The 123534-nt window shown below is 32.1% G+C and overlaps 6 protein-coding genes and 1 long non-coding RNA gene across 10 annotated transcripts; 2 read left to right on the forward strand and 5 right to left on the reverse strand.

Annotated features, from left to right (window-relative positions):
* Positions 1-9555: 9555 nt before the first annotated feature.
* LOC111707299 (uncharacterized) lies at positions 9556-10977 on the reverse strand. The gene is made up of 2 exons (XM_023480381.1): positions 10931-10977; positions 9556-10876 (listed from the first exon to the last, which is right to left on the reverse strand). Exons 1-2 carry the CDS (start codon positions 10940-10942, stop codon positions 9854-9856), a joined length of 1035 nt encoding a protein of 344 aa, XP_023336149.1. The 5' UTR covers positions 10943-10977; the 3' UTR covers positions 9556-9853.
* A 20323-nt stretch (positions 10978-31300) lies between these two features.
* LOC111707302 (2-amino-3-carboxymuconate-6-semialdehyde decarboxylase) lies at positions 31301-50644 on the reverse strand. 2 transcript variants are annotated; one of them, XM_023480384.1, is made up of 12 exons: positions 50545-50644; positions 49957-50045; positions 49204-49312; positions 47653-47732; positions 45563-45633; positions 42579-42664; positions 40282-40343; positions 35038-35146; positions 34418-34483; positions 34030-34130; positions 32952-33090; positions 31301-31765 (listed from the first exon to the last, which is right to left on the reverse strand). In XM_023480384.1, the coding sequence occupies exons 1-12, from the start codon at positions 50605-50607 to the stop codon at positions 31706-31708; spliced, it is 1035 nt and encodes a 344-aa protein (XP_023336152.1). In that variant the 5' UTR covers positions 50608-50644; the 3' UTR covers positions 31301-31705. The 2 variants fall into 2 exon arrangements, with proteins under 2 accessions (XP_023336152.1, XP_023336153.1); XM_023480385.1 differs by lacking the exon at positions 31301-31765 and having other exon boundaries at positions 33003-33090; positions 33990-34130.
* Positions 50645-53594: 2950 nt separating this feature from the next.
* Positions 53595-67287, reverse strand: LOC111707306 (uncharacterized). Of its 2 annotated transcripts, none has more exons than XM_023480390.1 (6): positions 66332-67287; positions 61194-61397; positions 58701-59020; positions 58142-58398; positions 57467-57690; positions 53595-55215 (listed from the first exon to the last, which is right to left on the reverse strand). In XM_023480390.1, exons 2-6 carry the CDS (start codon positions 61378-61380, stop codon positions 54956-54958), a joined length of 1248 nt encoding a protein of 415 aa, XP_023336158.1. In that variant the 5' UTR covers positions 61381-61397; positions 66332-67287; the 3' UTR covers positions 53595-54955. The 2 variants fall into 2 exon arrangements, 1 of the variants encoding a protein (XP_023336158.1); XR_002766404.1 differs by having other exon boundaries at positions 55139-55215; positions 57016-57690.
* On the forward strand, positions 61654-63280 carry LOC111707296 (putative protein TPRXL). The gene is made up of 2 exons (XM_023480376.1): positions 61654-61664; positions 62740-63280. Exons 1-2 carry the CDS (start codon positions 61654-61656, stop codon positions 63278-63280), a joined length of 552 nt encoding a protein of 183 aa, XP_023336144.1.
* Positions 67288-76055: 8768 nt separating the features above from the next.
* On the reverse strand, positions 76056-77778 carry LOC111707304 (uncharacterized). The gene is made up of 3 exons (XR_002766403.1): positions 77732-77778; positions 76692-76830; positions 76056-76213 (listed from the first exon to the last, which is right to left on the reverse strand). It is a non-coding gene; the product is annotated as an uncharacterized LOC111707304 (long non-coding RNA).
* Positions 77779-93174: 15396 nt separating this feature from the next.
* Positions 93175-101649, reverse strand: LOC111707297 (protein PFC0760c). Its single transcript, XM_023480377.1, has 10 exons — positions 101408-101649; positions 98304-100603; positions 98198-98247; positions 98059-98106; positions 97629-97696; positions 97133-97170; positions 96044-96112; positions 94543-94611; positions 94176-94280; positions 93175-93343 (listed from the first exon to the last, which is right to left on the reverse strand). Exons 1-10 carry the CDS (start codon positions 101484-101486, stop codon positions 93230-93232), a joined length of 2940 nt encoding a protein of 979 aa, XP_023336145.1. The 5' UTR covers positions 101487-101649; the 3' UTR covers positions 93175-93229.
* Positions 101650-103641: 1992 nt separating this feature from the next.
* Positions 103642-121207, forward strand: LOC111707298 (uncharacterized). Of its 2 annotated transcripts, none has more exons than XM_023480379.1 (22): positions 103642-103943; positions 104032-104092; positions 104794-104930; positions 106644-106817; positions 107351-107415; positions 109406-109564; positions 110074-110393; positions 110741-110822; positions 110956-111071; positions 111174-111606; positions 111659-111746; positions 112058-112101; positions 112265-112311; positions 112606-112735; positions 113767-113854; positions 114770-114866; positions 115611-115740; positions 116409-116493; positions 117935-117981; positions 118526-118575; positions 118785-118876; positions 120952-121207. In XM_023480379.1, the coding sequence occupies exons 3-22, from the start codon at positions 104797-104799 to the stop codon at positions 121136-121138; spliced, it is 2568 nt and encodes an 855-aa protein (XP_023336147.1). In that variant the 5' UTR covers positions 103642-103943; positions 104032-104092; positions 104794-104796; the 3' UTR covers positions 121139-121207. The 2 variants fall into 2 exon arrangements, with proteins under 2 accessions (XP_023336147.1, XP_023336148.1); XM_023480380.1 differs by having other exon boundaries at positions 103643-103943; positions 109409-109564.
* The last annotated feature ends 2327 nt before the right edge of the window (positions 121208-123534 follow it).

Below are 123534 nucleotides of genomic sequence, written 5' to 3' on the forward strand. Positions count from 1 at the left end.
GGGGAGGGCTCAGCACCCTTTGGGGCCTGAAACCCTAATTAAAACCCAAGTATTATTTAAATTCCAACCTCACTAATCTTTTTTGGGTCACACTGTAAAATTAAAACATATCCCCTCATATTCTAAAGCCGTGAAAAGAAACTATGTTAGATAGCAAATATATTAAAAAAGTCTGCCATATGCGACCACATTATTATCTAGATAAGTTGAGGGATTTTTCTAAATCTAGGTTGAAATACGATATTTATCATCGTAAATCTAATTGTATTGGCACCACAGAGGTGTTCAGAGATTTGGTTGCATTTCTGTTCTACCTAGATTAGATAACAATACAGGCCACAGGGTGATAAAGCAATAAAGGTTTCTATTGCTTTTTATAATAGTGCAGGGTGACCTTAGATAATATTACAGGGTGAACAATAAGTTTCTCTGCGCTTAACTATACTAATACAGGGGGATTTAGCACTTTAGTTCAGTAGCTTATATAAACTAATAATGTTAAAAACAGGATAGTTGAAATAGATAATACTTCATAATTCAAGTTATGTAAGTTTAACTTCATTTCTTCTTTCAATTTTTTCTAAAAGACTTCCTAAAAGGATTCATCATTGTCTAGTATAGGCTATTTCCCAAGGGTAAGTTTCCAATTGACAATTTCTCAAGTGGCAACTTCACAAAGGTTAGGTTAGGCCTTCTGAGGCTCCGCAGGCTGCAATGGGGGGGGGCGGGTGCTGCGGCATAGATGGGATAGGGGGCATAGTGCTGTGGCTAGAAAATGCTAGGGAACCGACCACTGCGGCTAGGACAAACTTGGTTAGTTGTCACTTAGAAAATTACTCAGTTGGGAAATACCCTTGGGAAATAGCCGCTTTAAAAAAATTCATTGGGAAATTACCTAACGTTGAAAAAAAAGATGTTTTGATCAGCTGTTGGCTCCAGACTACCAAATGAAAGAGCACAAAATCTGGTTGGTAACCAACCACCGTTTTAAATATTAATCTACTAAAAGTTTGGTGGGATATTTGCACACTGGGCACACAATATTTGAGGTTTTTAAGGGTCGATATGAACAGTAAGAAAAACAGAAAACAGAAAACAGAAAACAGAAAATAGAAAACAGAAAAAAGAAAACAGAATATAAAAAACAGAAAACAAAAAACAGAAAAAATATGTAAAATATAGCATATGTAAAATATAAATTATGGGAAATATAAAATATGTAAAATATAGAATATGTAAAATATAAAATATGGGAAATAGAAAATATGGGAAATATGAAATATGTAAAATATAAAATATGGGAATTATGAAATATGGAAAATATAAAATATGGGAAATATAAAATATGGGAAATAAAAATATGGGAAACATAAAATATGGGAAATATAAAATATGATAAATATAAAATATGGGAATTATGAAACATGGGAAATATGAAATATGTAAAATAAAAATATGTAAAATAAAAATATGTAAAATATAGAATATGTAAAATATGAAATATGGTATATATTCTATAGGTATTAAGTATATGTCAAACAATGTTGAATCATTAACTAATTGCTAACAACTAATTATAAGTTTCAAATAACTTCAGTCATACTCTGATGTCTCCTGAATAAACTGCGGTTGCATGGGTAGATTGCCACTGTTATAATTATCATTATTTTTAGTATAAATAGGCTTTAAGGGCGCTTTGCACCCATCTATTGTTTCTGTGAGCATCTTTTCTTTGTTAACAAAAAAAGTGTTTGGATTACATAATATTTTTGCGCGCATCAATATATATATATACTTTGCTTGTTCGTCTGCAGCGTGTCTGTTTGTTGTCAATAACGCCAAAACGGCGAACCGCTTCGGCCCAAATTTGTGTGGGACCCCAGGGAAGGTTTTATTGAAGATCGAAAATTTGCCTCTAACAAAATTCGATTTTTGAAAACCACGAAATTATTATATAAATTTTGTTTTTTGTTTTTATTTACAATGTATGCAAAGAGAACATGTTAACAATTAAAAAAGAAGATGGGTGTGAAGCGCCCTAAAAGCCTAGTTTTTTAAATTTTACAAAAATGAAAACTTTGCAACTCAAATTTATGAAAATTTGGTCATCCATAAACCTTCCTTGGGGTCACGAGAAGTCCCACATAAAATGTGTGTCCGATCGGTTCAGCCGTTTTGACGTTTATTGCATTCAAACGGGCAGACAGACAGACAAATAAGCAAAGTAATATATAGATTTCTTGTATTGGTATTATTATTATTATTCTTGTCATTAATATTGTAATCATCATTACACATTATGATAATCAAAACTTTTATCGGCTGGGCAAAATTGGCTGATTTTTTTCATCAAAATTCCTTTTTTCCCACAGTGTTTTCAAAATTCCACGGGCAACGCCGAGGAATTCAGTTAGTTGTATGTAAAAAGAAAAGAGAAAATAAAATGAATGAAATTATGAAAATTATGAAAATTATGCGCGTGTGAGGAAGTTAAGGTTAAAGGGTGATGATAATGAATATAACTAAACACTGTACAGGAAGAGGTTTAAGCTCACGCTGAACTAGAACTCTAACTACTTTTGAATCCAACAATTTTGAATTTTAAATCTGTGCATTATACGCTCCAATATCCCTGCTGGTTTAATTCAAACCGTCGACCCTTTCTGGAATCTTAATTATTTGTCGAAATATTGAATTAAAAAATTGCCCCGTGAATATCGGATACATGTCACAGGCTTAGCACCATCTCATGCAATCAAAAGTTTTAGTCTCTGCCCCTGAAAACTAAAAAGTCATTTATTAGTTCACGTGTTAACAGCATTGTTTTTTATCACCATTAGCATATAGACATTAATTCTGTAAGATCAAATAATCTAAATTTGAAATATCAACGGTTTACAACATCCGGTTGCACAGATATAAGGATTAGAAAATTTGACTTTGTGGCAAAGACTCGATTCCTTTAAGGGTTAAGGGTTAAGGGTAAAAAAATGAACATGTTCACCTAGGATTGGTAAAGCATACAGTTGAACAATGAACATGTTCACCTAGGATTGGTAAAGCGTACAGTTGAACAATAAACATGTTCACCTAGGATTGCTAAAGCGTACGGTTGAACAATGAACATGTTCACCTAGGATTGGTAAAGCGTACAGTTGAACAATGAACATGTTCACCTAGGATTGGTAAAGCGTACATTTGACCAGTTTAAGCAAATCTAGGCATGTGCCAGGAAGCCTGGCTTATCTAATACTTCATTATTCAAGATTTAATACTTTTACCAACTTCCTGAGGACGGGGGTGGGGGGTGGTTAGGGGTTTAGAAGGGAAATAGGCAAATTGGGGGAAGATAATTATAAACTGAAATCTTACATATTTTCAAATTTAGTTCCTCTTTCTAGAGAGCTTAGGAGATAAATAAAAAGATTTAAATTTCTAAGAACCAAAAAACTTTTCGTATCGGTTTTAAATCAAATCTAAAGTCGTTGGAAGAGGGATAGGTTAGGAGTTGAGGAGGTAAAGGGCAGGTGGGGATCTGGGGGTTAATGGGTCCGTGTTTTCAAAGGAGTTTTAGAGGAGGAGGAGAGAGGGTCAAGTTAGAATTAATACCATGCCAAATTTGCGAAAAAGAAAAATATATATTTCTTTCCGTTCCACCTTTTACATCCGCTTAGTTGAGATGATGGTATTAGTGTCAAGTTCAGAGGGTAGTTTCCTATATTGATATTATATATAGCAGTCATTCAACAACACTCCAGCTAAACAACTTTTATACTCCATAGCATTGGGAGGATAAGGGAAAGGGGGGGTTAAAATATAAAAATTCTAGCTTGAGAACCCAGCTTTGTCTGGGAACTAAACTAAAGTCAGTTTACCCAACCTAGAGGCCTGGTTCTTTCGAGTTTACATCAATATTTGTAGCAAATCAATCCAGGGGATACTGAGTTATGATCGGACATACAAACAAACAGACAAATAGAGATTACAACTTTGTATATATATATATGCTCGAAATTCCCTATATATGAAGATTTCATACAGAATATCGTGTGTTATGGATATATCAGGAATATCTTTGAGCTGTTTATGATCGCAGACTTAATTTTTTTTTTTTTACAGAAAACTGCCAACTTTTGGTGGGAGCCTCTGCAGGAAGGGGGAAATGTGAGGCAGAAGAACAGACGGGGGAAGGAAAAGGGGGAAGGGGAAGAGGGGGAAAGGGAATGAGTAAGGGTAAGGGAAGGGGAATGTTGATCAACGTTAAAGATTTATATTTTCATTTTCTGGCAAAGAGAGAGTAGTTGGAACCAGATTTTATCAAAGAAATTGAATTGAAAGAATTAAAGACATTAAAGACATTAAAAGCTTCAGATTTTTAGATTTAAAACATGTGCTTCGGAGCTTAAACGTTCCTACATTAAGGTAAAGTTAAACCACAGATTTTTATTGATAAATATATTCGAGACTTGATAGTTTTTAATATGTTTAGAAATTGTTTTCTAAATTAACCCTATCCCTGATGGGGTATTTGAAAACCAGAATACCCCCCTCCCCCTCTAAATCCCCTGTTTGATGTCCAAAAATGACAAATGATACATCATTGGAAAGTTCTTATGCTCGACTTTTAGATTCTGAAAAAAACTTGAAAATTTGAAGAAAATTTTTTTTTTTGGCAAAATCTAGTTGTATATTAAAAATGTTTTCAAACAAAAAATGTGCAAAACCCTTGACCATGCCATTTCAAATAGGCAAAAATTTTTGCAATCAATGTGTAATTAATGCAATTATTGCGCAAATTTATTTTGACATAGGCTTATGTTATAGGCTTTCCAAAAAGCTAAAAATTATTAAAATCTGACAACTTAAAGTGTGTAAAAACAAAAATTTAGTTTGTTACATGAAAAGTAGTCATTCAGGCATGGGCCCCTGAGGACTCAAGGAAGTTACTATAAAAGCCCGATTTTAGATCTAAAGAGAGTGCTATGGGTGTTTAGGAAAAGTCAGAAATTTTCAACAGCCTGAGACCAATACTTGTTGAGTTATGTTAAAAAAAACTACAGGGGGGGTCAAATTGCCCCCCCCCCCCCGGCCCCAGCAGGAATTGGGTTAAAAATATTTGCTTTTTAGATTATATTCCGGCTAAAAATTAAACGTCGTTGAAAGGTTCAAACCAGACTCTTGTTTATGATAAAAGATATAAAATGAATTGCTGAAAATAGATTATTTTCTTCAAAATATATATAAATCTATTGCAATTTAAAAATTCGAATCTTTGATTTTATCTAAAATTGGATTTGAAAATGTCGCTGAAATGGGGTTTATAGCATTCACAACAAAATATGTAAAATACCGTCTGGTAGTTGGATAATCAGGGGGTATGGGGGGAATGGGGGGAAGGCAAGGAGAATTGAATAGAAGGAGGGGGCGATAGGGTTTCCGTACACTTTGCTTTGACGTTTTTTGACTGATGAAGAACTAGTTTTTGCGTAACAATAAAAAAGGAGGCCGATCTAATGTAAACAAACATGAGTTAGTGTACGGTGAATCTTTATCTAACGCCAGAAATGCCAGATGTTTGTTTATCATTTGTGTTATTATTTACAATCTTTATTATTGTTGTTACTCAAAAACTAGTTCTTCAGCAGTCCAAAAACGTCACAGCAAAGTGTACGGAAACCCTATCGCCCCCTCCTTCTATTTCTAAATAATTTGCAAACAAATATGTCATCTTCAAACTATAAAATAAAAATTTAAAAAATGCTAATAAATACACTTTTCTGTGACGTACAGGGTTCCCTTCAAGGGAAGAGACTTTGATGATAACCTAATTTTTTAAAATAAAAAGCCCTAAAGATTTGATTTGATTTTCTGTCTTAAAGGGACTGTAAGTATAATTACAAGTGACCCTCCTTGCAAAGATGACAATGTCCGATTTAAAAAGGTATTCTTGAAACCTTTATCTGATCAATTGTGTAAAAGATATTGTCTTTTTTTTAGGTCTAACTTATCAGTATTGATAATTCATAAAATAATTAGTTTTTAAAAACACAAACAAACATTATTCATATCTTCTATGTAATAAAGCTCTTCGCTCATATATCTATATATGTTAGCCATGGTTTGCAAACGGCTGGACCGAATTGGCCAAATTTTGTTAAGCAAACCCACCCCGGTGCTTGGGAGTAGCATAGGTAAATTTCGAAAATTTAAAAAAAATGCTTTTGAAATTTCACGGGCAACACCGGGCACGTCAGCTAGTAATTTATATAAACTTAAGGGGTATCGTTGTGAATTGGGCATTGACATCTTTACGCGAAGGGTCGTATAAAATTACGCTTATACAGCCCCTTTAAATATTGTCTTAAAATTGCATTTAAAATAAAATTTGTTTATATCTGCTGGAAACCTTAAATGAAAGAGACAAAACTAAATAGATTTCCTACAGTCGTCTCTCAGATCTCATTCTTTATGGTTATTACTGTAAATTGTCTTACATTTTCGAGTTTGTTAATTGACGATTTAATTTTTAAATTTTTTAATAGAATTTGCCTTTTTTATTAACAGATTTAAATTCAAATACTGATCAAAAACTGGGACTAAAACTTTAATGAGGCAGAAAAAACTAAAGGTTATGTTTATTTTCCTTGACAGTGGATCCATATGACAGTGATCAATTTTAAAGTGTATTTATGTACTTACAGTGATCCAAAGGTTGCAAGCAAAAACCCGTTGCAAACTTTGCCAATTACTTCTAAACAACTGAAGCGAAATACAAGTGAAATTGAACGTACATGTCTAGGGCTACAATAAAGCATAAGTAAGTTGTTGAGGTAAAAACAAAGGTCAAAACATCGCTACACATTAAAGTCGGCCCAGTTTAAAAAATGAATGCAACTGTTTATTATAGCAGCCTGGATCTTTGTGTATTATGAAGGCACTGCGGCTAGGGGGCCGAGCGCTGAAATGTTAAAATTAATGTGCTCTCTCTTTAAAAATAATAGTGTTTGTCTGTTTGTCGCACTTATGTCGTTTCACCCTTTAGTTGCGTTTTCGACTCTAAATATGTCGTTTGACTCTAGGTCGTTTGACCCTATGTCGTTTGACCCTATGTCGTTTGACCCGTTGTCGTTTGACCCTATGTCGTTTGACTCTAGGTCGTTTGACTCTGGGTCGTTTGACCCTATGAAGTTTGACCCTATGTCGTTTGATCCTTTGTCGTTTGACCCTATTTCATTTGACCCTATGTCGTTTGACCTTATGTCGTTTGACCCAATATCGTTTGACCCTATGTCTTTTGACCCTATGGCATTTGACCCTAAGTCGTTTGACCCTATGTCGTTTGACTCCATGGTGTTTGACCCTATGTCGTCTGACCCTATGTCGTTTGACCCTATGTCGTTTGACCCTATGGCATTTGACCCTAAGCCGTTTGACCCTAAGTCGTTTGACCCTATATCGTTTGACCCTATGGCATTTGACCCTAAGTCGTTTGACCCTATGTCGTTTAACCCTATGCTGTTTGACCCTATTTTGTTTGACCCTATGGCATTTGACCCATGGTCGTTTGACCCTATGTCGTTTGATCCTATGTCTTTTAATCCTATGGCGTTTGACCCTATGGTGTTTGACCCTATGGTGTTTGACCCTATGGCATTTAACCCTATAAGATCGTTTGACTCTATGGTGTTTTATCCTATGTCGGTGAATCCAAATGTTGTGCATCTTCACTTCTAAATAAAAATTGAGAACCAAAAAATAATGGGGATTCATCAACTTAAATATTCGTATTTCTGCTCTTGTAAATGGACTGTTCACGAATTATAAGTAAACCTTGATTTAACGAGCTGCATTCTTATTTCTTTTCCATTTTGCAGTTTGTATAAAAAAATATCTTGCAGAAACGAAAAAGGGAATTGATAGAAAAAAACGACGATATCCTAAAGATAAGGGAAATTTGGATGCGTGCATGTATGAAATTAAGTTCCCACTAAACTTTAAATTTGTAGACGTTTGTTTATATCAGATAGAATTAGTTGTGTATAAAAGTTAAATAACTTTGTAAAAATATGGTTTCTTGGTTTAGCACTGTTTTTTTTGGTAAAATTAAGCTCAATAAAAACTAATTGATAAAATTGACATTTTTTATTATGTTATTTTAGTTTTTTAATGATTTTTATTGACAATTTGCTCTTTTCTTGTATAATTATTCTTTTATGAATGTTTTTGTCTTAACCCACATAGTTTTAACTGATTCAGCCAGATTAATATTGACGCAGAATTCTTTTGTTTGTTAAATATGCTTCATAATTACTTTTCCTGTAAGAATGAATAAAACGTATCTTTTTCCCCTTACTAAAGGGAGAGTTCGTGAAAAATGAAAGGGGGTATAGGCTTAGTGCGATAAAAAAGCGCTTTTGATCGCTACTAATCTTACTTCTATCTGTTGCGTCTATAAGGAGAAAATTGTTAAAGACGTCTCATACCGAATAACTTGGCGGCCATACAAATTGAGAAAATTGCAACATACGACTTAGACCGTAAAAAAAATCAATTTAATTTCAAACAAATCATTCAGATATTACAACATTTATATATAGTTTATATTTTATAATATTTTTTAATTAATTTGTTTGTTTCTCTTGTCGCTTGCGCAACTATCTAAGAATGCCGCACACCACTCACAATTTTCGAAATCAGTTGAAAAAAGTTTCTAAAAAATAAAATATTATAAAATATAAACTATATATAAATGTGGCGAAAGATAATCGTTGACTATAAGTTGTAATATCTGAATGATTTGTTTGAAATTAAATTGATTTTTTTACGGTCTAAGTCGTATGTTGCAATTTTCTCAATTTGTATGAACGCTAAGTTATTCGGTATGAGACGTCTTTAACAATTTTCTCCTTATAGACGCAACAGATAGAAGTAAGATTAGTAGCGATCAAAAGCGCTTTTTTATCGCACTAAGCCTATACCCCCTTTCATTTTTCACGAACACTCCCTTTAGTAATAATAAAATTAATAAAAATAATAAAAAAATAAAGGAACTAAGTCTTTGTCACAAAGTTAAATGATTTAATGCCTATATCTTTGCAACCTGATAATGTAAACCTTTGATATTTTCAACTTAGATTATTTTTTAAACAGAAATTTGTAGTTTGAAATAACTAAAGTCTACAACATTAGGTTGCTTAATATAAGGATTAGAAAATCAGAGTTTCTTATTCAATGAGAACAATATTTTTTTAAAGGAAATAGAATGAGAAATAGACTAATCTATATATATAAAGTTGTAATCTCTGTTTGTCTGTTTGTTTTTCCGATCATAACTCAGGAACCTCTGGACCGATTTGCCTCCAATTTTGACTGGGGAACTTGGGAAAGCCGCAGGAATGTTTTAGCATGGTTTAGAGATTCTATGTTGAGTGGGTTAAATAGCTGAAATCGCAATTTACGACAAGGGGCGGGTAAACGGTGAAATCTTACTATGACTCCCTTAGTCCACGCTGGGTTCCCAAGCATGTTTAATAATATAATCAAGCAACAAAATACTAGATTTAGATTTAATTTTATTTATAGTTTCTTTAACAACTTAACAATAAATAGGTTTTAGTATAATACATATTGGTAACTTTGTTTAAAGTATGACTAGTGAAAAAACTAGAACTCTAGATTGGTCGGAGTACGAGTAAAAAGTATTAGCTATAAAGCTGTAATAAGAAGCTTCTCTGAAATAAGCTCTACTTAGGCAGATGTTGGTTCGGAAAAGAAGATGATTTAGGAAAGAAAATTTCGATAAAAACTGAAAGAAGAAGAACATGAACAACATCTTCTTGTATATGAGATTAATCTAAAAGTTGAAATCTATTCCAGCATTAGGGAATGAATAATACCCTTGGAACACTGACGTACTAGAATCTGCTAGTAGGTGGCTTCTTCCTGGAGCTGGAGCAAGTGCTACAGGAGATACAGACACAGGTGACACTGCAAACCTAGAAGTTGATACAGGAGAAGCTACTGTCCGTCCACCGTACTGTGGAAGCCGAGCAACTTGCTCTTCAACTGGTGCTGGAAGGGCAGGTAGTGGAGCAGGGAGAGCAGGTGGCGGGGCTGCAGAGTTAGATCTGTCCAGAACAGCTGGAGCTTCCTCTTCTAACTCTTCCTCAGTCACATATTCATAATCTGATTCATCTTCATTTTCTGTAGCGTCTACTTCTCTGATTGCAGAAGCATCGGTATTGCTAGCACTGGACAGAGTAAATATTCTTCCGTCAGGAGTCTGAAATATTTGACCTGGTTGAAGGTTAGCATTTAAGGCAAAGAATCGGCCATCAGTGTGTTGAAGAAGGGAAGGTTGCTGCTGAAGCAGGGACGGTTGCTGCTGAAGAAGGGAGGCTCCTTGCTGAAGAAAAGCTGGAGCACTAGCACTCACTAAGGGTTGGTTAACAAGCGCTGGGGATTCTGTTCTGAGAACTTGCTGCTGGAAAAGAGCGGCAGGATTGGTACGGAGCACTTGATCCTGGAATAGAGATGGAGATTGAATCAGGAAAGGCTGTTGCTGCGCCCGAATCAAACCTTGATCATTTACAAAAAATGTCTGCTCCTGAAGCAAACCGGGAGAATTCTGAAAAATCCCCCTCTGGACAAGCCCAGGGTTGACAAACTGACCCTGAGTTGTCAAGAAAGTACGAAGGCCATCGTTTGATGTCTGTGTATGGTGGCGGTGGACTATTGATCGACCATCTTCAAGGGTATTTGAATGATGAGAAACACTTCCCCCGCCCAGTAAAGGAGCAACATGTTCAGATCTTGTCAGTATTCCTGGATCAGTCTCACCAATACACACAGCAGTGATAGCAGAGAAAAGAAAAACCTAAAATTAACAAAATATTATTTAATTTTTTTTACAATTATCATTTTAACAAACCTGGGCTAACATGTTGCTTGTATGAGAGTCGAAGAACAACTGTGTAACTTCAGCGGATTCCCACCTATTTATCCAAGTATAGTATAGTCTCTACGCAACTACATTCCTCTGGTAGAATTATCCAGATGATTCTCTTTAATGCATTTATAAATACTTAGCTTCCTGGGCGCTTCCCGCCCCTCTTATGTTGTTGATTTTTCTGCAAAATTGTCTTCTTCGGACATAACAAATTTCGCAAATTTTCTCGTTTTTTAAGAAAATTTTCAGAATTATAAAAACAAAAATGAAAATTTTAGGAGCATTTTAAAATCCCGACTAAACTGAAACCAATTCTGAAGTGGGGCACCATAATAAATTAAGCCACATTTGTTTAGCTGTTTTGTTGTAAACCAACCTTCAACTACAAGGCAATATATGCAATGTCCCTGTAATAGATTGCTAAATATTTAAGATAATTTTAATAAGACCTGAATATGATCATCTGGAATCCAGATTGCCATTTATATGAACGGTTTTATTTAAATTCAACCAATTGTCAAAGATGAAAAAATACAAAAAGTTTAAAAGTTAATTAGAAATGTACTCCCTTCAATCTACCGACTCTTGCTTGAATTTGTATTTAAATTTGTACTTAAATTTTGATTAATTTTCCCAGCTAACAAATAAATAATGTTGTACTTTTAGGGCTGGGCATTGGGAAGTAAAAACATTTCATTCTAGCTAACTAACAAAGTTTCGATTTTGTTCAAACAAATTCTAAAACTAACAGGATTATAGTTTTCAAATGTTATCAAAAACGAAAAAAAGAATATCAAAGTTTAAGACAAAAACTGTTCGATTTCATTATTTCGGCAAGTACATTAAAATTTCTATTGGATACTTCACTGCAATTTGTGTGCATTTAATAGATTATATCATTCTTATTATTTTCTCATATCAGAGTTCATATCAGGGTATAGTATTGTACCAAGAAGTTTTTTTTTAAACTTTAAGATTAAACACTTAAAAAAAATATACTGAAGGACGAGGTGTTCCACACGAAAAAGTAATTTGGTTTTTGCCACAAACTTAAATTTTCTGATTCCAATATCTTAGCGACCTGATGTTGTACACATTTGATATTTCAAACTTAAATAAGTTGAGCTAACATAATTCATAGTTTGAAATATCTAAGGTCTACGACGTTTGGTTGGAACAATACAAGGTCTGGAAAATCAGAGTTTGCTGCAAAGCCTCAATTCCTTTATGAAAATGTGGCTTGGACGAGAAATTATTGTTATAATGACCCTCCCTCCCTCATATACATTAAAAAAACTTTTAGATATAATTTAAACTTTTGCTTCTTCCGCGCGCAAAGATTATTTGGGTGAATACTTAAGAATTCAAACTATACAAGTGTCTGTTTGATCGTAATCTGATGTGTGTGTATGTTCAACTAGGTTCAACTAGGTACTTTACTAAACTAATTTAAAACTTCGCCCACAGAGCATGTAAAGATCAGATAACATGTCTAGTTTAACTTATCAAAATTGTCTAGCCTCCCCCCCCCTATTTTTCATCATCAAATATATAAATGGAAGGTCACTTGAAACAACACCCAGAGTCCCTGTAGCAAGTTGATTTCATGTATCGAAAATTGAAACCCTTCTGTCTGATAAATAATTATTTAAATATCCTAGAATATATTTACAATAACTGAAACCTTATGTTCTCAATATTTGTTCTGAATTATTCAGTTTAAATAATATTTGGAATTTGACATAAAAAGTTTGGAATTTCCGTCCTGACATAGATATAAAGATATACAGATATAGAGGTATATAGATACTAGAGATATAGAGAAAGATATAGAGAGGGGGGGATAACAATGGCCACCCTTAAATGCCAAAATAACCTGAAACCAGAGCCCATAGCCCCCCCCCCCTGAATACGCCTCTGGTCCTGTTTGCAATTAGATTAAAAATGTAGTTTAAGTCGTGCCTGTACGAGAAAACTATAGACTGGACAGGCGGGGCAGTACCTGTAGAATTGATGCAGTTGCATAAGCTAACCTTGGATTTAAAGGAACTGTCGACGATTTTTAGGTGAATTAGTTACTCAATTCACAAAAAATCCCTTTAAATCTCTATCTGAGGATCACTGAAGAAGATATCGTCGTGTAGCAAATATAAAGCCCATAGTAAATTACGTACAGCTAAATGTACCCATTAGTAAATACATAAATCATGTATTGCGATTAACCCATTCAATGTATGTAGATATATATAACTCCGTCATACCCATATTGTGATTGTTTAACTGCGTTATATATATATAACAGCGCATTACTTGTAATTATGCTGTTATGGACCCAATCATAATCTGTAGTCATAGTGTTGAGAGTAATTTGGTTTCATTGAACCAGAAAGAATTGTAATTGTTGCCTTGAGTTTTGATTTGATCGATTAATTGCTAGTGTCATGTTGAGACTGATAGTTAACGAGATCGCTCCCAGGGGTAGTTGCGTTGATGTTCACAGGAGTGTAGCCGTGTGTTGACATTGATAATCAAGAGAATCTAAGTTGTACCTGGATAGATACGTGTTTGAGAAACTATTATGGAGTAGGCGTTTACAACAATCGTTATCGGCATTCATTCAGTTTTTATCATGCATCATACATAAGCAATCAACAAAATTTTTTTTTAAAGTTTAACATTTTCCGTTAGAAAAAATGCTACAATAAGCTCAATGTATATAATGAGAAACATTACTTTGTGTATGCGATAACATGAAAAAGCTTGTATCACATTTAAAATTCTAATAGAATTAATTGTATGATTCATACCTTTTGCTTGTAATATGTATTATTAAAAAACTTTTTATCATAAACCAATAATAAAATTAACATTTTAATACCAAATTTCAAATAAATTTTTGCCGATTATTCTGTTATAATTTGCAGACTTCCAACATTTTTATAAAAGTTAAATAGTAGAGAAAAGAAGAAAAGAAAAGAAAAAAGAGAAGAAAAAATAGAAGAAAAAAAGAAGAAAAGAGAAGAGAAGAAAAAAGAAGAGAAGAAATGGAGAAGAGAAGAAAATAGAAGAGAAGAGTAGAAATAGAAGAGAAGAGTAGAAATAGAAGAGAAGAGTAGAAATAGAAGAGAAGAATAGAACGAAATAGAAGAGAAGAATAGAACATAGAAGAGAAGAGTAGAAATAGAAGAGAAGAGTAGAAATAGAAGAGAAGAATAGAACATAGAAGAGAAGAGAAAGAAGAAAAATATATTGCGTGAAAGAGAGAGCTTGCATTTTACAGAGGTATTTATCATAAAAATATGTTTAAGAATAACTTAAACTTTAAAATTAACATTATTGAAAAATTGTATGATATTTAAAAAAAATAGTTGTTCTAACTGTTCAGCGTACATTTTTTTGATTATTTAATGATTTTTGATCATTTGGCATTTGATATTCTAATATTTTTGCTTCCCCAGGATAATGTGACTTACCCCCTAGATTTTGATTTATCTGTTTTGAAGTATGTTGGATCAAACACAAAATCCTAATATATGTACTTCATGCTTATGTCCAATTAAAATAAAAACGGGTGAATTGATCGAGGCTAAATGTTTTGTGGGACCTTACATGATCCTAGGGTAGGTTTACAAACAATCAAAATTTCAAAAATTAGCCTCCAACAAAAATGGATTTTCATTAAATTTTGAAAATCCACGAATTTTTTTTTATAAATCTGCGAATTTTTTTAGTTTTTTTTTACAATGTATACAAGAGAAAATGTTCACAATTGAAATAGAAGATGGGTGCGAAGCGCCCTGTTTGTCTAGTTATACATTCTTAGCTTGTTTGTTTGATTGTCTGTTTGTGTCCAATAAACGTTAAAATGGCAGAACCGATCGAGTCCCAATTTTTGGTGGGCCTCACAGTATGCCAGGTAAGGTTTATGAAAGTGAAGAGCTTAAAATTTGCCTGAACATTTTTTGATAATCCACGAAAAATAGACAAATTAACATTTTTTGTTACTGTTTTATAATTTAAAAAGAAACATTGCCACAGATAAAGCAAAAATTAAAAGGTCAAATCGAAGATACGGGCGAAGCGCCCCGGAAGCCTAGTAGATTATATATTTCTGCAGCCTGTACTTGAAAAATGACTAGAGATGAGACTGGTTTGCGTCTAATCTAAATCTAGGTCTAAATATGAATATGTTAGATAAAATTACTAACAAGCCAGCCTGTCTCTTTAGGGGATTTGTGTCATTTTTTAATCGAGTAAGTCCTGGGGATAATGGCGGGGCTGTCGAATTTAATTTCAGGCGAGCATGTATAATTCACAATAATGCCTTCTTAAAACCTGGGCTTGAGCAAAAATGCTGAAGATCATTTATTTGCACTCCAGCTTGCATAGAAAAATCAACACAAAATTGAGTCGCCGAATAATTTTTAAGCAATTTGCTCTTTAATTGCGCGGGAAAGTCTCATGTAATTTACTGTTTTTATCTTATTTTATTTTTTTTAATGTCGAATTTATGCAAGTGATTGTTTATTGAATTTGTGAATCATGAACTTTTTTTTGCTGAGAGTTGTGGTTAAAAAAATTCATGCAATCTTTTGAGAATCAAATTCGTGCAATTTTTTGCGAAGCAAATTTTGCGGAATTTACAAGCAAATTTGCGCGGATTTGTGCAAAATTTGCGAAAATTTGATTCGAGCGGAAACCCTATAGTTATGAAGGTAAGATAATATCAAAGGTATATCATCAAAAGAAGTATAGCAAAACCATCATTTAATTAAGAGTGTGTATGTTAGCCACCGGTTTTATTTATCCATATAATAAAGCTCTTCGCTCATATATATTAAATTGTTTGCAATATAGTAGGCTGGCCAGACTTTGGCTAACATTTTTTTTAGGAAACCCGTGTTCTGTAATCTTTATGGTGTACATTATAATATACATGTACATTGTTCATGTGTAGTATGTAACTGTAAGGTGTACAACATAAATACATGTAAATTGTACAGAAGTCTGTAAGGCGTACATCATAAATACAGGCAAATTGTACAGAATTCTGTAAGGTGTACATTTTACAATACAAGTAATACATTATACAGAAGGTCTATTCATAGAATATTTGAATTTGAAGTGTTGAATTCAAGTATCTAGCAAAGGGAATGAAAGGACAGATAAAGCTTAATCTTGACAAACAGGAAAAGTTCCTTTTTAAAGAGACTGAGCGCAAAACTTAAATATGTAACTTTATCTTTAACTCTTCATGGTCTGAAGGTCGGTTATGCTTCCCCTGGTTTAAGGTAATAAACCCCTTAATTCAACTCTTCCTTAGTATATGAGACACATTCTTTCTAAGATTATGAACACCCTTTCTTAGTTTAAAAACAGTTCTTTCCTAGTTTACGAACAGTTCTTTCTTTGATTAAAAAAATGTCTTTCTTATTTCCAGAAAATATCTTTCTAGATTAAGAAAAGTTCTTTGTTTTGTTCAAGAACAGTTCGTTCTTAGTTTATGAACTTATCTTTTTAGTCTTCTATTTCTTAAACACAAAATTTGACATTTCAGATTTTAAAGAATTAAGAAAGTTATAAATATTTATATCTCTTAATCTACATTTTACTAATTCAAATTCTTTTTCCTCTTCTAGGTTACTCATAAGGTATGAGACCTGTAACACGGCCCGCTTATAGATATGATTCTATCTATCTATCTACACTGAACTCGGCCACAGTACAAATTTTATTTTGGTAATTTTTTCCATGGGCCTACCAGCGGATGTAGCAAACCGGACCCTAGATTTGTTGTGTTTATTTTAGGGGCATATTTATGTTTTTTTTTAATGTTTCTTTTATACAATCTTTTATTTTTTTTATTCAAAATAGATTTTTTTTTGTTTACAAAGAATTAATATCTGAAGGAAAGTTCAGGGTCCATAGAGTAGGAAAGTTGTACAGCTGTGTTGATAAACAGTGGGCCCTGAGATGTATGAACATGAGGTACTGCAGCGTAATATCTTGTGAAAATAATAATACTTGTTAAGATAAAATCCTTTTTTCGTTCCCGAAAAATGACCTAAGAGTAGCATGGGCGAAATTTACAGGCCAACCTTCCTCCTGGAATCCGAAAAAATGGAGTGTGATATGCTCAGACCATTTTTGTCCTGATGGACCTGAATAGGGCTTCTAAAAGACTACGACCTGGAGCCATGCCATCCTCTAACCCCCAGTCATTAGCAGTTCAAGGTAATATGTGATTCAATTTTTGTTTTAAAAAGTTCGATAAATGTGAACTTTTTTTGATTTTGACGAAAAATTCATTTTTAAACCTCTTTAAAAATTAAAAGATTTGTGAGACTGTACAGTGTATATATAGGTAAACGAAAATTTAGAGGTGAAAAACTTGGACAAACGGTAAAATAAAAGGGGTTTTCTTAGATATTTGAACAAATTTGAAAATTTGTGTGCTTGTGCAAAGGGAGAGGGGTTATAGTAAAAACGGGAATTTACAGGTCCAAAAGTGCGACAAACTGTAAAATATATGGGGTTTTTCAAGGGCATATACAGAATGAAATGTAGGGGGGGGGCCTAAAATTGCGTGAAGCGCATACATTTTTTTGCCCCCCCCCCCTAGAAGCTCCTATGGGGGGGGGGACAAAATTTGAACTGTAAATTCAAAATATTTGGCTTCTAGACGATCAGGCATACTTTTTTAAAGGGGTATGGTATTCATTTTACGAAATTGGATCTGTTATTGTAAATTTGTATCCATTCTTTTTATTGTAATTTTCCTTTAAGAAATTCTTTTACTTTGCCCCCCCCCCTTGGAGCTCCTATGGGGGGGGGGACAAAATTTGAACTGTAAATTCAAAATATTCGGCTTCTAGACGATCAGGCATACTTTTTTTATGGGTTATGGTATTCATTTTACGAAATTGTCTGTTATTGAAAATGTGTATCCATTCTTTTATATTGTAATTTTCCTTTAAGAAATTCTTTTACTTTGCCCCCCCCCCCTGGAGCTCCTAGGAGGGGTGGGGGCAAAGTTTGAACTGTAAATTCAGAACATTTAGCTTTATGGATGTCGCAAAAGTCGCACAAGTATACTTTAAAGGTACACATACAGTCCAATCACCTTGCAATTGCTTACTTTAGAACTACTTTTTCTCTTCTTCAAACTAAACTCTGTGAAATTAAAAGGGAAAATTAGGTTACAGAACTGCAATAATATGTATTTTTTTATAAACAGCAAACTATTTTTGTCCTGTTCTTCAGTCTTCACTCTTCAGTTTAAGATTTGAAAAGTGTGATAGCTCTGAGTTCCAGCCCCTTCACAGGTCTAGGGGGGAGATTTTTGAAGATTTCATTATCAAGATTAAATTTTAAAGCTTTTTCTAGATTTAAAAAGAATATGTTTTTCAGATCATTCCTATGCAACCCAGGAGACCACACTTAATAGACTGTCTGCTGCAAACAACAATTTACAACAGCTTAACAACAAACTTCGAGGTAGGAACACCAGGTTAAAGCAGAAAGTAAAATCATTGGAGGATGCCCTGGAGAATGTAAAATCTTAGAGAACCAAGGTCCCAGTTCAGCTGTCCAAGTTGATCTTGTTCAAAAATCAGTAGGAAGGAAGAATCCCTCATTATTGTTATCAATATTGTAAACAATATTTTTTTAAATAAAAAATTTGGCCTTTTTTGAATATATATTGTAAGGGAAAAAAATAATTAGAACATAGATGACATTCTAATCTTTTTTACACTTGTCAGATTGGAAAAAATTGATGAATGACTAAGTTAGAGTGTAACAAAAACTGGGCTTTCCAAAATGTGGTCTTCCTTTTTTTCTTCAAAATTGACGGAGATATTTAATCCTTTAAAATGTTATTGATTTTGCAGATTTGAACTTTAGAAATCCTGAGACTAGTGTTTTTGTGTCAGAAGTTAATACTGGAAATATACTAATTTGTGTTTACTAAATAATGCCTTGTGGAACAAAGACAATTAAGAAGTTAAGACTTGATTTCCATGTTTATTGGGACACCCGAATATGGCTATAATGTTCACCATAGACTGGAAGGGGGAGGGGTTAACGCCCCCCCATTACCTCTCATTGCAACCCTATACCTGAACTCTAAGGCTATACATAGGGCCCAGCCTTTATAGGATTAAGCTGAAGAAAAAAATATGAATCATTCCCACTGTATACTTTATAGTCCTGCGTAACTTTCAAGGATGGGTGGCATTTATAGTGTTATTCTTAGTAGAAGGGGCTTGGCCCCCCCCCCACCTTCTTACTCTTAGTCAAAAATATATTTATTATTTTAAATCCTCAGTATTGTTTATGTTAAAGCCTTTAAAAAGGTCGGGGGCAACGATAATTAAGCTATCTTTGAAATAAAGTTTAAACATTGAAAACTACACAAGGGAAATAAACAAACCATCCCCCGCACCTTCTAAAATTCAGTGGAATATAACTGTTTGGCTAAATAAGAAAGGAATTATGCAAGAGCTGGTCCAGGGTCCATTGTCTGCTAGAACTCCAATGTACTGCATAACACCCCACCCAGAAAATTACATCGAAACTCGTCTATGATCCATCCATTTTATTATATATCCGTGACCTGTAATGACCGAAAACTCTTTAAATACAACAAGCTGAGTAGAGTCTAGATAAAGTATAATTAATGATTTGTTGCACTCGCAGGAAACCACTGATGTAAGAAAATAGTTCGCTATTGTCGTCTCTGAAGTCTCATCTATTGTGGGTAACCCTGTATATGGAGACTTTAGGACGGATAAACTATATGAAGGTTTAAATCCTTTTATATCCTGGAGTTCATATCATATCAACGTATTCCCCTGGGGGAGAACCTTAACCCACATCCTAATCGTTTATAAATCCAACCAGACACAGGAAACAAATTCTGTAGTTTTTTAAAGAATTGTTCACGTATTACAAAATATCCTCTTTTGAGGGCGTAGGAACACAAATATATACATCTGACCACTTAAAAATGAAAGTAAAAACTTTTAGCGAAAATGAATTGAGTCTGCTTATTCCTTTATCTTTGCAACCTGATGGTATAAACCTTTGATATTTCAAACTTATTTGATCTAACAGAATTTATAGTTTAAAATATCTAGAGTGGATAGAAGTATAGATATTGTGTTAAAAAGATTAACAGATTTTATAATCAAAGTTTGAGACATAGAATCAAATTCTTGTCCATTGCGTTTTTGCTTCATTGTTCTGATATTTTTAATTTTTCGTTGAAAGACTTACGAACAGATGTTCATAAGCCAAATCCTTCAAAAGTAGATAATGATAAAAAAGTTCATTAAACCCGTTCATGAAGGAAAACTATTTTTTCCATAACAAATGTCACAGGTGGTCATAATAACCCGGCCAGAAAAAATGTTTCTTTTAAATTAGGATTAAAACACATTGATAGAGAAGTTTACTCTATTTGTTATGATTTTAATCTTTTTTTATAAATTACGTTTTTAAATAGATTAAACAGAATATGTTTTTTATTGACTAGTTCAATCTACAGAAAGTATAAAGCGAATCAGTAATAACAATAAAAAAGATTTTATAGAGATTATCGAACTTTCTGGATGTCAGTACAGGTCAGGTACGCATTTGAACTGTTTGACATAGTAGCATGATCCAAACAATATGATATTATGTATATTTTTAAAGAGGTAGACACTTCCTTTCAGGCAGGTTGGGTGCAAGATTACAGCTTAGCATGACAGAAATGGCATTTCTTAATTGATATCTTGGGAATTAAGCTTGAGTAGAACATATATTCGGTCTTAAAGAAAATGCATTTTTTCTTCAAATTTGAATGATATGTTTAGCTGATTTGACTCTTTGCATTCAATTTTATTTTATTGTTTAATCAAAATATAGTTTGCTTGTTTGGGTGTCTGTTTGTTTGTATCCAATAACCGTCAAAACGGCTGAACCGATCGAGCCCAAATTTTTGTGGGAAATCGCGTGACCCCAGGGAAGGTTTATGGATGATCGAATTTTTTAAAATTTGTCTATAACAAAATTCAATTATTGAAAATTTTGAAAATTCCCTTTTTTTATAAAATCCACGAAATTTTTTTGTTTTTGTTTTACAATGTATATGAAGAGAAAATGTCCACAATCGAAATAGAATGTGGGCGCGAAGCACCCTAAACGCCTAGTATACATAATTTGTTTAAAGACTGGGAAATATATTCATTTTAATATCCTAACCTCCCCCCCCCCTCTCCCCTTTTAATATCTTTCTTTAATTAGTACGGTTAACTGTGTCTAATTTTTTTATAGTGGTGAAAGACGACCTCCTGTATCAAAACTGTTCATCTGACCCAACCTATAATACCTAACAGTGATCTAAAGGTTGCAAGTTCTCACAAAAAAATAATTCAAAAAGCTTCTTAAAGTTTCAAATTTTCTTTCGTATTTTGCGAAATTTCGCATTTTTTTGCACAAATGAATTTTGCGAAAGGAAGCGAAAACAATGAGAAATTGCGAGAATTTCGCTTTTATTCTAGTTGTTTGATAAATGTGACCTGTACAATACTAGTTTTTAGATGTTAATTATGAACTTTTCGTTAACGGGCATTAAATCAAAACGGGGCAAATCCTTTAAGAAATTTGTGTAACAATGATGTTAATAAAAAGTTTTTGAAATCTCTAAAACGATGTTTTGTGTCTAACAATGCTTATCGAACTTTTTCTTTCTTTTTTGATCTCCAGAGATTAGAGTGTCCATTGTCCATGACTGAAATAAATAGATGTTGTAGATTGACAAAAAGTTGCAGTCTGATTAAAGTAAATACAAATGTTTTGGCTTTATTCTTTTTTTTTCGTCTAAAATCCGGCATTCTTCATTATTCATGTTGTAAAGGCCTACTCCATAACAAGTCCTCGAAACGTATCTATCCAGCTACAACCCGTCCGCAATCAAATTCAACCAGCACAGGATCTACGCGGCTACAATCATGTGAACTATCAACGCCACTACCACTGGGCGCAATCTCCTCAGCTATCGGTGTCAATACGGACACTAGCTATTAATTATTATTATTATTAATTCTAAATGCCGCACAGGGAAAAAGGCTATTAATGAACCTCTAAATGTCACACAGGGACACAAGTGTAGCTATCAAACAAGCTCTGAATAGATCTATACCAAAAACGGAGGTATGATATCAGCTCGTATGTTTCAACGAGAACACAGTTAGCTATCAAACAAGCTCATAATCGATATGTACCAAATGTCGAGGTACAATCTCAGCCCGTATGTTTCAACTTCTATAAATTCTCTTGAATGTTTGTTAATGGATAAGCATCCTTTACTGTTGCAGAATTTAAAAGCCTTAGATATTTTACCCATCTTTCTTCTTAACAGGATCTAATTGTGAAGTCCACTGCTCATTAGCAGGTTCAATGACCCCTTGCTATATCCACTCATCTATCTGATCCTTCAAGTTTCTTTTCTGGAATGGGTTCAACGGTCTCAGTTTTGATCTCTTGGGAACAGTTCCTGATTCTAGTTCTATCTTGAACTCTACTCTGTTTTCCCGTAATGATTGTTATGAAACGCCATAGCCAAAAAATTGTCTAGAAACATTTTTATCACTCCTTAAATTTGTCATCTTTGTTCAATATCTTGTTCTCATCTATCTTGAAGCTTTCACGAATAAATTTCTTCTTACTCTCTTCTGTAGGATAGACTGATTCCTGCATCGAATTAACATTTCTTGATAAATTTTCCTCGTCATCTTTTCCCACTTCTAGTTCACGGGGACACAAGGTTAGCTATCAAACAAGCTACTAATTGAGCTCTAAATGACACACAGGAACAGAAGCATAGCTATCAAACAAGCTATTAATGTCCACAGGGACACAAGCATAGCTATCAAACAAGCCATTAATCAAACTATACCAAATGCTGAGGTATGATCTCAGTCCGTATGTTTCTACGTGGACGCAATTACTCTACACTATAATCAAAGCTAAGGTTCATATCAACTATGGTATAATTCATATGTTTGGAACACTATATATTCCTTGTAACGTAAAAATAGACAGAGAGATTATATGATATTAAAGTTAAAAATTCTAAATATTTAGAATTCTTCAATCAATGTTAGATCTGTTCAGTATGGATTGAAATCTTTTTGTGTTTTCTATTTTCTTATTTGACAGATTTATTTGTTTGAAACTACGGCTTCTATTCTCCTTTTAAAAGAATATATTACTATTTTCATCTGAACCCATTATTTATTGAATATATTTTCAGAAAATGGTTGATAACCCCCAAGTTGATTTCTGCTTGGCTAAAAGGGTTTCTTTACATTCTGAATCTAAGGGAAACGCTTCCGGTCTTTCAAATTCTGGGAACGTCGAGAATTATCTGAAAGTGATATGAACAATGGCGGGGGTCGATAGGGATATAAGGATGTGGCGGGTATTTATTATTAAAAAAATAAAAATGGTGGCAACTTGTTAATAAGGTAAAATGACTTGGTATAATACTAGAACCCCTTCTCCCCCGACCCAGCTCTCTAAACTTGCTTTTTTAACAATGTCGTCTTTTATCAGTACTTAATATGAAATAACAAAACAAAAGTTTATTAATATTTTTTCTTCTAAATTATAAACTGGTAAAAATAATTGTGTCTTTGAGACAAACTCAAATTTATTAATCTCTATATCTTTGAAATCTGATGGTGTAAAAAATAGATATTTCAAATTTACATGATCAAACAGATTTAATAATTTGAAATATCTAAAAAAAAAATTATCGTTTTTCATGGTTATTATATCGTTAGAACTGACAAGACCGAAATATATATTTTCAATAAATGTGAAACTTATATCTACTTTTTTTACTCTACATACAGGGTATGGTCCATCAACATCATCGAATTTTAAAAGATATTTTCCAAAAAATTTAATTTCTTACCATTCTAAAATCATGTTATGTTGGAATAAATCTATACATTTTGCTGAATAAGACCCCCCCCCCCCTCCGTAAGGATGCGGATGGGAAAGGGGGAGGGATGAATATTGGGGGGTAGGATAAGTTTTGCCAAGGGACGCTATAGGCGACGAATATATTTTATTAATGATCAACGGACCATAAAACAATGGTTTCCCAGGCAATCCAAGAATATATATATAGATATATAGATATATAGATTTATACATATATAGATATACATACATCATTCATGATTCATATCCATCCCAGGGATGTACATAGATATTTATACATGTTTTCTTTTTAATGTACAACGTTTACATTTGTTCGTAATTAAAATATTTGATACTGGAATCCTTAATGTAAATCCGCGAAACAACTCTGATAAATTCATAAAGGAATTGCCACAAACGCAAATTTTCTAATTCCTTTATCTTTACAATTCGATGGAGTACATATTTGATATTTCAAACTTAGATTATTTAATATAACAGCTTTCATAGTTTGAAATATCAAAGGTCTACGAGATTGGGTTGCAAAGATACAAGGATTAGAATCTTAAATATTTGAATATAAATATATATATAAAGAAATGAATATACCATTTTTTCATTTCGTTTTCTAAATAAAAACTGCAATGGTCGATGAAAACCACACCTTTTTATTTCAAACCAGTAGCCGAATTTAAAGAATTTGAGCGGCGGTTTAAATTTAAGCCGCGGTTTAAACATGGTTGGTTCCACTAAAAATTGTATCAAATGTTTCAAGATTTAAGCCGGCGCTGAATTTAAACTGGGTTTTGGAGGATTTTGGTGGATTTAAACAGCGGCTCAAATTCTTTAAATTCCATCTCAGGATATATTTAGAATTCCTATTTTGGTAAACAATATTTGTAACAATCGTAGTTCAAGTCGCAATGTTTTTAACTATTCCTAAATTAACACAATTTTCGCTGATTTGTCTGTTCAAGTTGGAGGATTAAGGAGCTACGAGATCACCAAATCCAACAAGTATTATCTCATAAATTTTATCTTCTTCTGTCCTTCTGTCGTAGTGCATACTGCATACTGCATACACAAAATCACACCCATACATACAATGTCGATGTTCGAAAATAAAGACTATCATAGTTCATAAAAAAGAAATTGAGAAGATCTTTTCAAAAATGTTTAAACAAGTTTCTTGTTTTCAGTCAACAACCTAATCTTAAAAATAAATCTCAATGCTTAGATGAAAGCTAGATGAGAAATAAATAAATTATACTCCTAAGCCTCAAAGAAAATAAAATTTCTATATTTTTTTAACCTAAATTATAAATAAAGGAATTGAGTCTTTGCCACAAACTCTGAATTTATAAGCCTTATATCTTTGGAACCCAATGTCGTAAATCTTTGATATTTCAAACTTGTATTATTTGATCTAACAGAATTCATAGTTTGAAATATCTAAGGTCTATAACGACATTGGCATCCATAGATATAGGGTTTAGAAAAGCAGAGTTTGTGGCAAAGATTCAATTCCTTTCAAATATTTTCATTTGTATCTATTTTCTCCACAAACCTAGATCAGAAAGGAAAGAGGGAGCTTTTTTCTCATTTTGATCAACGTTTCAAAAAACATAAATATTTTTGTAACTTTTGTTGTTGCGATAGTTTTTTTCGCTCTAGCTGTAAACCCTCGCGTTACTATTTTAAAATGTCCATGTTAAGAGCGGTAGATTAACCGTATATAATCATCCCCATATACCTACAGACATGGCTCCATGCTTCCACACCTGGGGTGTTCGTATCATGCAACACAGCAAAGTGATCGGACCCGCCAACCTCATGGAAAATTTTGCTGAACACCGACTAGTATCCTGGAAAGGCACTAAACCCAAGCAAATGCTACATCTCTCAGATGCACTAAAGCTAAAGATGGGCAAATCTATAGTGACATATTTTAAAGTGATCTACAGAATGACCGCGGACAGCTACAGATCTAAGAATGAAGCTCTAGCACATAGATCAACTAAAGCCAAGATCTAATGTCCCAAGCCACCAAAGTTCAGTTCAGGTTCAAGGTTTATTTGATAAACTATATAAACATTATAAATTGGTGAACTATCCAATGTTTTGTGCATTTCTCGATATTTTATCGTACTCTTTCTTATTTTTTTTCTAACCTCTTCCTATGATATTAGACGAGAAGTCTTTTTTTACCCTAGACGAGAAGTCTCTTTCTATTTTCTACTATATTCAAAAAGAGAGGTCCTTTTTCATTTCATGTAGGATCTTATTCCAGATCTCAGAGTTGTCAAGTCTTTACTAGTTTAAATTCCATACCTTAAATTAGAGAGTAATTTGCGAGAAGCATTTTTGTATATATATATATATATGAATATTCGTGTGTTTTTTATCATTATTACACAATTTTCTCAGATCTGTACCTTTATTGTTTCAATAAAAAGTTTGAAAGAGAGATTAACCGTATATCACACTGGAACTAATTTAAAAGTTTCGAGTTCAGTCGCTAAAAGCGCTATATCACATCCACGGTGTTGACCACGTGTTGACCACGTGTTGACCACGTGTTGACCACGTGTTGACCACGTGTTTACCACGTGTTGACCACTGTCTCAAACGATGATAGTTGGAGTGCTTGATGATTTAATCATTGTATTTATATTCTTAAGAAATTAAATAGTCAATATATTGATCTTGAATTGGTTTATTGGTTTATTGGATTAGTTTACTTAAACAAATAAACCTAAATTAAAAGTAAATCAAGTTCTCACTAGGTTTGCAAAGATAAAAATTCCATGAGAGTAATAAATTTGTGATTTTCATTGGTTCAGAGATTTGTAGCTTTATAGATGAATAGGCATGATTTTTCGGAGAAGACCTTTGACATTTTTAAAATGTAAGAATACTAATCAAGAAGAATTTTTTTACATAAATTATAGTCCATGCGTTTTATCTTCACCAAAGTCAAAACTAAACTATAAACGTTTTTCCGGCATTTCAATATTTTTGGCAATAACACTTTAAAAACATCTTAACCTTTGAAGCAACATAGGGTGTATAGGTGATCTGATTAGGATTGGCATGCCTGATTCACATCGGTATCTTTATATGAACTACATCTTAAAATGTGTTAGTAGATTACGTTTTTTGCTTCTTGTGAAGTTGTGCACAAGTCACTTTTACACAAAAACCACAGTTAGAAATTAGGAAGTATATTTGAAAAAACATGTAGTTTTTTTTGTTGCTCAGATTCAGCTGTTTTAATTGTACTGTTATGAATCGGAGAAGCTCCTCTTTAAATGGAATGTCTCTTAAAATTACGGCTACAGTCCTTTTAATCATATCATGGCAAACAAGCTTTGAAACTTCAAACTTAAAGGGAGTGTTCGCGAAAAATGAAAAGGGGCTTTTTACATTCATTGTATAAAAAACAAATAAAAAATATTATGAAATATCGAATAATATATACGAATTCGTCAAATAATTATCTATGATTATAGGCTGTACTATCTGAATGATTTGTTTGGAATTAAATAGATTTTTTTACGATCCGAGTCGTATGTTGCATCTTTCTGAATTTATCTGGACACTACGTTCTTCGGTAAGAGTCGTTTTTAACAATTTTTTCCTTATAGACGCAACAGATAGAAGTAAGATTAGTAGCGATCACCATCGATAATTTTTCTACGTAAGCCTATACCTCCTTTCATTGTTTTGCGAACACTCCATTTAAAGTCCTTACTCGCGGCTATTCATTTAATTGAAACACAAGGTTCCAGCATTTTTAGAATGATCAATAAAAAAATTTAGATTCATGTTGCACTAGCTAATAGAAACACATTTTTAAAAACATTAAATAATTTAGTTTACATTTTATCCATTTTTGCACAACACGTTGTTTGGCTTTAATAATCAGTAGTGTATGCAGAAAATGCATTACCTCAACCTGATATATTATTTACTAGCTGGTTAAAACAACTTTTTAAACTTTACCTGATTTATTTAAAACAAACATTTTCATACAACAGTTTAAAATCCTTCTTCAAAATACACAATGTATGTGAAAAAGATTGTGGGCTCTTGTCATTCAAAAAGCATAGACCTACATTTTTATAATTGAAGAATCATTTTAGAGACCCACGTTCTTAAATAAGCGGATCCCGTTTAGAGGAATAAGGGGTAGACGGCAGACCCAGTTTAGAGGATTAAGGGGAGACTGTGTTTAGAGGATTAAGAGCAGACCATGTTTAGAGGATTAAGAGGAGACCATGTTTAGAGGATTACGAGGAGACCATGTTTAGAGGATTAAGAGCAGACCATGTTTAGAGGATTAAGAGGAGACCATGTTTAGAGGATTAAGAGCAGGCCATGTTTAGAGGATTAAGAGGAGACCATGTTTAGAGGATTAAGAGGAGACCATGTTTAGATGATTAAGAGGAGACCATGTTTAGAGGATTAAGAGGAGACCATGTTTAGAGGATTAAGAGCAGGCCATGTTTAAAGGATTAAAAGCAGATCCAGTTTAGAGGATTAAGAGCAGACCATGTTTAAAGGATTAAGAGGAGACCATGTTTAAAGGATTAAGAGCAGATCCAGTTTAGAGGATTAAGAGCAGACTCAGTTTAGAGGATTAAGAGTAGACCCAGTTTAGAGGATTAAGAGGAGATCCAGTTCAGAGGATTAATAGCAGACCCAGTTTAGTGGATTAAGAACCGACCCAGTTTAGAGGATTAAGAGTAGACCCAGTTTAGAAGATTAAGAGTAGACCCAGTTAAGAGGATTTAGAGCAGACCCAGTTTAGAGGATTAAGAGCAGACCCAGTTTAAAGGGTTAATAGCAGGCCTAGTTTAAAGGATTAATTTTAGATTATTAATAGCAGACCCAGTTTAGAGAGTTAAGTTTAAAGTATTTAGCAGACCCAGTTTAGATATTTTGATTTTCTCCTTCTTAGGAAATTATGTTTTCTGTTGCCAACAGTAACCATCAATCCATCTCTTCCTATATTCTTCTACATTAATTATATATTTACACAACATTATAATCTTTATAAGGGACATTAATTATATATTTACATAACAATATATAATTAGTCATCTTATACAACAGATATATTCATCATATTCATAATCATTCCACTAATTACACTGATGATTACAACTAGATATTCAAATAATCAAGTTATCAACAGAATAATAATAGTTTAAAAAAGAGGCTAATAAAATTAAGTAATGTTTTTTTTAACAGACGTTTTAAAAGGTATTATTTAGTATTTTTAACGAATTTGTCATTCAAAGGCGCTTTGCACCCCCAAGTCCGATCTTTAGCCGTTTTGACGTTTATTGGATACAAAAAAAAATAGTCATGAGAGACATGCAAATATAAAAATAGTTTGTTTTGTAATAACTAAATCACGATGTCGAAAATAGCGAAGATATTTCGACCAAAAACCTAATAATTCTTTGAAAAATGATGCTTTTTTATGAATGAATTTTTTAAAATCCAAATAATATTTTGATGAAGATTTAATTCTGAAAGTTTGAACAAAGTTTTCTTTATACTCTGCCTGAATAGGTGTTGTAGTGAATTGATTGATGAAAATTATTTTGTTTTCGGAATTTTTGAACTTAAAGCTGGGAATTTTTTTTAGCTCAGATCTGGAATTTTTTTGCTTAAAGCTGGGAATTTTTTAAGCTCAGAGCTGGGAACTTTTGACCTAAGAACAAGGAATTTTTAAGTTAGAGCTAAGAACTTGTAACCTCAGAGCTGAGAACTTTTGACCTCTGAGCTGAGAACTTTTTACCTCAGAGCTGAGAACTTTTGACCTCAGAGCTGAGAACTTTTGACCTCAGAGCTGAGAACCTTTGGCCTCTGAGCTGGGAAAATTTGAGCAGCATAAGTACATCTTATTATGTAACAATTACCTTTAATTAGTTATATAATTATATAATTAGTTATATATCCTAATTTATAATTTGTTTAGATTGAAACCCGTAAATGTACATTCAGTTATGTGTACAGTGGTTAAAATTTGCTGTTTAATTATCTCTAAAGGCTTACAAAATCGCCTAAATATCCAGATTTCACAGATAGTTTTTAAGCTCAGAGCTGGGAATTTTTGAGCTTAGAGCTGGGAGATTTTGATAAGTCCAAGATGACACAAAAAATAAGTTTTATACATGAAAGAAAACCATTCGAAAACAAAATCTAACCCATTGATTCTATCTGTGCATTATGTTATTTTACGCGTATCAACCTCACCAATTCCAAATAGATTCTTTAACAATAGATGGCAACGTAGAATTTGTGCACTCTCAGTACAGCTGTATTCTGACGTCACAAGTGTCAACTAAGTTTTTGTGTCCGACAAAAAATTATAAATAACAGTGATAATTTTGAAATAAAGTGCTTATCTTACGGTAGAATAAGTGTAAATTTTTGTTTTTTATTTCTGTACGTTTTTACACTTTTTATTTAAACTAGGGAAAACTTGTCATGATGTGAGAACATTTCGTTTTGCTTGTTATATTTGACACTTGTGACGTCGTGTAAAATGTGTTCTGTTGCCACCTAATGTTCTTGATAATCTATTTGGCCAATCCATATATTTAGAGAAATATCGCCTGCATGGAATTCAACATGTTCCCATCTAAAACAAAACATTACTCTAAACTTTATATATTTTAATTATTTTTCCAAGATAAAGTGTGAATCTACTTAATTATTATATTCAGCGGAAAAATTATCAGCTTTTTAGTCACGATTATTTTGCAAATCATTTGATCACCTAGCTGTACAATGCACATACATTGATTTAAATTTTTGTGAGCCAAGATAAATTGTCATCTTAATATGTTAAAACTGACAACACTTTAAAGGATAAAACATATTGTTAAAAGCTTTTACTGAAAACATATCATTTGTGATAAAAAGTATGTATTTCATTCATTTTCACGTAAAAAATACCTTTATCTGTAAAATTGAAAACTATAACTACAACAATCATGATTCATGAAAATGAAAACCTGCGTAAATTTAGATAAACTTCAAAAGCAAACTTTCGCAGTCAAATCAGGAATCCTTTAAGGTCAGAACTTAATTTCACTGAACCAAATAGATTCTAGACTTCTAGTACAATAGATGGCAACATAGAATTTTTACACTTTCAGCACAGCTGTATTCTGACGTCACAAGTGTCAACCTGATTTTTCTGATTATTAATAATAGTGATAACTTTAAAATAAAGTGCTTATCTTACAGTAAAATAAGTGCAAATGTATGTGTTCTTTATTTTCTGTTTTACACTTTTTTATTTAATCTTGGAAAACATGTGAACTACTGTGAGAAAATTTCGTTTTTCTTGTTATATTTGACACTTGTGACGTCGTGTATAATTGGTCCATTTCTCTGTTGCCACCTATTGTACTTGATAATCTATTTGAACTGAACTAGTCTTATACTTTTAAAGCTCACGTATTATCACAAAGATTCCTGATTAGCTGTAGGGTTATGTAACTGCAGCTTTGCAAGTCACGTTATCAGCTCTGAAAGTCATGTGATCAGCTGTGTTAGTTACGTTATCAGCTGAATAGTCACGTGGCTAGATGTAAACTAACTTGTCAGCTGTTTAATGACGATGTAAGTCAAGTCACGTAATCACGTGTGTAAGGCACGTTATCAGCTCTGATAGTCATTCTTATGTGAACCATTGTGATAATCACTTGATCAGCTTTGGCAGTCATGTACGTTATCAGATTTTAATTGATTTGATTAGTATTTGGTAGGATCTAGGTTGAGAAACTCCATTGCATTGCTGAACAACAATTTTTCCTAAACATAATTTCAAATTAGCATAAGATAATTTAGACTTTACCTAGAAAGCATTTACAAGAGAAAGATTTATATCACTGTTTAAATGCAGTTACTGACCCAGTCAGATGATAGCATGCAGGCATTCTCATCAGTGCCATGCAGAGTAGCTTTGGACCTAAGGCAGAGTGGGATTCATGTTGTGTGCAATGCACCGTAAAATTCAAAAACAGAGAGAGGGGGATTAAATTGTGTAGATCCAGAAAAATAATATCTGTAGGATGCCTGCGTAGAGACTGGCAGCTGGTGGGGTCTTAAATGTAAGACATGTGGCCGCATCGCTCGGCCCCCTAGCCTCTCCTAGCCGCAGCGCTCGGCCCAGAAAGTGTCTTAACCTAACCTAACCCTAAATAAATACTAATTTAATTATTTTTCTGGATCTACAAAATTCAATCCCACTCGCTCTGTTTTGGAATTTTACGGGACATTGCACACAACAGGAATATCACTCTACCTGGACCGAATCAATTCAGATCTGAGTGAGTCTGGTGCGACTCTCCATAGCACTGATGAGAAGATGAGAATGCGTATGCTCTCATCTGACTGTTGCTTTGATGAGAAAGTAAATTTAAAACAGCATACTGTTTTTTAAGAGTAAGTCATTGTCAAACATTTTTTTATTTTTGCAGAGCATAACTTTATTTACGAAATTGTTGTTTTCTGCTCTCACTTTCAAGATTGTGGTTTTGTTTTTGATTTCTTTACAAAATGTGTTTCAAACCTGACATGCCAACCGCACTCAAGCAAAAATAAAAGTGTGAAGTAAGTTTTAAAAACTTTTACTAAAAATAAACAAGCAAAACACTTCAATCTAAAAACAAAACTTTAAGCTAAAAATTGTTACATATTTTATGATACAGTTTTTAAAACTTTGCTATTTTTTCACAAATATTTTATTATTTCTAAATCTTTTCCAGAATTTAAAAAAAAAATCACATTTTGTTTATTAAGGTTCACACTTTTCTTTCAAAAATTGATAATGAAATTTTATAAAGAAAAATTATATAACTTTATATTTAAGACTTCTTGAATTATATCATATTTGGTCTCTTCCTATATATTTAAATCTTTTTGAAAAATCTAAAACAAACGTTTAATTTTTTTTTCAGTTAAAAGCCATGAAAAAAAGATCAAATTAATTCTTTACCTTTGTCGTTTCTGAGAGTGTATGATTGTCTGTTATTACTTTACCCGGATAGGTATCCAGGATTTTAACTTCACCAAGAGGAAATGGATAATCTGTTCCCAACATTACTCTATCTTCTCCTATAACCTCAAGGAGTAACCTGAACAGGGGGGATTTAAACGCATTTTATAAAGCAAAAGCTAAACTTCCAAAAAAATGCTGAATTTAAAATCATATGTACTAGCAAAGTTGTCCGTTTGTAACCCTATCCTTTCTTTATTTACTATAAAACGCCCCTGCCGTCCAAGATTGAAAAATCCATTGATATCAAACTTATCATTAATCTCTACACTATATATATGCATTCAATTGTACCCAAGAAAAATATAACTTTTCTTTATAAATTACTTATTGCTGACAGAGCCAATATAAACACAAGAATTATTATACTAAAACCAGAGAAAGAATCAATTATTGTTTTAATGCAAGGATATTTATACGGTAGAACCCATTAAACTGTGGAATAGGAAGACGACTTTAGACTCAAGTTATGACTTTAGACAATTTAATGAAGAAAAACCCATTGTGCAGTTTAGACAGTTTTATAATTCCCGCTGTATTCTAAAAAAAAGATTGCAAAATTGGACAATAATGAGCATCAACTTATTAAATGATTTAATCTACAAAACAATTAGAACAACCAATTTAAAACTGTAGTTTTATTTCTCATGCAGTTTTCATGTAGTATTTGTAAAGAAACAGATTACTTGCTACAAGCTTTAATTTTTTAATCCTTTATTTTTGAAACCTTTTGTCATGGAAACCCTTAATAGTTCATACCATGTCTTGATTGAAATAATTAGGGGTCTAACCCACCAGGTTGCAAAGATAAACCGATTGGAAAAAAAGTTCGAGACAAGTGCTTAATTCCATTACAAAATTTTGACTCGAATCGGTTCAACAGTTTTATTAAGTTTAGTCAAAATCCACAAAAGAGGAACTTTTCCCGCATGTTATCTACCTAAGTGCCCCAGGATCATGAACTAGAATTTTATCTACCTAAGTGCCCCGGGATCATGAACTAGAGAATGTTATCTACCTGAGTGCCCCGGGATCATGAACTAGAGAATCTGTCCAGAATTTACCCAAAAAGTCCAAAGGAGGGATGTTACAGTCTGTAGCGCACAAATCTGGTCTCACCTAAACAAAATTTACGTTTGGTCTTTTTAAGTAGTTTTTTTTTCAAGCAAAAGTATTATTTAAATGAGTTTTTGCATTTTTGAATTAATTAATTCTTTTTTAAACTTAGTTTTCTGGAAGTATTATTAATATACGCAAAACACTTGGAATGACTTTGCTGCGTCGTTGCGCCTCTAGTTTTCATTTTACACACAATGGAGTGCAAAATCAAACTTGTTTATTACCATATATAGAATATGTCGGGATAGCACATGAGTTTATAGTTTGATATGAAAAGATTATCTTACATTGTATCCATGTTGTATTCTAGCTGCAGTGTACGGAAACGAACCTCCACCATGAGCAAAACAAACCTAAAATTACAAAATAGATTCTCTAAAAATATTCTAATATCTATAGTCTAATTTAAAATCTATTAAACAATAGGCAAAAAATTGATTTTCAGCCTGGATATAAAGTTGAACCAAAGCCGTAATATTTCGAAAATACATTTTTTAACCCCAATATCTTTAAATCTTAAATATTTTTTCAAAAATCAGAGAACATAATATAAGAGGTCTACGGCATCAGGTTGCAATAAAGAATGGAACAATTATACAGTGAGACAGGTATTTACTTCCTTTCCGCCTTGAGATTTAAGATTTAGAGAAGCTTTTATATTTGTAGAATACAGTCGTTATCATATATATCAACACAATGAAGACGACTTTCGATTTTAATTTGGATTTCTAACAATTGCTTTCAATCATCATGGATACACATAAACATGGAATTTGTTTGTAAACTTGTAATTTTAAAAAACTTAAATATAAAAGTCGTCTTCATGGTATTTATATAAATATCGACTACTGAACCAGTAAACTCACATTTCCTTTGATTCCAAATTTGACGCGCTTCTCCTTTCTACCTTGAGCTTAGGGAACTGGTAAAGGATTCCACCCATTAAAAGAGAACAGATTGCTGTAGCAGTTTCAGCAGGCATACCAACTAACCAGGGTAACCAGTACTTAGAGTGTCTAAATAACATAAATACAAACTCTTTTAATTACGTTTAGAAATTTTACTAAAATGCACCTTTTCTTACGTTACGATTTATCGAAACGTTATTGTGAAAACTTTTTTGTTACACTTTTTTAAAACTGACAATCAAAACTGTTTATTCGTTTCGTTTCTAAGGTTTGAAAAAATATTCTATACGTTGCGTTGTTCAAGCTTTAATGTTTCTAACGTTAGACTTTATTAAAAAAACATTGTTTCTAAATGAAAGCATTGCAAGATAATTACATTTTTTAACTCACCCTGTATGTTGCTGTTGTATTGTTAACCTTTTTAGAGAATGTGTAGAAGAATATGCATTATGCAATATAAAGATGTTATAATATTTTTATTTTTAACGATTTTTAAAATTTGTAAATGAAAGTTTTTAGCATTAGACTTTCAACTCAAAGTGTGTCTTTAAGGGACTAGAGACGTAATTTTAAGTAACCTTCCATTTATGGAGTGGCATGTCCAGTAGGGGTGATCAATATTGGAATAGAGCCAACCGCCCACCGGAAGTCGATGCGTTTTCACCGTAAGGCCACAAAAAAAAATTATTTTTTATTTTCAAGTTATACATCATTTTCTTGGAAATTCAATGCTAAATTAAAATCTGAAAAGCTTTTTAAAAAATTGAAAATTGAGTGAGTCAGAGCTAAAAAACATTAAAAAGTTATAAAACCATCAGATTTAATATATTTAAAAATGGTTTTCGAGTCTGAATTCAACATGAAATTTCCAAGAAAATGATGTATCATATTTATTTTTAAAAAATATTTTTTAGGCCTTACGGCGATATCTCCAATATTAAATTGTCAATTCGCAACCCTATGGAAAACACTCCTAAATTTCAAATCATCAATCAGATAAAGGTTTAAACATTATCATTGGGAATCGAGCATGGCCCTCTTTAAATTGAGGATCACTTGAAATTATCATCGTGTATTTGGCGAGCTTAAAAAATAGACATGTTTTGGGACACTTCATTAAATGAGTTAAAATTCGGCAAGGCAAACCACTTTTGCATGTGGAGCAGTAGTTCTAAATTATTTTAGATTAGTTTAGGGTTAATTTTTTCTTTTTGTTTACGCAATGCAGACTGACCCTTTTCTTCTATCTAACAGAATTCATAGTTTAAAAGATCTAAAGCCTACAACATTGGGTAGCAAAGATATCGGGATTAGAAATATAAGTTTGTGAACAATTCCTTTAGACATTCTTATCTAACAGAAGTCATAGCTTGAAATATCAAAAGTCTACAACACCAGCTTGCAAAGATGTAGAGATTAGAAAATTATAATTTGTGGCGAGTTTTGTGTTCTTTTTGTGTTTTTTTTTTATGTTACTTACAAAGTGAGTAAAAAAACGGCATTAGCTTTAGTTTACAGACCACACTAAAAATGCTTTCAGAGTTCATGTTTGGGGTTAAACATATCAAATATAGTAAGACAAGTGCTAAATTTTTTTTAACACAAACAACGCGAAATAAAATTATTTAACATTTTTTTCTTTTAAAAAAAAATAAATTAAAAAATCAGTTTTTTCTATTCAAAAATTTTATAAAAATTTGAACATAATTGCATTTTCAAATTGATAAAATATTGTTGCATTTTAGTAAGTATCTACATTTCTAAATTTTTCAACCTAATACATGAACCATGCCAACAGAAGTTATGATTTCAAGTAATCAAATAAATATGAAACCCAGCAATTGTGTTTGTTCACAGACCCGTTCCACTTAAGTTGATTTTTTTACAATTAGTAAATCTTTGCTTTATAACAGAAAATGCATATGTAAAATTTCTTAATGTCGTCTTCCTTTTCCAGAGTTTTAGTGGGTTTCATCAAACAAGATGTCCAAGAAACATTTATAAGATTTGAATTTTCACTAATAGCATGTTACAAAAAAACTTGTTTACACTTTAGTTTTTTTTTCAAATTTGCTAATCCCTTTATCTTTCCAACCCAATGGTTTAAACCTTGAATATTTCAATATTAATGGTCTACGACATCGGGTTGTAAAGATATATTAAATGAAAATAAAAGTTTTTGGCATAAACTCATTTTCTTTGAACTTGAAATGAAAAAACATAAGTCTTTGCTATTATAATCATCAGTCGAATCTCTTACATTGATATATTAGAGACGTTTTCATTGACAGAATTATTGTTACACTTTTGAAATTAAAACTCAGCCCTCATAGTCTAACGTTATATGAACAACATTTTCATCAGACATATATATCTAACGTTAGACTAATCAATTTAGTATTCAGAGAAAAGTTATGAAACATTATGATTTACAGAATTACATTTTTTTAAATATTATACGTTTACATTATTAAAATTTTACTCTGTAAAAAAAACTTTCGTTTCCTGATTATCAAAATAATTATCCATTTTTGCAACGTTGAATTTCTCATTATTCTTTAAGGGAAAACGTTTCAAAACGTTTTCATAAACAGTAATTCATTTTTCAGTTATACAACGTTACACTTTTTATAAGTTGAACTTTGAAATACAAATCCTTTCGTTACGATATTCAATCAAATCACAATTCATTTTTCAAACGTTAGACTTTCAAGCTCCCCTTGGAAATAAAACATTTCTTTACGTTATGGTCAAAAAAGTTGTAGATATTAGACAAATAACGTTACATTTCCACAAAACGCTAATGTTGGGGTTAAATTCCTCTAACGTTAACGTTTAACGTTAACGTTAGGTATGAGCTCCTATAACGTTAACGTTTAACGTTCACGTAATATAGAATATATCCAAACGTTACACATTATTGTAACGTAACATACAAAAACGTACATTTTACGTTACGTTACACTATCGTTGACATCTCTAGTAACCAGTTACTAGAGTGTCTAAATAACATAAATTCATTCATACAGCAGGCATACCAACTAACCATGGTAACCAGTACTTAGAGTGTCTTAATAACATAATGTGGAAGACGATATGTCCACATCTAGAATTCTGTCGCCCAAAGCCAAACCAAATATATTTATTATGTGATATTTTAAAAGTTGTTGATCTCGATATTTTTCTATGCAAAATATATAGTTACTGAACTAGCCTAGTCTCGTTCTTAGAGTCCGAACTCATGACTTCTAAATTGGTGATTCCTAATACGAACATTCAGTGATCTACATCGACAAATCTAGTGAGATCTGCTCCCGTTGTCATCATGGCTGATCAGAATCCTGTCACAACAAACTTTGTCAGCAAAATCGCCGTCAAACTTCCGGATTTTTGGACTGAAGACCCTGACCTGTGGTTCCTGCACGCTGAGTCCGATTTTCATAACGCCAAGGTCACGCAATCACGGACGGAATTGGAATATGTTGTTCAGAAGCTACCGCAAGCCATCATGGTTTCTTTCTGTAGTCTCATCATGACCTCAACATCCTTGTTTGCTACTCCCTAAGAGGATCACAATGCCAAGTTAGTTTCATCATACACTTTTACTCTCTGGCAAAGAGTTGTGAAAGTTATCCATCATCCTGCACGGGAGACCGTCGTCCAATGGCCATGATGATCTCTGTGCTTGCACTTTTCCCTGAAGATGAGGTCCTTGGTAGTTTGTTTCTTGGTTTGTTTCTCGAAGACAAGGAAGCTTATCACCTGTTCGTCGAAGCCAGAATCCAGGTCCTGTTAACTCTGGTGATTTTTATTTTCACAAAAGATTTGGCGCTAGTGCTAATAATTGCCGTCATCCATGCAGTTTCCAGGGAAACTCCAGAGCCGACTGGAGGAGGAGGAATTAAACAGTCTTCCCGTCGGCGGGTTGCTAATCAATCTGCTTGATGTTTTAACAAATCGTCAGTTCCTGGTGGATACCGGAGTGTCTTGCTCTGTTTTTCCTCATCAGTCTTCTGCAGCCCCAACTGACCCTCGTCTCCTGATGGCTGATGGCAGACCGAAAAAATCTTGGGGATGCAGAACTCTCCCTCTTCAGTTTGGAGATCGCCATTTCCAGTTTCCGTTCTTGCTTGTCTCCGTGGATAATCCTATTCTTGGAGCGGATTTTTTAGCAGAATCCGATCTCCTGGTGGATCCAGCAAGACGTCATGTAATTGAACGCTCATCTTTGAAGCATCTCTCTCATGTGTTTACCCGCCGATTTTTCCATCGCCTCAATTTCCAAGCTGGCCCCTGATATCTCGTCTCTCCTGGACAAGTTCCCTGTAGTCTGGAATCCTCGCCCTCCTGATCAACTTCCAGAGTATCAGGTTAAGCACAAGATTGAGACAGAAGGTCTACCCCTGTATGCCTATCCCCGCCATTTAGACCTCCTGAGAGCATGTCTAATTGTATGTAGTAAATGCCCTACTCCAACAAAGACTTTTAGATCGGTACAAATTACAAGATACAACTCAGTCACGAACTATTCCGTTCAATAATACTTTTGTCAATATCAAACCAGATATGACTCTAGCACTATTCTCAGGTATCTGTCTTTCAAGATAGAAAGCTCAGGCCCCTCTCGTTTATACACTTTTGGCATATAATTACTCTAACACCAAAATCAAAGCGGCGCATTATTACAACTAACGTCCATTTACTAAAAATATACTAAACTAACTTGCCTCCTGAGAGCATGTCTAATTGTATACTAAGCTGACCTGCCTCTCCAGAGCATGTCTAAATGTATAATAAACTGACCTGCCTCTCCAGAGCATGTCTAAATGTATACTAAACTAACCTGCCTCCTGAGAACATTTCTAATTGTATACTAAGCTGACCTGCCTACTGTAAGCATGTCTAAATATATATTAAACTGACCTACCTCTCGAGAGCATGTCTAAATGTATACTAAACTGACCTACCTCTCGAGAGCATGTCTAAATGTATACTTAACTGACCTGCCTCTCCAGAGCATGTCTAAATGTATAATAAACTGACCTGCCTCTCCAGAGCATGTCTAAATGTATACTAAGCTGACCTGCCTCCTGAGAACATTTCTAATTGTATACTAAGCTGACCTGCCTACTGTAAGCATGTCTAAATATATATTAAACTGACCTGCCTATCGAGAGCATGTTTAAATGTATACTAAACTGACCTACCTCTCGAGAGCATGTCTAAATGTATACTAAACTGACCTGCCTCCTGAAAGCATGTCCCAAGGATGAACGAAAAGTGCTGCTCCGAGATCCTCAGCAGTCTGCAATTAAACAAAATTAATTTCAAAATAAAAGAGTCAATAATTAAAAGCATCTCAAATCTACTTTAAAAGGTTAAAAGTTATGCTTTACAAAAATATCTTTCAATTCTGAAATTGATCTATGACTTCCTATGACAGCCCCCCACCACCGGCCCCTCCTTCCCCTCATTCAGATAATTCATAACTGTTTATATGAAAAAAAGATTTAAATTCTGACATTTTTCTTTTTGGGATGTGTTGCAAAATTCCTCAAGTCAATCATTTTTCAAAGTAGTCATAATTGAAACCATTAGTTCAAAAATTAAAATACAAAAATATCTTCATTATTTAATTATAATTTAATATGTGTTGACAGTCCCTTTAAAAATATATATTGTTGGCCTATATAGATATTTTATTTTGGCGTAAAGTTATAAGACATCTTTGGACCCATGCTCGCAGTAAAACGCTTTAAATAAGAAGCATACGTACAATCAACGCAAAGTAAATTATCATAAAAAAATCTTTTTCAATTTTTATCCCCCGTAAATAGTGCTTGCAAATAATGATACATGCTTGAAATTTACTTCTGAAATAACATTTATGATTTAAAATATTTAAAATATAAATAATAAGAATAATTTGCTCAATCATTACATCAATTTAAAATCTAAACATGGAGTTCAATATTTTATCCAATTTAATTTACAATAAATCCAAATTAAATATGTCAACAACATTCGTTCAACGCGATTCTCATCAACAACAACATTTTAAATTGGTCTTCTAGAGAAAGTTTATCTACCATTTTTGCTAATTTGTCTAAGAATACGGAATAGAAATTAAAGATTTTAAAAAAATGTTTGTTTTTATTTTATCAACATTTGATTTCAGTATCAACAAATCTTTTTATTTGTTATTACGCTCTTATTAAAACTATAAAGAAGGTTATGAATCTGTGCAATGGAGTGACTGTTTTACAATCTGGATAGTCAGTCAATTTATCAATATTTATAATTTTGCTTAATTATCTAATTTTTATTTTCAAAATATATGTTACTGCTCAAGGTCGATGGCAAGGGGGGTGGTTAAGGGCGCAGTGACCCAACTATCCAAAACCCCTAATAAATACCAGTTCTTCACGCTATTTTGCCCAACCCCCTGAAAAAAAAAATCCATTGTACGCCCATATAAAATTGCTATTACTATTAACTATATACATTAATGTTGTTGGAGAAAATACAGGACTAAAGCATAAATGTATACTAATTCTAATTCTAGATTACAATAGGGTAACCCAAGCGTAAATACATACACACAAGTCTTCTCATTCTAGGGATTCCTAGATTCCTAGATTTAAGATTTTAGTTTCGGAATCAAAGATTCTACGAAGACCTCTGGTTTCTAAAACTTAGGGTTTTTTTTAAAGGGAGTGTCTTTCGAGACATGGTAATTTACCTGAAAGTGCAGTATTGTAGAGAAAAACTGTGGGATTCATTTAATACCAATGAAACATTTTTACAGTGAATACTTTTTTAATAAGGGCATGAAGTCATTTGTAATATTTCACTAGTTGTTTCAGTCTGCAGAAGAAACTTGTTTTTTTTTTCAATTATTTAATATCCCGGAGAAAGTCACTCCCTTTAATAGAATTTGCCTAATTTCTCAATTACTGCACTTTTCAAAAATGTTTTTTTCGAGAATCACCCAAAATATCTGGGATGTACAGATATTTTTTTTTGGTGACCTGGAAAGGGGAAATTTTCAGATCCATTGCATCATACTAGACAATTTCTCGTGCCATTTTCAGAGAATATCTTTAAAGGAACTGAGTTTTAGCCACAAATTCTGATTTTCAAATCGCTATATCTTTGCAACCTGATTATGTTCACCTTTGATATTTCAAACTATCATTATTTGATCTAAAATACTTCATAGTTTGAAATATCTAAGGTCTCTGACATTGAAATGCAAATATATAGGGTTCAGAAAATCAGAGTTTGTGAACAAAACTCAATTCCTTTGTTAGAACCAATTTGGATTAGTTTTGGAATTCCTCGATAACTTCTCTTATTTGTTTTTTGTTAATTTCAAGTTTTTTGTAAAAAAAATTTAAAACTAAGAGTCATTAACCATGATTGAGTAAAAAATTGTTATTAAACAAAGTTGTAAAGTTTTTGCTTTCAAAAATGTCAGATTTTGAAGAATTAAGATGGAGGATTATTTGAAGTTGATAGGATTAAAGTAGCAGCTTACTTTATAAATTGGATAAAGTTCTTTAGCATCAAGATTCCATTCTCCAACATGGGATCCTATCTGGAATCCAGGAAACTTCAGTTCTCCTAGAAAACAGGAAAACAAGCATTATTTTACGTACAACATGAGATCCAACATGAGAGCCATGGTTCACTACTTTGTTCGTGCATTCTTGATCATTTCTTGCTTTTCATTTGTGAACAACTTTTTCATTCTGGAATCGAGAAAAGTTTCATAAATTTCAAATGGGAAATCTAAAAAAGTTCCATTCTCGTAGATAAATAGTTTTACATCCATAAAATTAGAACAGGACTCCTGTTCTATTGTTCTTTATCATAATCGGAAGTAAGTATGCATATATATATGTACATATATATATCAATATATATGTGTATATATATATGTATGTATATATATATATTGATATCGAAGTCCATTAATGCAATCAGACAAATTTCTTAAGAGGATTCTGATTAAATNTTATATAGTCTCTACAATCTCCGTACTTCGGTATAATAACTCTTCTAGGATTTATCATACTTAGGCAAAAAATAGATGGATATATATATAGATTGACTGATTGAATAATTGATAGATAAGAACATGAATGCATATCTGAATTGGTGTAATTTATTAAATTTTCTTCCCACTAAATTCATACATGTTGTAATTTCTCTAATATGTATTGTTCAAAAAAAATCTTCTAAAGCTAAAACCTTAAAATACAGAAAGTATTCTTAAAATTCTCTATTCTAATTTAAAATACTCTGACTTTGATCCGAACTACTGTATCTTATACTCCGAACTATCCTATCCTATACTCCGAACTACCCTATCCTGTACTCCGAACTACCCTATCCTGTACTCCAAACTACGCTATCCTGTACTCAAACTACCCTATCCAATACTCCAAACTACCCTCCTATCCTGTACCCCAAACTACCCTATTCTATACTTCGAACCTCAGAATATACTACATGTACACAATAACGTGTATTGGTATGTTCACAATGTCATACCAATACAGGTGCCACCTGTTATTCTATAGTATATATATTCTGAGCTTCGAACTTATCCTATATATTCCGAACTACCCTATCCTGTACTCCAAACTACCCTATCCTATACTCCGAACTACCCTATCCTATACTCCGAACTACCAAATCCTGTACTCCGAACTACCCTATCCTGTACTCCGAACTACCCTATCCTATACTCCAAACTACCCTATCCTGTACTCCGAACTACGCTATCCTATACTCCAAACTAGCCTATCCATTACTCCAAACTACCCTATCCTGTACTCCGAACTACCCAAACCTGTACTCAAAACTACCCTATCCTGTACTCCGAACTACCATACCCTATACTCCGAAACACCATATTCTATACTCCGAACTACCATACCCTAAACTCCGAAACACCATATTCTATACTCCGAACTACCATACCCTATACTTCGTACTACCCTACCCTATACTCCGAAACACCATATTCTATACTCCGAACTACCATATTCTATACTCCGAGTTACTATATCCTGAACTCCGAACTACCCTATATATCCTATACTCCGAACTACCCTATTCTGTACTCCGAACTACCCTACCCTATCCTGTACTCCGAACTACCCTACCCTATCCCGTATCATATGAGCTTGAAAACTTTATTTGAAACTATTGTAAAAGATAAATAAAGAATCTCCAATTTATTGTCCAGCTAGTGCTTCAACTTTACTACAACAACTACATCTGTCAGTAGCAAATCTTACAGAACTAAAATCTTCTTTTTTGCAACAATAATTCTTTTCATCAGGAAATGGAACTTGTATTGTTACTGTTATTGTATATTTAATGTATTTGTACGTACAATAATCAAAAGAACTATTTGTTTGCCTTCTATCCTCTTCATTTTCATAAACATTCCCTTTAAAATGTTTTTAACCAATTATCCTTTTCATCTTTACTAACAGTCCCTTTATAATATTTGTTTACCTACTACCTTCTTCATCTTTATTAACGGTCCCTTTATAATATTTGTTTACCTACTACCCTCTTCATCTTCATGAAAATTTCCTTTATAATATTTGTTTACCTTCTACCTTCTTCATCTTTATTAACGGTCCCTTTATAATATTTGTTTACCTACTACCTCTTCATCTTCATGAACATTCCCTTTATAAGATTTGTTCACCTACTACCCTCTTCATCTTTATTAATAGTCCCTTTATAATATTTCTTTACCTACCATCCTCTTCATCTTTATTAACAGTCCCTTTATAATATTTGTTTATCTACTACCCTCTTCATCTTTATTAACAGTCCCTTTATCATTTGTGTATACCTACTACCCTCTTCATCTTTATTAACAGTCCCTTTATAATATTTGTTTATCTACTACCCTCTTCATCTTTATTAACAGTCTCTTTATAATTTTTGATTACCTACTACCCTCTTCATCTTTATTAACGGTCCCTTTATAATATTTGTTTACCTACTACCCTCTTCATCTCCTTAAACGGTCCCTTTAAAATATTTGTTTACCTTCTTCCTTCTTCATTTCCTTAAACAGTCCCTTTAAAATATTTGTTTACCTACTACCCTCTTCATCTTTATTAACGGTCCCTTTATAATATTTGTTTACCTACTACCCTCTTCATCTTTATTAACTGCAGTCCCTTCATAATATTTGTTTACCTACAGTCCTCTTCATCTCCTTAAACAGTCCCTTTATAATATTTGTTTACCTACTACCCTCTTCATCTTTATTAACAGTCCCTTTATAATATTTGTTTACCTACTACCCTCTTCATCTTTATTAACAGTCCCTTTATAATATTTGTTTATCTACTACCCTCTTCATCTTTATTAACAGTCCCTTTATAATATTTGTTTACCAACTACCCTCTTCATCTTTATTAACAGTCCCTTTATAATATTTGTTTACATACTACCCTCTCCATCTCCTTTAAAATGTTTGTTTACCTACTGCCCTCTTCATCTCTTGTACTGCAAGTTCAGGAGCCTGCATAGGAATAGTACCCAGGCCTATAAACCTAAACAAATATTAATTTTATAATCAAAACTTTTTTGGAAAAGGATTTTGATAAAATAAGAAGCTTTAGGTTCTTCAAATTGCGAATAAAAGAATTCTACCTATATCTTTGCAACTTGATAATATATTTTAAACTTAGATTATTAGATCTAAAAGAATTCATAGATTGAATAATCCTAGGTCTACGAAGTTATGTTTAAAAGATGTAGGGATTAGAAAATTATTATCTGGATAATAATTTGGAATAAATAATCGTTGGTTCCATGCTTAAAATGTGTTTAATTCTGACAAGTTCCTCCTTTGTTTGCTTGAATAGAGAAACTACAAATATGTTTAATTATATGAAGTCTGAAAAGGAGCTTTAAATTACCTCAACCCTCCCTTTAAAGTCTTCTTTAATTCATTAAAACTCTCACTGATTAGTAATTTTGATAAAAATGGGTTTTTGACTTCATTAATCTAATCAATCATATCTACAAGATTCTGTTGTGATATAGCGTGTTAAAGTTTTTCAGCCTAGCGCTATCTCTAGTAAACCATTGGTTTTGTAAAGCTTCTACATAAATATAACTAGGCTTTCAGGGCGCTTCGCACCCATCTTCTATTCATGAACATCTCTTTGTATAACTTGTTTAATAAAAAAAATATCGCGGATTTAAAAAGAATTTCTTGGATTTTCAAATGTAATGCAAATCGAACTTTGTTGGAGGCTAATTTTTTAAATTTTGATCATCTATAAACCTTCCCAGGGGACAATTGAGGTCCCACACAAAATTTGGGCCTCATCGGTTCAGCCGTTTTGACATTTATTGGATAAAAACAAACAGACACAAACCCAGACAAGCAAAGTATAGAGATTGAGGTTGTAATCTCTATTTGTCTGTTTGTTTGTTTGTCCGATCATAACTCAGAAATTCAGCAGGACCGATTTGCCTCTTTGGGAGACCCACAGGAATGGGTTCAGTCTGGGATTGAGTGGGTCTTTAAAGTCGTAATTTATGACAAAAGGCGGGTAAACGGTGGGATTTACTATGACTAACTACGCTGGGTTCCAAAGTATTTATACACTATACTTTATTTAGAATATCTAAACCATGCTTACAAAGTGATAACATTACTGGAATTCTTTGTTTATCGAGCCATAAATTTGCTTCCGTATCAAGCCCTGGGAACACGGAAACCAATGCATTATTAGTAACTGCAGGACAATTTTTGGGTTATTTATATTTTTTTATATTTTTTTCATTCTTCCATGTGTGTACTGTTTTCAGTGCATGTGTGTAGTTAAAAACTTTAGGATTGATAATTTATTTTTGTATAATTTGAAGGTTTTATTATTGATTTTACACTCTACAATCTACATACACCTTCTGTTTCGTATGAATAATCATTCGTAGTTCCATTGACCAGTTCAATTGATCTAATCCGGCTGATTTATCAGTTTTATTGATCTATCCTTGGTGATAAACAAGCTCCATCGAACTAACCTCGCTGATTAATAAGTTCCATGGATTTATCAGTTTCATTGATCTACTGACTGAAAGATCATTCATTGATCTAATATGGTTGAATAATTAGTTCTGTTGATTCAACCGGACAGATTATTCAGTTCAATTGATCTAATCTGGCTAATTAATCAGTTACTTACCTATCCGTTTTGTCAGCAACAGTCCCAGCTAGATTATCATTGATCTAATCTTTGTGATTAATCAGCTACTAGCCTGTCTGGGTTATCAGCAACAGTCCCAGCTATAAAGTATCATTAATATAATCTGGCTAATTAATCAGCCACAAACCTGTTTGAATTATCCAGCTACAGTTCCAATTAGAGTATCATTGATCTAATCTGGCGGATTAATCAGCTACTAACATATCTGGATTATCATCTACAGATCCAGCTAGATTATCATTGATATAATCTGGCTGATTAATCAGTTACTGGCCTGTCTGGGTTATCAGCTGTACGTATTCCCAGCTGGATTATCATTGATCTAATCTGGCTGATTTATCAGCTACTAACCTATCTGGATTATCAGCTACAGTCCCAGCTAGATTATCATTCACCATTCTAGAGACATCCAGAGTATCCTCAGGTTTAGCCTACAGTAGGGTATTAGTGAAGCTATAAAAACAATAAAAGACGACTTTTTATCGAGTCCTTGTTTTTAAATAAGGTTGCATCTATTTTTGCTTACAGGGTTTGATAAAACCTACCAAAACAATAAATAACAGGTTCCACAGTATCATTAGTTTTAAGTTTTAACCTCATGGGATGTTTCACAGTGGTAGGAAGATATATCAATACAATAAAACACGACTTTCTATTGCGTCTTTGTTTTAAATAAGCTTGCATTTAATCAATATTTAAGTGTATTTTATGTAGTTACAACGCCAATAAATTAGCATATAGTAGCTTAAAAATCAAAATTAAAGTAAAATGGGCTGTGCACACTTCTCAATTTCCTCTGGCTCATGTTTTTGGACTATTTAAAATCATAACTTGAGCCTAAAAGTCTACAGTACTCTACAGTTTCCTGGTTATCACTGTAAGCCTAGCTTGTTTCATGTTCAATATACACAATTAACATACATAAATTAGGTTCTTCTAGATTGAGGTTTACCCTGTACATAAAACAAAAGACTGCTGTGTAAAATTTATTAATTTTTATGCTCACAGCTTGAAGCTTGTTTCTTTATTTGCTAAATATAAAATACAAGACAAAACTTAAATTTAATATGCCAAACATTTTAAAAATATTAAGGTCGTCATTAAACTTATCTTGTGTGAGTAACTTTAAATTTCTTTTATAATTTTAAAATAGTTATGATGAGACATTTATAAAACTGATTTAAACTATTCAATTAACCTACAAGCCACTCAGCTAAATTTGAATTTGAAGATAATTCCTGGCGAGTTTTATTTTAATATCACTATATAACTGAACATCACTAGAATATTACCCAGCAACTGAACATGACTACAATATTACACGCAAACTGAACATGACTACACTAATACCCATTACTAGTTACTATAATACTACCTAGTAACTGAACATGACTGGAATATTATCCAGTAAATGAACAAGACTAGAATATTACCCAGTAACTGAACATGACTAGAATATTACCCAGTAACTGAACATGACTAGAATATTACCCAGTAACTGGACATGACTAGAATATTACCCAGTAACTGAACATGACTAGACTATTACCCAGTAAATGAACATGACTAGAATATTACCTAGTAACTGAACATGACTAAAATACTACCTAGTAACTGAACATGACTACACTAATACCCAGTAACTAAAAAATCACTAGAATATTTCCCAGCATCTGAACATTACTAGAATATTACTTAGTAACTGAACATGACTAGAATATTACCTATAGTAACTGAACATGGCTAGAATATTACACCCAGTAAATAAACATGACTAGACTATTACTTAGTAACTGAACATGCCTAGAATATTACCTAGTAAATGAACATGCCTAGAATATTACCTAGTAACTGAACATGACTAGAATATTACCCAGTAACTGAACATGACTAGAATATTACCCAGTAACTGAACATGACTGGAACTGTAGAAAGAGCTTGAACCGTGATACCATCTCTATCCATGTCTCTAATTCTAGCTGAAGCATCCCAACAATTCTCCTCAACTTCTCTACAAATAAAAATAGGTCAAAACAAATTTAAACGATTACCATTGTGTTTGACATTTAATTGCCGAGTGTTACACATCATAATGGTTTGTTATTAAAGTTAATATGCTCTAATTGGGATTCTCGGGATAAAAGAGACAATTTTAAATAATAGAATGATTTTAGAATTGTAACATCTCAAATATAAACATTGGTATGTTTAAATAGAAAAGAGTTCTTTGAGTATTCTATTTTGAGAACGTATTCTAGCTTTAACGCTTGGAGATAATAAAATATTATATGTAACGCTTTGCATCTGACATGAAGTGAGATCGCTATTTTCTTCATTGACAAAGAGGACATTAAAGTTAAAATATCAGACAGAAATAAAAAAAACAAGCGACTCACTTTACAATTTGATGTTAGCAACACTCCCAGAAAAATATTGATCGCAACGCATAATTATTTTCTCAAAAAATCATTCTTTAAATTCTCTTTTAATAAGAAGTTTTCAACATTCGGATAAGAAATAAATTTTTAAAGGAAAACTGTAAAATGCTGAGGAATAAGAGAAAATAAAAGAAAAATCTAACTAGATAATATTAAAAAGGGATAGGGGGAGGAGTTGAATAGGGGAAGGATATGTGTGGTTTTGTTTCTGTTTTACCTGAAAAATTTCCCATCTTTGAGCATGTGCGCATTCCCATTAGCACCACAACAATGGTTCATAGACACCCATCCTCCATACCCGTACTTCTATATACAAACATATTGTGGCAAATTGTATCTTTGATTTAACATACAAGGTTTCCCACGAAACATGACAGTTGGTGAAGTTTGTTAAGTTGTTTGAAAACATATTTTACCAAAAGGTTTTTACAAATAGAGATAAACTGCAAAAAGTCTATAATATCTAATACAGCATATGGAAGGAGACATTCAAAACTATTTACCAACTGTCATGTTTCGTAGGACACCCTGTAGTTTTTATATATGTAAGGCCTAGTCTTACCCCTAAAGCGATGGCTTTGAGCATTTTGTGAAAGATTTTTCAACAATCATAAGTATTTATTGACTTTTTAATTTTGCAAAAAGATTAAAGCTTTTTAAAAATTATTTCAAGCATTATCAGTCTCAAATCAGCTTAGCTAAAAGATATTTTAAAAGTGCAAATTCTTGATAATTCTTACAAATTCTTACTAAACTCAGTTTTTGAAATTCTCATATTCTCTAAAGTTTCTGCCTCCCCCATAACCTGCTTTAGATCCGGCCAATCCCTTGGAAGAATATGATTATGAATATCTAGTTTCTTGTTCATTGTATCTAATATAGTCAGGAGATTAATACGGAACTATACAAGAAAACCTAGATATTAAAATATCATTCAATATTTGATCAGTATAGTATTTTGGAGAAAAAACTATACATATATATTACATATTTACAATTTTAATTTTGGTTTGTTCGAAATTGTAAAATAAAATTTCCTTTCCTTTTTTATTTATCGTGAAACATTCTGACTTTAGTTATAATCTTAGCTTTCTTCCTGACTCCAGTATCTAAGTATAGTAGTAGAGTATCCGTCCTGACTCCAGTATCTAAGTATAAGAGTAGAGTATCCGTCCTGACTCCAGTATCTAAGTCTAGTAGTTTAGTATCCGTCCTGACTCGAGTATCTAAGTATATTAGTAGAGTATTCGTCCTGACTCCAGTATCTAAGTATAGTAGTAGGGTATCTGCCCTGACTCCATTCTTGTACAGTAGTATAATATTAGTCCTTTCTCCAGTGTCCTTGTATAGTAGTATAATATCTGTCCTGACTCCAGTAATCTTGTACAGAAATATAATATCTGTCAAAACTCCAGTGTCCTTGTATAGAAGTATAATATCCGTCCTGACTCCAGTATCCTTGTACAGAAATACAATATCTGTCCTAACTCCAGAATCCTTTTATAGTAGTATAATATCCGTCCTGACTCCAGTATCTAAGTCTAGTAGTAGAGTATCCGTCCTGACTCCAGTATCTAAGTATATTAGTAAAGTATCCGTATAATATAGTATAATATCAGTCCTAACTACAGTTTTCCTTGTACGTACAGAAATATAATATCCTAACTCCAGTAGACTGGTATAACTAGAACTACAAACGATCAGGTTTAATGCATGTATTGAGCCGGTTTATGAATACAAGGGATGCCTAGAATTCATTTCTCATATTAAAAACACATAAACACATAAACACATAAACCTTATTTCTTTCAATACATTTACTTAAATAGATCATTTTGTAATTGATTTTATAAAAACAGTTTTAAAAAATTATCATTTATTTCGGATTATCGAATATCCCTGAAGTGTTTAGGTTTAAACTTGATTCCCAGTTGTGGCAGTATTGAGTAGAGTAGATAGATCTGGAGAAGATTAAATAAACCTGTCATGACAGTGTTTATCTATACCAGGAGAAACCTGTTCGTCCTACATCTCAAATCTCCGATATCCCATCAGAACCTTCCCTCCTCTCCCCCCCCTCCCTTGATATTCCGAAATTCTAGGACAATTTGATTTATCACTGGAAATTTGGGGGTATTGTACGACCTCTTGGGTTGCTCAGGGTAAGATGAGCTGAGATTATTCTAAAAATATTTAGGATTTTTATTTTGCAACGTTAAGGAGTAACATTTTTTGCCCCAACCCAACTCCATCAACAATATGTTGAAACTTGAAGTTTAAAATCAAAATCGAATTTGTTAAAAAAATCATCTGATAGATTTTTTTTCAACATTATTTTGGGTACAATTGAATCTAGCAGTCCTTTTCATTTAAAAAATCCCAGATATTCTAAATTTTTAAATTAAAAAAAATATTTTTTGGACAATTAGTTCCCGAGAGGCCAAATTTCTTGCGACCATAATTTCCAAACATTCATCCATCAAATTCTGGCTTTAATATCAAATCTTTTCATGCAAGAAGCATTAATTTTGTTTGCGTACAAACTTACCCGTTATGGGATTTTGTCAGTTCCATCAAAACAAAACATTTCGGCCAATCACTTTTGTAAATCCATTAAGAAACAAGGATCAAATAAACATTTTTTAGACAAAGAAAACTGACTTGACCATATTTATCAATTTCTTTAAAAGGCTAGACCTCGAGCCTCAACCCTTCTCCCCCCTCCTTCTATCTCCCTTCCTTTGAGTTTCTGATTATTAGATCAAATATATATAACACAGACTCTCTATCTGTCTATCTATATATATCTATCTATCTAATCTTCAGCTTCAATTCTCACTTTCAATCCATAATTAAATTATACGAATTACAGGGTGTCTCAGAAACTTTTAATCAATATTAAATTACAGGGTGTCTCAGAAACTTCTAATCAATATTAAAGTACAAGGGTGACACAGAAACTTCTAATCAATATTAAATTACAGGGTGTCTCAGAAACTTCCAATCAATAGTAAATTACAAGGGTGACACAGAAACTTCTAATCAATATTAAATTACAAGGGTGTCACAGAAACTTCTAATCAATATTAAATTACAGGGTGTCTCAGAAACTTCCAATCAATATTAAATTACAAGGGTGACACAGAAACTTCTAATCAATATCAAATTACAAGGGTGTCACAGAAACTTCTAATCAATATTAAATTACAGGGTGACACAGAAACTTCTAATCAATATTAAATTACAAGGGTGGCACAGAAATTTTTAATCAATAATAAATTTAAAGGGTGAACCAGAAATTTTTATTTAGATATTTTTTACTTTTTCTTCATAGGGTTGTCTGTAAACTCAGATAAATGTTCGAATTCTGAATTCCGATAATTTCCTAGTATACACATCTAACTTTCGAGGTTTTTTTTTTGTTTTGAATATTTTGTAACCAAGAAACCTATAAAAAATAAATTATTTATATTTCATTTCTCTACTATATTCTAGTTTTCAATTTGCTCAACTTTTTTATTTCATTTCGCATCTAAAAAATCATAAAATCTTATAAGAAAAGAAAAGGATTTTAGGGCTCTTCTTTTAGGGCGCCTTCTTTGCTAATAACATTTTTACCTTTGCATTGAACTCCAAAAGGCACTATCTTTATTTTTCTCAAACTTTCGCGGATTATAGTTGTAAAAATTGGTCCATTTTCAAAAATAATAAATGTGCATTAATAAAAATGCCTAAATAAAGAAAAAAATTGTTATCAAGCTTTATTTTTAACACTTTATATTTACATATAATTTTAACATAACAAGTAACTATCTATTAAAACATATCATATATTTTATATAACATTAGGTTTAGCTTTTTAATAAATTAACCTGTAAATTAAGTGTAATCTATCAACAGAATTTTATATTTTCATCGTTAGAAATTTCTGTAACAGGCATTTTGCCACATTAGGTATAAAAACCAAAACATATTTCATGTTTGAAATCATACATCTTCGATTAACATATAATAATGTTTTCAAACATATTCAGGCATTTTTAAACGTATTTACGAGTCCTCACATGGATCTATCCTACTTTAAAATGTCTTAAATCTATACAATTTATAACCAACAATATTTTTTAGATTCAGTACAGTCGTCGTTGCATATATCAATACAATGAAGAACATTTTGATTTATATAAAGCTTTTAACCAGCATGGATACACACAAACATGGAAACAAAGAGTAGCTGGCAATCAAAATTCTCGTAGATTTATGAGAGCCTAAAACTTTTGAATCACTGTGGATTGTGGAGTAGGTTAAGTCGCTTGAAAAAAAAACAATAACAATAAAGAATATGTTCTTTTTTCAAATATTTACTTGCACAAAAAAGGCCCCGGTTTCATTGATAAAAAATATAAAGAATAATGGAAACTATTTCGAATGTGCAATGTTCTTCATGACGAAGGCTGATTTATCTACCAAGGAAGAATTTGAATTGATTTAATATCTGTGCTCCTCAATCACTGATAAATCGTTGTAAAAACTGGTTTCAGGGAAATAGAAGGAAACTTTGAGCTGTGTGTCGGGGAAATGGAAAAAAACAAAGTTGGATAGAAATGAATTCAAGATTTTACACGATTCAGTGAAAAAAGATAAGAAATAAAAACAAGAAGAGATGTTGACGCATTTCAGAAAACCCGTCATTTAAAGAGATAAAACAGTTCCAGTTAAACCTTGGTCTAAACAAAATGACGAAGATAATGTTGCTTTTCTATCTGAAAAATGATAATTTTCATTGGTTACCCTATCAAAGTGAATCGTGGATTTTTTTCAGCAGAATAGATTAGATTAGATTAGATTAGAAAATTTACCAAATTCAGCTCAATTTAACATTGAAACACGACGAAATTTTGACGTGTGAATCGGACATGCGAGTCTTTAATTAAAGGGTCTCTTAAAATTACGTTTACAGTCCTTTTTAAGAAATTATTCATCCATCTAGTTTTAACAAATAGATAAATAAAAACTATAATTGCATTAAAAACGTTTCCACAAAACTATCGTAAAATTTAAATTGTTATTTAAATAGGCTTTCAATTTTTAAATAACGTTTTACATCTAAATATTTAGAAAACTTTTCTTAATTCTGACCTATCCAAGGGTCATAAGGCCGGGCACAAAAATGGGACTCAATTGGTTCAGCCGCTTTCTTGGATATAATAGCAAAATCATTGGAAGTGAGTGTATGTATCTAGAGTAGTGACTGTAAATGTATTCTGCTGCTGCTCCGTGACCCTGTCCATCTCTATCCTGTGCCTCCTGGCGAGGGTGAGGAGAATAAGACCTGCAAGGCTGAGGATGAGGAGGAAGGTGAGGAGGACTAGTGGGAGAAGAACCTCGTGAAACCAGAGGCCGGCATCAAAACTGTCTCCGGGTTGGATACTGAGTCCTACTGCCGGAGTGCTTGCTCCGTCTGGGGCCCCTCCTACTGCACATACAAATATAAATTAATTAAGGTCTTGCCACAAACTCAAATTTATAATTTCTATATCTTTTCAACCCAGTCGTAGGCCTAAGTTTGAAATATTAAAGGCTTACACCATTAGGATTCAAATTGCATGTGGCAAAAAACTATTTCCTTTCAATTTTGTATACAGCTTTTGTAAATATTTGCATCCATCTTTGCATCTTTAATGTTAATATTTTCGTGTAAAAAAGAATAAAAAGTTTTTAAAAAAGTTTTAAAGGGCAAAGGAATTGAGTTTTTACCACAAACTCAAAATTTCTGATCTCTACATATTTTTAACCTGATGATTTTAATATTTCGAACTTAGATTGATTGATTTATCAGAATTCTGAGATTGAAATATCAAAGATCTATGAAATTTGGTTGGACAAATATAAGGCTTACAAAATTTTAGTTTGTGGCAAAAAGTCAGTTTCTTTGGTTTCATCATTGAAAAAGGATAAATAAGCACAGGATATAAAATAACAAAAACAAAAAATCTTGAAATCAAGAATGAAATAAAGAAATTTGAGGCATTTCAAATCATATCTTGTTTTAATATTGATATTTCTGTATTTTAAAGTTTTTCGCTACTTTAGATATTGCTAATATTAATGTGTTAAAAAAAGTCAAATTTTTATTTGAATACTTAATCTTACACATACAATGTTAAAGTACTATATAATTAATTTAAAGAAAATATCAGACCTATATTATGACAGATATGTAGTATCCTCTGAGTTATGTTTATTTTATTTTCTACATTTTATCCTGGTTCTATGTTTGTATATGACCTAGGTTGGTCTTGTCCTACTGTTTGTTCCGTCATTATGCTTGTCTGTCCCACGATAGATTATAGGGCAAAAGTCAATAATCCTCATTTTTGGTGGATTTTGAATTAATAATAAAAATATGAGCAAAGGAAATATGTCAATACAGAAAATATTCTTTTGTTGTATTTATTTTTACGTGGTCCTACGAGGAAAGTACGGCCAGCATCATTGGCTAAACCACATTTTCATATTTTTTCTCAAACCGCCTTTGGAATTCGAAAACCAGAGTTAAACAAATATTTTAGTAATTATTTAATATCGTGAAAGTTAGTAATAAATTAGATATAAAATATTTAAGTTTCTCCTCAACAAAATTGACAGCACATCATACTGAATAATAAATTGAATGTTAAGAAATGTTTAGAAGAAATATTGTAAAAATGAGCATTTAGAGGTGACTGGGAGGAGAAAATTAGGAGAATGTGGCTAAGACGAGGAATTATAGCCTTCCCTCCCTGATAAATCCTGTTTCTCCAAGTAACATCAAAGTACACATACAGGGTTACCCACAAAGGAAGAGACTGTAAAGACGACCTGAAGCTCTTTAAATATGAAAATCTTCTGTATTGAATAAAGTATTTTAACAGCTAAGTAAATGATTTGACAAAGAAAGAAAGAAGTTTAAAGTTACAAGAAATCACGAATAAAAAACAGATAGTATGTAATGCATGCCTTTCTCCAATATTTCTCTATAAGTGTATATCTATCCACACACAAGCCATAGAACTCTATCCTCTCTACCAAACCCTGGTAGGTCTAAGTGTGTTTCTATCCACGTATAAGCCATCGAACTCTATCCTCTCTACCAAACCCTGGTAGATCTAAGCGTGTATCTACTATCTATCCACACACAATCCATCGAACTCCATCCTCTCTACCAATCCCTGGTAGGTCTAAGTATGTATTTATCGACACACAAAGCTATCAAACCTGTATCTAATATCTATACCTGGAATACAGTCCTGTGGAACCTGTATATAATATCTATACCTGGAATACAGTCCTGTGGAACCTGTTTCTAATATCAATACCTGGAATATAATCCTGTGGAACCTGTATCTAATATCTATACCTGGAATACAGTCCTGTGGAACCTGTTTCTAATATCAATACCTGGAATATAATCCTGTGGAACCTATATCTAATATCTATACCTGGAATACAGTCCTGTGGAACCTGTATCTAATATCTATACCTGGAATACGGTCCTGTGGAACCTGTATCTAATATCTATACCTGGAATACAGTCCTGTGAAACCTGTATCTAATATTTATACCTGGAATATAATCCTGTGGAACCTGTATCTAATATCTATAACTGGAAAACAGTCCTGTGGAACCTGTATCTAATATCTATACCTGGAATACAGTCCTGTGGAACCTGTATCTAATATCTATACCTGGAATACAGTCCTGTGGAACCTGTATCTCCCCCTGGGAGCATAGTACTGTAGCAGTAGACATGGAGGAGTCCTTGAACACCCAGCCAAGGGTGCACTGGTAGGTAGCGTGGGTCTGGTTGGAGTATATCAGGGAGTAGGTTGGGAATAGTCTAGGGGGAGTACAGGATAAGGTGATGTACTCCAAGAGGAATCCACGTCGTGGAAAGATGTACTGAGTGTTGCTAAACAAAAACAAAAACAATTTAAAGGGATTGTAGGTGGAATTTCAAGTGACCTTCCATTTAAAGACGGGAATTCTTTAAACAATACTCTTTAAACCTTATTTTCATTAATAATGTGGAAGATATTGGCGTTTTTCTTGGTTTAAAAGTGTTTAATGCTGATAAAGAAACCACGATTGAAAATAATCACTTTTTCAAATTATAAACATGGATGCCTATTTCTTACTTGATCAGGAAAAACTTTTAAGGGTACCGTTGTGAATTGGACATTGCCATCTTTGCATGGAGGGTTATTTGAATTTATGCGTACAGTCCCTTTAAAGAGTTTTCATTTAGAAAATAGAAAAATCTTTATAATAGATGTTTTGAGAGAAGAAACAACAAGAGTAAGTATTTTATAAAAAATAGATTTTCTCTGAAATATAATCTTTTTATTTGGTTACTTGTCTACCTTGATGTATTTAGCGTGATGTAAACTGGTGACTCTGAAGCATAGATAATCTTAGCCTCTAGTTCACCACACAGTGAAACCCTACCACCTAGAGTCAATACGTCCCCGCAACCTGAACCTGTCTCCTCCAGGTGTAGATCCAGTACCTTGATGAGAACTAGTTGGTTTCTGCTTGACTCAACTTTCCAGGAGCAAACCTGACCACCCATATAGTATTTAGGATAGGAGTTAGACATCAGGAATCCTCTCCCACTCACCTTAACCAATAGTAAAGTTAAGATTTTCAGACAAAATTAATACGTTGCCATTTTCGTAACCAATTGATGCCAAATGTTCTTTTTTACTATCTTTTTTTCAAAAGTTTGCCGGCATTGCAGAACGCAAACATTGATAGGAATTATGGCAATCACTTTTTGAAAGACTAGAGATAATAACAGATTAATTACAGTTCTAAAATAAATAAGTGTTTCAAAGAACTAATTTGGCGAGGCGTTGCGAAACTTTTTTCATTGGAGTCATTATGTACTTGTGATCTTCTGTGTATAAATGAATGGCTTACCTCAGTTCCACATTTCTTCTGGATCAACTTGTTAGGAACACATCTATGCCAGACCTCAACAATACCCGGACCCCAGGCCTTAGAGGCTAAACTATCTAGCAGCAGGTTAAATCTACAATCCGTAGCTGCTGAGAACCCGGAGCAACGTCGGTTTAGTTCTCTGTGAATATCCAGGTCCCCCTGGAGTAGGTGAAACCTGGATCCATCTTGCCTACTGTGCTGTTCTATTCCGGAGCAGTTTAGAAGAGTTTGTGTTCCAGTAGATCGGAATATAGCTCCTTCTATCACTAGTAGTCCGGAATCACAAGAAAGTTGTAATTCTGAATACAAATAAATATATTGTTAAACTGTATATGATATTTTTTCCCAGAAATGATAAATATCTTCATTTCTTGACTAAACAATTTTGAAAACTTAGATATTAAAACTATTCGGCATATACAGAAACAAGCTTTCGGGGCGAATATCGTCTCTTTTTCAGTTGACAATTTTACCTTTTCAATTTTGCAATCAAAACGCCATTTTATCATTTATGTATATATATATATATATATATATATATATATATATATATATATATATATATATATATATATATATATATATATATATATAGATATATATATATATATATATATATATATATATATATTCCAACTGATGATTGGGTTAGACCCATGAAACATTTATCTTGGAAGAAATATATATTTAAACATCTAAAATGTATATTTAAACTGAAAAAAGTTGAAAATACTAGAAGACAATTTTTTATTAATGTTTTAATTGTTAACTTATTTTTTTCGAATTGCAAGTTAAGAGAAGCAATTAAGTAGAAGCTTTTTAGTTTTTTAATTTACAGCTTCTCTTTGTTTCCATGTTTTTGTGTATCCATGCTCTTTAAAAGCTTGATGTAAATCAAAATTGAAATCGATTCATTATACTGATATAATGGCCTACACCGCACATTGCATTAAACTAAATATTTTGCAGATTTTTTGAAACAATTTTTCTTTTCCAAAACATTTTTAAGAAGAAATTTTCTAGGCAAAGGATTTGAGTCTTTGCCACAAACTCAGAATTTCTAATCCCTATATCTTTGGAACCCAATGTCGTAGACCTTAGGTATTTCAAACTACGATGCCTGGTACAGGGTGTCCTACATTATATTCGATCGTCAATCGGTCTAAATTACGATTTCGGGACAAATCAGAAAATTTAAGAAGAATGAGTCAAATTTTAAAACATTAAATAAGGCGGATACAGGAATTTTCTTGCGGAAAATACGAGTTTTTTTGTTAATTATTATGGTTTTATTTTGGAGTTTAAACTCGGAAATAATCTAATATGATATGGGACGCTCTGTAGATCAAATAATCTAAGTTTGAAATATCAAAGGTTTGCACCATCAAGTTGTTAAGATATAAAGATTAGAAAATTTGAGTTTGACTCGTTTCCTTTCTTCAATTTCGACGGGCAACAAACCTTTCATGGAAAATACCGAAGCAAGATTTGGCCCAGATTGGTCCAGCCGTTTTGACATTTAATTGATACAAACAAAGCAGCAAACAAGCCAAATATAAATATATCTATTTAGATTTTAGAATATGCGCGCATTTCTGATTTCAGGTATTTTTTTCAATTTCAAATTTAACGCTTTTCCTATTCAAATGTATTTTCTACAAATATAATATTTAGCAAATAGCTGCATTGTAAGAAACCTTATTTTGTGTATGTGTAGTTAGAAACTAGAAAGAGAGGAGTGATGTTTGGAGTACTATGTGTAGTTAGAAACTAGAAAGGGAGGAGTGATGTTCGGAGTACTATGTGTAGTTTGAAACTAGAAAGGGAGCCGGGTGATTAACTGAAAATTGAATTAACACTAGCTGAGATAAATTACACTATTTAGGAATTAAATAGAATTAAGTGAACACATAATTTTATTCTACTTTCAATTCAATTAAATTCAGTAAAATATAGGTCAACATAGGTCAACTCTGTTTACCTTGTCTTGTCTACCTTTGTCTTCCTTGTCTACTTGTCTACCTTGTCTACCTTGTCTTGTCTACCTTGTCTTGTCTACCTTTGTCTTCCTTTTCTACTTGTATACCTTGTCTTGTCTACCTTTGTCTTCCTTGTCTACTTGTCTACCTTGTCTTGTCTACCTTTGTCTTCCTTTTCTACTTGTCTACCTTGTCTTGTCTTGTCTACCTTGTCTTGTCTACCTTTGTCTTCCTTTTCTACTTGTATACCTTGTCTTGTCTACCTTTGTCTTCCTTGTCTACTTGTCTACCTTGTCTTGTCTACCTTTGTCTTCCTTTTCTACTTGTCTACCTTGTCTACCTATTCTATCTTGTCAACATAGTCTACCTTGTCTACCCTAGCTACCTTGTCTACCTTGTCTACTTGAACTATTTGAACTACCTGAACTACTTGAACTACCTGAACTACTTGAACTACCTGAACTACCTGAACTACCTGAACTATCTGAAGTACCTGTGGTATGGCAGCCGGCGGAATGAAGCATATGAAGATTGGGTCTTGTTAAGTACTCCAGGTGTGCTGGATGTACTGAAGGTATACCAATGTAGGATCTGCTCTCCTGGAGAGAAAGGTTGATGGTCTGAGACTTAGTCTGGAGGAAGATCAGGTTCAGGAGTAAATAGACCAGGGAGTAATTCATCCTTTCCCGTCTTAAATCTAGAAAATGAAATTACTGCAGCTAAATTATATCGTATTTTAATCCCTTGTTATGCATTTGTTCAACATGTATCTCTAGTGCAGTCGTCGAACATAAACGATTCGAGTTAGATCACATAAATAGTAGTCCTCCAAGCTTCTAAAAAAAATCTTCAAAACTCCTACTTGGCTATAAATAGACTTAACTTGATTTTAATGTACATGCTTACTCAAAAAGGATGTGATTGTAAAGACGACCTGAAACTATATCAATATTATGATTCCCAGGTGGAATTCAGTTTTCTTCCTTAAATTTGTGTCATTGGTTATTTATTGATTATTTAAAGAACGTATAACAAGTTGCAAGAAAGAATAAATATAAAGAAACGGAGAGTATGAATTCCGTGCAACCCAGGGGCGTATATAAGGATTTGATACACCTCTAGTACAACCCAGGGGCGTATATAAGGATTTGATACACCTATAGTATAACCGTATCTCAAGTCTCATCTGTTGTAAATGCTATATTTGTTCCAGGAAACAGTTCTCTTACAGGGGCGCGTATACAGGATACCTGTTTTTACTTTGCTAGGGGGTTTTCTCATAACAGACTTTATATTCACAAATTGTGCATACTCTGCTTGTGTACACTACAGTTTACTGGAAAAGTTTTCAACCAATTTTAACAAGAAAAAATGTGGATTTCACCGCGATCAATGATAAAACAAAGATTTGAAGGGTAATGTTGTCACATGCCGTTCAATAGATATAGGGTCACTTAGAATTAAGTCCTCAGTCCCTTTAATGCAAAGATTTCGAAATAGTATTGAAATATTCAGAAGTTAATCTTAATCTAGAAAATTCACATTTCTTGTTTTTTTCCTGCCAGAAGTTCCTATAAATTGTTAAACAGCGCTGATACATAGAAAGAAAGAAAATCTAAAATAAAGAATTTTCTAAGGTTTTATCAAACTATTGTATTGTCCTAGTTTTACTAGCTTTCCTAGTTCTCCTATTTCTCCTATTTCTCCTATTTCTCCTATTTCTCCTAGTTCTTCTAGTTCTCCATAGTTCTTCTAGTGCTTCTAGTTCTCCTAGTTATCTTAGTTTTACAATAGTTCTCCGAGTTCTATTTAGTTCTCATATTTTTCCTAGTTCTCCTAGTTTTCCTAGTTCTCCTAGTTCTTCTAGTGTTCCGAACTCTCATAGTTCTCCTAGTTCTCATAGTGTTCCGAGTTCTCCTAAATCTTTTAGTTCTTCTAGGTCTCCAAGTTCTTCTAGGTCTCCTAGCTCTCATAGTTCTCCTAGCTCTCCTAATTTTACTAGTTTTCCTAGTTCTCCTAGTTCCATTTTGTTATCCAAGTTCTCTTAGTGCTCCTAGTTCTCCTTGGTCTCCTAGCTATACTAGTTCTAATAGTGCTCCTAGTTCTCCTTGGTCTCCTAGCTATACTAGTTCTAATAGTGCTCCTAGTTCTCCTTGGTCTCCTGGCTCTACTGGTTCTCAATCTCTTAGTTCTCCTTGGTCTCCTAGCTCTACTGGTTCTAATAGTGCTCCTAGTTCTCCTTGGTCTCCTAGCTCTACTGGTTCTAATAGTGCTCCTAGTTCTCCTTGGTCTCCTAGCTCTATTGGTTCTAATAGTGCTCCTAGTTCTCCTTGGTCTCCTAGCTATACTAATTCTAATAGTGCTCCTAGTTCTCCTTGGTCTCCTAGCTCTACTGGTTCTAATAGTGCTCCTAGTTCTCCTTGGTCTCCTAGCTCTACTGGTTCTAATAGTGCTCGTAGTTCTCCTTGGTCTCCTAGCTCTACTGGTTCTCAATCTCATTGTTCTCCTTGGTCTCCTAGCTCTACTGGTTCTCAATCTCATAGTTCTTCTAGTTCTCCTAATTCTCTTAGTTCCGTTTAATATCATAGTTTTTTCTTGTTTTCTAAGCTTTTCTAGACATTCTTATTAATTCTTCAGTTTAGCTTTATTATGCCCAGTAACTTATATACTCTTACTTTATAGTCACAAATTGGTCTACTTATCTATTTTTATTTATTCTATCAAACAAAAAAAATCTAAAAAATTACTTTAGTAGAATTATTTTTGTAACGGAAAAAAAACTTTTTTCTCTCGTAAAAAAGGAAAATTTATTTGGCTCTCTGGGATTTGTGACAATTTTATTTGAAAAGTTTCCTTTTTTATACCTGATATAGAAACCTATATAAAGGAGATATTGAAAGAATAAAGGATTCTGATATCAAATCTGTGAATAAAACATCTATTGGTTTGAGATGAGCGGGTGTGCAGAATATTTATTACAAGGAATTTCCTCTTTTATTATTCTTCGGGGTTTGGTTTCTTTCTCCTTTTATTGTCCCAGGGACACTCTCGGAATTAAACCAAGGATCTTTAAAGGGACTGTACGCGGAGTAGGGCTGAGAAATAAATTTTAGGTTTCTTTTCGAACACATTTTAAAAAAGATCAAAGACGAATTTTAAGTATCATTGAAGTTAGTTATTAATATTAACGATTGTTATATAGAATAAATATCAACGTTTTCCCTTTTCAAAAAATATTCAAATAATAATCGCAAAAATAAATTAGCCGATAATTGTATTAATTGCGTTTTGGGATATTCTTTAAACCTCGACAGCATTCCTTTTAAACAAGCACATTAGAATTCAGAACTTGACATATATGGTTGTGGGTTTAAGGGATTAAAAGAAGCAGGAAGCGGGAAGATTACACAATATTTTTGTCGCAAAGATACGAGCATATAATAATTTATTAGTTTTTTTTATGAAATATTCTTTTAAACCCCATTAATATGATTTAGAAAATGACACGTTTTCAATATTAATATCCAAAATATTAAATAAATTTTCATTATAAAAGTCTAAAAGATTTAAAGATAAAAAGTCCATAAAGCATTTTATGCCAATATCCAATTTACATTATTCACCTTATTTTATCAATATATGCAAAACAAAAGTATGAAAATCAATAATTTTAGTGAACACTCGAAACTAGTCAGATCATGCCATGGCTCAAATGATTTAAAGCCAAGATAGAAAGTATTAAAATCGTGAAATCTATCAAAAAAAAAATATAAAATCAATATAAACCGAAATGTGAAGAAGATTTCATGAAAAATTAAAGGTGTATATTGACTTTGCCTTGAATTGAATTCGAATGGTATCAATCTGTTTCCCTGTGATGTTTGCATAATGTAAAATTTGTGAAAAACATTCCTCGCAATTATAGCGGAGAATCCGGTATAATCCTTTATTTGATAATACTTCAGGGGAGATATATTTAGTGGTTATTTTATTGTTATTTAACACACAATTAATACAATATTCGAGTCCATATTCCATTAATCCTATTCATGTGATGAATCTTCGACCTTTAAGAGACATCTAAATGAAATTTTCTTAATCCCTTGGACAACAAAAGTTACGGCTTTTTTTGAAGAAATAGATTATTCACAGATTTTACCTTTTTAAAATCCTAATTTGCTTTTATCATGACAGGTCTGTAGTCAAGCTTTTTCCTTCTTATTAAAAGTTTAAAATTTAACTTCCTGGGGTAAACTACATTTAATAACTTTTCTTCAAAACTTTCCAGTCGTTTTTTCAACAAAGAAAAGTTTTTAGTTAGAATATTTTGACGCGGATGTTTTTTTATTTCTAGATATTTACAGAACCGCCAAAAAAGATTTCGTAGATTTTTTTTTGCAAATCATTCATAGGATGACTTTTGGAGTTCAGTCTTATGTCGTTATTACATTTTTATTAGATATTTGGTAACCATGCCAAAGAAAAAGCCCACTATAAAAAAATATAAAATGGTCTTTTTATGTCAATATTTGACCAGCTCATAAAAAATCAAAGATAGAGATTATGCCCAATTCTCCGAAACTATCAGAGTCCAAAAAGCAAAGGATTTTTGACGAAGTTAAAAATATGGAAAAAAATTTTAAAAGTTTCGGAATTTAATGCTTAAAATATATACAATATTCATGCTATGAACCATAACATGCTGCAGACCATGGCATGCCATAAACAATAACATATATCAGAACCAAAGACATGCAATGGTCAATGAAGTGCCATATTGAACGACCCAAAATCATTAATTAAACAATTTATATATTATATATAAACAATTACATCTATTTATAAATTTGGCTTGTCTGTATATAATAAACGTCAAAACGGCTGAACCGATCGGGCCCAAATTTTTTGTGGGACATCACGTTACCAGGGGAAGGTTTAAGAATGAAATTTTTTTGCCTTGAATTTCTAGTCTAATAAAAATGACATTCCATAAAAGCGACCAGTGATAAACCCTAACATACTATAACCATTGAAATGAAATAAGCAATGATTTGCCATAAACAATGACATTTCACGATCAAGTAAATTACGCGAACAATGACATGTCATGAAAATTAACATGCTGTATAATTACTTGACATAAAATATTATTTTCTGACATGAATTTTGGACATTGGACATAGTAAACAATTTTAACGACAAAGAAAATTTACATAATTGAAAATTATAGTGAAAGTTAATAAAAGGATGATGGTAGAAATTAGAAACAAACATCAGGCTCATTTTTTATATTAAATAGAATATACTCATTTCAAGTGGCCCTTCATTTTAAGAGAGACATGCCCGATTCACAACGGTACCCTTTAATTCTTTCTCAGGAACAATTTTCGGGTTTTGAATTTCGGAAAAAAATGGTCTCTGCAGACTGTTTTTAAAAAAAAAATTTTGAACTTTTTACAAAGTTATTACAAAAAAATCTTTTTTAGATAGGAAACGATAATTTTGAATTAGACAAATATTTGATGTGTAACTTTTTGAATCCGACCTAATCCTCTTTATATATTTTTTATTAAAAGTACGTCTACTGCAGTACCTTTATATAAAAACAATTTTACGACAAGGTTTGTTTACCTACAGTATTCTAATTAAATGAAGAGCAGACTTTGAACACGTTCTGAGGTTTCAACTTACTCCGGGCTTGGCTTTAAACAGGAAACAAGTTGAGGTTGGATTTGGAGCTAGAACTTTACATTTTCCGTATATTTTGAAAATTCCTTATAGATCGTGACAGATCTGTAATAGTTCACGTTTTATGTGTTGAAAATGTTTATAATCTGATTTATCAAATATAAAGCAGGAGGTATTTATCAAGACTAGAGAAATACATTTCGTTCATAATATCAATCTTGGTGTTATTATGACTGATTCTGTTCGTTAAATCTATCAAATTTGATAGAGAACAATAGAAGTTTCTCACGAATTGTTTGATCAGATCGTCACTGCATGGAACAAATTATAAATCTATGGTTTTCGGTTCCAATTTGGAACTTAGTTAAATCTGGAACGATGATTTTTTTAATATGGAACGATGGTTTTATGATTCCACGAGTGTTCCTGTATCCGATGTGAACTGTTCCTATATCCGAGGGTAGATGTAAACTGTTCCTGTATCTGAGAGTAGATGTGAACTGTTCCTATATCCGAGGGTAGATGTGAACTGTTCCTTTATCAGAGGGTAGATGTGAACTGTTCCTGTATCAGAGGGTAAATGTGAACTGTTCCTTTATCCGAGGGTAGATGTAAACTGTTCCAGTATCCGAGGGTAGATGTAAACTGTTCCTTTATCCGAGGGTAGATGTGAACTGTTCCTGTATCCGAGGGTAGATGTAAACTGTTCCTGTATCCGAGGGTAGATGTAAACTGTTCCTTTATCCGAGGGTAGATGTAAACTGTTCCTGTATCCGAGGGTAGATGTGAACTGTTCCTGTATCCGAGGGTAGATGTGAACTGTTCCTGTATCTGAGGGTAGATGTGAACTGTTCCTGTATCCGAGGGTAGATGTGAACTGATGGAAGTTCTGGTATTGAGAGAGGTTAGAATCAGTCTGCCGGAGAATTAGTCGCATCAGATCCGTCCGACCCCAGCTCCCTTTGGAGTCCAACCTTAACTTTTTCCGGAGCCCAACATCAACATTTAAAATTTAAATTTCAGTTTTTTGGTTGCTCCGACCTTTAGGATTCTATACCTCAGTTTAAATTCATATCCTCAGTCCTTTTTAATTTTGATCGTTGATCTTATCCTAACTCCTAGGAATTTTTTGTCACTTACTCTGCTTTATTTTGACCTTTTTTCATTTTCCTGTTTTCTGTTATTTTTCAATCGTCAAAATTATCTAATTCGTTTAATTTTGAACATCAGACGGGCTTTCCGCCTTCTTGCGGCCGTTACTTTTTTTGTATTATTTTGTATTTATTAAAAAAATATGATTTTGTTTCATGAAAATATATTATTTAATTTGATTTAATTCTTTTTTTTTAATCTTTTTTGATACGCCATCGTAGATCAATACCTATTCAATTATCTCTATTGAAGTTTGTTAACTTTCAAAACTATTTGATCATTAACTTCGTTTTGTTATAGAATTTAGATCTTCATAATCGTTATTATATTTTATCCATATTCCATACTGCAATTATTTTTCTTTTTTTCCTCCATCACTAATATTTTTCAGTTTTTTTTTCAAGTGTACTGGGAGGCCTTTTTATCTATTTTTAATCAGAATTAAAAGTTAAAGAGTTACGCTTGATATTACGTTTGAATTGCAACATTCAGATATCCCATTATTAAAACCACCAATTTTCAATCTTTGCAGGGTTGAGGGAGCTGTTGCATTTTTTTGTGACTTCCCTTTACAAGGTCATTCTCAATTCACATCGCTACCCTGGGAACCTTAATCTGATCAGATTCCATCTTGAAAAGTATCCATTAATTTATAATTTCTCCACTGTTTCTTTTGCTAAGAAACCACAAATTAAAATATTTAGTTTTTAAACAAAAAACATGGATATATCATTTATACTTGATCAGGCAAAGCTATGAAGGGTACCGTTGTAAATCGGATATGATACAGTTCTTGTATGCACTTTTGTAGTTCTAAATCTTAACATTAATGAAACAATTTAAATGACAAGATTTTTGGCTCAATCATAGCAAAAAAGTAGACGACAATAATTCCATTGTTTTCTTGTTGTTACTGTATAAAGTGAAATATACATTAATAATCCTTGAACTCCCTGAGGGCAAGTAAGAGAGGCAGGGAATGAAACTCTAGATATGCCTCTGTAGTTATAGAACAACTCTCAAGAGAAAACTACAGTGTAGACAATATAATGAAGTCAGGAGTCTCATTTTGTTTACTTACCTGAGGTCGTAACTTTTGGTTTAGAAAACCCACTGTTTACTCGATATTTGTCGTAAATTACGATTTTAGCTATTTTTCACACTCAACTTATAATCTTAAAATCAAGGTAAGAACATTCACGTGGTTCTCCCGAGTTCCGCAACCCAAATTTGATTCTGATTCTTTGGCTTTATATATATGAGATAATTGATCACCATATATATCTATATATACATTGATGAATATATAATTGATTACAATATTGTTAAATGATGAAAATGTCAATATATGGACGAGAAAGAAGAAAAAAGAAAGTAGATATAAATTTCCGTTATTTATACAAATATATTATACTTAAAGATACTGTAGATATAATTTCAAGTGACCCTCCGTAAATGGCATGTCTAATGGACAGCGGTAAATCTATAACTCCCAGAAAGTTAATACAAATATTACTTAGATCTAAAACAGCTTGTACACAAACTGATCAACAGTTACAAACGTTCCTGGGGTTTGATTAAGGATAATGACTACGCCATCCTATATCAGTCAAAAGTTTAAAGGATAGCGGTGTGAACACTCATGTATGTCGAGTTAATGAGCGCCTGATCCAATCAGGGTTCAGTCATGTATTTGTTGTCTATTCTGAACTAATAGAAATAGTATGGCGGTAACATCTATCTTTCGTTCTTTCTCATTAATCAATCAGAGTTATGAATCCTTCAATCGGTGCTATCAGTAAATGGAAATATTTACTTCTACTGAAACTATAATGTGAATCAGACATGCCAATATACAACCGGAAGTTATGTCTACAGTTTCTTTAATCTGGGCCTAAAACAGGTTGGCTAATAAAACTATAGGTTGGGGAAAATGTTATTTTGAAAAATATAAAACTTCCCTTTAAAGTTTGTAGAAAACGTCATCATAGTATATGTAACACAGTTTGATCCAAAGGTTGAAAGTTATTCCGAAAAGTTTAATAAAAATGTTTCCAATTACTTCTTTAAAACTATCGTTTAAAAAATGTGTTGATACATTTTGCTTCTAGCTTTGTTTATAAGTTTTAAGTTGAGTGGGTTGGAGTTTAGTTTCCAGGTAAAGCTGAGTTCCTAAGCTAGTATAAAAAAGGAGAAAAGTATTTAACACAAAATTATTTTTATTGTATCAACGTTATGTCTCATGTTAGACAATCATGATAAATATTGAAATGTTTATTACTGGTAAATATATTAAGATTGTTTGAAAAGTTTTGTTTGCTCCGCAGATTGGATTACACATATCTCTCATCCCTAATATTTAAGCTGAACAACTTCTATAGTTTTCAATTTTGCAAATATTGCTACCTTGCAATATTCTATTATGGTTTTATCAAACTATAGAAAAACCTTTGAAAATTCTAGTCAACAATTATTGTACCCGAAAATCATTTATTTTGTTATCAAATCATACTTTTTGCTGAACTTTTGTAGCATCTCTAATGTAAAAATTTTAAACCAAAGGAATTATAAAAAATCTAAAAATGTGGGAAAACAGTATAAATAATAAAATTAAAAATGTAACCTGATATCGTATCTATAAATTCTAATTTCGCAAGCAATCAAAGTTTGAAATATTAGTGATTTACACAATCAGGTTCAAATAGTTGATGATAACATTTGTTATCAGTTCTTTGAAAGTTTTCCGATACATTCTAGTTTATTAATTTCTGTTTCTTCGAAATATCATATTTTTAAATATTTTTCCTTTTTTAAATATCTTATCGCCATATTAGTTGATGCAAGAATTGATTATATTATTTATTCCTCGGGTTCTTGGCATATTCTTGAATTATTAAATGCATTTATAGGATTAGTTCTGAGCCTGCCACCAGTACAAATATAGATAAATGGGTGTTAAGAAACTATTCTGGGACACCTTGCAATTAAAGTATTTGGGACTCATTGTTAATATAGGTTCTGCGACACACTGTAAATATAGATTCTGGGACACATTGTAAATATAGATTCTGGGACACATTGTAAATATAGATTCTAGCACACATTGTTAATATAGATTCTGGGACACATTGTAAATATAGATTCTAGCACACATTGTAAATATAGATTCTGGGACATATTGTAAATAAAGTTTCTGGGACACATTGTAAATATAGATTCTGGGACACAATGTTAATAAAGTTTCTGGGAGACTGGGACACATTGTAAATATAGATTCTGGGACAAATTGTGAATAAAGTTTCTGGGACACATTGTAAATATAGATTCTGGGACACATTGTAAATATTGATTCTAGGACACAATGTTAATAAAGTTTCTGGGACATATTGTAAATATAAGTTCTGCGACACATTGTAAATATAGATTCTAGGACACAATGTTAATAAAGATTCTGGGACACATTGTAAATATTGATTCTGGGACATATTGTAAATATAGATTCTAGGACACAATGTTAATAAAGTTTCTGGGACACATTGTAAATATAGATTCTGGGACACATTGTAAATATTGATTCTGTAAAACATTGTAAATATTGATTCTAGAACACATTGTAAATTAGGTTCTGTGAAACAGTGTAAATAAAGGTTCTTGGACACATTTTAAATATAGATTCTGTGATATATTGATATAGATTCTAGGACATATAGTAAATATAGATTCTGGGAAGGTTAATATAGATTCTGGGACATATTGATATAGATTCGGGGACATATAGTAAATATAGATTCTGGGAAGGTTAATATAGATTCTGGGACATATTGATATAGATTCGGGGACATATAGTAAATATAGATTCTGGGACATATAGCAAATATAGATTCTGGAATTGTAAATATAGATTCTGGGACACATTTTAAATATAGATTCTGTTACATATTGATATAGATTCAGGGACATATAATGAATATAGATTCTGGGAAGGTTAATATAGATTTTGGGACATATTGATATAGATTCGGGGACATATAGTAGATAAAAATTCTGGGACATATAGCAAATTTAGATTCTGGGATTGTAAATATAGATTCTGGGACATATTGATATAGATTCTGGGACATATAGTAAATATAGATTCTGGGATTGTAAATATAGATTCTGGAACATATTGATATAGATTCGGGAACACATAGTAAATATAGATTCTGGGACAAGTTTTTAGATTCTGTGATCCAATGTAAATATAGATTCTGCGACATCAAAATGAATTTTGGGACACTAACTTTTCGGGACATTTGTGAAATATAGATTTGAAGTTTGAATATTTATGTTGGATTCCTACCAGGTCTCAAGATAGGATAGGGATAGAATTGTATGAAAACAATCTTCACTTCACAACGGTTTGACAGACAAACATTGTTGGTAGACAGACAAAATGTTTAACATACATCAAGATAGACAGACAAAATGTTTAACAGACATTAAGGTAGACAGACAAAATGCTTAACAGACATTAAGATAGACAGACAAAATATTTAACAGACATTAAGATAGACAGACCAAATGTTTAACAGACATTAAGATAGACAGATATTCAAACAGTTGTGCAGTGAATACAGACCCATTTTATTTTATAAGTTGAAATTTAAGCTACCCTGCATGAACTATATGCTTTATTACATCACTAAAACAAGTCGTCTTTCTATACTACAATGTTATGCATATTTGATATGAAGAGAATATAGTATTGTAAGGATATGAAGAGAAATATGGTATTGTAAGGATATGAAGAGAAATATAGTATTGTAAGGATATGAAGAGAAATATAGTATTGTAAGGATATGAAGAGAAATATAGTATTGTAAGGATATAAAGAGAAATATAGTATTGTAAGGATATGAAGAGAAATATAGTATTGTAAGGATATGAAGAGAAATATAGTATTGTAAGGATATGAAGAGAAATATAGTATTGTAAGGATATGAAGAGAAATATAGTATTGTAAGGATATGAAGAGAAATGTAGTATTGTAAGGATATGTAAGTTTACTATATCAGAGGTCAGAACTTGTGTGTTATTAATTCCATTAATCAAGTTCTCATCCGTTTCTTTTGTCGTCATAAAGGTCTAAACAGAGTTTTTACAACAATCTCTAATTCTCTACGGTTTGGACTTCATCGTAACTTTTGATATTTCGAACAATGAAATATCAAAGGTATACACCTTCAAGTTGCAAAGATTAAGAGATTCGAAAATTTGAGATTGAGGCAAAAATTCAGTTCTTATTGAACCTTTAGATTTCCCTTTGTGTGATCCCTGATGGGAAACAAACACTTCCCTTGGAATTCAAAGTTGCCACAGTAGATATCAAGATCATGCGTTGTAGATTAGCGGTTTCGAACAAAAGTTTTGACTTCGTGTTAATTTAAGAATTAAGGAGTAAAGATAGGTCCAAGAGAAAGGCTGGCCTCCAAGGTAGGAGTCAGGAAAACTCATTACAGAGAAGATAAGGCCTGCAACATGCTACATCTCAGTGATAAAAAGAGGTTAGACATGGGGAAATCCTGCCTCAAGTACTTCATGTACATCTACAAGATCATCATCCGTAATGAATCCCGTACCTAAGTTAATTATAACATTCAAGAACTTAAACTTGCTAAATCCAAACTAGTCAAACCCTGTTGTTTTTGTTGAAAACTAAGAGATTAATACTCGATCCAGAGTTGTGCGATAAGCACTTATGCATTTTAACTCTAGGCATTTATGCATTTATGGCCTTATCAATAATTCTTGCTGATTTTTTAAGTTTTTTTCTCTCGTTTTTCTTTTATTGAATATATTATCTTTGCTAAAATAAAAGGGCGACCAAGCCACTTTATAAATTCATAAATCCATAATTTTTTGCAGATGTATTAAAAGTTTATCTCTATTTCTTCTTTCATTGAACATTTGAAATCACGTTTGTTATTTTATCTGAAACTATAGAGGGTGAACAAGCCACTTTATAATTATATTTTAAGTGAATAAGTTTTCTTTTGTTTTTAATAAAGTATTTGAGAAGAAGAAGAAATTTAAGAATTAGTGTTTCTTTCATATGCTGTTTTTGCACTGTATGTACGTACAGTGCAAACCCATTTACACTATTTTGAAATAAAAAAATAAAATTCTTGAAATTTTAAAATACTAAACTAAATAGTGCAGAAGATTACTATTAAACTCTGAAGTAAGGAAAAAATGTTTCAATTTCGAAAGAATGTTGCTTTCATTCCTTAAAACTGTAATTTTGCAAAATAATCAAAATAGTTTGTAAAATATTAAAACCATCATAAAAACTAACGATGTTTATAGAAAAACATAGCATAATGATTATTATTATATTTTACTTGTCTTTAAACAATATTTTTAATCAGATCTGCAAATCCATGTTCAGTCTAATCTAAATATAAATTTGGCTTGTCTGTCTGTCTGTCTCTTTGTTTGTTTGTATCCAATAAATGTCAAAACGGCTGAACCGATCGGGCCCAATTTTTTGTGGGACATCACGTGACCACATGGAAGGTTTATGAACGATAAAAATTTTAAAAAATTGTGTTTTAAAGGTTTTTAATTTTGTAAAAAAATTTAAATTCTTGAAAATCCGCAAACATTTTTTCTTCTTTGTTTTAAAATGTAAACAAAGAGAACATGTTCACAATTTAAATAGAAGTTGGGCGCGAAGCGCCCTAAAAGCCTAGTATCTTATACTTCACTAGGCAGACAGCCTACAGGCACTGTGAACCCAAAAAGTAAAATAAAAGCTTCAAACCAGTTCTTTCAAGCTTAGAAGATTTTAACGAATTGAAGAGGTCGCTGACTACCTACCATACCGATTCAAATCCTCATGACGGTTCATCCTGAATAGGGGATTCAAGATTTGAACCGGCAGTAAGTAGTTAAGCGTCCTATCACTTATCACCTGAGTGTCCACAAAAAAAATCAGCCCAATCGGTTTAGCCGTTTGGCCGGCTATACCCAACATATATATATAATGCAAAATTAAAATTAAAAACTTATAACAGGAGCAAACATGAGATTCTCAGGCTCCTGTGGGATATCGTCGTTTTCAGATGGTTGCGTATTTGTTGAATATGATCTGTTTAATACTACAACTTTTATACAAAATTGCATATATATGAATTTCCGTATAAATTTGACACAGTTTTATATCAATTTCTCGAGACAGGAACATCAGATAGATGTTTTATATGTATCGTTTAACGCCTGAGATTCTCAGGTTTCGGTTTAAACCCCCTTTCATTTTTCATTTACAGCCCCTGTAAGAACATTTTTAAGAAAGGGGTAAGCTGGATCAAGGTGAATTCCTAATTAAAAAATCTAGTTTTCTGAGTATCTTGAAATAGATGAACAATCCCTTTATGACGAAAATAGAGACCCCAGGGAACTAAGTAGAGAGTCGGCATTTAATATAGAAATGTAAGAAGTTTCTCGACTTTACCCCACACCAATAAACAAAATAACACAAATCTACAGTTCTAGACATTTTACAAACCATTTTACAATATTTGGAATTTTTGGATCCCGTTTTTTTTAATACCCGAACATATTAATAGAAACAAATGACAAAAAACCATTTATTGGGAGCAAAAAGTTACGACAGATAAGACAAACGTTTTATTGATAAATGTCAAAGCTTTTCTGTAAGTTAAAGGGAGTGTAAACGTTATTTCAAGTGACCCTCCATGCACAGGTGGCAATGCCCTTAATTTCAAGGGTACCATTTTAACCTTTATCTTATCTATATATGTAGAAGATATTGTAGTTTTCTAGGTTTAAAAGTGTTAAGAATTCCTTGCTGCTTTTCTGCATTAAAAATGCGGGAGTCAATTCTGTAGAGAACTCATGAATTGAAAAAATCAGTTTTTAAGTTTATACTTGATCAGACAAACCTTTTAAGGATAAGGTCGTAAATTGGACATTGCCATCTTTGCATGGAGGGTCGCATGAAATTAAACCTTCAGCCGCTTTATGTGTAGAGACATTTTACTATTAAACCCCTCTACCTAAACTTTCACAGATTTAGAGAAAATAATCGGTGTTTGCGTAAAACTCTTACTCCTTAACTTTATCAGCATTGTCGAAATCTTTTCTTACGCTTTTCGTATAGTTTTCGTATAGTTTTTGAATTTTTCGGAAAATAATTTAATTAAAAAGTCATGAAACTTGAATCACTATCTAATTCTGTTTGACTTTTCATAATATCTAGGTTTGAAAACATATCAAACAACTTTTTAACTTGAAGGGATCGATCGCCATTTTAGTACTAGGGGTATATACTTAAAATTATAAATTATATCTTTGTATCTTGGAAATGTCAAAGATGTCCACCATGAGGAGATTTAGGGGTTTGACAATCAGGGTTTTCTGTATATGACAAGTGTATTTGATGGTGATTAACTCATGCATGTTGTCTCACTCCCAGTAAAAACTATAAATTATAAATAGCTAAATAACTAACTTTTGTTGTTCAATAATTTATCTTGGTTTTAATCTATGTTAGCAATTTAGAATGTTTTTACAATCACAGAAGAATAAATCTTGCAAATTAAAAAAGTCAGCTGAGCATCACAACTCATTTGTCTTTGCTATGCGTTTTTCTTCGAGAGAGGGATGACCCTATAAGAAGGGTGAAACTATTCAATCATTTTATTTATTAAAATGCTCAAATTTACCTTACACCAGTTCTAAAGTATTCTTTGATACAATTTAAAGAAACATTTGAGAATATTTATTTTATTTTTAAACTCATTCAGATTTTTGCTTTTTTGAGTAAATAAATCGAATCACTAATGTAAACCAGAAACAAAGTTTCATCAAAAGATGGGTATCAAAATATCCATCTGGGTTGAGAAACGTTGAACGCGTAAAAATTCCTTGAAAATTTAATAGTTAATAAATATATTTTTCAAAGTATAAAAACTAGTTTTTTTAGCTTTAAATAATTCTTGATAAAATTGAAAAACCACCTTTTCTTGTGTTTTTTTAAATCGTTAATTAATGAATGAGTTTTGAATATTTTTTAAAAATGTTGCTTCTAATTTGCTAATGGTGCAAAAAAAAATTGGCATATTCGGATAAATAGTTTCACCCTCACCTATAGCTCCAAAAACTTGTACTGCTGCTCCCCTTCTAGTCCAGAAGGACTGTTGATCATATTGAACCTCCCTCCAACGGTTTCCTTTCTTTGAATCTGCTTCAGAGTAGCACCATACAAGCAAGAGACCAAATATCAACTGAAAAGAATGATTTTTTTAAAAGGGTTAAAAATTAAACCCCTGAAGGGTACTGTAAAGGAAAAATGAAAGGGGGTATATACTGAAAGCAAATCACTTTAGCTCTTGATCGCGACCCATCAAAGTTATATCTGATGTTCCTGTGCAGAATACTGGTCACGGGATACAGACAGAGACACGTGACCACTTTTCTGATTTCTCATTGGTTGGAGTTCTGTTGTCGTAATACGGACTTGTAAATAATATTATTAATTATTTCTATTAAAAATAAAATAAAACTAATAAAATTATAATTGGAGCAAACCAAAATGAGAATTAGCTTCCTTTGGGATATCTTAGTTTTAAGATTCGTTGTGTATTTGCTAAATAATGATCTGTTTAAACCTACTATTTCTATATATAAATGAGTTTTCGTAAAAATCTGTCACATAGTTTTACATTAATTTCTCGAGACAGGAACATCACATATAGCTTTCATGGGTCGCGATGAAGAGCTAAAGCCATTAGCTTTCAGCATTAAAGTGATTTTTTTATACGAGCAATGTAAAAATGTAGTATTACGTTAAAATTATTTAATGAAAAAAATCTATTTTTTTTTTTGAATATTTGGTAAAAACATTAAACTTTCATTATTAAAGGTTCTGTACAAAACCTCAAGAAGGAATGAGATATCCAAGTTAATAATATTCAATTGTGGTTTCAGTGGAGACCTGCGGATTATGTTATAAAAACAATGAAGACAATTATCCGAATTGGACAATTTTCAAGCTAGTAAAACGACATGTCAGATCAATCATCAGAAAAAGGTTTAAAGGGTAGAGTTGTGAATTTCATACTATAAATAAATAAAAACTATACAATGTAATAGCTAATATAATGTTTTTTAATTTAATTATTTTACTTTAATAAAATTCATATCGGCTGTCTCTTTGTTGGATGAAGGTTAAATAAAAACTGTGTTACTTTGATCCTGATCTAGGCTTTATAAATTCCCAGCTGAAATTTTTAAATTCTTGTTATAAGAATGCTCTTATAAAGCAGCATTCCATTATTTACAACTTAAAGGGACAGTAAGTGTACTTTCAAGTGACCCGCAATGCAAGTACAAAGATGTTAACGATATCCTTAAAAGCTTTGTCAAAACAAGAAAGAATTAGATATCAATGTTTATTATTTTGAAAACAGAGTATTTTCAATTATGGTTGATCTACAAATTTGAATTGTGCATTCTACTGTAGGAAAAAATATAGTAGTTATTATAATTAGAAACTTTTGAACCTAGAAAACAATAATATCTTCTATAGTATTGATCAGAAACAGGTTTCAAGGGTAACGTTATGAATCCGGTATTGCCATCTTTGCATTAAAAGTCACTTCCAATTAACTCTTTAGCTATAGAACTGTAAAAGCTTTGAATTAAAATTCTTGATATAAAAACGAATCTTGTTTTAGGGTAGTGCATTTTGCTTAGCACAAGTTCGCCGTAGATGTTTTCCTAATAACTTAATGCTTAGATAACATTTAGCTTAGATAACATTTCACCTAGATAACATTTCGCCTAGATAACATTTCGTTTAGATAACATTGGAGGACAATTTTGCTTAAATTAAAGGGAGTGTTCGCGAAAAATGAAAGGGGGTATAGGCTTAACCCGATAAAAAAGCGCTTTTGATCGCCACTAATCTTACTTCTATCTGTTGCGTCTATAAGGAGGAAATTGTTAAAGACGTCTCATACCGAATAACATGGCGTCCATGCAAATTGAGAAAATTGCAACATACGACTTAGACCGTAAAAAAATCAATTCAATTTCAAACAAATCATTCAGATATTACAACCTATAGTCATCGATTTTCTTTCGCCACATTTATATATAGTTGATTTTTCATAATATGTTTTCATTGTTATGATCTGAGAGTTACTTATAAAAACGTTTATTCCTGTTTCGAGGATTTTTGGTAATGAAGACGACATTTTCATATTTTCCAGGAATGTTCGAAAACAAGTTGTAAGCTAAATATTATTTTAAAAAAAAAACAAAATCAAAACTAGTATGAAATATTAAATATATACAAATGTGGAGAAAGATAATCGATGACTATAGGTTGTAATATCTGAATGATTTGTTTGATATTAATTTGATTTTGTTACGGTCCAAGTCGTATGTTCCAACTTCCTCAATTTGTATGGGCGCTACGCTCTTCGGTATGAGACGTCTTTATAAATTTTCTCCTTATAGACGCAACAGATAGAAGTAAGATTAGTGGCGATCAAAAGTGCTTTTTTATCGCATTAAGCCTATACCCCCTTTTCATTTTTCGCGAACACTCCCTTTAAATATAAATTTTCTCTTTTTTCTCAAAATATTCAATTAAAAATGAAAAACTATGATAATTTTCACAACTTTATTCTTAAAGGTAACGTACTAAAGGTCAGTATTTGTAGATAATCAACTTTAGGCATTCTATTAAAAGCTTCAACCAAAAGTTTAACTCTCTATTTATATCTCTCCCTTCTATCAACATCAATGTCAGAAAATAAGTTGCAAAAAGTTGTGAAATTTTCTAAGTAAAGTTTGCATATTTTTTGTTTCAAGAGCTGTTAAAGGGAGTGACCGTCAATGTATGGTAGTTTAACTAAGAATGTAGAATATGTAAAGAAATATTTTAGGATTCTTTTGAGGCATATAAAACGTTTTGATGATGTATAATTACTGAGTTTGAGCGCAAAGTCGACGTTCAAAATAATCCTTTAGGATAGTTATGTTTTGAGTAACGAATTTTTCAAAATTATTAAATAACGACGACAAAAAATGTAAACAAAATTATACAGTAAACTAATTAGATGTTTAGGAACATATTTCTCAGTAGAAGTTTGTCAATAAATTAATGCTAGAATGAACTATTTGTTTTTAAGCATTATAATTCATTTCTTTTCTTTGCGAATTTGTTTGTAGAGTTCTTCAAATTATTAAAATGTCGCCTTTTTAGTAAAAATTTTGGCAAATTTACAAAAAACTGTCTTATGAATAAAAGAAACAAATAACTGAATAAGATTACTTATTTTCGATAATAAGAGTCAATTTTTATTTTTTCAACCTTCTAATTGGTTTACTTTTGAATTTTTGTTACATATTTTGTCATCGATAATTAATAATTTAAAAAAAATCTATTTTCAAGAAGTGACCACCCAAATAGATGATTTTTGAACATCAACTTTGCACTCTGCGCAAATCTTTTAAGGATGTACATCAACTGACTGTATTTAGATATCAATGTTACAGGTTAAGTTAATTTACATTTACAAGATTTGTGCGGATATATATAAGCGTAGTTAAGCTAATCGCAATACAGACGTAGCTAGGCTAGGTTAATCGCATTACAAGTTGTGCGTGGTTTATTATAAGCGCATTTAGATTTATAGACAATGTACAACGTAATTTATCTATGTATGTTCAAATGTACAACTATGGGATTCGGAAGAGTATTTATTACAGTTAGATTGTACTGGAACGGTAAACCAATGTACTGGTTCGGATATTGCAACAATTGGATTCATATTATACCTTTAATATCTACGTTGTAAATGTACATTTCTAAGATATAAATTGTTAATAAAGTTTTCTAACCAATATCTCTTGTCTACAGCTTATTTCCTATTATATGATTAGGTAAGAATAAAAAACCAGATGGGATGGGAGGAATGGGAGGAATAATTAAATAAAGGGATAGAGAGGATACAAAATAATAGAGTTCGCAACATTTTTCATAAATTTATAATTTACATTTTTCCGAATGCAATCTTTGCAGATAAAGCCAGAAAGGAACTGAACAATCGCCACAAACTCTAATTTATTAAAGGAGAGCTGTCACAAACTCTAATTTATTAAAACCTATATCTTTGCAACTTGATACTTCAAACATGGTTTTTTAAATATAGCTGAACTTATATTTGACACCCGGATTTTCATTGAAGACCCCAGCTTTTGGCTGGAGACCCCCAGATTTTCATTGGAGACCCACAGGTTTTCATTGGAGACCCCAAGATTTTCGTTGGAGACCCCCAGATTTTCATTGGAGACCCCCAAGATTTTCATAAAATCTCCCATTAAATTCTGGGGTTATCCAATGAAAATCTGTGGGGCCTTCAATGCATTTCTTGGGGTCTCCAATTAAAATATGGGGGTCTCCTACGGAAATCTGTGGTCTCCAATGAAAATATGAGGGGAGGTATCCAACATAAATCTGGGGTTTTAACGAAAATATGTGGTCTCCAATAAAAAGCTTGGGGTTATCAAAAGAAATCTGGGGGTCTCCAATAAAAATCTGGTGTCTCAAATGATAATTTGGGTGTCTCCAATGAAAAGATTGGGATCGATCTCCAATAAAAATCTGGGGTTTTAACGAAAATATGGGGTCTCCAATGAAAAGCTTGAGGTTATCAAAAGAAATCTGGGGGTCTCCAATAAAAATCTGGTGTCTCCAATGATAATTTGGGTGTCTCCAATAAAAAGATTGGGGTCGATCTCCAATAAAAATCTGGGGGTCTCCAACGAGACATCAATAAGGGGTCTCCAAAGAAAGTGGATCTCCAATAGTAGTTAATGATGATTTTTTCCCAGACCCCNTGAATGAGGGGTTTGGGAGAGACAGGGGAAAGGGGCGAGAGAGAAAGATAAGTAAAGGAGGGTGAATATTTATCAACCTGTAAAGGAGGGTGAATATTTATCAACCTGTAAAAAAGGGTAGGGATAAAAAGGAGAAAAAATCCACAGTATTTGGGAGGAAAGGGGTAGGGGTTTTAATAAATGGCAATGAAAGGCAAAAGAATTATCTAAAAATATGATTACGAAATATCTCTAATTTATAATGGAATGGTATTGAAAGGACCGGGGTGGGGCTCCGAGGGGATAAAGGATGAGAAGGGATTGGAGGTGGGTTGAAAGATATCGGGATGGGAGGACTCATGATTGATAGTGGAATATATATAATGGATATATATAAATATATATATATATATATAACATATTGACAATTGGGGGACCCGGATCATTCATGGGATATAGCTGGCTGTGTAGCGGGGGGGGGGGCACGTGGATTTAACGGTTCTGTCAATATTCCAGAAAGCTGTGACTTTCGATCACAATTTGACCCCTTAAACATAATTTGTTAGCCTTTTTTCTTAAATACTTTTTTGTCGGCCTATGCATTTTGAATGAAAATGTATAAAGTAAACAAATCCTTAAAGTAAATGATTATTGACTTACCAAAACACGTTTGATTTCAAATAGAAGAAACCGAATGCTGCTCACTCTGGTTGTCCGGTGTGGGGGGCAGGGTCGTTATTTAGTTGAGTATAGGGGAAAAATATTCAAATATTATTGTGTCAAAAATACTTAAATAATCCTTAATCTGAAAAAGTATAATTTAAAATAGAAATTAGTTTTTGTGTTGATTTTGATAACTTTTGTGGACAACTCCTTCACTGATTATAATTTTGTTTATTTGACTTTGTGTTTCATTCGCAAAAATCTGAATTTGATTTTCTTGATTATTTATTTGGTCAAGCGTATATTATTCTGGCTGCTGTTTAGTTGGACTTTTAGGTATATCCGGAAAGAATTATCTTAATCAATTGAATTACAAGATACGGATTAAGGATTACAGATTAGGGATTAACAATGCAAAAGTTTCTAGCTCTGGTGACATAAATTGGTTTATAGACCAGAGAGAAAGGAGTAACATCGAATTATTTTCTTCTATAGCATCATATTCTTTAATATTTTGTTAATATATAGTTAATGCGATTTGTTTAAATATGTTGAAACAAATTTAAATATGTTGAAATAAGTTTAAATATGTCGAAACTGGCTAGATATGTTGAAACAAGTATAAATATGTTGAAACAAATATAAATATGTTGAAAGAAGTTTGAATATGTTGAAACAAGTTTAAATGTGTTGAAAGAAGTTTGAATATATTAAAACAAGTCTAAATATGTTGAAACAAGTTTAAATATGTTGAAACGAGTTTAAATATGTTAAAACAAGTTTAAATATGTTGAAACACGTATAAATATGTTGAAACAAGTTTAAATATGTTGGATCAAGTTTAAATATGTTAAAACAAGTTTAAGTATGTTGGAACAAGTTTAAATATGTTGAAACAAGTTAAAATATGCTGAAACAAGTTTAAATATGCTAAAACAAGTTTAAATATGTTGAAACAAGTATAAATATGTTGAAACAAGTTTAAATATGTTGAACCAAGTTTGAATATGTTAAAATAAGTCTCAATATGTTGAAACAAGTTTAAATATGTTGAAACAAGTTTAAATACATTGAAACAATAAAAATATGTTGGAACAAGTTTGAATATGTTAAAACAAGTTTAAATATGTTGAAACAAGTTTAAATATATTGAAACAATATAAATATGTTGAAACAAGTTTAAATATGTTAGAAGAAGTTAAAAATGTTGAAACAAGAAAAAAATATGTTGAAACAAGCTAAATATGTAGAAACAAGTTTACAAATGTTAAAACAAGTCTAAACATGTTGAAACAAGTTTAAATATGTTGAAACAAGTTAAAATATGCTGAAACAAGTTTAAATATATTGAAACAATATAAATATGTTGAAACAAGTTTGAATATGTTAGAACAAGTTAAAAATTTTGAAACAAGTAAAAAGTATGTTGAAACAAGCTAAATATGTTGAAACAAGTTTGAAAATGTTAAAACAAGTCTAAACATGTTGAAACAAGTTTAAATATGTTGAAACAAGTTAAAATATGCTGAAACAAGTTTAAATATGTTAAAACAAGTTTAAATATTTTAAAAAAAGCTTAAATATGTTGAAACAAGTTAAAATATGCTGAAACAAGTTTAAATATGTTAAAACAAGTTTAAATATTTTAAAAAAAGCTTAAATATGTTGAAACAAGTTAAAATATACTGAAACAAGTTTAAATATGTTAAAACAAGTTTAAATATTTTAAAAAAAGCTTAAATATGTTAAAACAAGTTAAAATATGCTGAAACAAGTTTAAATATGTTAAAACAAGCTTAAATATTTTGAAACAAGTTAAAATATGCTGAAACAAGTTTAGATATATTGAAACAAGTTTAAATATGTTGAAACATGTTAAAATATGCTGAAACAAGTTTAAATATGTTAAAACAAGTTTAAATATGTTGAAACAAGTATAAATATGTTGAAACAAGTTTAAATATGTTGCAACAACTTTGTCTTTAACAATGACACTTATTAATGTTCATTGCTTCTTCATATATACTTTTACCCTTTTTTTCTAAATCACTAAACCCCTTCCCCCTTTTAAGCTTCGTTCATTTTTAGCCTCCCCCCCCCCTTGCCGCATTGCGCATTAGGTGACTAGGTCATTAAGTATATTTTCCTTTTCATAACTTTCATTCTCAAAACTAATTTCAGACTTTTTTAGGTCTTTACACATCTGACTTAAAAACACCAATTAATGTTTAACTTTACTAAATTATGTCGAAGTTAACACTAGGTATACAGAATTATGCACGAACATTGAGACTGCAAAGACGACCTGAAACTCCACCATAAACTAACCAGCATTTGGTTTCTTCTATTTAAAATCAAACATGTTTTGGTCTATAATTCAACAATATCTTTCACCTTACGGATTTGTTTATTCCATACTTGTTCAATGTTCATTCAAATTCACGCAAATCTGCTCTTTAGTAAAAGTAAATTCAGCCTATATGAAGCATAAAGTCTGACCGCGTCAACCTTGTTGTAGCGACTATTCCTGTCCATAGAGCTAGGTACAGTACAAACTGGGACCGGAAAGGTTGACCAGGCTCGGAAATTCAAACTTACTACGGCTGCCCGTGAATTACATATGTCGGCAAAAAAGTATTTGAGAAAGAATGCTAAAAATCATGTTTAATGGGTGGAATTGTGATCGAAAATCACAGCTTTCTGTAATATTGACAGAACCGTTAAATTCACGTGACTCTTAAAATATGAGAACAAGGAGGTTAAATTATAACTTCAGCTTGTAACATAGTATTTTTTATTGCTTATTCAATGATTTGCCATTGAAAGACTTTACATTTGCAGGATCAAAATTATCGTGAATACAAGGAAAAAGACAGTCTGTTTGGTCGTCTTTGAAGTCTCATCATTTGCGGGTAACCCTGCATTAGAATTAGAGAGTAGGTCGCGGAGCTCCCTGAATTTCTAATATATCTATAAATCCTCTTATGGTTGAACTAATTGAGTAGTAAACAATATATTTGTTGGTTCAGAATAAACCTGTTTTTATCCTAAAAGCCAGATATATCAGGAATGACACAAAAGAGGCTGCGCAGGCAGTCCAGAAAAAAAATTGAGTTGAGAAAGTCATGAAAAAAATGGAAATAATTTATCTGATTTTATTTTTAATCCATTTGATTTGGTGTTGAAAATATTTGTTTGAAAAATTTTAAAATATTACTTTTGATATATATACTTTGCATGTCGGATTGTTTGTATCCAATAAACGTCAAAACGGCTGAACCGATCGGACCCGAATATTTTCGGGCACCTCGCAATCGCGTCACCCCAGAGGAGGTTTATGGATGATCAAAATTTCAAAAATTTGCATCCATCAAAATTCGATTTTCATTAAATTTATGAACATTTTGAAAATCCATAACATTTTTATATGAAATCCGCAAACTTTTTTTTGATTTTGTTTTTCAATGTATACAAATGGATTACAAAGAGAAAATGCTCACAATTGAAATAGAAGATGGGTGCGAAGCGAAGTGGCAACTTTGTTGGTAAAAATTGTAAGGTTAGTTTAATCAAAATTATTTATTTTGCTACAATGAGAACCAGAAAACTATGGTACAGAAAGTGTATTTTATGTCGTTACAAGCAGCAAATTTTAATTAGTAACTTATTAAATCACTTATTCAGTTAAATGAGTCTGTTTTAGTCTAAAATGTCGTCTTCCTATGGCATAGTTTTCTAGTTATCATGCTGAATATGCATATTATGAAATAAAAGATTAAGTGTAAATGTGCAAAAAAAATTTGTATAAGGTTTGAATTGAATATTGTCAAAAAATTGAAACTTCAAAGAAATTGTGTCTTCCAACACAAGTTAATTTTACTTGCGCGCAATTACGAGCCCTTGCACGCAAGTGAATTTAATTGCGCGCAATTCCATAATAATTGCGGACAAAAAACACAACGAAGTTGTGCGCTATGGCGCGCAACGAAGTTGTGTTTTTTGTCCGCAATTATTATGGAATTGCGCGCAATTAAATTCACTTGCGTGCAAGGGCTCGTAATTGCGCGCAAGTAAAATTAACTTGTGTTGGAAGACACAATTTCTTTGAACCGCAATTAAAAATTTTAAAAAATCTTTTCTTTTCTTAAGTTTATTTGGATTGACTGCATTTATAAGAATAACATATTAAACCCCTCGAGATAAGGGAGGAGGATTACGGTGGTTGACTATTTGTTATTTTATAGTCTAGATTCTATAAAGAGGTGGGGGGGGGGGAGGAAGAGTATTTAATAATCCTAAAATATAACAAGGAAAATATGTTTTTATATGATATTTAGTTATATAAATTTTATAGTCTAGATTCTAAAAAGAGGTGGTGGGGGGGAGTATTTAAAACTCCTGAAATATAACAAGGAAAATATGTTATTATATGATATTTAGATATATAAATTTGCCTTACATGACCCCGGCGATCTGAATAAAAAATATCAATGGACAACTTTGATTTTGTATCTTCCAATAAAACCAGAATAAATATGTGTAATTTTTTATTCTTATTTTTATTGTGTACGAAGAAAAAAATTTGCTTGTAAAGCATGAAGCAACCTCTAAAAAGCTATTTTTATCTTAAGAAAAATTGACTTCAGGCGCCTTGAAATCCGTATTCTATGCAATTTCAATATGCATCTGAAATTGCAGACATTTGAATAGTGTGTTATACACATTGCATGTTTGTTACATTACACGACCTCAGGGTCTAGTCTTGAGGGAGAAACAAGGCTTTTTTACATATTATTTAAGGTAGAATTGTTCTGGAAACTAGTGTTTATGTCGCCATTTATTTTATTTTATTTGTTTTTTTCTTTATATAGTTGATACGTTTAGTGTATATGAGAACTATGTGGTGTTTATAGATTGCTCACATAAATATCTTCCTTATTCTTTCTTATTATTCTTATTCTTTTCTTCTGACCTTATTACATTGAGAATATCTATATGGGATGGTTCGGAGACATTTATCATGATCTAGGCACGGTTTCTATTTATATACTTTCCTTGTCTGTCTGTTTGTTTGTTTGTAACCGATAAACATCAAAACGGCTGAACCGATCCACCCCAGTTTAAAAGTTGCATGATCTGTGCCGTTACAACTCTTACTATACATGCATTCAGTCGCACAGTCCAGTCAGGTTACCCAGTATAGAGTCGGTCCAGCTAGTTTTTTAAATTTTATTCAAAAAGAGCAATCGCAAAAGTTAAAATTATTTACCTGAGAGTGTTCGTGAAGCGCCCTAAAAGCCCATGGCCCAGTGATCATATAAACAACTATAGCGAACATACTCTTGTAAAAATGCTTCTATTGAAAGGTGTCTTTGCCACAATATCTAATTTTCTTATTCCTGTATCTTTGCAAACTAATGTCAAAGACCAAACATTTCAAATTGTGAATTTTGTTAAATCAAATAATCTAAGTTTAAATTATAAACAATTACAACCATCCGGTTGCAAAGATAGAAGGATTAGTTTGTGACAAAAACTAAATATCTAAAACTAGCACTCTCGAGTTTACTTACTTTTAAATTGTCTAAATTTCAGTGCATTATTGCAATTAATTATTACTTTTCTAAAATTTAACGTAAATGACATTCGATTCTTAATAAATCTTAAAAAATAACGAAACTATAAAAATTAAAAAAAATATATCCTTAAAGAAAATGTCTTTTGATGATCTACCAAATGTTTAAATGAGCATGAATTTAATAATTTAATAACTAGGAATGTTTTCCATCTTTTGCTTCTTAAACATCATACACTATAGTTTCAGTAGAAGCAAATATTTGCATTTAGTGTATAGAGCCGATTTAAGGATTTATCTCTAATTGGATAATGAGCTAGATAGAAAGATAGATGTTACCGCCATACTACTTCTATTGGTTCAGAATAGACAACAAATAAATGACTGAACCCTGATCAGGAGCTAATGGACTCGGCATACAATAGTTCATAAACTTGTATAATGCATAATGTCTGAAGATAACTTCTTTCTCTTTACATGGACAGTTTTTGAGGTCTTTCGTTTTTTCAGCTTTTTAGAGATTTTGATATTCCCAACATGGTTCTTAGAAAAGCTGCAAACACCTTCATCTAATTATCCACCCTCACATAAGCTTTCGGTAGTTCTGCAATACTCTGACCTAAGAAATAGTGTGGGGTTTAGTAGAGAGTATCTCATCAACAAAATAAGGAACTCATCATCTTTGTGGTTTGATTATAAACTGTAATAAATAATAATATATTTTGAATTACCCCTTTACCTTAAAATGGCCTCCATCTTTTTAAAATGTATTTTATCCTCTAAGTTTCTCTACACAACAAAACGACATCTGTGAAATGTTGGCTTTATTCAGTTTAATTAATGACACAATAAATTTCTTGATTATTCCCTTTTAATACCCCCCCCCCCCCCACAAAGGGAATCCCATTTCCTTCCTGTTCTCTTCTGTATCCCTGATTTATATTTTCCTGTTAAACTATGTAAATTCAACCTTATGATTCAAACCGGATTTAGACATGAGTTAATTTTCTTATTTAATTTTCAATCGGTCCTTTTTCTTTGTCCCAAAGGAACTAATCACTCTTTACATCTAATTATATTTTTCAAACCTGAGCTGGGAACTTTTGAATCAATGTCTGATCTTCTCTTTTTTTTAATCTTTAGATAATTTTGATCATTAGATTGTATCCAGGAAAATGTATAAAATTCAACCAATTAGAGAGGCGTATGCAGAATCCCGTAAATCAGAGAAGTCTCAATGGTCGGGATCCGATAGTGATATTAAAATAGAGGAAGAAAGAGCAGATTAAGCAGAAATCAGAAGTGTCAACAGTGGATATTTGGCTATTAAGCGATCGGTATTAAGGTTATCCAATTCTAAAGTTTTCAGCTCAGGTTTTGTTTACTAACTTTAACATTTTAAACTGCAATTTTAATTTAAAACAATAGTCTCTATATTCTCTATATAGATATTCTCGATAATTATAAATTCGATAAACTCATAGCTTTATTTCTGTAAAATTATAATTTGATACGTAAATTGCATCCTTTCTCAATTTAATCCTTTCCAAATTTAAATATTTTTAATTTTACCCTTTCAAAATTTAAATATTTCGCAAAGTTGAATGCACATTTTTCATAAATGATGACTGATTAATAGAAAATTGAAAAAATGAAAAAATAAAAAAAAATATAAGAAAAGATGTGAAATCAAAGATGGGAACTTTTAAATTGACAGAACTAGTTCATCCCGTTCCTTTACCCCCTCTGAAAATTAAAAGCTCTCGTTAAGGTTATCGCATTATGACTTTGTGGCGCTCCATATCAACCAAAAGTTATCACTTCAGAAAAAAATCAGCTCGATCTCCCCTGTAGGAAATTCTGCTGCGTCTATATATTGTATAAAAATTTTGAAAATCCGCGAAATTTTTTGTAAAAATCCGCGAATTATTTTTGTTTTGTTTTACGATGTACACGAAGAGAACATGTTCACAACTAATTTAGAAGATGGGCGCGAAGCGCCCTCTAAGGCTAGAAAGAAGGGCACAAAGCGCCTTGAATTTCTAGTATTTTTATAGTTATCATATTTTTAAAGTTATTAATTAAATTTTTATAAAAGAATCTTTTAAATTTAAACTTTTTTTCATCGGAAATTATTGTGTAAATGCATATTTCGCAGTTCTCTAGAACTGTAGAACTGTAGAACTGTAGAACTGTAGAATTGTAGAACTGTAGAACTGTAGAACTGTAGAACTGTAGAACTGTAAAACTGTAGAACTGTAGAACTGTAGAACTGTAGAACTGTAGAACTGTAGATTTGTAGAACTGTAGAACTGTAGATCTGCCGAACTGTAAAACATAGAACTGTAAAACTGTAGAATTGTAGAACTGTATTATTGTAGAACTTTAGAATCGTAGAACTGCAGAACTGTAGAACTGTAGAACTGCTGAACTTTTGAACTGTAGAACTGTAGAACTGCTGAACTTTTGAACTGTAGAACTGTAGAATTGTAGAACTTCAGAACTGTGGAACTGCAGAACTATAGAACTGTAGACCTGCCGAACTGTAAAACGTAGAACTATATGTGTAGAACTGTAGAACTGTAGTACTGTAGAACTTTAGAATCGTAGAACTGCAGAACTCTTGAATTTTAGAACTGTAGAACTGTAGAACTGTAGAACTGTAGAACTATAGAACTATATAACTGTAGAACTGTAGAACTGCAGAACTGAAGAACTATATAACTGTAGAACTGTAGAACTGTAGAACTATAGAACTGTAGAACTGTAGAACTGCAGAACTGTAGAACTATAGAACTGTAGTACTATAGAACTGTAGAACTGCAGAACTGTAGAATTATAGAACTGTAGTACTATATAACTATAGAACTGTAGAACTTAAAACTGCAGAACTGTAGAACTATATGCAAGTATCTAACTGTTATGATACAAGTTTAAGATATAATATGTAAACTATAGATTATGAAAGAGAATACAATATTTACTGAGCCATCAGTCATATTATTTTAGATGAACAAAAAAAACTATGAGAAAATTGTGACGTTAAGTTTATTAACTAGAACCATGGCAATGTAAAGCAAGACAAAGGTCTTTTTTTTTTGCTCTGACCAATTTGTATTTTGATTTTTCTTGTTGGGATATTTGAAGCAAAAAAATTTATATGTTCAATACATCACAGAGGCCCAAAGGTTGCAGGCTTTAACGCTAAAAATGATGAGAATTTTTCCCTTTACCTTTTCAAACCTAAAGATTAGATCAAGTGCCTTTTAGGCCTAAAATAGGACTACAAAAGTATAAGTGAGTTAATGGTGCAAAATAAAAATTCAAGGGGTTGCGACTCTTCAAAGTCGACCCAGTTCTGAAAATTGACTTACCATAGCTTCCTGAATGTATGTGCTATACAACATACAAGGTGTTTTTTAATCTTGTTAACTTTTTAACTTTAATAACTTTTTCATTTTTTGTAATATTTCCACTTTGAAAATAGATATGAAAAGCTTATTTTAGGAGGTTACTAAATTTATAAAAATCTGCAAAAAAATTAAGAAATAACGCATCTATTGGCCACTTAGTACAGACTTCAGTTCTCATATTTTTAACCTTAAACCTTAGAATATTTAGACATTTTTCACCACAGACTAGCCCTGTCTTTGCACATTTTAAGCTTTATATCTTTAAAAACGCAGTGCTCTCTTGGTCACTGCTTTTAAGTGTATAAAATCATAATGGGCTAGACCCAGAGGGGGAGGCGACAGGGTTTTTAACGCTGCGCCGCACTGTTCTGACTGTATTTAAGTGTATAAAATCATAATGGGCTAGACCCAGAGGAGGAGGCGACAGGGTTTTTAACGCTGCGCCACACTGTTCTGACTGTATTTAAGTGTATAAAATCATAATGGGCTAGACCCAGAGTAGGAGGCGACAGGGTTTTTAACGCTGCGCCACACTGTTCTGACTGTATTTTTTAGGGAACCCTCTCTGTGACTAAACTTTCTAAAAGATCGGAGCATTATTACTGGTCTGCCTCTCAGTCGGAGGTTGAGCCGACGTCCGGCCGCTAAAAACTTTAGGAAACGAGCAGCTCTTTGTTTAGAGAACGAGGGCGGACACTTTGAACATTCTTTGAAATAGTCATCTAATTCTTTTTGTACAAAAAAACACCTTAATATGTTATTAATAACTGTAAGAATATTTATTTTATTGAAAGATAAAAATCAAAATTGACAAGATTAAAAAAACACCCTGTACACTCCGTAAATATGTATATGGAGGCAAGATATAACGTGGTAACTCCGTAAATATGTATATGGAGGCAAGATATAAAGAACTATAAAGCTAGTAAACCAACTCTAACTGGGTATTTCTAGATCGTGAAAAAGCATTTTATGCTTTTGACTAGTTTGTTATACTGTGCACAATATACTGTATATAATGTTGGTGATTTAGAAAACCTAGTTTTACAACTATATCATGGGGGTTCATAGGGATGGGATATTTTTCAAATTTGTTTCAAATTTTAAAATGAACTAATTTTTGCAATTTTTTAAATTTTTTTTAAAACCCCATTTTTTTAAATACTAAATCTGTATTTTAAACATGTTTTTCACTATTAAGATTACTTTGTCGCTGCAAGACCACAGTGAAATTACAAATTAAAATCTTTTAAGTCTATTCCTTATCCCCTACATTTTACTACTCTGTTTTATTGGTCATATTATCTATTCTTCAAGTTTTATTACCGGAATATACCAGATCAAAAAAATTGTTATTTTTCAGATAAAAGAGGTCCTTAAACATATTTCATACATCATATTTTCAGAATAATAAAAAAATGTGTACGATTTTTTTTTCTTTATCTTAATAAGATGTTATTCAAATATTAATGCAGTTAAAGACAAAAAAATTTGTTTTGTTGGAACTCTTTGATAGAAAAAATTATACTTGTATAAATGGTAATTGAGAATTGATCCCAGCAAGTGTCTGGTAAGGCTTTATCTATCTATCTATTTCAGATAAAATATTTCGATAATGAGCTGTTACCCAGAGTAAAGGATCTTCTAATGATAATTATTTAAAAACTATCAGAGAGAAACGAGCCAAATATTCAAAGAAAGTTTTTTTTAACTTTTAAACTTCAAATTGTTTCACAAAATTATGACAAAATTATATTCTCAATAAGTTTTCTTTGCATTAACGAATTTTTTCTAAGATTTTTGAAACCAAAAAACGATTTTACTTTTCGTTTTGAAAAATCGTTTTGATTAATATCTTTGATCAGATTGAAAGTTTTGCATAATGCGATAAAATCAAACATCTATGTTCTGTCGCATACAATTTTGAAATAGAGTTTACATCTCTTAAAATTTGTCGCTAATACCTCAAATAAGGATGGCTAAAATATAGGGTACCATCAAAAATTCATATGCATGTATAAACATGTAAAAATTGGATGTTATTGACACAATTTGACCAGCTTTATGTAAACACTTTTACTTTTACATTTGCTAGCTTCATCTTTATTAGTTATCCGATTTCAAAATTAACATTAAAACAATTTAATTAATTTTTGCAAGTTTCTGGAATCCAACAGTATAGCTAAACTCATCGTTTTCTTTACTAATCCCAATAGTATAGCTGTGAAGGTCAACCTCGAGGTAATTATCATCAGACTGAAATAAGATTTAGAATTTAGAAAATAGACAAATAGATTGATGCTCCCTTCGGGAAATGCTCATCAGACTTAAATATATTTAGAATTTATAAAGTAGAAAAATAGAACCCTGTAGTTTGATGGGATTTTTTTATTTTTATAAAGCACAAAAAATTATGCTTCTCGTGAATAAAAATTATAGACGGAAAAAGCCTCTTTCTTGGGTCTTAAGGTAACATGTGATATCAAATTTGTTCAACAGCAAAAAAAGTTTATGCAAAGGTTGGGGATATTTGTGAAAATTATCTAAACCGGAACTTGATTTTGGGAGAATCAGATGATTTAAATCATACATTTTTTAATTATTAAAATAAGAACTTTTAGTTTATTTACGGAATTTACTTTCTGCATTAATGGGTAAAAGTTGGTTCTAAATTGAAGGTACCAGTACAGACATCGGACACACAAACGTCGGAAGCTACAAACGTCGGACTTCCAAACGTCGGACTGGTACAAGCGTCGGACTGGTACAAACGTCGGACTGAGACAAAAGTCGGACTGAGACAAACGTTGGGGTGGTACAAACGTCGGACTGAGACAAACGTCGGACTGGTACAAACGTCGGACTGAGACAAAAGTCAGACTGAGACAAACATTGGGCTGGTACAAACGTCGGACTGAGACAAACGTCGGATCATTACAAACGTTGAACGGGAACATTTACAAGGAAAAACGTCGGACTTTGGTTGAGTTTGAAAAAAAATATTATTGCTGTACTGTCCGACGTTTGTAAGTCCTGGGTTTGTACAGTCCGACGGATGTACTGGTACCAAATCACATCTATTACTTACCACAATAATATCTAGAATATTTCTAGCTTGTTGTCTGTACGTGTACTCGTTAGCTGTACCGCTGTACATTCTCGCGTACCAGATCTTCGCCCCAACTGTACGCAACTGTAAAAAAAGAAAGAGTTATATAAGTACAATTTTTTTAGAAAAACAGTCACATTCTTATTTGATCGTCTTTATATTGCAACCTGAAATTTCAAGCTATGCATTTTGATAGATTAGATAAGTTTTAAATATCCACACTATTAGGTTGAACATTAAGAAATTAGAGGATAATGATAACTCACAATCGAGATGAATGAAACAAATAATCGATAACTAAAAATAATAAAAAAGATAAAAAAGATAGAGAAAAAATAAATGTTACCCTTATTTCCGGATTATTTGGTTTGGCTAAATCCATCGTGGCAAGATGATGTTCCATTTCAGGAGGAATCTGTACAAAAATATATTTCAGGCGGAATCTGTTACAAAAATATATATTTCAGGCGGAATCTGTACAAAAATATATTTCAGGTAGAATCTGAACAAAAATATATTTCAGGCGGAATCTCTACAAAAATATCTTTCAGGCGGAATCTGTACAAAAATATATTTCAGGCAGAATCTGTACAAAAATATATTTCAGGCAGAATCTGTTACAAAAAATATATTTCAGAGCTTGTGGCAAAAACTCAATTCCTTTAGGCGGAATCTGTTAAAAAAATATATTTCATGCGGAATCTGTACAAAAATATATTTCAGGCGGAATCTGTACAAAAATATATTTCAAGCGGAATCTGTACAAAAATATATTTCAGGCGTCTGTACAAAAATATATTTCAAGCGGAATCTGTACAAAAATATATTTAAGGCGGAATCTGTTTCAAAATATATTTCAAGCGGAATCTGTACAAAAATATATTTCGAATTTGCAATAGATATCATACATTATCAATGGAAGTTATATTATTTTTTAAGTTCTTAAATAGAGTTTAAATATTTAACCAACCAAACAATCTAATTTTCTAATATTTAACCAACCAAACAATCTACCTTTCTAATATTTAACCAACCAAACAATCTACCTTTCTAATATTTAACCAACCAAACAATCTACTTTTCTAATATTTAACCAACCAAACAATCTACCTTTCTAATATTTAACCAATCAAACCATCTACTTTTCTAATATTTAACCAACCAAACAATCTACCTTTCTAATATTTAACCAACCAAACAATCTACCTTTCTAATATTTAACCAACCATATGAAATCAATTTCTTGACAGTGCATGTTCATACCTTTATTAGAGCCTTGAATCGGTCCAACTTGTTTGTTTATATATTTAAAACAATAGAATTTCAATTACATTGCTAGAATTTTCATTTTCTGGGTTCATGTTGAATTTGACAGTTTGGAAGTAAACTATTGTTTAACCACAACAGTAAGGTTTACAGAGGGTTAAAATATAAATGCAACAATTGTTATTAGATCACCCTGTTAACCCTTCTGATAAAAAAAACATTCGTGATAAAAAGTGTTAAGTGTTACAAAAAATTAGTTAAATTATTTTTTGGCAAATTTTAGCGTGATCCAGCGAAAATATGCGTTAAAAATCGTGGTATGAAAGCGCAGAAAAGAACAATTGAGTCTGTGTCACAAACTCTGATTTTCTAAACCCTATATCTTTGCAACTCTATATTTCCGAATATTAATTCTGCTACCATAAGGTTGCGCATCAGGTTGCAAAGATATAGGGATTAAATAATTTGAGTTCGTGGCAACGACTAAATTTCTTTAGCTTTCTTTTTAATTTAACTCAAAGTAGAGATTCTTCTTCAAAAAATTCCAAAATAATTAAAAATAAAAGTATTTATAAACTCACCCTGTCATTAAATTGTGAAATAATCAGGCAGATTGATCTTGTGACCGTCTCGTTTATGTGCGGAGTAACCTGGTACATCTACATCAGATACCGTACACTGTACACTGTACATGTTGTACAATAGAGGATCGCTAGAGTTTTCATTTTCTTTTTATGTACGCTGACGAAGGTTTTAACTTGCCAATACAAGTTTTCTTTTTCTGATCAAAATCGACTTTCCTTCTTCAGGTATAATAAGAGTAATCCTAGGCAATGGCTGTACAGTGTACACAGATAATTGTACCCTTTTTAATGCTTTCATGCAGATGCAGGGGATATGCTTTTCAAGATATCATTTCTCATGTAATCCCATAATTTCTGACTAACTAAACTAAACTAAACAAAATCAATACGATAGGAGGAGGGGGGGGGGGCGGGGGATAGGTGCAGCCTTGATCTCAACGTTTATTTTAAGCATAATAAGTATAGTCATTTAGAGGTGCAATATGTACTTTTTTATTAGTACTGTTTCTTTTTGGAAACCCGGCTTTTCTTAAAAAAACAACTAAGCAAGTTATAACTTTAACACCACCTAAGAACTATCCTGTGGTTCTACCGAGTCTTCCAATAAAAAACTGAGGCAAATCAGTCAAGGGGTTTCTGAGTTCAGATCGGTCTTACAAAGATTACTTAACCTAGCATATATGTATTGTGGGAATGTGCCTAGCCCATGGTTTAGATATTCTAAGTAGAGTGGGTTAACCTTTTTAGGTTTCCGAGCAAGTTAGATGATAAAATTCTGTTCGACTCGATGTGTAATAATTACTTCCAACTACTTTACAGGGAAGTTGAGGGAATTTTACTTTACCAAGGGTTCCCAAGAACCCGTGGTTAAGTAAAATTTTAATTTCCCGAAAAGTAGTTGTATATAATTTTGTAGTTTTTTGAGATGTGCCCGAATTTGTTCACGAAAACTTCGCAGAGCGGGTCGTTATTTTACTTAATTGTACCTCCCTTGGCAGAATCAAAGGTCGTTAATGTTAATAAAAAAGGTAAAAGCTGAAAACACATGACATGACATGATTTCCACAAGTTCTGATAAAGATTTTCCTGAATAAGAACAGGATAAGCCAGGGTTTTCTTCTCACCTAACAAATATAGATACATATCCATACAATACAGATAAAATACAGATACGTACAAAACAGATAAAATAAAGATAAAATACATTTAAACATTTAAAGCGTTTTGCTCAGCTAGCTCCAAAAAATCTACGAAGTATAAAATTTTATTCCCCCTAGGCCGTAAGTTTGATTTTATTTCTTATCAAAGTCAACCATATTCTGATTCTTAACGAAATCAACCATATTCCGAAAATTTATTTTCTGAAAGTTTGCTTTTAAAACACAATTTTACATTTTTACACTGAAAGAGAATTTCTCCCTGAACAAAAAAAACAATTTATGAAGAATAATTTGATTTAAAATGAATATATTAAAAAACAAAAAAAAATAGTTGTTCTACAACAATGAAAAGGGGGAGATCACGAATTCTTACCTAAAAGAATCTCCTTAAATATGATTAATTACTAATTAGATGAAATTACCTTTATCATTATTTCCTGCAATGTACTCCAGAAGGTAACCAAAGTTGGCTGAATTTAAACCATGTTCGCTAAAAATTTACTCTTAATAACAAATGTCTGCAAGTTGATTGAAAAATCAAATTAAAAAAAAAGAAATTTATGAATTCATTTTGTAAATTTGAACTGATATGAAAATTTGACAAAGAAAAAATTAATTTGTAGTAAATTTTCTCACAGTTATTTTCTTAAAATAATAGTGAGATGTTAAAAAATTCAAGAAAAATTTACAACATTGATTTTGATCTACCTAAAAGAAATGAAAAGAACTAAGACAAGAAGAAAGAAAGCTAAAACTTCTCTTTTAAATGATCAAACGTGACAAAGAAACCCTTTAAGTTTGACACTAATTTATAAATAGTTTGGTCTAAAACTTGTTTAAAAGTAGAATTTCCTTGAGAAAGAATCGTCATCTGGCGACGGCATCACATCTTCCACTGTTCTAAGTTTTTCATGCCATTCATTTGTGGTCAATTAAATATTAAAAATTAAGTATTAGTTAATGGTTTTTAATGCAGTTTAAGCATGCATGCCTGTCAATGCAAGCCAAGTGGGAAGAGTTTGCGTACAGTTCATCATACATCTAGTAAATTTTCATTTCAAAAATCATTTAGTTTGTCAATGAAAAGCTAGTATTACCGTTAATTTTTTGGAATAGCTAGTTGAGTTATCATCTCCATGATTAGAACTATGCATGGTTTGATACATATCCTGCACTTCATTACTATCCCCCTCTTCATGGTTTTGTAGTAGATGGTATCTGATTTCTTTTGGACTAGGAGTCTGCAGACCTAAAACATTAAGTTTGTCTACATTAAGTACTTCAGTTTCCGATTCCTCAGAGCCTACAGAATAGTCATGGCCCTGGACGATTTCCGTGTAAGTTGTGGAGTGATTTTTATCATCAATTTCTACACTTTCTCTCTGCTTCCTTGTTGTGGTTTGGACAGATTCAGTGACAGGAACCTTGTCATCTTCCTCTTCAACTTCACTTTCAGTTTCATTACTTTCATCGCTTTCATCTTTGGTACTATCTTTTAGATCTTTCTCGTCACTATCACTACTGTCATCACTGTCATCTTTTTCATTGCTAAAAATTTCCTCAATGCTTTCTGTATTCTTTGTATTTTTGCTCTTGGTCTCAAAAATCTTTTCATTGTCATCATTAATAGAATAATCTGGTCCTTCTAATTTTAAACCATTAGTTTGATCTTTGATAGATTTTATAAGTTTAATATCATCATTTACAGATTTGTTTACTGTATGTTTTGAGAGGAGTAAAAGATTTGTTTGGTTATCTTGTTTTATATCATCTCTCTTGGCCTCATTTTCAATTTTGATGGGCTTCATGAGACTAGTGCTCTGATTATCAATTAATTCGGATTTTTCTATTTCTTCTTGAATTCTTTCTTTAGTATTTGTTTTATAATCTTCCAAAATTTCTTTATTTGCACTATCAAGGTGAAATTCTTTTGGTTTTTTATTTGATGTACGATTCTTAAGCTTGTCCTCATTATGAAGCATATCAGCAACATCTTTTGGTATTATTGATTGTGGAGACACATTATTTGGACTGGAATCTGTGTCTTCATCATTTCCATTTTCAGAAGCATCTGTAAGATTCATGTCTTTTTTATCTGCTTCTTGATAGGCGATAGGCAGTGTTCTTTCATAACTTCTTTCATCTTCTGGATATTTTGGATGATAAACAAATCGTTTTTCCTCCTTGGCATTATTGTCTCGGTTTGATTTACTTTCAGGAATAATATACTGAATCTCTTTGATGTATTCTTCCATTTTTTCCTTTTCTTTTAGTGGCTGACTTGTTACTGGAGCTTTAAGGTGTTCTAGATTGTTTTGTGGCAGCATTTCATCTGAAATATTGATCTCAAATTCTGTTACTTGTGTGGAGAGTTCTGAATGAGATATAACAGGAGGAGTAGAAACCCTGTAATCATTCATGTCTTTTCTGTCTTCAAGATGCTCAACAACTTTAGGATGCTCAATAGTATTCTCATTTGAATTATGGCCACGCTCTTTCCATTCAGAGCTTGCTTTATTGTTATTTGAAAACTTATTTGAATGATGATGATATTCTGGTACCTTTAAATTCTCATGGCTGTCTTCTTTTAATCTATTCCTGATATTGTCCTTCATTTTTTCTTTTTGTTCACCAACATGGAAATTGTTTTCATGGCTACCATTGGGTACTTGTGCCTGATTATCAAAGTAGTTGGTATTATGGTCTTGATGTTGCAAATTCTCATGGCTGTCTTCCTCTAATCTATTTCTAATATCGTCCACCAGTTTTTCTTTCTGTTTACCAATATGGTAATTGTTTTCATTGCTATCATTCAGTTCTTGTGCCTGGTTATCAGGGTATTTGGTGTGGTGTTCTTGATGTTGCATGCCTTCTTTATCTGTTGGAATCTGAGATGGATGGAGAGATTCCACATAATCTCTATCCCCATTTTCCAAATGAGAATATTTTGGATGATATACATAACGTTTTTCTTCTTTAAAAATGTTATCCAACTTTGGTTTATTTTCAGGGATAACATGGTATTGAATCTCCTTTATGTATTCTTTTATTTTAGACTTCTCCTTATTTTCCTCCTCCTCTTGCTTTTCGTTATGCCTTGAATTATTTCCGGAAATAATTTCCCCTGATATATTGATGTCCAAGGCTGGTGGATTAGTGGGTTGTTCCATACCCTCAAGAATGGAAGCAACTGGATCAATTTCTGGTTCTAAGTTTAGATTTTGTAAATCTTGATTATTGCGCTTTGGCATATTCAGATAATCACTTTCTTCCAAGTTAGCAGCAGGGATCTCCAAACTATTTTCAGGTATGCCTTTTTCTTCATTTTTGTTCAGACGTTCTGAGAGAAGTTTCTGCAACTCAGACCAAGATTTGCCTATTGCAGCGTTCTCTTGATCTGAAATATTGTCTTCTTTATTAGGATTGGAAAAGCTGTCAATGAACTGAATTTGGAATCGATCAAATAGGTGGGACTTCCGCTGATCTTTCAACCCGGAATTTAATCCAATGCTGTCTGAGGGCATCTCTATCTAACAAAAAACAAGAGTTAGATCATTTAGAATGATTACAGGTCACTGATTTACAATTAAGCATTTGTAATCTTGTACCTTTCAAAGTTTGCAATTGTTCTGCAAAATCCCTAACGGACTAAAATAAACTTTGTAAGTTTACATAACTTTTAGGATTATTTAACAAATAAATATTTTGCTCTACCTGCAAATTTGGACCAAGTTGCCTGTCCCTACCTTTCAATCTTCCATCCAACTCCAGTTGGGATTTATCTTGCAAGTAATGATGGAAATTATTATCTAGCAATATCTGTAGATAATACTGACAATCAATCAATCAAGATTTATTTTTTCTTGTACCCCTTTGCAACTGAAGCCTTTTCAATGCTGCAAGTGCAAGCGTAAACATGTAATCAGTGCGGTGGTTTTAACAAATTCAATACAGTTTAAAATTGAATGGAATATAACTTGGAATAAAAATCATCATCTTTATATCATGGTATCCTATTTATCTACTGCTACCTACTTATTTTAACATTTATAATTTCAGCCTTTTGCAAAATATTTTAAAATGAACGAGTAGACATGAAGCTTTCCTATTAACCTATAAAACCTTTTAGCTAACTCTTAACATGACCTTTGCTATCCATTATCTATTCTAGTTGAACCCCAACCACCCTGGAATCTGTTACCTTTTTCAGCAAATTCTTGTTCCAAGTCCTGGGCACTTGCAAACCAGATGAAAAGAAGAACAATGCATCTAATGAGCATTTTGCTGAAACACTATCCAAGGATATTTCTAAGACTGCACACTTGGTAGCCCTTGCTGGTTTCCGAGGGTTAAATGTAGTTTAATAGATCTGAAGAGTGTATATTTTCCAATAATTATTGACTAATTATCTGATATCAAAGGTTTGAAGTGTACTGGTGGACTAGGGGTAATAAATCATGAGTTGAGGATCAAATTTATCTTCTTCTGTTACACTCAACTTTAACTATACTCCAATACGGAGTTTATGCTACAGAAACTGGACTTAAAATCAGTTTCCCAGGACTTAAGTAAAGAAAACTAAAATCAAGTTGTGTTAAAATGACATAAGAGTGGATTCTCTTGTATTGTATAGATGAGAAGCTGTTTTGTAAATTCAATGACGTATTCGTACATTTTAGACAACAAAACTCTTGTGAAATTGGACAAAAGCTTACAGTAAGGTTTAAAGAATGCACAATTTCAGCTAATATAATAAAATGGTAAACAGAAAAGGTTAAAAGAAATAAATCAACAGGTAGAAAATACACATATGTAGAAAGAAACTTTTGCATGATGCATGATCTTTAATGTTGCATGATCTTTAATGTTGCATGATCTTTAATGTTGCATGATTTTTAATGTTGCATGATTTTTAAAGTTGCATGATCTTTAATGTTGCATGATTTTTAATGTTGCATGATCTGTAATGTTGCATGATTTTTAATGTTGCATGATCTGTAATGTTGCATGATCTTTAATGTTGCATGATCTTTAATGTTGCATGATCTTTAATGTTGCATGATAGTATCATTTTAGATTTAAAAAACAGAGCATATTCACCTTTTTAAGCTTTTATGTATGTATAACCCGACAAAAACTATTAAAGGCATACTAAATATATAAAGAGCAAAAATTAAATCTAGCATTTGTAGCATAAAAAACGCTTGCAGTGCTTTGAAATCTAGTTCTTTCAAATCAATTTAGGCAATTAACAAATTAGGTGGGTTGTCACTTTAAAATGTTGTGGTTTTTATGGGTTTTTAGAAGAGTTTTTATCTAATAAACTGAAAACAGATTTGTCCGGTTTATTTAAGGTTTAATCAAAGAAAATAGATAAATAGATTAAATTCAGCATTTCTGTGGGTTTAACGTTATTGTCCTTGTTAGTTGTTTTATATGTTATGTAAATATAGAATCATAGATCATTAAGAAGGGACAAGGAATATTACAATCATAGTTTTCTTATTTTTATCGCTATTCATCCTTTGGTAATTGTAAGTCACTGTGATCTTGCCAGGCTACATTTGTTGCATAAAACGTACTGGGTTAACTTTACACTTGGTAGTCCAGACTAGACAGTACGAGTAAATGCATATACAGATTATGCAACTTTTAGAGTTGGGTGAAGTAGATCTAAACTATTGTGTGGAGTATAATTTTCTTAAATGCTTCATCTTCACATCCAATGAACATAAATTTTACTAGAAGGAGATTAAGTTCATTTTGGCAACGTACAGTTTTGCCGTATATTGTCTGTATGTGTACTGTACAGCTTGCTTAACAAGGTTCAAAGTTGGCCCGGTACTTAAAAAAATGAAATGCGGAATTTCATGAATGTGATATCCTATAAAGGATAAATGGTTGTTCCCTATATTAAAGTTATGCATGCAGGTATGACCCAGCTGGAGCATGGAATATTCCGCCTATTTTTTTCCCTGTTTAATGTATACAATAAACTATTCTGGGAATAAGTACACTGAATTTGTACACCAGAAAAATATTTCTTATTTAAATGATCGAAGTGCCATCTGCAGAGCATGTAAAATTATATGATAGGGCGGGCCGTGTCGATTCAATCTCCATTATATTCTATACTCCATGGTACGACCACTAGGGGATAAAATAAAATAGATGATGGCCGAAGCAATTAAACAGGGTGCTCACACACCCTTCCTGCTGCTTACATTTTGAGGAGAATTGTATACAAACCTTTCTTTACAAACACACAATCTGATTCATCTGCAGTTGAAGGGATTTTTTTAGCATTTCATCATCATATTTTTTTGATATTATATTTCTTTTGCTTAATTTTGTGAATGGTATATAAAATCAAAATATATTTATTTGGCCCATTAATAACACAATAGTTGGGTTTCTTAAACAATAATTTGTGAAGAAAAAATCTTGATATAGCTTAATCTGCATAATCTGTATCATCTGTATATTTCCTGTATAATGTTTCTTTTAGAATTGAAAGTGAAACTGATGACCATGGCCCATGAGCGCACCGGTTTATTTAAATAAAACACGCGCACAGTGCGCCTGGAGCGGAGTCAAGTGAAATACATCTTAATTCCAGGGGGGACATTTCCTGTATCCTGGCCCACTGTGTACAGGACATTTGTCTGTCTTGGTGAGCGTAGCAGACCACAAATCCGTGAAATTAATGCGTCAGTGTACGCGTAGACATGAAGCAGGTGAATTCCTGAGTATGTGAATTAAGTACAAGTGAAATTTTGAAAATTTCTCTCCTATAGCGTCTTATATAACCCTCCTTATTTTCAGGCATTATATTGTGAGGAAACCAATAGAAAAATGAGTTTTTGTTTAAAACAGTGAATTTGCAGTGAGTTGTACCTATTTATAAAATCTGAAATAAGGCTTATTGCTTAAAGCTTCATTTGCTTAAAAAATATACACTAGAGATCATTTGAGAATCTGCAGTTATAAATCATGTTGATGAGTTTTATGATTGAAAAATATAACTAAAGGTAATGCGGTCGTAATTTCATACTAGGTCTGCCATTTTACAACTGTACCCTTTCAAACAAATAAAGGAAACAAAGAAAAAAAAAATTATCTTTTGATTTAAAAAAAAGACAATCTTCAGATTCAGTTTCTCCTTCAAAACGACTTGTGGATATGCAAGCAGAAAAAAAACAATGATGGAGGGCCTTACAAAAACAATTCGATGCGTTTTACAAAAAAAAAGTATTTAATTTTTAAAAAATAAATTATTTGTAAGTATCTACTAGGTTATCAAATTCTATTTGATATTTTAATTGTTGCTCAACATATCATCACTTTCTCTTTGATAAAACAATAATAAAATGTTTTGCGGATTTCGACTTTTTTCGTGGACTTTCTAAATCTTATGAAAATCTGATGACAACTTTTTGTAATTTTAAGCATCCAGAAATCTTCCCTGGGGTCTTGTGAGGTCCCACAAACAATTGGGTCTGATCGGTTCAGTTTTTTTCGTTTATTTGATACAAACTAACAGGCAGACAAGAAAATGAATGTATTAACTCACTGCGAATAAAATAGAAGATGCTGTTAACCCTGTATGTCCTGTGTATACTGTGTGAGGGGCTGGATGGACACAGTTCAGGTGTTATTCTCGTCAAAATATCCTCCTTTCTTAACCCTGAGGGCAGAGACGCAGCTGGTTCGTGCTGTCAAAGGTTGACCTCCATTTTAAAATCTAAATCTTCAAATTTGAAATTTTAATCCTTAATTTAAAAAATTTCAGTTCTCCAAGATTGAATTTTTGTGTTCCATGCATTTTAAATTTTTAATAATTCGTTTTGGAATTTTAATCTGTCATTTTTTCATTTTTTCATTTTTGTTTTTTTGTCATTTTGTCATTTTTTCATTTTGTCATTTTGTCATTTTGTCATTTTGTCATTCTGTCATTTTGTCATTTTTCATTTTTTCATTTTGTCATTTTGTCATTTTGTCATTTTGTCATTTTGTCATTCTGTTCTCAATTTTCAGATCTTAAACCTTCATTTTGGAATCAAAATCTAGATTTTAAAAAAGAAACTGAGTTTTCGCCACAAACTCAGTTCCTTTACTATAATTTTTCAATTCGAACGCCATTTTTTTTTTTTAAGAAGCAAGTTTAAAATTTACTTTCTGAGAATTTTTTTTTATCTAAATAATTCAAAATTTGAGAACAAGTTTCGTATCTAAGATTCAAACTTTTAAATTTTAACAATTAAATAATGGTAGATACTACTTTTTTCATATAAATTAGTGATTTTTTTTATCTTTCAGTCTTTTAACCCTATCCCTGCTGGGGTACTTGAAAACCAGGATATGCTGGGGAGGTTGACCCCCCCCCTCTAAATCCCATGTTTTATGTCCAAATATGACAAATGATACATCATTAGAAAGCTCTTGTGCTCTACTTTTAGAATCTGCAAAAAAAATTTGCAAATTTGCAAAAATTGAATTTTTTATCGCAAAATTCAGTTATCTAGTAAAAATGTTTGCAAAAAAATTTGTCCATTTTTGAAAAGCCCTTGACCATGCCATTTCAAATATGCAAAAATTTTTGCAAAATTTTAAATAACCTGATTTTTAATCAAGAAAAACGAAAAATGTGTAAATTTCCTTTGACAGGTTGTTTGCAAAAAATTTGCAATTTTTTTCGCAAAACTTGTGCAATCCGTTTCCTTATGTCATAGGCTTTCCAAAAAGCTAAATTTTATCAAAATCTGACAAGTGAAAGTGGGTCAAAACAAAGATTTAGTTTGTTACAGTCAAAAGCAGTCATTCAGGCAGTGTGCCTGAGAACTCAGGCAGTTAGTATTAAAGTCCGGTTTTAGGCCTAAAGAGAGGGCTTTGGGTATGTAAGAAAAGTCAGAAAATTTCATCAGCCTCAGACCAATACTTTTTGAGTTATGTAAAAATTACTACAGGGGGGGGTCAAATTGACCCCCCCCCCCCAGCAGGAATAGGGTTAACAATTTAAGGTATCTTTCCAAAAAAAGATTTTTTATGTTATCAATCTTGATTGTAAAATCATGTTATTCAAATGAATTTCTAAATATTTCTAGAAAGTTAAGAAACAGGATTTACGGGAAAACATTAAGTTTGCTAAATAAAATCTAAAAATTTATCTAAAAATTTGATCATCAATAATTTTTATTATTATTTACAGTTTTTTTTCTTTCTAAAGCGACTTCACTTTAAAAGAATAGTGAATGTTAATAAAAAAATGGATTTCCTCTGTTTAACAGATTTTGTTTGCAGTAAATATTATTTTCTTGTTTTTGTTTTGGGTTATAATTTAATTTAGTTTAAGTACGGATATTTCGGTTTAGATTTTGATTTTTAATAAAAGTTAAGCTTTTTTGACTGATTAATTTTCTAAAAAATGGATCTATTAGAGAAAGTGGTCGAGATGGGAGAGCTGTAGATGATGATGTTCATCAGTGGATTGAACATGATGATGTCCATCCCTGGGCTGATGATGGATTCAGTGATGGGTTTAGAAGTGGGCGGGGAGGAGGAGGAACCTGCTCCGCCCCCTGCTATACCATGTTTAGGGTCTGTGCCTCCAGGTATATAAATATAAAATTATCGATGATTATGGGTTGTGATATCTGAATGATTTGTGTTTGGAATTATATTGATATTTTTACGATGCGAGTAGAATATTGCAGTTTTCTGAATTAGTATGGACGCTACGTTCTTTAGTATGAATCTTTTATAACAATTTTCTCCTGATAGACGCAACAGATATGAGTAAGATTAGTAGCGATCACCAACGATATTTTTTCGTCGTAAGTCTTTACCCCCTTTCATTTTACCGGAACACTCCCTTTAAGGATGCATTATTTCATAACTTTTTAAAAAATCTTGTCTTGTGCTTGTCTTGTTTTATAAAATCTGATTTATTTATCAATTCAGCTATTATTTGTCTTTATAATCAAATTGATTCTCAATGTCTGAATTCTTGTCAATCGAATTGCTTTACCTAACTATCAATGTATGCATTTGTATATATTCAACTCTTTTTTGCATTTAACTTTTGAATGTCACCTCTCTGACTGTTGTTAACTCCCTGAGTTCAAAACTATGTATTGCTGTATAGGGTAGACAATGAGAGTTTAGTGGTCCTACCTAATAGATCTCCACAAAGAGGTTCAGATCCGACAGGTATACAGTATATTAGAAAATAGCCATTTGTAACAGAACTGATCATTAAAAGGACTGTAAAAGAAAAATGACAGTGCATAAACATAAGTTTTGGTAAAAATTTTTATTTTTCAATTTCTCAAAACAAGAACATCAGTTAACTCTTATAGTTCTCGATCAACTCCTGAAGTTCTTAGGTTTCAGCCTATACCCCTTTTAATTTTTTCCTTTACAGTCCCTTTAACTATATTTGGCCTGGGGGGGGAATTTAACCCACCCCCTTATCGTTTTTTTGCGATAACTCAAAAAGTATTTGAGCTAGGAAGTCCCCCTCTAGTTTTTTTGTCTTAGCACTCTCGTTTTTGACACTATCACCGGAAAAAATTTTTACTTTTAATAAATAAAAATTTTCAGTATTTTTTGTAAATTTTTTTATGCATAGGATAGGGTTCAGATCTTAAAACTATATTTTTGAAAAGCCTTAAAAACTGGAGTAAGAAACATGTGTCAAACTTTGATATTTGTTTTAACAAAAAAAGTGTTTACATTTGTTTAACCTTTTTTGGCATTTTTTTCAACCCTCTCTATAACCCAAATTATACAATTTATCGATTTAATTTTTTTTTCAATGAGCTGGCCTTGAAAAATTGGGCCATAAACATGCATTTCAAACCTATACCTATTCTCTAAATCCTTTTTCAAGGAGGGGGGGACATGGGATTCCCCCCCCCCCGTCTATACATAGATTCAGACTCCCCAGCCTTTATAGGGTTAAAGCTAAAATCTGGGCTTTTATATCTACTGCCTTAGTCCTCAGTCATAATGCCTAAATGCCTTATTTTACCTACACCAGACTAAATCTATATTATTTAGACCTACTTCCAGTCATTGTTTTTCAACATTTTATAGCTCTTTGCACAGGCGCCTTTAAAGGAAATTTTCACATTTTCAGTTTTTCTTGAATAGAAATTTAGGTTTAAAAAATTTGCAAATGTTTTTGCATATTTTAATTCGCTAAGTCAAGGGCTTTTCAAACATGTATAATTTGTTGCAATTTGCGCAATTCTTTGTTGCTTACTAACTAGATTTCGCAATAAATATTTGGATTTTTGGAAATTTGCCATTTTTTTGCAGATCATTGAGGTAGAGCCCAAGGGGCTTTCCAAAAACGTATCAAATGTTATAGATTTATATCACAATAAGAAAATAGAGAGGGGAGGGGTAATTTGACCCCCCCCCCCCTCCAGGAAACCAGTTAGAAAACCAGACGTGTCAGGCTGAATAGGGACTAGCTAGCCCACATAGATTCAGCCTGCTTATAAACAGTCTCATCAATTTTTAAGACAGGGTTGACTTTGAAGTGTCGCAACGCCCTAAGCTTAGATTTTACCGCTCTAACTCACTAATGCTTTTCTGTAGCACTTTACATGTAAATTTTAGCACTATAAAGCACTTGTTGTTAGCTTTGGTTTTTTAGAAGTAACTGACAAAATTCTCAACAATTCAAGCTTAAGAGCGTGAGACCATTAAATCGCAGTGAGCCTCGAACTCGACCTTTCTAATCCCTTTATCATTGTTACCAGTTTATGTAAACCGTTGATACTTCAAACTCTGACTATTTTATGTATAGCTGATTTATGTTAAAGGTCTACAACAACAAGGAATTGAGTCTTTGCCACAAAGTTAAACTTTCAAATTTGTTTCTCCTTGCAAACTGATTATTTGATCTTATATAATTTATAGTTTGGAATATCTAAGGTTTACAACATCGGGCTGCAAAGATGTAGGGATAAGAACATCAGAGTTTATGGCAATTCCTTTGAGTAAGATTTGTAATCAGTTATTTTGTTATTGTTTCATTTTTAGTTTAAAAAGCACATTTTTGAAATCCTAAATTTAATTAAAACCAAAAATTTTCCTTCTTTATACTTCAAGGAGTTATTATTAAAACTTGCAGTTACTAATTACTATCTATTTCCTTTATAATTTTTATATATTTCTTAATGATAAGCAGAAGCTCAGGAATTGTATGGAGCAGACCAAATACGATCAAAACCAGGAGTAGGACTGGTCCAACCCGCACCCGGAGTAGAACGGATCCAGGCAATACCTGGAGCAGGACGGATCCAACCTCAAACCTTTCCACAAAATATTGAGAAAATCTTGACAGGTTTAACTTTCTAGGTTTACATATTTTAACACAGTTAGACCCATTAAACTGCAGGAATATGCAATCTTATGTAGATTTAATGTTGATATAAAACAAGTAGTTTTATATGTAGCTTGAAAATCAATTTATAAAGTAAACTGGGCCTGTTTTTTTAAACTGAATTGATGTGTTTCATGATCATATGATTTAAGTTTTCAAGTCGTCCTCGTCAACATTGCTCTCACTCACTGTAAATAATATAAATCTTTGGTTGACCTCATATTACTGGTAACATTAATAAAAAATCCTTCATAATAATAATAATAATGAGTAATAGATAAATATTTGAGACCTGTACATTTTTAATCGTAAAATACGTTTTTACTTCGGAAAAATATCATATTTAAGCAGTTGGTGGATGAATGTTTAACAAGTTGTGCCCCCCCCCCCACCCGTAAACCATATTTAATTTAAGAGATAAAGGACTGCCCCCACCCCCACCCTTGCTTCAATAGAGATATTGTTTTCAGAGTACACTGGACGAGCGACCCTCCCACCCCGTATATCCTCTAGATATCCGCCAAATCCTAAAATCTCCGCCTCACCTCGACCTCCTTACAGACATCCGCCCCGACCTCAAAACCCTCCTGGTCTTAGAGGAGACCGACCTCGGCCTCGACCTCTGTCCTATCCCCCTAGGCCTCTCCCTGGACCTGAGGAGAGGCTGGGTAGACCAGCTAGACCTTGGCCACGACCTCAGGGGAGGCCGGTTCGACCTCAGCATGAGCCTGAAGGAAGAATGGAACGCCCAGGAGAAGGGAATATGGAATACTCAGTTGTTTGGCGACAGGGAAGAAATAATACTAAATAATAATAAATAATAATAAAATAATGATAATAATAAGTAATAATATAATAATGATAATAATAATTAATAATAAAATAATAATAATAATAATAATTAATAATATAATAATGAGAGGTATTCTATAATTATCAAGGTTAAGAATAGAGAATAACTATCATGATCTATTATCCTCTTGTAAAAAAGTAGAAGGAATGGAAAAACTTGAAAATTTCATTCATCTTTGATTAGACAAAGATGTTAAGGGTAGAATACCATGCTATATATAATTTGAAATTTTATGTATTGTTCCTTAAACTATGAAGATTTAAAAATTGAAATATTATTTCCAGGATAGATCATTGTTCACACCTAGCCTAGAGTGTGCATACGGTTCCTTAACAACCGAGGTTATATTCAACAGTTCATTGCAAGGTTAGAACATCGAGGTTTTATTCAACAATTTGATGGACGTATCACAAATCATTTAACACCTTACAATTGAGTTTTTAAATTAGTTTTTGTATTTTGAATTATGTTTTGAACATATTATAAATACAATTCTTAGGTTCCGGAGATTTGTTGGTTAAAATCCCGTTCCAAGAATCCTGGAACGGTGTTTTCTCTCTGTCTATAGAAGCCTGGCATATCAACAAACCTAAACGAATTCCACAACCAATTAAGGTTAAAACCATGAACACTCATTTTAAAATAAAAAATAAAAATTTAGATACGATTGCATGAGTAATTTTCTATTTATCTATATTTTAATAAAACAATTTTGAGGAAGCGAAAACAGAAAAAGAACAATCTTTTTTGGAAAAGATTTTCTCCACTTTGGCAACATCAATAACTTCCAACATCAAGAAGCTGGCCGAGGAGAAGATTGCTGAAGCAGCAGCTAAAGCAGAAGAGAAGGAGGATACTACTACTCAACCTGTTATTGATGAAACTACAATGGAAAATATAAATGAAAATAATTCAACAAGTTCGGCTGATCAAGGAGATAATACAACAAGAAGATTAAGTGAAGATTCCACTGATCATGAGATTGATTTATCCACCACTGAAACTTCTCCTGAAACTACCTCTGCCGAAGCTGAGATCGAAGAGACTTCTGAAATCCTAGAAGATGAAAAAGAAGAAACAATTGATGAACAAAAAGATCAAGAAAATCGAGATAAAGATTATGATGATGATGAATCATTGTATGATAGAGGTAAAAATATATAAATCACATTTGCTAAAATTAAGTTTTTCAAATTTTTCAGGAAAATTGATATTGAGGCTTGAACGTAATCATCTGCTGTATGCAGGAGAAGATTGGAATATCAATGATTTTAGTACTTATCATGCTAGGTAATATAGTTATTATGATTATAATCCTTATTATTATGATTATAATTTAAATCCTTATTATTATCATTATTATTATTATTATTATTAATATTATTATTATTATTATTATTATTATTATTATTATTATTATTATTATTATTATTATTATTATTATTATTATTATTATTATTATTATTATTATTATTGTATAATTTGTATTGTTATTATAAATGATTATTATTATTAGTGTTATTGTTATTCTTCTTATTTCTATAATTAAAATATAATCTTTAAATTCTTGAATTGATAATCATGATGGAGTTTGTTTTTAGAATTGATTATGGTGTAAAATTGGTGTGTGCTCACAATTTTACAGGTAAATGTTTTTAATACCAAAATATATTCAGATTAGATGTGTAAAATGCAAAATTCTTGGTCAATGTCAATACTTTAACGATAAAAATATAAACAAAATGATTGATATAGTTCACAATACACAAACACCGTTTTCTTTATATTGTTTATTTTACCTTTTTCAGGAGAAACATGTTCTTTTGCGAAACTTTGTCGTGATAAGATTATGCAGGTCTTCATTTTTAAATCAATTAAAACGATCAATTTAAAACCACCCTGTAACATTTTCATCATTTGCTTAATTTAACTCCCAAAAAGGCAAGGCCAAAGTCAATTTAATTTGAAAAATATTAGAAAAAAAGTATTACATTTTTGACCATAATTATTACTATTATTTGCCCAAGAACTCTTTTTTTTAAATCGCAAGATCAGATAAGACATATTTGATATTTCAAATCGTGTTTTGATTCATTAAATTTTAATCCTTTAAGTGAACTTACAGTGTATTAATTGCTTGTATTTCCAGAACAATCCACGGATGTACTGTACTGCAGATGGTGAGGTAGTGTGCAGGGCGGGTTGGGTCGGGGAGGTTTGTGATAAACCGGTTTGTGCCCCAGGCTGCCATGCTACACAAGGCTACTGTAGTAAACCAGGTAGAATTCATCTGAATAAATGTCGTCTTCTCGCCTTTTAAAATAAATAAAGTGTTTTTGTAATTTCTATCTTTAATTTCTCTGAAAATGTGTCACTGAGGTTGAGTGTATGACTGCGGTTGAATGTTTTGTTGGCCAAATTGGTGGCATTTTTCTTAGTTTTCCATCTTAGCTCTTTGCAGGGTTGATGAGACTTAAGATTATAGGGTTTGCAGCGAAAAGGAAAAATCGTTTTTGCGAAAATCTTCGCATTTTTTCACTTTTCGTTTGCTCGCGAATGATGTGAAAATTATCGCTTTTTTCACTAAAAAATGTGAAAATTTAGCAAAAAAATACGGAATTTTAAAAAATGAAATATTTTTGCGAAAATTCTTTAAAAAGGAAAAAATATTTAATAATACAAAAATATTCTCGCTTAATTCATTTTCTCGAAAAAATGCGAAATTATACAAAACATTTTGCGAAATGCGAACGAAACGTTTCGGTTGCTGCAAGCCCTACTAATTTTCCTTATTATCAATTCTTTATGGATGTATTTAAGGTGAATGTTACTAAAAAAGTTAGGTGCAATTGTATGCTTGCAGCTTTTAGGAAAATGTAAATGTAATGTTTGACTTTGTATGTTTGTTTATATACGGTGAAGGTAAATGTAATTTTTGACTGTTTTTATACTTGTTTTAGTTAAATGTAAATGTAATTTTGACTGTTGGTATGCTTGTTTATGTAAATGTAAATGTAATTATGCTCGTTTAGGTGAATGTGAATGTAATTATGCTTGTTTATGTAAATGTAAATGTAATTATGGTTGTTCAGGTGAATGTAAATGTAATTATGCTCGTTTAGGCCAATGTGGATGTAATTGTGCTTGCTTAGGTGAATGTAAATGTAGTTACGCTTGCTTAGGTCAATGTAAATGTAATTAATTATGCTTGTTAAGGTGAATGTAAATGTAATTATGCTTGTTAAGATGAATGTAAATGTAATTAATTATGCTTGTTTAGGTGAATGTAAATGTAATTATGCTTGTTAAGGTGAATGTAAATGTAAGACTGGTTATACTGGTGGATCCTGTCAGAAATGTATAAAGATGCCAGGATGTTTACACGGGGAATGCACTACGTAAGAATTGTATAAAGCCCCCCCCCCCCTCCCCATTATACCTAACCCATACCATGACCTTCAAAAACTGTAACTTTCAAGAAATCAATAATATAAGTTTAAATGCCATTTAATTCAGGCGCGCGCGGCGCAACTAGACATTCAGCAAGGGAAGGGGGGCAAAGAGCAAAGAGGTTTTTTTTGCCCCCCCCCCCTAAACATTTCCAGGGGGGGGGAAGAAAATTGTGTATTATACTCTACCATAAAAATACTACCTTACCAATTCAGGATAATTTGGGGGTACATTTTTAGTTCGGGGCAAATTTGTGCGAGAAAAATCTTAAATCTATATTTCAAGGGCAAATTTAATTGTTTGGGGACAATTTTCAGTCTGGGGAAATCTTAAATCTTGGTTTTTGGGCAAATTTAGTTTTGGGGGCCTTTTTTATTTTGGGAAAATTTGTGTATGGGAAATCTTAATTATTCATTTTGGGAGCAAATTTGTTTATTTAAGGGGATTTTCAAAGTGTATGAAGGGGCTTTTTTTAATCAAAGGGTTATTTTTAACCTTAAAGTTGGGTGCATTTATAAAACATTTGGGGAAAAAAATAGAATTAACTTAGAAACAAAATATGAGTATTTGGTGGCATTCTAAAAAAGGGGGCAAAATTTAAGTCTGGTGGGGCAATTTGAATAAGAATCTGTGAGTATAATTAAAAACACTTAATTATAACATATAATTTCTCGTTTTTCACTAAACAAAGCTTACGGTGTGTATTGCCTGTTTCGAATTAGAACTCATTCAAGTTAAAATCTATCATTTGATATCCAACAATTAAATTGGACATCAGAATTAATTTAATCCTATCCCTGTGCAAATGATTTTTTCAGCTCGTTAAAAAAATATATCTACTTTTTTATTTTATTTGTTTTTAGTGGATTTGAGTGTGTTTGTAGACCTGGTTATACAGGGATATTCTGTAATAAACCAGTTTGTAGCCAGGGATGTAACACAACAAATGCATATTGTAAGGTAAACTTTACCAAAAAAAACTGTATTTAAAGGGACTGTCAACGATATTCTACCCGAGGCCGAATTTAAAGAATTTGAGCGGCGGCTTAAATTTAAACCGTGGCTCAAATATGCTTGATTCCACTTAAAATTGTATCAAGTTTTTCAAGATTTAAGCCGAAACTCAATTAAAACTGGTTTTTGGGTGATTTGAGACGCGGCTTAAATTCATTAAATTCGGACACTGGTTCCATAATCTACATTATTTGTATGTAGATAGAGTAAAGAAAACTTCTGTCATCTTTCCTAAAAAAGTTTATTTTATCAAGTCACAATGCTTCAAAGAATTCGATTTACATATTATAACAATTCTTATTTTTGTCAAGAGACTGTGGACAAATTTTTAAGTTACCCTCCATGTCAGATTCTTAACTATTCCCTTTAAACCTCTCGGAGTAGTTGTGTTTTAATCAGTTACCTTCACTTTCTCTAAAGCGTAAATGCGTCATTTTTCAAGAGAAAGCTCAGTTAAGAAAACGTTTGGCTAGACAAATTTGAATATCTCATTCACCCTTGATCAGATAAATGTTTAAATGGTACTATTGTGAATCTTATATGCTACTGTACAAGTGTTGTATCTCTTGAAAGTCTATAAATATTTACATATATTTACATATGGTAATTGTGAATTTGTGATTAAGTTTATTCACTGTGATTCTTTCATTCATTTTGTTTCATCTTGTACACTACAATAGTTATGTACAGGTTCCTGACACATGTACATGTAGAGGGGGTTGGAGAGGAGCTAACTGTACAGAGTGTACACCAGGGGAAGGTTGCAAACATGGGTCATGTACAAAGCCAGGCGAATGCAATTGTAATGAAAACTTTACAGGTATGCTTAGTTTCTTTCGGATCAAATAATTAAATAAAATCATAAACGTAAGGTTACCAATAAGCATATTTTTGTATAGAATTAAGTTTTAAACGTGAATTTCCTATTATTGATATAAAAAGGGCAGTTTCTAATATTGAAAAAGAACTGTTTGTCCCAATTAAATATAAACTGAAAAATTTAAAATTATGAAAGCGCTTTATCGTAAAATAAAAAAATTTGGATCCACTTTAGAATAGTGTCCAGATCAAACTATTTGTTTCCTTTTATTCCTACCTCCGATCAAGCATTTTCTTAATTTAGGATCCATCCTTTTTTTAGATTAACCAGTGGCAGTCAAAATATTGAAATTCCGTGTTTGATGTGACACGGGACACCCTGTATTAATTTGCATCCTACCCTATAGACAGGGACACCCTGTATTAATTTGCATCCTACCCTATAGACAGGGACACCCTGAATTAATTTGCATCCTACCCTATAGACAGGGACACCCTGGATTAATTTGCATCCTACCCTATAGACAGGGACACCCTGAATTAATTTGCATCCTACCCTATAGACAGGGACACCCTGCATTAATTTGCATCCTGCCCTATAGATTCCAGTTGAAATCTGATGAATGAAGGAAAGTTAGTTGAAAGTTTAACTGAGAATTATTGGTTTAGGATTGCACTGTGATAAACCAATTTGCTCCGAGGACTGTTCAGAAGAGAACGGATACTGTACACAGCCTGGAGATTGTACATGCAGGTTAACAACCTCGACAAATTTAACGGAATGTTGTTGTAATTACACGTGACCCTCCTTTTTAAACGGGCTATGTCTACTGTCTAGCTTGAGAAGTGTTAAATTCTCATAATCTGGTCTCACTTCTTGCTATAACCTCGTCATTTCTACTTGACAAAGTATCGGACATATCCCACTTTATATAAAGACTCACATCTGTAAATCAGCTTGAATTTTCTCTTGCACCAAAAACGCAAAAAAAATAAAGAATTGTACGGTTTTAATTCCAGTGGAGGTTATTTTAGTAAGGATGCAAACTTTTGATAAAGATAATACCATTTTTGTAGAAAAGTTAGAAAATTTTACGTAATTTTATTTGGATACTTATCAAAGAAACGATATCGTAATCTAGTTTTTTTTCTTTTCTTTTATTGAAATCTGGTTTAAAGATCTAATTTAGTCTTTTACTAGAAAAAATATTATTAATTCACAGAATTAAGAATGTATCTTTGATGACAAAGTGAAGGATAAACGTTTAACAATGTTGATGCTACTTTTTAAGATAGAAGGTGGTCTCATGAAATATTTTTATAATTTGGTTTTTGTTTGGTTTAAGATTAACTTATTTAAGAGCAATAAAAAGGAATGAAACTGTTCTTCCTTTACCTTGAGAAATGTCGCGGAAATATTGCAAATTATTAAATCACTCTGCAAAGATGTTATGATGAAAAAAAACTATTTCTCGTACAGTAAATAATATTTTTACCTTCAGACTTTTAATCTTCTGATAAATATAATTGGCATTAACAGATTCAATAAAGTAGACTTCAGTAGAGAAATTGATTAGATTACAAAAAGTATGTTATACTGCGTTCCAAATGGTCTAATTTTTAAGGAAAAGTTATTTAAATTCTCTAGTTCATTACTTCTTTGTATATTCTTAAGTATTAAATATACGCTGTTTAGTTGAAATCTTAAGAACCATTGAAAAATAAATTTTCCGTAAAAATTATACCAGGTCCAGAACTGAAAACTGCGAATTTTCTAATTACAATTTTGCAAATTTTCTGAGATTCTGTGATTCAATCTTTTTAAAATTTTAGATTTCGATAAAAACAATTCATTTACACATTTTTGTTTTTCTGAACTTTTGATTTTAAGAGAAAAAAAGGTTCGCGGATTTTTTTGTGGGCCAAGTACCAAAAAAAATTAAAATTTTTCAAAAAAAAAAAAAAACACCATACAGGAGAGTTGCAAAAAAACGTACAATTTTGCACCCGGCGCCGCAAAAATGTCCTTTCATGTTTTGGTTCAACTATGATGTGTTTGCATTTTTGTGCTTGTTTTGTTTTTTAAACCCGAAAAATGTCTCTTTCATAATGTGGGTCGAGAAACTAAATCGTTTAGGGCAGTCAATATAAATTTTGTTAACAGTTCCCTTTAAAACAATTTTTTTATATTTCAGGGTAGGTTGGGAAGGTCGGGATTGTAAACAATGTTCGAAATATCCAGGTATGAAATCAATTGTTGGTTGGAATTTTAAAGATCCAAATTTTTAAATTGGAGGGACTATAATTTAGGTTAAAAATGCGGGCTGTGTCTGAATAGGATATTTAACTGTTGTATTTAATATTGTTATACAAGGAAATAAAAGAGAGTTGAATAACAACTAAGTTTAAAAAGGTGGTAGAAATAAACTCAAGAATAAGCTTTCGAATATTGCCGAATATATAAACCATTCGACCATTTTGCCTCAAATTAAGATTAGTGATCTTATTATAACCACGGGAACGTTCTTAGTATAGTTTGATTTTAAAATTCTATTTAAGCATGAGTCGGTTTATGTAGGGGCAGTTTAAAAGTCCAGACAAAGCTGGGTTCCTAAGCTAGTCTTAATAATTGCTTTTTTTATGATTGCTTAGTTTAGAATAAAATTACGCATGAAATATTGACGTAAAGAGTTTTTAATATTTCAACATACAGTGATGAATTTTATATTTAAATCTCAAATTCTAAATTTTTCTTTATCTTTTTTTAAATCTGCTCATTACTTCAGGATGTTTAAATGGGTATTGCTCTGAACCCTGGGATTGTTTATGTAAAGAGGTAAATATAGAAATTAAAAGGAATTGAGTCTTTGCAACAAAATCTTATTTTCTAATTTGTTTATCTTCTCAACTAATTGTTGTAGACCTTAGATATTTCAAACTATACATTTAAAAATGATGATAATAATAATAATAATAATAATAATAATGAAAACAATAATACTAATAATAATAATAATAATAATAATAATATTAATAATAATGTAGGGTTGGACTGGAGATCTATGTGACGAGGTTGAGGTTATAAAGTACACAGCAGAGGTTAGAGTAGGAAGATGTACTCCAACTTCTCAATTCAGGTTGTTTTTAGATATTTCTTTACTTTTTTTAATGACGCAAGACTTCGACTTTATCGAGAAGGTAAAAAAGTACTCAAATCTTTAATGAAATCTAATATTTAGAAGTTTTATTGGTGTGTCTAATAAAACTGGCTTTTTCGCTTTTTCTCGAGATAAAAAAACTTACTAAGAAGCATGATAACGTTGTGATCAAAGATAATATATATATAGATATGCAGGCAGGTATAAATTTAGAGGTCTTGAGAAAATGTGCAAACAGCACCATCTCTGTCGTACGCATGGCATTTTATCCTCTGGATTGTTGCTAATTTATCACTTTGTTTATGCGTGATAACACTAAATGCGTACTATAGTATCAACAATGTATACTGCATATTGTACTTAATGAAACAAATTAATCAATGCAAATAAAACTGAGGTAGGAATTTGACTAGACAAAGTTTAAATGTGCAAGTTGTACTGAATGGCATACGCAAATTAACGCAATTTAAATAAAAATTATTACTATAAAAGTACATCGAATCTGGGACAAAGTACAACTGATCTGATCATAACATAAACAAAACGCGTACTGTATGTTTGTGTTACCTTGAAATTTAATTTTATTGGTCAAACAGGTCCAGATAGCAACACTTGAACTATACAGGATGCAATACGCGTATACTGTATGTTTATTTAACACAAATGCGTATTTCCTACAGATAGCAGCAAGGGGAGAAAGGAATATAGAAAGTAATCAATTTGCTATAGATGTCTCTCTTTTCACATTTTCTCAGAGGTTCAAAAATTAGTTGTCTGCTACAAGCAATTTAGGAAGGAGGTTTATACCTGCCTGCATATCTATATATATATTATCTTTGGTTGTGATCTATATGAAATTGATTCAATAAAATGAGATAATGAACTTAGACAAGTTCTGTCTAAAAAAAAATCACGGTTTCATCATTTCCTTCTATCCTGCTATGCTGTTATCAGTAATCATTAACAACTGTTTATGAATTATGAACGTATGCGGGTGTACTATAAAGAATGGTTTAAATTAGTCAATTTTTCCTCTAAAATTCTTTCAGGCCTTTTAGCCTCCCACCTCTAAATTTAGCTCCCTGAAAAATGTTTTAAAATTTAATTACCTCCGCTCCTGTATTATAGCGTTACAATATACAGTGTTACCGACAAAGGATGAGACTGTAAAGACGACTTGAAATTTCAAAGGTACAGGGTGTCCCAAAAAACATGGGAATTCAGTGACGAATTCGATATCGTCTTTTTAAATAATTCTTTGATTTAGCATAGTGATACCTACTGAGAAAGCTGTAATCTGTAAGAGTTTCGTCTGCTATGTTTACATTTTGTTTGTTTATGTTTTGACTGCAACCGGTTGTACTTAGTAAAACAAGAAAATTACAGTATACTAACTGAGTAAACTTGTCCGCATTCACTGTTCATCTTTCGGAGACATTATAGACACATCTTTGCAGTCTTTTACCCTTTTCATTAAATAAACTCTAGCAGACATGATAATATTATGGCTTTTGAAATTAGGTATTACAATGCTAATTCATAACAAAGACGATATCGAATTCGTCACTGAATTCCCATGTTTTTTGGGACACCCTGTACATGACGATACCAAGGTTAAGTTAAATTAAATATTTGGCTCAGAGAAAGTAAATAGCTGAATAAATTATTTGGCAAAAGTTTTACAGTTGCGGGGAATCCAAGGAGTATGGAATATAAGGGAGATAAAACTGACACGGCCCGCCCTACCATATGATTATACATGCTTTGCAGACGGTACTACTTCATTTGTATAAATATTCAGAATAGGTTATTGTATACGCGTAATTGTACATCAGACAAATATTTCTTATTCAAATGAAGTGCCGTCTGCAAAGCATGTATAATCATATGGTAGGGCGGGCCTCGTCAGTTGTATCTCCTTTCTAGGGGGAATCATGAATGTGAAGAAACAGACAGTATGAATTTCGTACAGTCGTCTCTGAATTCTCAGCCGTCGGAGATAACACTGTATTTGTTTCGCAAAAAAATTAATAAATTTTATGTTTTTTTATTAGATGCATGAATGGCGGGGAGGATGAATGTGTGTACTCTAACAACGGTACAAGGATCGGGGAACCGGTTTGCCGTTGTACAGACCAGTTCCAGGGCAGGTTCTGCCAGTACAAGATCAGTACTGTACAAGAAAATAATTCTGATATACCAAATAACCATGTAGATTCAAGTTTAGCGATAAATGAATAATCATTGTAAACATTTTGTTTGTAACTTTATATGTATATTGTATAAAAAACATTAAATGAATATCAAATACTTCAAGGTTATCATTTACTTATCAATTAAAGACATAAAAAAAAGATAATTTAAGAGAAAACAGATAAAAAACAAAATAGCTGGAAATTATATTTTGTGGCAAGAGGTTCTTTTTAAGCAATAAAAATAAATATAAAAGTGTAAAAAGCGTTAAAAGGAAAAAATGGAGAACCAATGAGCTTGAATAGAATGAAAAATAAAGAATTGTAGAGAGCAAAAATTTAAATGTAAGGTTAAACAGTAAATTTTAGAGAATCAAATAAATAACATCTAATTTAAAGTGGATATCCAACGGGGCAAAAAGTATAATACCAAAACAAATCAAAACAATTCAGAGAAAATTCTCAAGACAAGGATTCTGAGGACGACATTTCTCTTAAGCTTCAAACCACTTAAATTAAATATTTAAATAGGCCTTATACTCAGAATTCCAGAAAACTATTAATAATCGTGCATCCCCCAGGGAATAGGAATAAAAGGAAAGGAAATGGCGCTGGTCTGGCATGAGAAAGCCAGTCGCACTGCTTTGCAGACCAGTACTTTAAACTAACACACACTCTTCTGTTACAGACACACACTCATGACTACAGTCAAGAAAATTGTAGAACAATGTCGTCGATTATAATTAAACTTGAATAACGAGTAGTTTATTGTAAACTGTAATCAAATTATATTCTTTGCATGAAAATTTGGCTTATAGTGGTGACTTAAATATGTAAATAATATATTACATGCATATTAAACTTATTTTTAAGTAAATAATTAACAATAAACAAATGTACTCTCCTCGACTGTACAAATACCGAGATTCATACGTACTGTATAAACCTACAGTACACACCTTTGGTACTTTAAACTGACACACACTCTTTTGGTACAGACACACACACATGACGTTTCCGCCCCCTGGCATCCCCCCTTAAATCCCAAACATTTAAAAAATTTCTATGCCCTATGAAAAAAAATGTTTGATACTTTCCCAAAGGCATTTTCCCAAGTGGCAACTTCTTAAAGTTGAAATTTCCCAAGCGGCAACTTACCAAGTCTGTCATAGCAACAGCACTCGGCACCCTATTCCATCCTAGCCGCAGCGCTCGGTCCCCATGGCAGCCTAAGGAGCTTTTGGGGGTTTGAGAAGTTGCCACTAGAGAAAGTACACATTTGGGAAGTGGCCACTTGGGAAATGTTCACTTGGAAAGTCGCCCTGGGGAATACCTAACACGGGACATGAAACAATACATAAATAAATACAATTTACAAAATAAAATCTGTAAAAGAATAAATAATAAAAAAAAACTTATTTTTAACCCATGTACACGGACAGCCGTAGTACATTTGAATTTCCAAACCGGGTCAACCTTTCCGGTCCTAGTTTGTACTTTGCCCTCTGGTCATAGGGTAAATAAAGCAGACACTTAATAGGACTAGCCGGTGCAACAAGGTTGACGCGGTAAGACTTTAGGTTGAATTTACTTTTACTAAAGGATCAGAGGTGCGTGTGTATAAATCCAAATTTTTAGAATGCTTTTGCTAAAAAATGTTTGCATGCAATGAATACAGACATTTTTTCAAAGAAACTTTAACAATGAATAATACTATTTGTTTCGCAAAATTAACCAAAAGATTTTTTTATGCATTCACTCTAAAAAATGTTTTATAGGGATAACCAGAACACTCTGGAATAGGAAGTCGGCACAAGTGATGACTTTAAAGTGACTGTAAAGGAAAAATGACAGGGGGTATAGGCTGAACCCTGAGCATTTTAGGAGTTGATCGAGACCCATAAGAGCTCTATCTGATGTTCCTGTGTCGAGAAATTGATGTAAAACTGTGTCAAATTTATACGAAAATTTATATATGGAAAATTTTGTATAAAAACCGTCGGTTTAAACAGATCATATTCAGCAAATAAACAAACAATCTAAAAACGCATGTCTCCGTCTGAATCGCGTGACAATGATACTGCATTTAGGGCTGGGTGTCCTTCTTGAAAAACGATCATTCTTTCACAAGAACAAACGGAACTATCAAGAAAGATAAAATCGTTCTGAAAAAAGAACAGAATTCATTCGTGAAATAATGGAACAGAATGGAGAAGAACGAATATTAGCTTAAAAGAACATTTAAAATCAGGAACGCCTTCTTATTATTAAGAACGCGTTCTAAGTCAGGAACGCATTTTGAATCAGGAATCTATGTTAAATCATCTAGAAATAATTAGAAGATTTTTTTGATTTGATCACCTGACCCCCTTCCCCGGCCTCCCTCTCCTTTGAGGGAGGGGAGATTAAGGTAAAAAGAAATTGTTTTCTATAATTTATTTATAT

This window comes from Eurytemora carolleeae, unplaced genomic scaffold, assembly GCF_000591075.1.
Source record: "Eurytemora carolleeae unplaced genomic scaffold, Eaff_2.0 scaffold517, whole genome shotgun sequence".
Classification (NCBI taxonomy): Eukaryota; Metazoa; Arthropoda; class Copepoda; order Calanoida; family Temoridae; genus Eurytemora; species Eurytemora carolleeae.

Coding starts and splice junctions, on each gene's coding strand:
- LOC111707302 (XM_023480384.1), bottom strand. CDS start 50,607: ATGAACAAGAAACTAGATATTCATAATCATATTCTTCCAAGGGATTGG. Junction 34,131..34,417: donor GAATACAACATGGATACAAT/GTAAGATAATCT, acceptor AATTTTGTTTAG/GTGAGACCAGATTTGTGCGC. Junction 33,091..34,029: donor CATGATCCCGGGGCACTCAG/GTAGATAACATT, acceptor CCCCCTGTTCAG/GTTACTCCTTGAGGTTATAG.
- LOC111707306 (XM_023480390.1), bottom strand. CDS start 61,380: ATGAATTACTCCCTGGTCTATTTACTCCTGAACCTGATCTTCCTCCAG. Junction 59,021..61,193: donor CGCCGGCTGCCATACCACAG/GTACTTCAGATA, acceptor ATTTGTATTCAG/AATTACAACTTTCTTGTGAT. Junction 57,691..58,141: donor ATCACGCTAAATACATCAAG/GTAGACAAGTAA, acceptor GTTTTTGTTTAG/CAACACTCAGTACATCTTTC.
- LOC111707297 (XM_023480377.1), bottom strand. CDS start 101,486: ATGCTCATTAGATGCATTGTTCTTCTTTTCATCTGGTTTGCAAGTGCC. Junction 97,171..97,628: donor TGCAGGAAATAATGATAAAG/GTAATTTCATCT, acceptor TATATTTGTTAG/GTGAGAAGAAAACCCTGGCT. Junction 96,113..97,132: donor CTTATCCTGTTCTTATTCAG/GAAAATCTTTAT, acceptor TAGATGTACCAG/GTTACTCCGCACATAAACGA.
- LOC111707298 (XM_023480379.1), top strand. CDS start 104,797: ATGCTGTTAACCCTGTATGTCCTGTGTATACTGTGTGAGGGGCTGGAT. Junction 116,494..117,934: donor CCTGGAGATTGTACATGCAG/GTTAACAACCTC, acceptor TTTATATTTCAG/GGTAGGTTGGGAAGGTCGGG. Junction 117,982..118,525: donor ACAATGTTCGAAATATCCAG/GTATGAAATCAA, acceptor TCATTACTTCAG/GATGTTTAAATGGGTATTGC.